At 36.7% G+C, this 144,179-nt stretch overlaps 2 protein-coding genes and 1 pseudogene across 3 annotated transcripts; 2 read left to right on the plus strand and 1 right to left on the minus strand.

The window, feature by feature from the left end:
- The first annotated feature begins 510 nt into the window (after positions 1–510).
- On the plus strand, positions 511–21,606 carry DUSP19 (dual specificity phosphatase 19). Its single transcript, XM_054562326.1, has 4 exons — positions 511–911; positions 6,886–6,932; positions 13,396–13,548; positions 18,310–21,606. Exons 1-4 carry the CDS (start codon positions 686–688, stop codon positions 18,547–18,549), a joined length of 666 nt encoding a protein of 221 aa, XP_054418301.1. The 5' UTR covers positions 511–685; the 3' UTR covers positions 18,550–21,606.
- A 5,507-nt stretch (positions 21,607–27,113) lies between these two features.
- On the plus strand, positions 27,114–67,089 carry NUP35 (nucleoporin 35). Of its 2 annotated transcripts, XR_008528216.1 has the most exons (10): positions 27,114–27,211; positions 30,208–30,378; positions 32,954–33,081; positions 36,159–36,219; positions 54,162–54,303; positions 58,989–59,058; positions 59,863–59,991; positions 61,045–61,209; positions 62,102–62,262; positions 67,047–67,089. XR_008528216.1 is itself a non-coding variant. In XM_054562646.1 (9 exons), exons 1-9 carry the CDS (start codon positions 27,172–27,174, stop codon positions 62,177–62,179), a joined length of 984 nt encoding a protein of 327 aa, XP_054418621.1. In that variant the 5' UTR covers positions 27,114–27,171; the 3' UTR covers positions 62,180–62,703. The 2 variants fall into 2 exon arrangements, 1 of the variants encoding a protein (XP_054418621.1); XM_054562646.1 differs by lacking the exon at positions 67,047–67,089 and having other exon boundaries at positions 62,102–62,703.
- A 75,511-nt stretch (positions 67,090–142,600) lies between these two features.
- On the minus strand, positions 142,601–143,042 carry LOC129061849 (alpha-ketoglutarate dehydrogenase component 4-like; annotated as a pseudogene).
- Positions 143,043–144,179: the final 1,137 nt, after the last annotated feature.

The following is a 144,179-nucleotide window of genomic DNA, read 5'->3' on the forward strand; positions in this document are numbered from 1 at the left end:
TTATTTAAATTGTTATTTAACAAATGTACAAAACGTTCCTCTGGGCAGTAACAGCAGAAAAAGTGTGACGGGCAGAAAAGTGAGAAGTCACTTTCAATGTCTGCTGTAGAACCTCCTGCCCGGCCGCTGCGCGGTACCGCGCCCCCGCCCTGGCCTGCCTTCCATTAGCCTAAAAGCAGGCGGACAGGGTGGCTCCGGGAACTAGGGAGGTTTGTACTGTGTCTGCCCTGCTAAGCCAAACAGGCTCAATACCAAGGCAGGCTCGTATCATCTTGTTCCCTACCACAACAGACACCAAACATAGAAAATCACTGCTTTTAAAGAGCTTGGAAATACCAGCCCTCTCTCCAATTAAGCCTTATAAACCTAGATTTAAACAGCACCAATAAGGAAGCACTTCCGCGGATTCCTCGAACCTACAGGTAAAACGCAGGTTTTCCGTAGGCCAAAGCGCGTCCAATCGGCGCCTGTTTCTCAAGAGCCAATCAGAGTTTGCCTTACATTGCGGCACTGGGAAAGAGGGAGCTGGAAGTCAGTTTCTCGGGTGGTGCTCTTTGCTATTGTTACTGGAGGGCGGTGCACCCTTAGGCTGCATTTGTTACCTGAGCATTAAGGGACGGGCAGTGCACCCCTTTTCTGTGCTGGCTGGATTTGCTTGTTTTTGTTCCTAGTCATTGCTCATGTAATGCACTCCCTTAACCAGGAAATTAAAGCATTCTCCCGGAATAATCTCAGGAAGCAATGCACCAGGGTGACAACGCTAACTGGAAAGAAAATAATAGAAACATGGAAAGATGCCAGCATTCATGTTGTGGAAGAAGTAGAGCCGAGCAGTGGGGGTGCTTGTGGTTATGTGCAGGATCTTAGCTTGGACCTGCAAGTTGGCATTATTAAGCCATGGTTGCTCCTGGGTGAGTATATTGATTTGTCATTGAGGCCTTTGATCATATTACTTTATCATTATTTCCTTTAATATGTAATAGTTTGTACTATCAGCTGTCCTGCCAAAAAATTCAAGTATTTCCTTTTTTGGACATGGGACTTACATTAGCTAGCTAGAGATGTCTCTGCCCTCACAATATATGCAGAGGAGGGGTAGATTCGAGTAGCCCGTAGCGCCTGGTATTTGAATTTTTAGAAAAGCTTTTTTTTTTTAACTTCTCTAAAGGATAAGACAGACATTAATGTAGTGTTTTCTTTAATTATAAAAGGATATAACGTTTAAAAATCAAATTTAAAAGAATGCTCCTATTAGTTTCAACTTATAGAAAAGTTAGTACTTGAAATAGTCAAGTTCTTGTTTGTCTGCTCTGCTGTTACAAACCATATGAAATGCATACCCCCTGAGACCGCCCAGTCAGTAAACAGCCTGTTAAGGGAAAGGTGGACTTTTATTTTCTAGCTATGAGTCTGATGGTTTTATGATTTTTTGTGTTATGAAAAATACTGCTTTTCTTTCTATACACAGATTAGTCCACAAATAGCAAGTGAAGCATAGTTGTAAATGTATAAACTTGTTAGCTTGGCAAAATATGGTACAGTATTCTTAAAAAAAATAGTCAGCAATGTTTTCAAGTTAGTTTGAAATGTTTCATTTACAAATAGAGAAAATTAAGACTGGAAATATTAATAATTTGTCAATATTTATGCAGCCAAGTCTGGACTGGGAATCAGAAATAGCCAGGTACTGTGTGAAGTGCACACAGCCTCTCACTTCTTTTAAAAACTCTGTGAAGTAGGGATTATCAGCTCCATTTTACTCATGAGAACCGGATTTAAGATTGGTGAGTAACTTGCTCATGGTTAAGTAAACTTGCTCATACCTAGTAAATAACAGCTGGACATCAAGCTCAAGTCTGATCAACTCCTGTCCTCCATGGATATATAGACTGTCTCAGGGAGTCCAGGTTTTCAGCGCTGCTATGCCTCTAACTTATTAGATGAGCTAGTGCAAGACTTTTATTACTCTCTGGTCCTCCTAAAAGCCATCTGTAAAGCTGAAGTAACAGTATCTGCTTATGTCATAAGGTTGTTCTGAGGTTGTTGTAAAAGTTTTATTTTCTTTTGTGAAAGGTTTTTGAGACAAATCAATTGCAATATATATATTTGTTACTGTATTGTGTATTATATGAATTGCTACGTGAGCTATCTTCAAATTCACCAAGTATCTCCGACTAGTTCCTGCAGCCCAGTGAAAAATTAAGTGGGCCATCTACCTAGTCCAAAAGTTTCACCCAGGACTTGCATACCATTTCTAGGAAAGGAAATATATCCAGGCACATTTTTCAGTTATTTGGTTTCCATTGTAGTAACCATGGTTTAAAATTATTGTAGAATTTAAAATTTTGTTTATTATTATTATTATTATTATTTTACCTAGACCAGTGATCTTCAACTGGTGTGTCATAGCAGACACGCTGGTGTGCTGCAAGAATTTTTAAAACATGGACTACCTGACTATTTAGTCAGGGATACTGATCTCCTTTCCTTTAGATTGTCAAATAAAAAAATAACACTAGCCAACAAAACAATAGTCAGTTGGTGTGAATGAATCAAAATCATACCTATTTTTTTTGTCAGGCACAAAATATATTTTTTGGTGTGCTGCAGAATTTTAGTAATTAATTCGTGTGTTCCTTGAGATTAAGAAGGTTGAAAATTGCTGATTTAGACTTATCCAAAGTGAGTTGATCAAGGCAGTATTTTCGAGTTAGCATTGGTAGCCTTCCCAGGATCCTAGGAGAGTTCAGGGAGGAGTTTGTGAAACTAGTCCTTATTTGGTCCCTTCTTTGCACCAGGAGATGGAATATTCTCAACAGGCACACCTCCTTTCTTCGGAGAGGAAGATGAACCTTTTCCGGGCTAGTTACAAGTGCCTTATTCTTTAGGGACCCTTGGATGATTACATCTAAAGTTCTTCCACATGAATGATGCAGGGGTTGTTTCTGACCAGACTAGGTTTCTTTCTGGAGATGGGGGTTGTTTCTAGGTTGCTTCCAAGAGCTTCCTTCACTTCTTTGAAGAAGCACAACTCCAACCCAGCACTGCATGCCAGTTAACTTATGGTTTTGTTGGGGAATAAAGAAAATTGACAGCTAAATGTAATATATTTATATAAAATATAATCTTTTAAAAATCTATTTTTAATGTATTCTGTCTTTTAAAATATAATTTTTTTTAAGTTTATAAATTCGAACAAGCTTCTGCCTTTCAAAAACCCTACATAGGCCCTTGAACTATCTAACGGGTTGCTAAAAGATCTTAGTGAGCATTTTTGTCCTAGGTTTTTTTTGCAAATTACATTTTTACAACAAAAGTCACCAGGACTTTTCTTCAGTCGACCTTGATTTGTAAAAGTAGAAAATTCCATTTTTCTTAAGTAGTTAAATGGTGCACTTATTATTTGTTATCTTCACTCTGTTTAGAAGTCCCAGCTGGTAACATTTTGAGATCTTCTCTTAATTCTAGGTGAAAAGCTTGGATCTTTATGAGATGATAGTGGATGTCTTAAGATCTAGGAAGCCCAATGTTCTTAAGGGACAGATAATATGTTAAATTTGTTTTTATTTTTGTAAAATCATTTCACAAATATTGTTACCTTATCCTATTATACTCCTATTTCTGTCCATTTTTGAATTTCCATTCCTAACAATTTTATCAGATAAAATATTTCTTTTTGGAATATCACTTATTTTTCTTTTTAGTGATGTAATAAAGTCTTTTGGTTTGATTTTGTGAGGTGAAAAGTGACTTATAAATTAAGATATATCAGAATTTATATAATATTTGGTATTTTCATTTAAAAAAATCTCAAAGATCAGAAACAGGATTCTGGGGATCTTATGTAGTCCGTTTTTTATACTACATATATTATGATTGTAAACCACTGAACTTGTTTGAAGTCTCAACTCCAATAGCATGTAATATATGCAGGGGTGGGCAAAAGTAAGTTTACAGTTGTGAATATACAAAACAAGAGTTTTTTTGTATTATTATTTATTAGTATTACAACTACAAACCTACTTTTGCCTACCCCTGATTACTTCTAAATCGGTTATCTCATCTGTAATAGTTTTATAACAGAACTTGGCCAAGATAATGAATATTAGTAATTTGTGACAATGTACAATATAACTATAATTATTATTATTAGACTTCTTTGTTTAGTTCTAATCCTATTCAACTTCTTTTTTATTATTTAAAAATTTGTCATACAGTTAAATTGACTTAGTATTCAGTTCTATGACTTAACCCAAGTATAGATTCATGTAGCCACCATTAAAATTATCAAATTCTTAAAATTGACATTTGTTTTTATTCTTTTTTAGTTTTTATTTATTGATTTGTAAGAGAGCTAGACATTGATTTATTGTTTCACTTATTTATGCATTCATTGGTTTAGTCTTGTATGTGTTCTGACTGGGGATTGAACCCACAACCCTGACATACCAGGACAACACTCCAACCAACTGAAATACCTGGCCAGGGCAAATTTGACATTTATTTTTAAATCTTGATTAAGATGGTCTATAAAAGGATAGCATACTACTTTAACAAAACAGAGGTTTTAATAACATGTCATAATGTGATTTTGTGTTTATTTCTTGAAATGATAAATGTTTTACCAATAAAAGTTTAATACAAGACTGCAACACAAAGCACCCATTTAAAATTGGAATAAAACTGATGTTTATATCTAGAATTTAGAGAGAATTAACTTGAACTGAATACTATGAAATATTAGATGAAACACACAAACTGATTACCGAAGTCCATTTATGTTAACTAAAATTTTGTTCCTCCATACTATTAACACTGTAATTTTCTTATTGTTTGAAAAGACAGAGCATACAAGTCTGCATTTTTTGGTCTCAAGAATATTAAATTTGTATCAACTTACTCATACTCTGGAAGTCACCTTCAAAATATGGCAGCTAACTCTGAAATATAATAGACCTGTTCTTTTGGCGTGTGCATGTCTGTATGTGTTTAATAAAAATGATCAAAGTATAGTAATGGTTGCAGGGGTGTCCAGCCTTTTGGCATCTGGGCCACACCGGAAGAAGAGTTGTCTTGGGACACACATTGAATACATTGCACCATGTAATCACAAAAAAATCTCATAATGTTTTAAGTAAATTTACAGTTTTGTATTGGGCTGCATTCATAGCCACCCTGGGACACATGTGGCCTGCAGGCTGCAGGCTGGACACCCCTGGTAGGGTAAAGGAAAGAATTTTATTAATAGATTTTTTAAAATTTTAAGGACTAGAAAGAGTAGAATTATTATTTAAATGATGAGTACATATGAAACCACCAAATTTCAATTAAGTCTTTTGATCAAATTCCCCAGCCACCCCAGAGATGTTTAGCACTTTTGATAGTAAATTGAGAAATTTTTTAAAATTATGGAGTATTGTCCTGGCCAGTGCAGCTCAGTTGGTTGTGCATAGTTCCCCACAAAGTGAAAGGTCGTTGGTTCGATTCCTAGTCAGGGCAAATGCCTGGGTTGCAGGTTTGGTCCCCCATTGGGGTGCATAGGAGAAGCAACTGATCAATGTTTCTCTCTCACACTGATGTTTCTCTACATCTCTTTCTCCCTCTCTTCCCTTTCTCTAAAAATAAATAAAATCTTTAAAATAAAATAAAATTATGGAGTATTTCAAATGCATAGAAAATTCCAGACATTACTGTAACAGACAATTATGTGTCCACTATTCAGCTTTAACAAATGGTAATATTTTGATAGGCTAACTTTTGGACAGAGTAAAGTTGAATGTAAGCTCAGTGAGGAGTCTGTGAGCTTTGTATTATCAAGAGAATATTAACCAACCAGCACACTTACTGGCCTTTCAGCTACCTAAAATCATGTCGTAGAAGCTGGCAGATTTCCCAGATAGGTAAGGTAAGAAGGACATTGTTTATGGAAATAGAACCTAATTCAGGAAAGTAGAATACTTGAATAATAAATAGCCTATTTTTCCCATTGTAGAATTCACTTTATTTTAACTATACACTTGTAAGAACTTGCTGATTAACTAGAATCATCTTCCAAGTGTGGGAAATCTGGAAAGCCAACTTTGACAGAAACTGTTGAAGGGTACAGCCCTACTGGTGCACAGAATGTGGGTGGAATTCTATAGACCAACAGTGTTTGCTTTAATCTACTGGGTGTTTCCCAACAAGCTGGTACTAAGTCTTTCTGGGTGTTCCCAAACCAGCTGGCACTGTCTTTAAAAATACTATTTTTTAAGTTTCAAAACAAATAGCTATTGTAAAAAATACAAATGAGCATGAAGAAGAAAAAAAATCACCTGTAATCACATAGTTAACATGTTGTTCTATATACTTCCTGTCAATTTTAAGCGTACACATTATTTTTGTTATTACAAAAATGGATGATGGTATTTTGTAACCTACTTTTATCACCTAATATATTGGGAATATGTTACCATACTCTAAATATTCTTCTACATTTATCACTTCTAATAGCTATATATTTCATTACACAATTGGACCATCTTATATTTAGCCCAACATCTATTATTGGGCTTTGTTTTTTAACAAGATTAAAAACAACCTATTATTAAGTTGTTTTATTTTTGTGGTATTACAAACAGTACTATGATGAACATCCTGATTGCTGATCTTTGTAACATCCAGAACTTTTAGTACAAATTCCCAAAGTGGGATATCATAGTCCAAGAGTATATACAAGATGAAATTTTATACTTATTACCAAATTATCTTTCAGGAAGTTAGAATGAGGTACTCCCAAGTTGTATTTTTTAAGACATGAGTAACTAACAGAATTGTTGCAAAAATTGGATAAAAAGTCAGGATGATTATTTTTGTTTTCAAGGTGATGTGATTTATTTCTTACAGGCTCACAAGATGCTGCTCATGATCTGGATACACTGAAAAAACACAAGGTAAAAAATAAAAATTTCAGGTCTGGCACCATGTAGAAAAAGTTACATTTATTGTTATATTTATTTAGGAAAAGCTGTATTGGTCCATTTCAGAGTTTAATCGGTAACATCTTGGGCTGTCATTTTAATAAAGTTGCAAAAATTATTACTCCTAAATCAAATATGTGGATTTGTAATCCATCTCCAGTTTTATGTTCTCTCAGTCTTCCTTCATATATCCTCATGAACCTGACTTTGAAGGCACAAAGTCTTCTTGCCTCTGCTTCGGTAATTCCTCTGTGTGATACAGATTTTCCCCTTTTCTTGACCAAGACCTACCCAGGCCTTGAGTCTCAACTCACTCATATACCACTTCTTCCCCAATGCCACTTCCTCCCACCCTCCCCCATACAACTGATGTGATTTATTACTTTCAATATTTATTAAAAAATTTTTTTCTAGCCACCTACTGTTTTAACAAGGGCTATTTCAGAGTCATGGAATTGCTATGGTTTGAGGAATGCAAGAGGTTCTTGTTCATATGACACTTACGATTTGAGGGGCACAGAGGGGAGAAAGACAAATAGTGCACTGTGTGCTTTGATGAGGAAGTGCAGGTTGCCACTGAAGTGCATAGGAGATAATGCCCTTAATCTGTGTTTGCTTTGGGTTTGGTCAGGTTGGGTTGGGGATAGGAAGGACAGAATTCTTCCTGGAGCAAATGACGTTGAAGTTTTGCTCTGAAAGGAGATGGAGAAGGAGCATGAGTATAGAAGAAATGGTCTGTGTGAGGACCCATAGGTGAGGGAAAGGTTGAAGTTTTCAGGGATAGAAAAGAAGTTCAGTAACCCTGATATAGACAATGTGAGAAAGAAGGGTACCAAGAGGCAAGGCTAGAGGTAAACATGAGCCAGATCACAAAAATCTATGTAAGCTAGAGTAAAGTGTTTGGATTTGGGCCAAAAGACAGTGGAAAGCCACTGAAAGGTTTTACCCAGGGATCAAATTTGCATTTTAGAGAGGCTGTTCACTAGAGGCAGTGTGGAAAATAGATTGGAAGGTTCTTCAAGCTAGAGATGGGAGACTAGTTAAAAGTCTTGCAGTAATCTAAAGAAATGAGAAAAGATGATAGTATAGATTCAAATTCAATGGGAGTAGAAATAAGTCAATGAGTTGTGTGTTTTTTTTTTTAGAGGGTGGAATCCTCACAATTTAACAATTACCTACAGATCAGGGTGAGGGGAGAGCGAGTTTGAGGGAGGAGAAGTTGAAGCTGATATCTTGCTCTCTTGGATAACTAGGGTTGGTACCATTCCATAAAATAGGGAGGAGCAGGTTTTGGAGAGAAAACAAAGAGCTCAGTTTTGAACATATTTCAGATGCTATGGATAATCTAGATTAAGTTATTCAGTAGACAATGTTGATATATGGGGTCTGAAGTTCAGGTGAGAGGTAAAAATAGAAGTTTAGGAACCTTCAGCATATAAGCAGTGATTGGAATCATTGGAATAGATAAAATTGCCTGGGGAAGGGGATAAAGTGAAAGGAGAAGAAGGCCTACAACAGAACCCTGGGTAATTCCAAACTATAAGGAACGGTCAAAGGGAGAAGAATTTGCAGCCAGAAAGGTGTAGTTCAGAGATCATAGGAAAGTCAAAAAATTGTGGTGTAATGGGAGCCAAAGGTGAGTGTTTTAAGGAGTGGAGAGTCAGCAGAGTCAGATACTGCCAGAAGTTTAAGTACAATTAGCACTAAATTACATCCATTGGATTTTGCAACAAAGAAGTTGTTAGTGAAGTTGTTAGTAATTTTGGTGGAAAGTTTCATTTGAATTGGACACTAAAGCCAGTGATCAGGTGATTGAGGAATTGAAGAAATGGTGGCAGCAAAAAAAAAAAAAAAGTAGGAAAGGACAATGGGAACAGCAAAGGGAGGGAGATAGATTATTTTAGTTTTGAGCATGCTTTAGAATTGGTGGTAGAGGAAGGGATTAAAAATAGAGCAAGAACTGTGGCAGGAGGGATGCGCCACAAAAGTAGTAGGCAGTTTGACCCCAAACACAGGAGCCAGAATGAGGCTTATAAAGGGTGTAGGACCACATCATCCATGGTAGTAAGAAGGCAGAAAGAAAATGTGGGTGCGGGTGTAGTCAAGATTATTAAATTTGATGGTAAATATGAGGGTTCTTATGTGATGGCTTCTCTTTATACTAAAATAGTGAGGTGATCTGCTGGAGAAAAGAAGAGATAGTAGGGTTGGAAGTTATTAGGAGAGTGGGGATATTTTGGAAAAGCTGATGGGGAGAATGAAGGAGAGAGCCTGCTAGGGAAATATAGTTGCTAAGCATTTATGAGGTTGGCTCTCATAAATTTATGATCTGCAATATTGTGTGACTTTTCTCCAGCACTGCTTAGCAGTCTGGATATACAGTCAGCTTTTACCAGACAGGTACAGGGGAGGTGGAACATGGAGTAATAGCTAAATAAAAAAGGAAGTAAAGGCAAGAGGGGGCCAATGGATAAGAAGAAACAGAAGACAAAGGAGCTAATGTTTCTTGTGAGGTCTAATAGGAGTAACTGAATAAAAGAGCTGGAAAAATCAGAGTTGGATGTTTGAATTTATTATATCAAACCTGGAGCACTTTTGGGCATTGGCCTTGAAGGAATGTAATTGAAGTGGAGTGATGAGGAAAGTCATTGAAAACTGTTAAACCCAAGTGGAAATTCCTATCACCCAGGATAATGATAGGATTTGGGATGGGATTCAGCCAACTCAGAGGTGCCCCAAAAATAAAAACAGTTTGTCTGAACCTCAGAAAGCAAGCATTTTTACTGGAGGGTGGAACAGAAGTGATTTGGAAGAGGCAGGGAGTAGTCAAAAGAATGCCACCCTTCCTCTCACCCATGAGGTAAATGAGTGCTAGGCACCTCTCTAGGTTCAGGGGCTCTAGAAATGAACAAGGAGTAGGATCCGTACTCTTAAAATACGATACTTTGAGATGATAATATACTTTCTGAAGGAATTCAGACAAGGCCATTTGAGGATTAGGGGCGGCAACATGAGTCAAGGGAGGCCTTTCTGAGGTTGTTGTATTTCACTTGAGACCTTTTGACAGAGTCGGCCTTCAAGCTGAGAGAATAGCAAATGTGAAGGCTTACAGCAGGGGACAAGTTAAGTAACCTCTTCCTCCCTTCTGGCCCATAACATTTTGTTCTATAGCTCTTCACACCTCTGCTTTGTACTATGATATTATCCTCAGTAAACATGTTTTTCCCTCCTCTATGATTCAGCAAATATCTAGAAGATAGAGACCTTGTCCTACTTATTTTTGTTGCCCTAAGCTCTGAGGAAAAAATTTGATTGAACTGAGGCTGAAAATTTTGTGATAAACACTTGTAATTAGTTTCTCCAAGGAAATAACTACTAACCAATTTATTACATAATTTGATATGTTTAATTGTCAACTTACTTGTGCTTAAACTGGACTCACCTTGTCAGAATAATTCCTTCCTCAAAATAAAAAATAATTTCTCAGGGTAAAAATGAAAAATAGAAAAACTGATAAATTTGTTCATTGGCAAGTATTGTTATTATTTATTCCCTCTTATGATACACTAGCTCAAATTTGGTTTCATTCTGTTGATGTGAACCACGGAGCTGTTTAAAAGATCCTTCTTTGTGCACATGACCTGTTAAATTCCTGGAAGTAGTACTGGTAAACTGAGTAGATGAACAGACGGTTTCTAGAAAAATTTAAGGATGCTGCAAAACAAACTTACTGATTTAAATACATAGCACATTTCAAAGGGATATGCTAACATGTAAGTAAAGTGCTGTAACTAGGAAAAATTATCTTGAGGAGGATCACTTCAGAAATTTCGATAGGAATTTTATTTTAGTGTTTAGATGTGGTAATAATGATTGCTTTGTTAATAAGGTACTCCTTGAGTGCCTGGTGTTTGCCGGATAAAGTCCTATGGAGGATAGAAAACTGAGTAGAACATAAAATGTTCCAAGTTACTTATTGCAGAACTGTTTATAATAGCATATTATTGAAAACAAACCGTGTGTCCATCAATAGGGAATTGTTTACATGAACAACAGTGCACCCACATCATAGAATACCAAATAGCTATAGAGGGAATGCAAAAAAAGAGCCTCTAACTACTGTTATGAAAAGATCCCTAGGATGCATCTAAATGGGACAAGGTGTTGCCTTTGTGTAAGAAAGAGAGTAAATAAAACATTTACATAAAGATACTCTAAAAGAATACTAGAAACCAGGAAAGGAGGTTGTATTTGTCATTAGTGTGGGAGATAATGGAATGGATAGGGACACGGTGAGAACAAGAATTCTTACTGTTTCTTTTTTTATAATGTATTTTTGAACCAGTTTAAAAATAAAATTGTATTAAAGTTGGAAATGATAAATATGAGGCTTAAGTGAGATAAACTGCAATCCTAGCATTTAATAAGTACTCAGTAAAGGGGCTATTCTTATTATTCTTATTATAAAGAGCACCCCAAAGGCAACCATTGTTAGGACCTCTGTACCTGCACTTCGAAAGTATGCTTGATCACTGGAAGGGCTTTAGGCTGGGTCCCTTTCAGCATCGCCATCTGTGACTCAGTACTGTTCTTTTCAGTCAAGACCATTCAATCAGTATATGTAAAAATAGCAGCTCCAAACAGCTAAACTACCCAGGCATTGGTTTAATAATCCACAATATTTGTAATGCACTTTTACCTTTCAACAGGTTTTCCCAAGATTCTCATTTGTCCTCCATAATCCTGTGATGTATAGGCAAGATATATAGGTAATGATATATATGATATAAATGTAATATACAATATATGTACATATATATTTTGTATACATATATATTTTGAAAGTGGTCAGACCTCATTCCTGGTCTTTTGGGAATATAGAATACAGTTGTAAAGAGAAAGCAAACACATCAGTATTATAAAACATTGAAGATATTATGTAATTAAGGGTAGAATCATATAATCCTGGCCAGAAGGACACTGGGAATGAGAGAGTAAAGCAGAAGGACATTTCAGACTTTATCTTCTAAAAATGTCCTTCCTTCTTTCTAGTTTCTCCCATCTCTCTATCTGAGAGTGTCTCTGGAGCAGATGTTTGAGGTTCTGTTGTCTTCCACAAGGCAGTTGGGTTAGTAAATGGGCTATGGTGCTCTTTATGAAGCCTTGCTTCCTGAGTTTCTTAATATGCTTTTGGTTGTGAACCACAGAGACCTAAGCAAGGAAAAGAATGTGTGTGATGATTTAGGGGGATCTTTGGAGCCCAAGGGCAGAGCATGGTCATGCCAGGGAATAGAAGGCCATTCTAGATGGCTCTTCCATCCACTGGCATCATGGCCCCTCTCTGTGTATCTACTCTGTTCTTCTCCTTTGGAAGCAGGAATTTTCAGCTTCCCTGAGCACTGGAGAGAACATGGCTGTCTTAAATATCTCAAATTTGTGGATCATTCTAGCTGTCTTTTGCATCTATTTAAAGCTAATCCAATCAGCCTAGCTTAAGTCATGTACCCACCAGAATCCAGTCAGCTGTGCTGGAGGGAGGAATGGGGCACGTCCAGAGCCATACCTGCGAGGGTAGTCAGGGCAACAGAGGCAGGTCTGGACAAATCCTTTACAATATGTGTGAAGTACATGAAAATACCAAGATCAGGCAAAAACTTAATATTAAAAGTACCCCCCCCCCAAAAAAAACAAAGATGTTCTCTGAGAAAGAATACATACAGCGAGAAACATGTTATGACAAGAAACAGTGACTCAGTTTTCTTGTTTATTTCGGATTCTCTCAGTGGACTTTATGAGGCTCCTTCCATATATGCTTGGTTGGCTCTAGAAGAGGGGGTGGAATGCATACATGGAATAGGAGGTTGCTTATGTGCACCATTTGAAAGAAAATCTTTCATGACCACCCTATCTTTCACCCACACTAATTCATCAGGCACTGAAATTTTTTAAAAGCTTACCAGGTGATTCTAATGTGCAGCCACTCTGGAGAAACATGTACTTACGAAGAAGAAATAATTATTGAAAGGGAAGTTTGTGCTGCAGGTGCACTTCCCTTAGTTAAGTTTTTTATATGGACATTCATTGGTTTATTCAACAAATATTTTAAGTACTTTATGTGCCAAAGTCACTGCTCATTCACAATGCTTACTGATAATAGTGAGTAAGCTAAACATGGTCTGTACCCTCATGGAGTTTCTAATATGGTGAAGGACACAATCTGTAAGTGTTAAGGGCTATAATAGGACAAATATTTGGAAATATATAGAAATAGCACGTTGGTGAGAGAAGAGGCAGTCAGATAAGGCTTCCTTGAGGAAGCATTATTCAAGTATGTCATGCTTAAATTGTTTATTCTTGTTGCAGATCTCAACATCCCAGCCTCTTTTTAATGAACCTAATTCATGAGAATTTTTTTTAACCTTTTTTTCTCTTTAAGGTGACTCATATTCTCAATGTTGCATATGGAGTTGAAAATGCCTTCCTCAGTGACTTTATATATAAAAGCATTTCTATACTGGATATACCTGAAACCGATATCCTGTCTTATTTTCCAGAATGTTTTGAATTTATTGAACAAGCAAAAATGAAGGTAAGTTTTGTTTTGATCCATAGTTCTTCAAAAGCAGAAATTTAAAAATGAGTCCATTATCCAATCTTTATTCTTTTTTAATGACTATGTAGAGCACCATTCTGAAATTTCCATTCCAACAATATTTTATTAATTCCTACAGCTATGTAGTTCTTTAATTGCTCTTTTCTCAATGAGATATTTATTTTTTAAATTAATTTTTCCTTTTCCTTATGCCTGTGTACCTAGATTTCCTTTGACAGTTTATAACTGCTTGCCCACTGACCAGTTTGCAAGATAATCAAGTGGACTATAGGATAGAGGTTTGCTGTAGTCCTATTAATGTATTTATGAACATTAATATGCATTTATTTTTGTGGCCAGTGAGGAAGGGGTTGTGAATCTGTGCATTTTTTACAATAGAATTTTAGGGTGCTCCAGGGGCTAAATGGGTATTGCTTTACTGAGACTGTATTAAAATGCTGATAAGAAACTATCCAGTGGGTTTTCTTACTTTAGAAGACCAACTGACAGAGAAATACTTCGATCTTGGTACTGGATCCAAGTGAACACACTGACAAACTGGGCTTCTAGTTTGGCTGTTACCCATAATTATACCTTAAAATGACATCATTTTAAATCAGCATATAGTTCTTACACAAAATTTATGTGAGATAGATAGATGTGAATGTAGAAGCACTTACAGAGAAAAGTTAACTCTCCACGAACACCTAACAATTAATGACAGTTCACATTAGAATCCAGTTTAATTGAATTCTAATGATCTCCCTCTGCCTCTCTCCTTCCATTTCTCCCTTCCTTTCTCTCTCTTTTCTTTAGTGGTATTTACTCAGTGCTGTGTGTGCCCAGCACTGCTCTAGGTGCCTTTTCTAGATTACACTGAAAATACAAAGCTATTCAACCTTACCATTCAACTTGATTCAATAGCAGATATTTGGATGAAATAAAAGGAAGAGGTATTATAATTCAAAACCTAATATTTGCCAGTCTTTTCTTTGTGAAAAATTTAATAATCTCTAGATTGTAACATTCCAGGGTGCTAGTAATGTTAAAAATAAAAATGACAATGTCCCTGTATTAGCTGTTTCTGTACAGAGGGGCAGACTATGCTTTAAGATGGTAAAGGAAAAGTGTAGATAGCATTTGTATTCATATTAGAAGATATGTACATGTTGCAAGTCAAAAGTGGAAAGGGTAATAGTTAATTAAAATGGTCCTTTGCTTGGATCTCCTGAGACAAGGATTAAGAGCTGATGCTTCATTTGAGAGGCACAATCTCTAGGCAGTGAGAGTGAGAAGGCAAGGGAGTGATTCAGGGAAGGATGAGAAGCAACATACGGTGATATGTTGACTCTCTAAGTACAACCTAGCAGTGAACTGACGGTGACATAGCTGGGTGCACCTGCTCCACCACCCAGGAGACCTCTGGGCAGGAACACAAAGAAACCTCAATACAGAATTTGGGAGGGAGGGAAGAGAGAATTTATCTGCCTGGCTGTCTGTCAGCTCCTGTTCCCGATTGGTCAAAGTTTACCCATGGGGAAATGACTATCCCCACAATTCCAGGGTACAGCACTTGACTGCTTCAGCAGCCACCTTGAAGCCAAACCCAGTGCCCTGTGGTGTGACTTTCCAGCCAAGTTTAGAAGCAGCAAGAGAATCCAGAACTCAGGGTGTACCTCCCTATGCAGGGAACACTGCTGGGAAAGAGCCAGGACTTTTTAGAGAAGCAAAACTCAGTAGGCCTAAAAGGAGCTGTTGGCCACAGAGGTGATGGCTGAGGTGGAGCCAGTTTAGTGTGCATGAGATGATGGCACCAAGAAAATCTGAGGAGGTGCATAAAACATTTCTGCTGCAAGTTGTATTAGAATTCCACAGTCTGTCCCCATTTGTCAAGCCTTTTGTTTTATATTGGTATCCTAACCTCAGCCAATCTTTTCTTGTCCTGAAACTCTTAGTGTTTAGATTAATACATACTTGTTTTTAGCAATAGGATTATTGAGTTGTCTTCATCCATTTTTTTCTAGACAAGCCTTCGTTATGACTTTGTCTATTGTATATGCAAATATTATTAAATCGTATGTTTCAAGATGACCTTGGTAGGCCCTAGTTTGCTGGTTTTGGGGGACAAATGGAGTATGTTCGATTTTCGATGTCTTTCTTCATTTCTCTCTCTGCTTATACAGCCCTGTTTTTCTGTCCTTCCTCTCTCTCCACCTCATGCATTATTTGTCAGGTTTATGCCTAAATGGACAGAAATACACATGAAAGGGACATGGTAAGGTAACCCCAATAGCCTCGAGTTTTCTTTGGAAAATGTATGTGCCCCCATTTTTAATGTGTGAAATGTTTTGTTAGTATGAAAATGTGTATTTGATATTCTGTTTATTATTTATTTGGTTTGATTTTAAAAACATAATGTAAGTAATCCATATCATCGTAGAAGCATTAGAAAATACAGATAACCCTATTCCCAAAATTTAGACATAACCACTGTTAACATTTTGATATATTTTTCTGTATATCAAAAGACTCATTTACAAAAGACTTGAACTTGGCACAGTTAATCTGTTAACAAGTATTAATTACTTATTCTGAGGGGATGTGATGGATATATATTGCTGTCTTCAAGGAGTTTGCAATCTAGTTGATGAGCTATTCATAACAGCAATCTAGTTGACAAGCTATTCAACAACATAAGAAGAAAGCAAGCTTGATAAAATGGAAATACTGTAACCTAATTACTGTCCATAGCAAATTGGTGATGTGAATTTTTTAGAGATTCCTTTCTTTTCAGGAATGCAGAACAATATTAATTTATTTACTCAGCACACATTTGTGGAGTGTTTCTACTATGTGCCAAAAATTGCACTAAGTTCTAGACATACAGAGATACCTAGGCTAAGATAGTTCTGTGCCCTCATCTCATTCAGAGAGAGGCAGGCTTCTCAGAGCAGAGGCTAGAGTTAGCTGGACTAGGAGGAGCAGCAAAGGCTTCCAGGCAGAGGATAACAGCAAGTACAGGAGGAAAAAATTGTTTTATAAATTATTTGTCAATATTTTGAATTCTGTAAAGGGGATAGAAAGCCAATAATTTTTGTGGAAATACTTTCAAGGACTCTATCATACCCAAGGAATGATAAAAGGTAAATAGGTAAATATAACAGCTGTGTAAACCAATAGAGAGGTAGGAGTTACATGAAACATCTAAGAGAGAAGAGCATACTAACATTATTAAACCTTAGCTGAAACTGGATGTATAGCATATAAGACGGAAAGTAAAGCTAGTTTCATTTTCAAAGGCATAGGTGTGGATCATAAAATAAAGATGACTAGTATATAGTCAGAAATATTAAAAATGACCCTGAAGGGCATCTTTCATTAAGCTTTATGATTCTAACTTTCTTTGAAATGTCTAATTGTTTTGAGTTAAAGAAGTTAATTAATAGTTTTCATCAGTTATTGTACTATGATTTTAAAATGTCTTCAGTCTCATAAAAATGAACTACTGTACAAAGTGAGAAAAGGTTGTGTGTGTGTGTGTGTGTGTATAGTGAATATTTGTGTTTTTCTTTTCCTGTACAGAAAGTTAATAACTGGAAATAACGCAAATATATGTATGTATATATTTGAAAGCAATTGAAATTATCTTTTTGATATGAGGATAATTTTGTTGTGGATCATTTGGTTTTTTGAAATGAGATGCACTTGAAAATTTGTTAAAACAGATCTGCGAAAGGAATTTTGCAGATTTATGAATCTGAGAAAATTGCCTTGCAAAAGTAAAATAATACAATGGGCTATAAACGTAGTATTGCTAATACATGGTTTAGGTAGAGGGTCTTTAGTTCTAAGTTTTGTTGTTTTCCTCTTCCCCTGTTTCCACCTTTCTTTTGTGTTGTACCAAAAGAAGAATTAGGAAATGAAGTAACTAAAATGCCTAGTTTTGTAGCGTGTGCTCACAGGTCACTTCATTTCATTCAGATCATTAACTTTTTAAAAGCCTGAAATAAGCCAACCTGTATCATTGGTGTTCCATCAGATCTATCACATTCATTATTAATGCAATATTACCCCATCAGCATTGGTCTTACACTGTGTCCCTTTTCACTTGTAAAGTATCATTTTCAAGTTACCTGAAACGTTATTCATTTATTGACCTCATGCTGGTGTCTAATTACCTTTTCCACTTCACATTTCCATAAGCTATTTCTGTCATCATTTTACTACCTGATAAGTTTAAGTATTTTTTTAAGTTACTTCCCTCCAGGATATTTCTAAGGGTAGGGAATTTTGTCCTTGCTGATCATTTTACACTCAGATTTCCATGCTAATGACATTAGCTCTATGGGAACACTATGTGTAGATAGAATGTGTCAGGCTTTCTGTTTATGATTATGGTTTTCTTCATGTTTCCACTTATATTTCCTGTAATTTTTCTCTTATTTATAAACATGTAGCTAAGTTATTAGGCTTTTATGTGTACTTAACTGGATTACTTCAGTTTAACAAAGGATACTGTTTCAGAATTACAAATACACCATCAAAGCACTTCAATCTTAGGAGGTGGAAAGAGGAGGTATTGGTTGGTTGGTTGATTGATTTTTCCATTCTTTCCTTACAATGAATTGTACTTTGAGAAGTGAATAAATTGATAGAGTGAATATTATCATTTTATAATTTTTGTTAAGAGTATAAAAATGTAAAATTGATTTAATAATTTTTCTTAATAATAAAGAGTTTTGTTTGATTTTATTGCAGGATGGAGTAGTTCTTGTTCATTGTAATGCAGGAGTTTCCAGGGCAGCTGCAATTGTAATAGGCTTCCTGATGAATTCTGAAGAAATCTCATTTAGCAGTGCTTTTTCTTTGGTGAAAGATGCAAGGCCTTCCATATGTCCAAATGCTGGTTTCATGGAGCAGCTTCGTACATATCAAGAGGGCAAAGAAAGCAATAAGTGTGACAAAATACAGGAATTAGAAAGGGACAACAGTTCATGAGTTACACTCTAATAGATGAAGGACAAATAATTTCTGAGTTGGCTTCTATAACCACCTTTCCCCTTTTTTATAGAGTATAGTAATAAAAACTTCCTTTTTTCTTGTTCTTTTCAAGTGAAAATGGAGGTCAACTGATTGTACTGAGCTAGTATATAAGTAATTTTTAAAATTATATTATTTTCTTTGTTATTATAATGTGTGATTAAATGCTTCTTTGATTTGCTAAGGGAGAATAACAATGTATTACCAATAATTGACTTATGTAGAAGAAAAAATTTTTAAATTTAAAGTCTATGTTAAAAATGGAAAGATTAAATCAGTTGATTAAGACTTTTGGTACTTTTCTATTCCGGCTACTGTATCCATGAAGGAAAAAATTTGAAATGCTACTTGACTTACTATTTAAGAGGGAGATAAATTTCTTGGTAAACAATTTAAGATTAAAAACCAATACCTTAAACCTTCCAAAAGAGGTAACCAAAATGTGAAGGTTTACACAATATTTATGTAGTGGTTACAATATTCAAAAAGTGTTTCTGTCCTTTTATGAAAATGTACTCATTTTTCATTTTGATTTTTTTAAATTTAATTATATTCCTTGGATTTAACTTTTTGTGTAGATTTTCTCTCTTACATTATTGTGAGCTTATGGTGCTTTAATTAGGTGATCTAGTCTCTTACAGTGTATGCTTTTTATCCTGGGTTCCTAGCGTTCTGTTTTTGGGTCCTATGGCATAATTTTTTGATCTTCTTGGATCTGTGGAAAAATATTTTATACAAAAAAATCATTTTTTAGATGTGATTTGTTTAATGATCTGTTTTCTAGTTCAATATTATACTAGAGAACATATTTTTAAAGAAGGAAGGGTTATGGTTTTGTAAGGAATTTTAAATACATTATGAGAAAGCCTAAAATTATTTACAATTTTATCTCTAACCAGAGGCCTTGAATAGTTTTATTTTAAAATATTAAGTCTCCAGTGAGGGCTGGCTAGGCAGAGGGGAGTAAAGGGGGGAAAACTGGAACAACTATAACAGCATAAACAATAATAAAAAAATAGAAAATTAAAAAAAAAATCTCCATATTGGCAAGGCTGAACTCTACATTATAAATTTGCTTAAAGGTATTCTTTGACTTGTTCAAAATAAAGTGTACTTAAAATTAATATAGTAATTATGATAGGATTTATTTAATAGCTTTCAAGTAACCTTTCATGACTTAGAAAATATCATTGCCATTTGGATATTATTAAGAAAGTCAGCTCTTCTTAATTACATATTCTAGAGAGCTAATATATCCCCATATGTAAGGTGGAAAGTGCACATCGAGCACATCTGCATGTTTGTGGAAGCAGGCTTTCTTATGCTGTTGGGAGCAAAAAAGTAAAAGTGATCAATGCAAATTATGTCTCGAGATCACTTACAGCTTGACAAGATGCCATCACATGCTAAACAATGAATGTTGCTTCTGCTGAGAAGCAATATAAATGTAATCAACATACAGTCAGTTGTCTGAAGCTAACAATGGCAGACAGAATCATCTTAAATACGAGGTTGATATGTAATGTCTCTGAGGTCAGTATTGCTGAGGGTTTGCAGGGTGAACGTTTTCCATTCATGTGAAAGCATTTATTTAAATACATTTCCTTTTGCTAGGTGCTGTTCAGTTTTCAGGCATTAAATGTTGTGACATGAAGCCTTGAATAGAACTTGTTCATAATGGATAGTATGTTACTTATGTCTGTATTTTGTATGCTTAGGTGTTTCCTGTAGTTACCTGGTTATGGTGCAAGATCATATCCTCTGTATCATCTACCGAAGTGCTTTGAGCATCTATTTCATTTTATTTTAAATGATAATAGTTTGCTATATCTAAAATAGCTCAATAAATGTAATTCAGTCTTTTAAATTAGGGATACTATGGTAAGGCAATGATTGGTCATCTATATGAGTATCTAGCATGTTTATTGTGTTTCCCATGGATGTAAGCCACTCTGTCATAACTGGTTATTTATAAAAAGGAATTTTATCATTATGATTCTTTATCTCCCATATTATATATAAAAAATGTGTACCAAATGTAAGTCAGTTTTGAGGGAAAGGGAAAATATTTCAAGGTGTGTTTACCTCTATTTTAAAATAGATTTTTCTACAACTTTTTAAAGTAAAGAGGAAATGAAAATATCTTTTGTTTTTAAACATTGAAAAGAAATATAAAGCCTTCCTAGCAACCTGAAAAAGAAGAGAAGAAAAAAGACTGGAAAATATCATACAATTCTATTTACTTGGTTAATATTTTAAAAACATTTTGCTAACTTTACACTTTAGTATAGGCTTGTGATGACATATAGTTTGTACTGAAAATGAAGAAATATTTAAATTTTTGAAAACTGAGAAATCTTTTTCTTATATTCTTTTGGATAAAATTTAGACCCTTATATTAACTCAAAGATTTCAGATAAAATGGAATGTAGTATTTAAAAACTGTCACTGCAGTTTTACTTGTGCATCATTTCTTCCCTATTGAACCTTGACTGAAATGTATGAATATACCACATTCATGTAGTATGAATATTCATTGTGTAACATGGGGGACATATTTCCATTCTGATTGATAATTTCAGTGGTGATGGGGAAACGTGAACTTGTCACCTGATTGTTAGTAGCATAAGTGGTTTAAATGTATATGGCAAGTACCCCTTAAAAGGTAATTTCTCCAAAGATTCTTGAATGTAGCAGGTAAAAATCAGAATATTGTCTTACAATCTTACCCAGTGAGTTAATCAATGAATTGATTCCTTTATAAGCAAAGCCACAATACATTTTAAAATCAGAAATGTAGCAAAATGAATTACTTAGTTTTGTCAGGTAACTCTAAATAGTTGATTGTTCTGCCCAAAGGATCCTGAGCATATTTAGTTACCCGGTAGTTATTTAAGAATTTAAACCAGATTTTAAAGTTTTATATTCTTGGAATATGTACAGTGGCATTTACAGTTAAATTAATGGTTGTTTCTGTTGATATACTTTAAAAATAACAAACTTTTCTATCTCAAGTGAAGCTTGACTTGTTTTGTATCCATATTTATAATGTACCTTTTGTTGTTTCTAGGTATTGATATACTTTAATAAAATAATAAATTTACTATTTCCTATTAATATCTTTATTTCAGGTTTTTTGTTTAACAAGACAACACTTATTTACTGTCAAATTCTGGGTTCAAAAATATTTTGACAGGACAAAAATTATACATTTTGCAATATAAATAACTTTAAGGTCTATAAAGATTTGTTTGCTCCAAGCACTTTAAGAAATGAAAAGCTAAAATGAGATCTTACAATTGGCATTACTGTGGATAAATTGGCATTGAAAATTCAATAGATCATCCTAGTATTTTACGTCAGGATGCTGAATTACTCTCAGATTAAACTACTGAACATTCTAACCATGATAGCATTGAGATTATTCCAATGTCATTCAGCACCAACCTCCCACATACAGACATTGTTACTTTCCTGATCTACTACTCATTGTAGACTGTTTCCTCCCTAACTCTCCCTGTTTTATCCCAACTGGCCTCTTGGCTATGCATTTGTTGAAGATGCATAATGAAGGCTTCACTTCATTACCAGCTGTTTCCTTTACCTGGGACACTTCCTCCCAGAAATAATCAACTTTGATAAAATGTTACCTTCTTAGTAAAACCTTCTCTGACCACCTTATTTATAATGGTTCCCATCCCGAACACTTTTTTTATGTACGGCATGGCCCTAATTATTATCAAAATTCTATATATTTTACTTATTTTGTTGTTTTCCTCATCAAAACTGGAGCTCCCATGAGAACAGATCTTTACTGTGTGGTTTTTCTATACCAGGTATATCCCATACCAGACTTTCAAAACTTGCTTATTTATTAGAAGGAAGGGAGGATGGAAGAGAAAAAATTGATGCATACCTTTTCAGGTTATATAAGTTTTGATGTCACTTTTTCACTTCCAAGGAGTGATAAGAACCATTTAATTGTTAAAAGATAATAGGCGAATCAGCTAAACTGACGTTTCCTTTATGTCTGGCCCCTTTTCTGCCAGTTGTTGACTATAATGAAATGATTAGGAAAAAAAACTCGTAAGTTTCCAAATGCAGTATTTATTTTATTTTATGAAGACCTAATTTTGGTTCTTATTCATAGAGGTCACATAATGCAAATAACAACTAATAGATTTGTAGTTTTTTAGATACCACCCCTATGATCCTCCTACCCTACTTCCTCAGTCCATTTAGGCTATTATAACAGGATAACATAGACTGGGTGACTTATAAACAACAGAAATTTATTTTTCAGAGTTCTGGAGGCTGGGAAGTCCAAGATCAAGGCACCAACAATTCGGTGTCTGCTCAGAACCTGCTTCCTGGTTCACAGATGGCAGTCTTGTTGCTGTGGTCTCACATTCACATGGCTGAGGCAGGGGTGAGGCTGGGTGTCAGGGTGGGGGGATCTCTGGGGTCTCTTCTATGAGGGCAATGATCTCATTCATGAGGGTTTCACCTCAAGACTTCTAACCTCCAAATGCCATTATATTGGGGGTTAGGATTTAAACATAATTTTGGGGGACATCAATAATTCAATCTGTAGCAACCTTCTACTCTGGGAGATTCTGATTTTCCCTTTCCCTTGCTGCGAAAATGAAAATGTATATGGTCTATTCATAAGTTACATAAATGTCTAATCACTATGTTGTACAACAAACTAAAATAACATTGTATGTCAATTATAATTGAAAATGAATTAAAAAAATGTATGTGGTGTAATGAGGAGTGTTATTGGTTGGAATGTGCTGCACATGTGAATCTTGTGGAGATGAAGAAAAGGTGGCTGCTGTAGGGAATGGGAAGCCCTAGATGGTTTTTGGACAGCTGGGTAATGTGTCCAGAGAAGGGAGTATTGGCTAGTGGTGTTTGAGATTTGGTAAGAGACTGAATGAGCAAATAAGATGTTAAGAGTTGACTGCAATTGTCTAGGAATTAAGTGGAGAGAAAAATAGGACTTGGTATCTGAATGTTTAATGGTAGAGAAAGTGGAAGTCAGAAAAAAGCAAAGTGGACCAGGCACCCTGAGAAGCATAACCACCTTTTAAAGTAGGTATTGTTTCTATTTTACACAAAATAAAATTTACAGAGATTTAATACCAATCCAAGTAATACAGGATTTAAGTGGGAAGTTGGGCTCTAAATTCAGGTCTATTTGACCTTTAAATTCTGTTCTAACATACTGTGGTTTTAATATTGGGTGTCTACGAGACTAATGGGAAAGGGACAACTGAAATGGGGAAGATTTTAGGGATTAGATTAGTTTGTTTTTGAGGTTTGATGCTCTGGTAGGTTGCTCAGCAAGCATTTTGAAAAATATCATTTGACTTTAGAGAGAGGAGGGGCATACAATAATGGAAATTATTTGCATAGATGTGACAATGGGTGAGGACTCCAAGGGAGGACACAAAAACTTGAGAAAGAGAGCAAAAAGGCTTCATTAACAATTCTATGTCCAGGTTAGAATAAAATGGAATCAGGTAAGAAAGAGCCAGGGAGAGTAAAAAGTTAAGAGAGCAGGAAGTGTACCACCACCAAAAACAAGGAAAACACTTGTATATAGGAAAAGATTGTCAAAGCTATTGAATACCACAGATATCAAGGATACAGACCTAATACGGCAATTAGAAGAACAATAGTTGGGGTAAATAGTTTCAAAAGAGGATCTACACAAGAGTCAGTGTGTAATGAATTAAAAAAACAAGATAGTAAAGTTAGGGAAATAGACCATCTACTAAAGAGCCTTATTTTTTTTTTATTTTGAAATCTTGAAAAAGAAAAGGAAATGTGAAACAAATTTTATGGCAGTTAGAAAAAAGATAAAGTTCTAGGGAAACTTTTTTGATAGGATAAACCGGGCATCTTTATACCTTGATAAGGAAAGAACCAGTTGAAATGGTATAAGTTTGAAATGCAAGTGATAAAAGGAAAATGACTTTCTTAAAATTTTTTTTTACTAATATCAAACTATATTACCAGGCCATAGTAGTCAAAATAGCATGGTACTGGCATAAAAACAGACATAGAGATCAAGAGAACAAAACAGAGAGCCTAGAAATAAACTCACATGTTTACAGTCAATATTGGACAAAAAAGGAAAAAACATACAATGGGCTAAAGATAGTTTATTCAAAAAATGGTGTTGTGAAAATTGGACAGGTAGATGCAAAAAAATGAAGCTAGATCACCTTCTTATGCCACATACAAGAATAAACTCAAAATGGATTAAAGACTTAAATGTTAAACTTGAAAGCATGAAAATCCTAGAAGAAAACACAGGCAGTAAAATCTCAGACATTTCTTGTAGCAACATGTCTTTCTGATACATTTCCTCAGGCAAGTGACACAAAAGAAAAAATAAATAAATGGGGGTACATTAAAAAGTTTTTGTACAGCAAAGGAAAACAAAATGAAAAGGCAACCCAATGAAGGGGAGGACATATTCACCAATACATCTGATAAGGAGTTAATATCCAAAATTTATAAAGAACTTATAAAATTCAACAACAAAAACCCCCAAACAATCTAATTTAAAAATGGGGAAAGGATCTGAATAGACACTTTTCTAAAGAGGACATATGGATGGCCAATAGATATATGAAAAGGTGCTCAATGCCGTTAATCATCAGAGAAACACAAATTAAAACCACAGGGAGATTTACCTCACACCTCCCAGAATGGTTATCAATAAATCAACAACAAGTGCTGGTGAGGACGTGGAGAAAGGGGAACCCTCGAGCACTGCTAGTGGGAACGCAGACTGGTCTAGCCATTGTGGAAAGCAGTATGGAGTCAACTCAAGAAAATTAAAAGTGGAACTTTTATGACCCAACAATTTCACTTCTGGGAGTTAATCCAAAGAAACCTGAAATACCAATTCAAAAGACTATATGCACCCCTATGTTCATTGCAACATTATTTACAATAGCCAAGATATGGGAGCAGCCCAAATGTCTATCAGTAGATGAGTGGATAAAACAACTATGGGATATTTACACAATGGAATACGACTCGGCTATAAAAAAGAAAATTCAACCCTTTGGAACCTCATGGATGGACCTGGAGAACATTATGCTAAATGAAATAAGCCAGTCAGAGAAAGATAAATCCCATGATTTTACTCGTACGTGGAATCTAATGAACTGAACTAACAAGCAAAAGAGAGACAGAGTCACAGATGGCCATGAGATGACAGAAACAGAGAGAAGCAGCGTCAGAAAGATAGAAGATGTCATGCACCTGGCTTTGAAAGGGGAGGATAGAGCCTTTAAAAGTTAAGGAATATAGTTAGTCTTCAGAAATTAGAAAAGGAAGGAAACAGATTCTTTACTGGAGTCTCCAGAAGAAACCATTCTTGCTGACACCTTGATGTTAGCCTCATGAAACTTATTTCAGATTTTTGGCGTCCAGAATTGTGAAAGATAAATCTGTGGTGGTTTAAGCCTCCAGCTTTGAGGTAATTCATGTATGCCCTCACCCAAACTTGATTACACCTGTCAAGAACCTGTTTCCAAATAAGGTCACAATCATGTACTGAAGGTTAGGTCTTAAACCTATCATTTGAAGGGACACAGTTCAACCCAAACACCTGTAAAAAAGTCAATTTAATCAATTTTAAATTTTGATCTCAGGGGACGCTCCATTTAATTATGGAATTGTAATCGCCTCACTCAAAATACAAAACTTTCTGGATTTGGCATTTCAGGAAATCTCAGGAAATAGTGAGGAAGGATGGGTCGGTATCTTGAGGATAATTAGTTTTGTATGGACCAGAGAACACCCTAGATATAAATGTAGCACATCATTTTTATAAAGTTAGTGAGGAAAACTAAACAAACTATTTTTGCACACATATATAGGCTATTTTTGAATACGCCCTAAAGAAAAGCAGAAAGGTGGTGGAGGACAGTCGGGGCGGTACAGGGAGGATTCTGCGATGCGGTGGGTTCATAGGTGTTTGTTTACTATTAGCTTCTATTATTCACTATCATTTGTATGTGTTAATATGTAAAAAAGCAAGCATGAATTATGCTTTAATGTAAAATTGTTTCCCTGTAACATTTTTAAAAAATGGCGGTGAGAACGGAGTTTAACGCACTAAACCGACACTGGAAAGGGGCACCAACAGTTGCTCCAAGCCAACTTTCTCCAGGTGTTACTTGGAAAGGCGGACGAATGACAGAGCACTGGGTAAACTCACGGTAGTTATGAAATCTTGAATAAAACAACCATACTTCTGTGAAATTCAAGTACCAAAAAAATCACAAGGGTCGTAGCGTGAGCGGAGTACTTCGAGAACTGTAATTTCCAAGCAGTTTGATCACATTCACAGCGAAATCTTTCCGGAGGTGCTGAGTCTGCGCAAAGACCATTGCCCATTCCAAAATGGCGGCTCCGGCGCTCACAGCTTAACTGCGGCGCATATCCGGAAGTTACGCCAACCCATAAGGTAGCGCGCCCCTACCCATGGGGAGAGTTTCCGCCATTTTTGAAAATCGGGAGGGTCCGGAGCTAAGTATAGTTGCCGCCGCGATGGCAGCCTTTGCTGTGGAACCCCAGGCGCCCACATTGGGTGAGTGAAAAACTGCTTTTCCTCGCTGGCACTGGGATGCATGCGGTAGGCCTGCAGGCGGGCAAAGCCGGGAGGCAGTAATCATCATCCTTTCATTTGCCAGTTTCAGTCGCGAAGGGGCGGACCTTGGATCGCCCCCGAGTGCCTAGTCAGCCCCCTGCTCTAGTCATTGCCACCCTGACGCTGCCAGGGAGGCCCCGTGAAGCTGCGGGCCCTTGGGGGAGTGGGAGGAAACGGCTGTCGAACGCGGGCTGCGCTGTTTTGTGTCCCCAAACGCGAGCTCGTCAGACCGCGGATACCTGAGACCCCCAGCTCTCTAAACTAGATCCGGGTTTCGGGATCCTGAGATTGTTGGTGGGAAGGTACCTACCCGCGTACACGTGGGTGGGCGGTGCCCCGGAGTGTGGTCACCCACCAGCGCTGTTTGGTCACCCGGGCTTCTAATTCCTGTTTGATTTCTTCCCTCTTCGGGCCTTTGCCAAAGGAATCTGTTATTACTGGAAACTTGAATCGTGCGACATTTAATTAACCACATGATGAAAGCCATCGGGATATTGGCCTTAATAGGAAGCCAGGAGTTCGCACGGTATTCCTCGTCTTAATCTTGAGAAGGTGACCAAGTATTGTGTGTCTTTTCCTCCAGGCGGTCACATAATGAATATTTAAAAGTTCATTCCCATTGTTGAAATGTGACGTTGAAAAAAATCCAGAAAGTTAACAGGATGTCGATTTCTTTTTTTGTCTGCTGAGTTTTGGGATTAGTGAGAACTGTCGAAAATTTTAAAATAAACCGTCTACTGTAAGAGACTTATTTGAAAATTAGGTCACAGCATTCTGAGTTTGGCAAAGAGCGAGGGTGTTATTTATCTGTAGGGTGAGTTTTTATCCTTTTTTAAGATTGGAAGAGTATATAACGCTTTTACATGTTTTGTGCAAAATAAGTTTCTTTTGAGAGTAATGTGAACTATTTAAGTATTAGTCATAAACTAAATGCATGATAATGTCAGTGCAGATACTCTGCTACATTTAAGTTTATGTACAGGTGTTGGTCTAGGTATTAATTTAGAGATCAATTTAGAATTTTGTACTAAAAAAAAATTGGAGTGCATATTTCTTGGGCTTACAAATGTGAATAAACCCTTCCCTGTTTCTTGCCTAATCAGAAATGTGACATTAGCTGATACTAAATATTCAAGTCCATATATTGCAGATATTCTTGGTGAGGAATAAACATTTTCCCAGCACTTAATGGTACGTTAAAATTAGGCGTTACTTCAACAGCCACTGCTAGGTAAGAAGACACAGTGCTTATTTTAACAATACAGACTGTGAAAAGGAATCGAAGACTTGCAGGATCTGTTGGTACAGGGAGATAGCCCTCTCTTTAAGTGATATTTAGCCTGATGGGTGGTTAGTTACAGTCTGATAAGAGTTTTTTATGCCCTCACTCTGGTGGTTTCTATTATATCACAATATATATTCAGATTTATAAGAACTTTTAGTGACTTAATTTTTCAGTTGCCATATTTTTTTCTTTTGGGGGATGGGAAAGTGAAGGCAGCTGGTGGTTCCTAAGATTTTGTATTTATTACTGTGGGTTTTTAATATCTGTTCAGAAAATGCTTTTCCTTTAACTCTAGTTTTTGTTCTTTGGAAATATGTAGTAGTATCATAGTAACATAGTAACTAGTACTTTAAAATAATTACAATGTACTTATAGTTCTCCTTCCTTATTTCAGTATTTGCTTTATATTTTTCCTGAATTACTTTGCCTTTTTCTTCTTTTATATACTTGCATTGTTAATATCTAGGTCTACCCTAACAAGATATAAGAGGAATCATTAATGACTGACAGCATTTGGGTAGTAGGAAACAAGTTTTTGAGGCTGTTTAGAAGTAATAGTTAATAAAACTCATATAAATAACATACAAAATGTTGATGTTTCTGAATTCCATGAATCACATTTAGGCTTGTCACATTGTTGAAAATTAAATTTTCAAAAGTGGAAATTGGAGGTTCTTCATTTACACATTTGTCACTTAGTTTTGGCTATTACAAGATACCGTTATAGTCATAACTAGGATTTGCTGAACGTTTACTACAGTTTAGACACTGGGTCAAGTGCTTTACTTGCTATAATTCTAATCAAAGCTCTGTGAGTGGGCGATACGATTATGCCAGTTTTGCCGAGACACTGGAACTTAGGTCTCTGACTCTAGAGTCCCTGTTTTTCTTCCTGTGCTATTTCGCTCTGAAATTAGAGTCTAAGTTATGGTTTCCTTATCTCCATGATGGGAATAATAAACCTGCCCTGTAAATTGTGAAGATTAATTTTCCTTTGATGATTCTATCCTCTTTTTAAATTGGTTTTATATCAGGGACACTTTTTTTGGTTATTCCTAATCTTAAAATGAATAATTTATAAAAAAGAGCCCCAAAATAAACTTTCCAAACATTTTAAATGTTTTTTGGTTGGGATGCCAGTCATTACTATTATTTTGTATGTACTCTAATGTATGCATGATTGCACTTTTATTATAAACATAATTTACAGTTTTTGTATGTGAGGAATAAAAAAATGGGACATATAGCAAGATAAACCCATTGTGTTTGATTAATTAAGACTTTGTGTAAGTAACTTGTGTATCCTGTTCTTGTTTCTGGTTGTTGCATAGTAGCTGACCAGACATGGAAAGTTTTCCTGTGTGTATTAGGGATTTTTTGAATATTGTAAACTAAAATTCTTAAATGTAAAAATGTGTTGATGCTTAGACCTGTGAAATGTTAACAAAAATAGTTGCCAAAGATTAATGTTGTTAATACAAAATACTCATTTCTCTACAAATTTTTTTATTGGTTTTTAAAATATAAATTTAACCATAGTTCTATAGTATTTAACAGTATTGATTAAATTTTCAAAATTATACTAGATTCTTATATTGTTTTGATAGATATTATAAAACTAAAGTCCTTATTTTATTTCTGATTCATTTAGGATCTGAACCAATGATGCTGGGTTCTCCCACATCTCCAAAACCAGGGGTTAATGCCCAGTTCTTACCTGGATTTTTAATGGGGGATTTACCAGCTCCAGTGACCCCACAACCTCGATCACTTAGTGGTCCTTCAGTAGGAGTAATGGAAATGAGATCACCTTTACTTGCAGGTAGGTAAATTGCCTAAAATAGTTTCATAGTAATGTCAATATATGTATGAGAATTTTAAAAAGAATATTGGTTCAGCATTTACTCTTTCTAACCCATTCATTACTCTTTTCCCTCTGTATAATGTGCCCTTTTTGCCCAAATTTTTGAGGGAAAAATAAGGATATGCATTATACATGGGTAGTACTAATTCTGTAGCTATATAAATGTTATTAATTCTTTTATTTATCCTTATGCATTAAAAATGTAACTCTAGAAAGCAATAATGATATCTCTATACAAAATAATGCCCTGGAATATGATAATCAGTTTTGTGTCTAAGTATAAATAAATAAAAAATTGAATTAAAAAATTAAAACGATTTTTTTTTCTCTCTGAAAGTTTGGGCCAAAAACCTGGGTGTGCATTATACACAGCAAATACGGTGTTTTAAAAAATTACCTCTATTTCTTAGCATAAGACTCTTAGAATAGAGGTGTAAGCAATATAAGCTACGATGGTCCCCTTTATCCTCGGAGGACAAGTTCCAAGACCCTGGTGGATGCCTGAAACCACTGATAATACCAAACTTATATGCACACTATGTTCTTTCCTCTGCACACATATCTGTGATAAAGCTTATAAATTAGGCACAGTAAGAGATTAACATTAACATAATAGAACAATTTTAATAATACACTGTAGTACAGTTATGTGAATGTGGCCTCTTTCTTAAAATATCTTACTGTACTGGACATACAACTTGGATACACTGGACAAAGGGATGATACACATTCCAGGGTGGATGATGTGAAATTTTATCATGCTATTCAGAATGCAATTTAAAGCTTAACAAATTGCTTATTTTTAGAATTTTTGATTTAATATTTTCAGACTACAGGTAACTGAAATTGCAGGTATCAAAATCTCAGATAAGGGGAGGGTATTATAATTCTAAGAACCACTTATTAAAAAATATGCATACTACATTTCATCCAGTCTAAGATGCCAGTATGTATGTGTGAGGGGGTGTGAAGTGATCATTTAATTTCGGTTTACATATTCATCGTAAATATAATAATAGCAAATATTCAGTCAAAAGAAGTATAATTTGAAAATTTGTAAATATGGATTCTACCTCTAGTCAGAGTTAATTAAGGTTCTCACTTGTGGTATGTTTAGTGAAAGGACTTCACAAACTATGGGGAAGTTTTTTAAATAGGCTATGCAGTCCTCAGCACAACATGTTGTTACCTAATACAGCATGTATCTTTTACATGATGCCTTTAGCAAAGAAATATTTTAAAAGATAACTTTGAAGTTTTGATTATGAGTAGTGAGAGTTAGCTGCAAAAATGGTTCAATTCCAAATGTGAGCTAATATCCTTTTAGTAGATATTTAAAGGTAAACTCTTCTTACTTTTGTCTTTAAGGCATTATTTGACTTAAAGTGGTTTTATATATATAAAAATGGGTCAGGGGGAATTATATTTGAAGTAATTCGCTTAAAAACATCATTCTGGACAGATTTTTGTTTTGTATATATTTCAAATATGTTGTTATTATAGCTACCACATAAGGAGTACTTGTGAGCCAGGAAGTATGCTCAGTATTTTGTTCTTTTCATTCTTTTATCAATCTTGGAGGGGTATGTAGTAGTATCCCAGTTCTTCAATAGAGGAAACTGAGGCTAAATGCAGTAAAGCAATTGCTGAAACTGACATGTTACTAAGTGACAGAGAAGGAGGTTAAAGCCCAGGCCAGTCCTGTTTTACAGTCTGTGCTCTATGCTTGTGATACACTGTTGAGGCTCAGACATTAGCCTTACAGAGGGCATGGGCTGCTTCACTGTTGGCATTGCTGATTCTCTGATTTATAAAGTCATCTCTTTATGTCTTTTAAATTTTATGTCCCTAAAAATTGGCTTTTTTAATATCTTTATTATGTACTTAAATCTATTTTTAATGTGAGAAACACGATAGGATCTGTGTAATTTTGACTAATTCCACATTATGGGATTATATTTATTCAAGTGTATACAGACTGGAACGGTTTAATACCTACTTCCAAGTGAGAAAGAATCAAATTTTGTGTTGAAATGCTAAGCATTTTTTAGAGAAAGCAAATGTTACATGTGTTTACTATAAACTAAAATTTCTATTTACTTATTCTGGAATCTTCAAAGTGCAGTCTGTGGATCACCAGCATTAGTATCACTAGGAGCTTGTTCGAAGTTCATAATCTCAGGTTCCACCCCATATGTTCTGAATCAGAATCTGAATTTTAACAAGATCTTTTGGTGACTTTCATGTATATTAAAGTTTGAGAAGCACCAGGAGATAAGTTTAAGTCAATATTTGAAGAATATAAATGAAAAAAAATCTCATTTCCTAGCAGGGTAGTCCTGAACAATTTCTTTGAAGCAACTGCCTGTATCTCAGTTTCCTCATTTATTAAATGGAAATCATTCTTAAGTCACAGGATTGTGGTCAGGAGAATGAAATAATAATGTCAATATAATTATTTTAGAAAAATCTTATCAAAAAGATGGAAGATTTCCTTGTTTTCACACCTCACTGTGTATTTTGTACATTGTAGGTGGGTCACCACCGCAACCAGTCGTACCAGCTCATAAAGATAAAAGTGGAGCTCCACCAGTTAGAAGTATATATGATGACATTTCCAGCCCAGGGCTTGGATCAACACCTTTAACTTCAAGAAGACAGGTAATACACATACCCTCACTCATGATCCACAATATATAATTTAAGGTTTTTATGAGGCCATAGAGTGGGAGTCAGTAATTTGAAATATTTCTGAAGTCTACTGTAGTCTAACTTTTGCACAGAATCAGCATTTATCATAGAATCTACTTAAATTGTGCTTACCATTAAATATACTTTAAAATGTAATAAAACTCCAGCCCTGACTAGTGTGGCTCAGTGGGTTGATCGATGCTCCGTGAACTGACAGGTAGCTGGTTCAATTTCTGGTCAGTATACATGCCTGGGTTGCTGGCTGGGCCACATGCAAGAGGCAACCGATGGATGTTTCTCTTGCACATCGAGGTTTCTCTCCCTCTCTTTTTCTTTCCTTTCCTCTCTCTCTAAAAATACGTACATAAAATCTTTTTAAAAAGGAAGGCATTTAAAATAAAAAGTAATAGAACTCCAGATTATTTTCTCATGTAGGTAATTCTGTGGTTTTTATAGATATGTCGTATTCACATGTCCGTGCCCACAATGTTCTTAAAATACACATAGAAATGCTTATGATTTAAGTCATTCCAATTTTTCAGAAAGTTCATTTATGTATACATAATTCTCTGAAAGAACAAATGAAGGGTTTTATGCATATTTAGGGCACTTTGTAATTTAGGAATTATTGTATTAATACATGACCACTATCCTTTTAGAGCTATGTTCATTGTTTGCTTATTTTATTAAAAACTGCCTCCCGCACAGTTCTGAGCTAATGATTTAGTACAGCGATTTTTAACTGGTGTGTCGTGGCACACTGGTGTGCTGCAAGGGTTTTTAAAACATTCAGTACCTGACTATTTAGTCAGGGCACTTATCTCTTTCCCCGTTAGACTGTCAAATAAAATGACAACAGCCAAAACAACAGTAGCTGTTTTGTGTGAATGCTCATTCAATGCCCTTTCTTAAACCATAAATATACAAGTCACAGAATTGTACATCATTGGTCATGTTGCATAAAAAGGTTCTGTCTGGTTAGTTTGTGGTATGAGAAATCCTTATATACAAGTCCAGGCACCTGATATTTTAAAAAGTCACTTTGGAGCAAAAAGGATAGGTAATAACTATTATTATTACAGTGTTTTGGTAAATCAATCAAAATTATACCCCTTTTTTGGTCAGATTGGCAGAATTTTAGTAATTAGTTTGTGTGTGCCATGGGATAAAAAAAGCTGAAAATCACTGGTGTATCATGTTCTTGTGTAGTGTTCCAATGGTGATGTTATGCTTTGGTTGGTATAGGTATAGGTGTTCTCATGGCATTATATTCAGTCTTAGATTATGCAAGATAGAGGTCTCTGTTTTGATGGGACTGCTTGCTACAGGAAAGTGTCTAATATTTACGAAGTACCTGTGGTGCACAGGCCCTGATCTTACAACTTAAGTAGTTTGTCAAGGGTAAGACAACTAGTCTGGCAGAGCCAGGCTTTCAACCTAGTCAGTCTTGAATCTAAAACTAATGTTTGTAACAGCATGCTGTGCTAATACCACTGTTGTAACTTGACTGTCACTTCAAAGGTAGTATGGATTTTTTTTTAAGTGGGAAGTTTAGTAGAGTTTATGATCATGTGTTCTCTCATCATTATTGTGCTTAGTAGGACAGAGAAACAAAGTCTGTCAGTTTAACTGATACATTCTTTGTATAAAGACATTTCTGCTGTTTAGTTTGGAGAAATGTTTTATGACTTTCCCTAAATCAAATAGAACATAGCTGTTGGAAAGTTTAACAAAAAGCATCCTTTAGTGAATTTTGACTATAGGTTTTATATCCCTGGCAAGTTGGGCCTATTTGTGAAGCAAAACAAAATTAATTGTGTTAAACAGATTACCTTCTCTATCCAGCATTTCTTGGCCTTCCTCGCTGTCCAGTACACTATAGTCACCAACCAAGTGTGGCTCTTGACACTTGAAATGAGGCTAGTGCGATGCTTGAAATATACTTGTCTACTCTAAAATTTGAAATTGCTTGTATGGCTTGTGTTAATATTTGGACAGTGGTGTTTTAGACTTAAGAAATCCAGAATACTCTGTTTTCGGGTATTTTTCTAACGGTTGGTAAGTAAATCTGATGTTTAGTTTGGTATGAGAACCACTGGCTTGTAAATTCATGTTTTCATTACTCCTCTGATAGTACATGAGAAGTAATGTAGTTACAGTTAATTGCTGTGTTTAAAATGTTTAAAAGTCTTAAGGGTCCTAATTTGTAGAGAATGTTTTTGACTGAAGGTTGAAAAGAATATTATTAGATCAAACCCCAAATTAGTTTTGCCCCCTGAAACTTTGCTCAACCTCGCTCTGATTATAAAAGAAGCAGGTACTAGGAATTGAACAGTACATTTTGTGTATCTCCTAACATTCTTTCAACATTTGGTTCTGGTTGCTAGATAATAGCCAAATTTTAGATTTCCTTAGTTTAATCATACTTTGTTTTAAAAAATTTATATATATTTACTTCTAGAGATTCTTGTCATTCTTCATTTGATATTTTTGTCTTTGTTTATAGAAGGACTTGTAGCTACTTTAGTCCTTAATTTTTTCACATTTAAAGGAACTGGTATTGATAATTTTCCTTCTTTGTAACTTTCTACCAGTAGAGGCATAGGTATCCTGTATTTTACTGTGTAGACTGATTTGAATCTATAGTATTTCATGGTTTGTGTTTATTTAAAAATAAAATTCTGCCATCTTTTGGTTTTTTGATGTGAGTTTAAGAATCACCATTATGTGTGTTATTTGTCTACCTTGGAAACTAAAACCAAATAGCACTGTTACTTTCTACTAAAAGTAATGTCTTTTTACCCAATGTAATTTTACTTATTTTAAACAAATAATATAATAAGGGTCTAGCATATTTTATATTAATACTGCTCAATTTTTAAAAAAAGTTAGGGAGTACTCTTTGATTGTGAGCTAATTATAGGCGTCTCCAGTACCTGGTAGATATTCATTTGTCTATTGAATGAAGCCCTTCAACACTTACTGTGTATGTATTATAGTTAGGACTTTACATTTTTACCTTAACACTTTCTTCTGTTTTTATGTAGCCAAACATGTCAGTAATGCAGAGTCCTCTTGTTGGAGTTGTCACAACTACTCCTGGAACGGGTAAGCAATACTCTTTAACATCGAAGACTGTTCTCTACTTTTTGAAGATAATATAAGACCTTTGTTGATAATTGCCAAGTTTTCTTTTATATATCAAACTTGGAGATTTTTTTCAAATGTAAGTAATTTCTTTTAGAAAGGAAATACTTTGTATATTCTCTTGAATTTATAAGATGTGAATTCTATTCAAAAGATTAATAGGTTAAAAATATGTGCCTAATAGTATCTTCTGAGTTATTAAAAACTGTAATAAAAAAGCTGTTGTGATTGGGAAGAAGAGGAATACAGAGTGAATAATAAAATGTGTTTTGAGAGATATTAATGCACAGCTATAAATCTGTCATTGGCTGTAAACAGCTGCTGATTATACCTAGTTTTTTTTTTAAGATTAATGGTATTTTTATCACACCAGCATCATCATCAACACCACTCTTCTTACATATTCATATATTTATAATCTATCAGGTGTTCAGTCAGCCAATAATTGAGCACATGATTAAATACCAGACTATGAGAAACTGAACAAAATAGATAACCCTTTTCTTTATGGAACTTATACATTTATTTACAGAATTTACATTTATAAATAAAGTTATAAAATTTGTGAGAATGGAGTATATTTTATGGAGGAAAATTAATCAGTAAAGGGGTATTGGGCATGAGGGCTTATAGTTTTTAATAGGGTGGTGAATTAGTTTTCTATTATTGCCATAAAAAATGACCACAACTTTAAAAGTGGCTTAAATAATACAGATGTATTGTTTCACAGCCCTGGAGGTGAAAAGCCTGAAATGGGTCTCAATGGGCTACCGTCTTAAGGCTGTTAATTGTTGGAGGCTCCAGGGGGGAATCTGCTTTCTTGACTTTTCCATCTTGCAGTGGCTTCCCACATTTCTTTGCTTGTGGCCCCCTTTGTCCATCTTCAAAGCTAGCACCTTTGCATCTCTCTGATCCTTATTCTGTAGTCATGTCTCCCTCTTTTTTTAAGAATCCTTGTGAATACATTGAGCCCTTCTGGATAATCAAGGATAATCTCCCTATTTAAAGGACACTGATTAGCAACCTTAATTTCACCTGCAGCCTAATTCTCCTTTGCCATGTAATGTAATATATTCCTAGGTTCCAAGGATAAGGATGTGTACATTGGGGGCAGGCGCATTATTCTGCTTACTATGGGTAGTTATGGTGAAAGTAACATTTAGTCAAAAACCTGAACTAAGGAAGGGATTGCAAACAGAGGAAATAGCAATTATAACGGCCTTGACATGGAAGTATGTATAGGGTGTTCAAAAGAGTAAGGAGGGAAGAGTGAAATGCAGTGAGTGAGGGGAAGAATAGTAGGAAATGAGGTCAGAGGCAATGGGGGCCGATATTACAGGGCCTTGTAGATCACTGTAACAACTGGTTTTTACCCAAAACAGGTAGAAAACAGATGGGATGAGACTGTTGCTGTGGGGAGAGGAGACTTTGGGGCTGGGGTGGAAGCAAGGAGGCCAGATAGGAGCTTCTTGCACTAATGCAGGTGAGGGATGGTGGGCAGGGGCTCAGAGAGAAAATAGGGAAAGAGAAGTAACAACAACAAAAAGATGGAACAGAAGAAACAATAGCAAGTTAGTAGATTTAAAATGAACCAAAATCAACAATGATATAAAACAAAATTGTACAGAACACTCCAGTTAAAGGTAGAGATCATCAGAATGTATAACAAAAGCAGGCTGCAATGACAAGGTAGATCTTCTTATCCTCCAGATCCCGATTTCTTGAAGCAGTCTGTGAATCCTTCCTGGCAGTGTCTTTGAAGTCTGCATTCATACTCCAGTTTGTTCAAGGCTGTTTAGGCTTTTTCTATCATGTTCCTCTTTTTTAAAGATTTTATTTATTTATTTTCAGAGAGAGGGAAAGGAGGGAGAAAGAGAGGGAGAGAAACAACTGCTGGTTGCCTCTCGCACCCCACAATCAGGGACCTGGCTGGCAACCCAGGCATGCGCCCTGACTGAGAATTGAACCAGCGACCCTTTGGTTCTCAGCCTGGAGATCAATCCATTGAGCCACACCAGCAAGGTCATGTTCCTCTAATTTCTTTCAGCCTCCACTGAGTGGTCTATTCGAAAGCCACCTCCACATTTTTAGTTATTTGTTACAGCAGCACCCCACTTGCACCAAAATCTATATTACTTTTAAATTGCTGCCATAATAAATTACCACAGACTTTAGTGGCTTAAAACAACACACATTTATTGGTATGTTTCTATAGGACAAGATGTTTAGGCACAGCTTGGTTTGTTCTTTAGAGTTCACATGTTAGCAGGGCTGGTATTCCTTTCTGGAAGCTTTGGGGATGAACTGCTTCCAAACTCATTCAGGGTGTTGGCTGAATTCAGTTCCATGTATTTGTAGGACTGAGGTCCCTGTTTTGTGTTTTTTTTTTGCTGGCTATTGCCTGGAGGTTGTTCTCAGCTTCTTGAGGCTGCTCTCATTCCTTGGTTCGGGGCTCCCCTTCCATCTTTAAAGGCAGCAAATGGCAGATAAGTCCTTTTATATTCTTTGGATCTTTCTGACCTCTTTTTTTTGGATCTCTGGCTTGACTTTTCTGCCAGCTGTTGCTAAGGGCTCATTTGATTACATTGGGCCAAATAGATTACCTGTTTCCCTTGCTATCTGAAAGTAGAGTAATCCTGTGAAACCTTTGGGATGTGGAAATGCCTAAAGCAAAGCAGTAATTGTGTATCTCAAGGCACATCTTACTAATGGATGCACAAAATAAGTCGAGATAAAAGCTCAGATGCTCACAGACACAGCTCAGTGCTATGGCAGCTTGATACTGAGATGCTGAGTGTTGTTCCCAGGGAAGGAGCTTGTGATGCAACTCTCACGGCTGCTCGTGGAGCATGCTGCAAAAGTGCTGAACTCTTTTTTTCATAGGGTCTTTTATAAAAACAAAGTGGCATAAAATGGACTTGTGAAAGTGGAAGATACCTTTAATCCAAGGTAATTCTTTATTTTAAAATCAGCTGATTAGTAAGTAACTTTAATACTATTTAGAAAGTCCCTTCACAGCAATACTTTGATGAGTATTTGAATTATCAGTTAATCCAATCAGGGAGAGGAACTTTGGCCTGATATCTTTGGATTTCAGCCTACCACATGTAGGGTGGGGCAAAAGTATGTTTTCAGTTGTTCATATGGAAAATAATACAGTAATAAATAATTAATAATACAAGAATAGAGCCGGTGCTTCACGTACTCACAACTATAAACCACCTCCTACCCCACCTTGTATGTCATAGTGAAAAATCTAGGATGTCACCGCAGTCTCATACTTAAATACTTGAGGTGGAGTGTTCTAGGGGAATTAGTTCAGGTTTTAACAATCTTAATTTGATTAGACAAATAGGGAGATGATAGAGCTTTGATATGTGACTATTTGTTACAACAGTGACTATTTAGTTGTTTAGTTAAACAGCAAGTGATCCTAGGGACATTGAAAAATGCAAAAGCATCATGTATTTTATGCTTTAAAGGATCTCTCAGTTGTCTGAAAAGCATGCATTGTAATATTCTTATTGGTGTCAAGGATTAAAGTTAATTAAAATTTTGTTTATTTTTGTGTAATACTGTAACTTCCACAAGGTTCTTATAATTTTTGAAATCAAATATGAAAATAGCAAAGATCCGTGATAGGAAAATATACCAATCGTACATTTGGCCACTGGGAGCCACTGCTGCTTCTACTTTGAGTTTAAGGAATTTTTGTGTAGGAATTAATGGGGCATAAGTTAAAAAGAGTACTTTTGAAAAGCTGTGATGGTCTTGAGGACCTACTATGCATGGTCAATAATAAGCAAGAAATGGGAAAAAGAATTGACTTGGGAAAATTAAGGGGAAAAATGTAGACTTTTCAGTTATAGCTATTTTTTTAGCTTCTATATTTAATGTTAAATGAAAATTTCTTGTGTAAGTTGTAAATTTTAACTTTCTGAGATTGGCAAATTTATAAAGCGCTGTCATGGGATTTAATAGCATGTGGTATTTTTATGCTTAGGTGGTTGTGTCCAATAAGGAGGTTTTTTAATTCTATAACTGATGTTAACATTCCTTTTAGAGTCTTATTTCTGGTGCAAGAAAACCTTGGTCATAGGACAAAGTGGGAAATCTGGATTAAAGAATTTCAGAAACTCTTTTCAACCATGGCATAGTGTTGCCTGTGTAGAGAATGTTGACTATGTTTACCTTGTCCTTCCCCGTCCTCCCCATCAGTTGTCTTCTGCTTTTAATTTTTCCTCTTTAATTTTTTAAATATTTCCTCTGCTTTTAATTTTCTTTTAAATATTTTTTTCTTGAGATGTTCTTTCACTTACCAATGGGCTATTTTATCCAAAGGTATAGCACTTACAACTACTGAATTAGAAGGCTTATTTGTGGGAGCATGTTGTGACCAGGTTCAGTGTGACAGACAGACTACAGCACTTTTCAGTACCTTTTGTTGATTCTAGTAGCTCAGAGTTCTGACACTGTTACTGGCAAGGGTGGGAAGGACTAACTGACCCGAGGGACTTTTCCCTGATACTTCTTTTTCTGGTCCTTGTATGTGCTCCTAAAAAGTGCTCACTGTTCAGTTCTTACCTTTCACCATTACCTGCTTATGAACTCCTTCAGGACAGATTCCTTCTGTATCTTCATTATTTACCCATTACAGAGCTGGGTGTAAATGGACCTCAGTAAATGTTTGATGATGAAATACATTGATATGTTTAAGTTGTTAGTTGAATGATTGCCCCCAAATTATACATCCATAGCCTCATACCCAGAATCTGTGAATATTACTATGTAGCAAGAGTTACATAAGGTTAAATTAAGGATTTTAAGAGAAGTTCTTTGAGGAGATCTTAGACTGTTGAGATGGAGGGGATGTTAATCATGGTAATTACCTTAGTTGTCCATAAACCCAATTATAAATGTCTTTATAAGAGAGAAGCAGAGAGAAAACTGACACAGAATAGAGAAACATGCAGAGGAGAAGGTATGTGAAGACAGAGGCAGAGGTTAGAGTGTTGTTGCCACAAGCCATTTGACCACCAAAATGTGCCAGCTGTCTCCCCAGAAGCTAGAAGAGGCAAGAAGTGGATTCTCCCATAGTGCTTTCAGTGGGTGTTTGGGCCTGCTGAAAACTTGTTTGGACTTCTGACCCCACCAGGACCGGGACAGAATGAATTTCTGTTGTTTTAAACCACCCAGTTTGTGGTAATGTCTTACAGCACACTTAGGAAACTAATATATGTATATAGTGCTTTGAGGCAATAATACCCTACAGCCAAAAAGAGGATAGGAATATTTGCGTCTAACTTAGCATGGTTTGCCTGCCTGTCCTTCCTTCTTTCTTTCCTTCAAGATTTTATTTTTTTATTTTTAGAGAGAGAAGAAGGGAGGGAGAAAGAGAGGGGAGAGAAGCATTCATGTAAGACAGAAACATTCATCAGTTGCCTCTCATATGTGTCCTGACTAGGGACCAAACCCACAACCCAGACATGTGTCCTGCGGGGAAGGTTTGCAGAAGGAAGCCCAACAAACTGAGCCACACTGGTCAGAGTGGCATAGTTTTTCTTTAATAATAATTGGAGTAAATACAGTCTTATTCTAAATTACAATAGTTTCTCATTGCAGCTGAAACAAATTATCATAGATTAGTGTCTGCATACAGTTCAGATTTATTATCTTAAAATTCAGGAGATCCGAAGTCTGAAATGGGTTTTAATAGACTAAAATCAAGGTAGTGGTAGGGCTGTGTCTTTTTCTGGATGCTCTGGGTGAGATCTTACTTTATTTTTCCAGTTTCTAGAAGCTGCTTGGATTCTTTGGCTCATGTCCCCCTGCCATCTTTAAAGCTTGCAGTGGCCATTTGAGTCTTTTCTTACATCATTGTTCTCCCTCCCCATTTAAAGACCCCTGTCATTATGTCAGATTTACTGGGTTAGTCCAGGAAAATCTTATTTAAGGTGAGATTAGCAGTCAGTTCCATCCACATCCTTAATTCATGTTTACCATGTAATGTAACTTATTCACTGCTTCTGGGTATTGGGACATGGATATCTTTGGGGGACTATATTTTGCCTACCACATATTTAATAGAATTTTAAAAAATTGGTCACCAAAATTTTTTAGTGTCATTCCGTGTTAGTCGTAGTACCATTGAGTGGTCTCTAGTTTTGGTGGGGGTATTATTTTTTAGTCAAAATAATAAATGAAGATAGTTTTAAAAATCAAATAGTACTTACATACATAAAATGAAATACAGCAGTCTTTAGCTTTATTCCTCCTGAACTAAGTTTAATAGTTTAGAACTATTTCTTTTTAGAATTTACTTCCATTTACTTAAGTGAGATGCTGTCTTAGTTTCTTGTTGCCATTGTAACAAATTATCACAAAGTTAGTAGCTTGAAACAACTGAGATTCATTCTCTGAGAGTTCTACGAGTCAGAAGTCCAAAATCAATTTAATTGGGCTAAAGTCGATGTGTTGGTGGGACTGCATCCTTCTGGAGGCTCTAGGAAGAATTCTTTCTTTTTTTTCCGTCAGCTTCTAGCGACTGCCTGTAAGCGTATCAGTGCAATCTCTGTTTCCATCATCACATCACCTCTCGGTAGCAAAATCTTCCTTCCTCTCTCGCTTATGAGGATTCTAGTGGATATATTAGGAGGGGGCGTCTACCTGAATAGTCTCAGATAATCTTCTCATTTGAAGATCTTTAACTACATCTGCAAAGTCCCTTTTGCCATATTATGTAAGGTTCCAGGGATTAGGATGTAGTCCTTGTGAAGGGCCATTACTGAGTTAGCTGTATGTGCTTATATTGGTAATTCTTGATTTTCGGTTTTCAGTATTGCTATATTTAAGGTGATTAGAAGATATTATTATGTCTTATCTCCCCCACATTACCTCAACATAATTATATTAAACTTTATTTTTTTATTAGTGTTTATATTATCACAACCATCTAAAACACTGTCAGTGCTGAACCAACTATTGTAATTTATTCTTTCTGTAAAATTTTAATTTTTCTTTAATAATTGTCTTTCCCTCCATTTCTCTAATTTTCTGTGTTCCATTTTCTCTATCTTAAGCAAATGTTCTGTTGCTATGATACCCGTCTATCTTTTTTAAATGTTTAAAGATAGTGTCAAACACATTTTTTTTGTTGTTTGTTTAAAGGAGAACATCTCTCTCTTAGCCTCTCTTTTGGCTGGTTCCTGTTTTAGCGTGGTGTATAGTTACCATTCTAGGACTTGCCTTAGCTAGTTTCTAGAGGTGAGCTATTTTTCTTAGATAATGTTTTTTCTTAGTTTATTTCCTCATTTGGTGAAGAACATATTTGAGTAGTTTTCTAGGAAAACTTGCATGGGGAGTGAAATTAAAGACCTCATTTCTGAAATGCCTTTTTTTCTATCTTGACACTGGATTGCTAGTTTGGCCAGGTATGGTATTTTACATCAGAATTTTGGAGGCATCATTCCATTGTGTTCTGTGGAAGTCATTTGTGGTATTGATTCTTAAGTCTTTGTATGTGGCTTGGTTTTGAAAATTTAAGATCTCTCTATGGTTAGTGTCTCAGTTTAATAAACGTGCTTTGGTGTGGAACTTTTTCATTTGTTTTACTGGGGAATTAATTGATGGATCCTTTAAAGACACTTAACTTCAGTTTTGGGAAACTTCCTTGTATTTGTTTGATAATTACTCTCCCTCTGTTTTCTTTATTCCTTTTTACTGGAATTCCTTCTAATTATGAGCCCTGTAGGTTTTTCTAGTTTTCTACTTTTTTCCCCTTACATTGTCTTTTATATATGTAGCCTGGTTTCTGAGAGTTATCCTTGGTCTCAGTTTCCAATTTTTATAATAATTTTTTGTCATTTTAATTCTTAAGAACTTTTTTGTTGATGTTGATTTTCGAATATACTTAAAAATGTAGCATCCTATTGTTGTTTCATAGATACTATATCTTACCAGTGAGATTAATGTTGGTCTTTTTTATTCCTGCTCATATTGTCTGTTTTCTTCTATTTTTTTTTTCATTTTTCCCACCTCTTCTGTCTTTCTGAAGGCATATTTATTAAATGGTCACTAAAGAATGACTTGGAATTAATCCATGGGGGCACATCAACATTCTCAGGAAGGGGGAAATTTGTGGAGAGAGGCTATCTCTTTTAGGGCTTCACTGTAAGGGGATTAGACAGTTAACTAGATTTTTGTTGGGAAAAATCTCTGATTTCAGCATATGTAGGTCTTATTTATTTATTTATTTTAAGTTTTCCCAAAGAAGAATTTGGTCTCCTTACAGTTGTTCTACATTGTGACTGGACTCATTGAGTCCTGACTTATTTAGATTATCCTTTTCCTCAGAGACTAAGTCTTTGGTGTTTTGGGAGTGGAGTGGATTAGTGACAGTCATCTGGCTGCTGAAGATGAGGAGGAGGCTGCCATCTCACTATTTATTATACACATTCATCTACCTTGATTTTAGCTAGTATCCTCTTTTACACCTTTCATAGTTGCTGTGGTTTCCAAAACCAGAGACTTTCTAAACTGACTGTCACTGAGTGTTTGAAGGAATTAGAGGTAAATACAAGTGTTAGTTCACCAAGTTTGAGTGGATGTTGTTGTATCCACTGTTCAATATGCTTTTGGATACAATGGGTTTGTCAGACTGGAAAGTACCCACAAGATTGCTCTTACCTCAAATGCTAGCTGCAAGCTTGAGGGTACCGAGAGCTACCTTTATTTTCAGACCTACTGGCTACAAAATCCCAGGTTCCCAAACCCACTCTTAAGGTTTGATAATTTACTAGAGTGATTCAGAACCCACTGAAACTGCTATATATATGGTTACAGTTTTAGTATAACAAAAGAAACAAATTAGAGCCAAAGAAAGAGATGCGTGAGGCAAAGTCTGGGAGGGTTCCAAACACAAAACTTCCATATGTTATGCTTCCAGCACTATACACAGGAAGCTCCCTGGCGCCTCTTTGTCCAGAGGTTTTATTGGAGTTTCATTATGTTAATATGATGGATTAAATCATTGATCCAAGTGGCTAAACTCACCTCTAGTCCCCTTCTCTGTCCAGAGGTGCAATGATACGTGGCTCAAAGCTCCATTCTTTTTTTTATCACATGGTCTTTCTGGTGACAGTTGCCCCGGCCGTGAGTCATTTTGTTAGCATAAACTAGTGCACTTGAGTAGCGCTTTTCATGAGTAGCAAAAACACTTCTCTTGCTAGGGAAATCTTAGGGTTTAGAGGTTACCTCTCATGAACCTGACAAACATCTGACCTCTCTTAGGGCTGAGGCCAAATTCTTTATTATATATTGTGGTACTTTATTTCATGGTAAGAAGAAACCTTTTCCCCCCAAGTTTCCTCCAAAATTTAGCACTGTTTTTACTTCTTTTATTTTCATTTAGACTAGTGGCCTATTTTGAAATAATTTAATGTGTTCTTTAATTGAAGACATTTTCATAAAGGGTAATAAGGTCTCCTGCCTTTCACTTTAATCTGATATTAGAAGAGTGTTTGAATTGTGATTTATCAAGGGACAGACATTTGATGTGGTTTGTTAGGTACACTTTATTTTCATCTTATAAAGCATAGCATGTGGGTATCAGAAGTCTGATTGAAAGGAAGTAAAATCAGTGGAGCAATTAAACATTAACAAGGTTGGGGCAATTATGCTAAACTTATGTAAATAGTTTTAGATTATGTATAAGTAATTATGTTTTTCAGAGTAGTTGACAGGGCAAAAATTAGACTTCTTATTTGTTTGAGACTTAATTTTGATTTTTTTTTAAAGGTCATAATGGTTGTTTCATTTGAGCCTTCATTTAATTTCTTGCTTGAAGGTTGTTAATATGATGTAGCATAAATAAATTGTACCATCTTAATGGTAATACAAAACATAAAAACATTATATTGGCTTATTATTACCAAAATGCCATTTTTCATCTTTTGTGTGTTAAAGGCATGTCTTTATTGTAAAAACTAAATTTATTTAAGAGTATTTTTTGACCCGAGAAAACCCCCACCATCATAGACATAGGCAACAGTATGGTGACCACCAGAGGGAAAGGAGGGTGGGGGAGGAAGAAGAGGATAAATGGTGATGGAAGGAGATTTGACTTGAGGTGGTGAACACACAATACAGTGTACAGATGATAGAGAATCATATGCCTGAAAGCCTATGTAATTTTATCAACCAATGTCCTCCCAATAACTGTAATTAAAAAAAGGAGTGTTTCATTTTAAATTACCTCATTTTAGAAATGTGTTATATTTATTAAATTCATCTGTGATGATGAGAAAAAATAATAATTGTTAAGTGTATTATAGCATGGATGCAATTGGATGTTCATTTCAATGATTATATTCTCTTTTAAAAAATTAAACATAAACTCAGTTTTAAAAGTCAGATAAATCTATAGGACAGAGCTATGAAATATACTGGGATTCTATTTCTTTCCTGTGTACCTTTGTTTTCTCCAAAGCTAATTGTTGCATGTAGACTTTTGCTTGATCGTTTTAAAATATTTGAATATTTGTTTCTTAAGCTTTCTGGCAGCTAAATTGTTTTTTAGCCTGTTAATTTCATGAATGAACATAAGCATTCAGTTGTGAGCATCTTTCCTTGTTTTCTAGTAGGGCCTAGGATAGTATTTTGAATTAAATAGAATCTTTAATAAGCCTAATAGATCTGAGGTGATCTGAAATATTTTTTTTTCCCTGAAGGAAAGGCTACATAAATTAGATTAATTGTGGTTTCCTAATTTGAGCCCAAATGAAGTAAAGGGATTCAAGTTGCTTGGAATAATTAAAGAGTTAAGAATTTTTGAAGTTTTTAGGTGACCACAATGTTTTTCTCCTTAGTGAGAATCACATTATTGCATTGCATTTTTAGTTGATTGATACTTTTAACTTTTGATCCTGTTGTAATTTTGGTTTGGTATTGTTTGAAGGCAAGAGCTGTACATCATTCCTAGAAGTCCTTCAGACTTTGACTCTCAATATATTTGCACTGTTAATGCAAAAGAATAATTGTACCAAGTGCATCATTTGTATTGAAGTTATATATTGTTAAAAACAGTTAACTTTTTTGAATTCTTGTCTACTGTTCTATTTGATTCTTGGAGTTACAAGTCAGTCTTGCATTACAGGTTCATTTATGGATATAATTAAGGAAAACTAACATTTATTATCGGTTTATTGAGATATAATTGACATAAAACATTGTGTAAGTTTAAGGTGTACAATATGTTGGATTGATGCACTTACATATTGCACAATTACTAAAGTGTCAGGTAACACCTAATTACCATTTCTTTTCTGTGGTGAGAACATTTAAGATCTACTGTATTAGCAGCTTTCAACTATCTAAATAGAGTGTTATTAACTATAATATAATGCATAACTTAGATCCCCAGAGCTTACTCATCTTATGACTAGAAATTTGTACCTTTTTACCAATAACTCCCTATATCCCTCAGCCCCTGGTAACTACCACTCTACTCTCTGTTTCTATGAGTTTGGCTTTTTTACATTGCACATGTAAGTGAGGTCATACAGTAATTGTCTTTCTCTGACTTCCTTCACTTATCATCATAAACGTCATGCCCTCAAGGTCCATGTTGCAAATACCATGATTTCCTACACATTCATTCATTGATGGACACTTAAGATTGTTTCCATACCTTGGTTATTATGAATAATGCTGTAATGAACATGGGAGTGACAATATCTTTGTCAGATACTGTTTTCATTTTCAGTGGCTATATACCCAGAAGTGGGATTGCTGGATCATGTGGTAGTTATTTCTGTTCCTCAGCAGTGCATAAGGATTCTTTTTTCTCCAAATCCTTGCCAACACTTTTCTCTTATCTTTTTGATCATGGCCATTCTAAAAGATGTGAGGTGATACCTCATTGTGGTTTTGATTTGTATTTCCTTGATGGTTAGTGATGTTGAGCACTTTTTTTTTTGTACCCATTGGACATTTGTATGTCTTTGAAAAAATATTTAGTTACTGTAGCCATTTTTAAAAATTGGATTGTTTTCTTTGCTATTGAGTTGTATTAGTTTCTTAAATGTTTTGGATATTAATCCCTATCAGATGTATGGATTGCATTATTTTCTTCCATTCCATATGTGTTTTTTTCATTTTGTTCATGGTTTTGTAGATGGCTTTAAGAAGTATGGACATTTTAATATTCTTTGAATCCATGAACATGCTCTTTTTCCATTTGTTTGTATCTTTAGTTTCTTTAATCTGAGTCTTGTAGTTTTCAGTATAGAAATCTTTCGCCTCCTTGGTTAAATTTGTTTTATTGTTTTTGATGGTATTGTAAATGGAATTTTTAATACATTTCTTTTTCAGTTATTTCATTGTTAGTAGTTTAGGATTTTCTATATATAAGATTGTATCATGTGTAAATAAAAACAATTATACTTCTCTCTTTCCAATTTAGATGACTTTTATTTCTTTTTCTTGCTTGACTGCTCTGGCTAGGACTTCCAGTACTACGTTGAATAGGAGTGATAAGTGGATACCCTTTGCTTCTTCCTGATCTTAAGGAAAAAGCTTTCAATCCTTTCTCCATTAAATATGATGCTAGATGTGGGCTTGTTGTATATAGCCTTTATTATGTTGACGTATGCTCTTTCTGTACCCAATTTGCTGAGAATTTTTATCATGAAAGGATGTTGTGTTTTGTCAAATGCTTTTTTCTGCATTTATTAAGGTGATGGTGTGACTTTATCTTTCTCTAAATGTGGTATATCACATTTACTGATTTGAATATGTTGATCTGTTCTTGCATTTCAAGGATAAATCCTGCTTTATTTTGATATGTGATTATTTTACTGTGCTGTTGAATTTGATTTGCTAATATTTGTTGAGAATTTTTGCAACCACAGAATTTTTGTTAATCAGGAATGTAGTGTCCTTGTAGTGTCCTTATTTGGCTTTTGTGTCAGGGTACTGTGGGCCTTACAAAATGAAAACTAACATTTATTGAAAATCTTAAACATGCTCTCTCAGTTAATCTTCAACTGGGTTGGATAGGATAGTTTATGTACATTTGCGTTTATGATCCTGATATGTAAAATGGATACAGTATTTATTTCTCATACAGTTGTTTTTAGGATTAAATATGACTATATTGTAGTCCCCCCTTATTTGCTGGTTTGCTTTCTGCAGTTTCAGTTACCCACAGTCACTGCAATTCAAAAATATTAAATGGAAAATTCCAGAAATAATTCATATGTTTTAAATCGAGTGTTGTTTTAAGTAGCATGATGAACTCTTCCCCTGTCCCACTCCATCACTCTCAGGACGTGAATCCTCGCTTTGTCCAGTGTATTCACGCTGTATCTGCTGTCCACTTTGTTTGTGTTCAGGTAACCTTTATTTACTTAGTGATGGTTCCAAAACATAACAGTAGTGATGGTGGCAGTTCGTATATGCTAAAGAGAAGCTGCATGGAACTTTCTTCAAGCTCAAGGAAGAATACAGTAAAATGATATTTTGAGAGAGTCCACATCCACATAACTTACATTACAGTATATTGCTATAATTATTCTATTCATTATTGATAATTTTTTGCTATGCCTAACTTATAAATTCAACTTTATTATGGGTATGTATGTGAAAGAACAAATATATAGTCATGTATTGCTTAGCAACAGAGATGTGTTCTGAGAAATATGTCATTAAGTGATTTTTGTTGTGTGAACATTGTAGAGTACAAATCTAGATGGTATAGCCTACTATACATCTGGGCCATATGATATAGCTTATTTCTTCTAGACTACAAACCTGTACAGCATGTTACTACTCTTGAATTCTGTAAGCACCTGTGACACCTTGGCAAGTGTTTGTGTATCTACACATGTCTAAACATAGGAAAGATAAGTAAAACATGATATAAAAAAATAAAAGGTACACTTGTATAGCCCACTTACCATGAATGGAGCTTGTAGGACTGGGAGTTGCTCTGAGTGAGTCAGCGAGTCAGTGGTGAGTGAATGTGAAAGCCCAGGACATGGTGTACACTACTGTAGACTTTATAAACAGTGGACGTCAGCATCCCCACAACACTTAAGTGCTAATGTATTGCACTATGATGCTACAATGGCTATGACGTCACTAGGCAATAGGAATTTTTCAGCTTCATTATAATCTTTTTTTAATTCCTCACCCAAGCACATGCATATTGATCTAGGGGGGTGGGGAGAAAAACATTGATGTGACAGAGAAACATCAGTCAGTTGCCTTTCACATGCACCCCAAGGACTGAACCTGCAACCTAGGCATGGGCCCTGACCGGGAACTGAACCCATGACCTTTTGGTATACTGGACAATGCTCTAACCAACTGAGCCACACTGGCCAGCGAAGTGCCAGTATAATCTCAAGACCACTGTCCTATACGCAGTTTGTTAACCCAAATGCTGTTGTGTGGCATGGCAGTAGTATATCTAGAGCTTGGTACTTGTCCATGATTTTAGACATCCTCAGTGAGGGTTTTGGAATGTATCCCCTGAGGCTAAGGGGGAGACTCAATACATGCAGTCATCATCATTAACATTGTTACTGTTTTTGTTTATATTTTTGTTGTAATATTTGGGAAGTAAGACTTAATAACTTGCTTTAGTTGTGACAGTAGAACTGTAGTGTGAACTGACTCCAAAGCATATTACTTACTCTTTGCACTACACTATGTTCTCTACCAAGGTCAGTGATTGGCCCAAACCTAGTACTGTTCTCTGCCATCCAACCCAGTCTAGTTCTGGGCTCCTAACACAATTATAGGTTGCCTTCCAAAATGCAAGATGCTTTGCTGCCTTTCTCCCCTATATATTAAAAATAGTTTTATTTTTGTAATGCAATGGCAGTTGGAGGCTCCATAATAAAATAATAATCTCCCGAAATAAATTATTGGGGGCAGTTCAGTGTTTTTTAATTTTCTTTGACCTTTTAAGTGTTACATCTTTTTTTTAAAGATTGTATGTAAGTATTTCTTTTTAGAGAGGGGGAAGGGAGGGAGAAAGGGAGAGAAACATCAGTTTACAAGAGAAACATCAATTGATTGCCTCTTGCACAACCCCCAACCAGGGAGCTGACCCATAACTGAGGCATGTGCCCTGACCAGGAGTTGAACTGGTGACCTTTCAGTTTACAGGATGATGCCCAACCCACTAAGCCACACCAGTCAGGGCTATAATTATATCTTGAGAGTAACTTGGTTCTCCAGTCCTCTTCTGTTGTGGGTTAAAAATGTGTCACTTTGAGTCAATGTGATACATTATTAGATTGTTTAAGAGAATTTTTGATGGTTTTGAAGAAATCATTCTATTTTCATTAGTAGAAAATTAAAACTCATTTGTAACTTTTTTTGCATCTCAGTTTTTGATTTGAATAGTAATTACTTTACTATTTACTTCCTAATAGGTTTGGTCCCTGTAAATTTTTATATTTAGTCATGCATTTATAAAGTATATAGGAGGTACTTGACACACATTAGCATTTACCAAAAATGTGTTTTATTTAGGGTAAAATATAGTCAAGTAGAGTATAGGAAATTTAGGGTTGAATGTAGTTACAAATATTTATTGAGTAACCTTCGAGAGCTTTCTATGTGTAAATTTCCATCAGAAAATACAGTATATGGCCTTTTAATAAATTTCCTACCTGCTCAATATAGTATATAAAATTTTATTACAGTATCTCCCCCACCCCCCGTAGAGTATCTTTTTTATTTCTTAAAATATACTTTAACAAATCCATTTGACTATAAACTTTTTGGAAAGACTTAGAGTAATTTTCATCTTAGTTGGGAATTCAGAGAAAATGACAAGGCAGCAATATGAGCAGAGAACCTTCAGAAAGTTAGTAAACATAGAGTTTGAATCCTGTGCAAGGTCCGGTAGAACAGTTGTTCCTTAAATATTGAAGACCAAATTGCTTTTAGATGGTAGCTATTGGTACTTGGCATTAAAGTTAAAACTGAGAACTATTGTGAACTAGGCATTAGTTAAAATAACGTTTCACGTAAACATATATAACCTTTTTTAAAGTAATCATTTTTCTACAAGAAAATATTTTCAGGAGAAGAGTGATATTATTTTATGTTTTTCAAATCTTAATGTCTTGCTTAAAATACAGCTGAGTTCTCGTATCTGCTTCTGTATTAATCTGAATTGATTGAACCACATCAAGTAGTGTCTGGAAAAGTCCAATGTACTCTCATGAGTGAGTGAGAGTGAAAAAGGCAAAAGAAACCTTAAATTATTATGAAAAAAATTTTGACTTAGTTGATTCCATGAGAGGGTCTTGGGGACTCCAAGATCTAAGGACCATTCTTCTACAACTGTTGCTGTAGTAATTAGTGTTAACTAGATTACTGGCTGAGAGCTTATGCTTTGAATTTGAATTGCCTAGATTGGCATTCCAGCTTGCCTTCTGGATGTTATTTCATATTACCTTGTTTCTAATTTGTTAAATGGAGCTACTAATAAGATCTATCATATAAGGTTGTTAGAATTAAATTGTACATGTAGAGAATGGTATTATAGGCACTCAGTGAAATGCTACCATTCATTATCATTTCAAATATTTCGTCCTGTTATGCCATCCTTTTTATGCTCACAATTTATCATGGCCTTCCCAACTCATTTCAGGTAAAAGCCTAAGTCTTTACAGTGGTTTACAAAGTTTTTCTTTGTGATCTGATATCTTCTTACCTGGCTGTGCTCACCTACTTGTTCTGACCTCATTGTGCAGTCTCCCTCCCTCACTGCGCAAAGACTGGCTTTCTTGTCCTACATCAAACATCAGTCATATCCTTTATCAGGAGTTCGTACTTGTTATTTTTTTCTTCCCCACCTAATATTTTCCCCTAATAAATAGGGGAGATATTGGCAAGTTTTGCTCACCATCTCCTTCAGGTTTTTGTTTTAATGGCACTTCAGTGAATTTTTTTTCCCCTATTAAACCCTTCCACATATGTATGTACATACTTGTCTCCATTCTGTTTTATTTTTTTCTATAGCATCGCCTGTTTTATGACATATTAGGTATTAACTTATTATTTGCCTCTCTTTCACTAAGATTTAAGACCCATTAGAAATAGAATTTTTTTTTCCAAAGTCTAATTTGTTCACTGCCGTATCAAGTGCCTGGAATTATGTTTGGTACATATTTAAGTGCTGAGAAAATACTTCTTTATGAGTAAATCATTATTATTACTCCAAAGACTAAAAAAAAGGGGTCTCTGCTGCTCAGAAATTTGTGGTCCCAATAGGACAGTGCCTCGCAGGTAAAATGAACATGGAAAGCATTTAGCTTGGCATGTTGAACAGGTAGAAGTTCTTATTAATTGGTAGCTGTTATTGAAGGATAAGTAAAGAAAGAACAGAATCAGACATTTAAGATAGAAATGACCTGAATAAAACAAAATTGCATTTGCATGTTAGGGTTTGGGTTAGGGACCATTTAGTGGCATATTGGGAAGGTAAGGGTAGACCTTAATTGTGGAGGCCAGGCCATTTGGATTTTGTTCTGTGGGTAATGGGTGACTAAATATTCTGCAGGCAGAGGTGCCATGAGGAAAGTGGTAGGTTTGGAAGATGAATCCAGCAGAAGTCTTTGAGGTTGACTGATGATCCTTCTGTTGTAGGCTTAACCAGAAGTTAATAAAACATTTGCAAAATCATAAGTTATTCTCACTTATTTATGACTCTCAAATTTTATGGTAGTACAAAATTATCATATGAGGACAATTGTATATTTTGAACTACTTTTGCAATTGCCAACTTTTAATATACTTTTTCACTTAAAGCTAAAAGCTTTGATTTAAAGTTAACCAAAATGTTTATATTTGTAACTAACTTACTAAATATACTAATATAGGGCAAAGTATGTTTAGTCCAGCAAACATTGGTCAGCCACGAAAGACAACATTATCTCCTGCCCAGTTGGATCCTTTTTATACTCAAGGAGATTCTCTGACTTCTGAAGATCACCTCGATGACACATGGGTAACTGTGTTCGGGTAAGGTTTCTGGATCATTTACCATTGGGGAAATAAACCTCCTCAGTGTTTTATAATGAATTTTATCAAATAAAAAAAAAAAGAATTGCACAGCAAACACCCCTATACCCACCACCTAGATTCTCTACTTAACAATTTGCTACATTTATTTTATATTTTATTAATTCATCCTTTTTTGTTGTTGTTGGTACATTTCAGAGTAAGTTGTAGACTTCAGGACAAATCACCCCGACATTTCAAGATGCATGTTATTAACTAGTATTCAATATTCATTTGTAGTTTCATTACCTATCTGTTTGTCTCTTCTCAGATTATTTTCTCTTCAGTGTATTTGCTGGATATTGCAACAGGGTTGCCCCATTAAATTTAGGAAACTCCTTTCTCTCTTTCTAGTTAGTGACTGTTTCTCTGCTTATATCGGACTGAGCCAGTTTGGAACTAACAAATTGAATTTCATTTATGGGAGACTTCCGACCAACCTGGAGGTGCAGGTAGATATGCTTTGCTTCCTTGCACAACCAAAAGAAGGAAAACATCCAATTTAAAAACAAAAAACAACCAGAACTGCCATAAAGTCGAACTGTATGGAAATCTGACAACCAAGGAGTTAAGGAAGAAATAGTCATCCAGACTAGAAGAAGGGGTGGAGACGATGTGCAGCAAGGCGGCAACTGGAGGACCAGGTGGATGAGGCAGTGCTGGTAGACAGGGCAGCCCCACATTTGTGTGCAGACAAACTAGGGGAAACAACTGGGTAATGAGACAGATGCCGCAACCCAGGGTTCCAGGGTTGGAAAAGAAAGCCTCAAAACCTCTGGCTCTAAAAATCCTGTAGGGGTTGTGTCAGTGGGAGAAACTCCCAGTCTCACAGGGGAAATCTGTTGGAGAGACCCATGGGCCCTAGAATGTACATAAACCCATCCACCCAGGAATCAGCACCAGAAGGGCCCAGTTCTTTTGTGGGTATCGGGGGAAGTGACTGAAAGCAGGGTGAGAGACGAGCAAGTGGCATTGTTCCCTGTGACCCCCTCCTCCACATACAGTGCTGCAACGCAGCGAAGTGGGTGGTCCTGCCCTGGCAAATACTTAAGGCTCCACCCCTTCCAACATAACAGGAGCTCCAAGACAAAGAAAAATGGCCCAATGAAAGAACAGTTCAAAACTCCAGTGAAAGAACTAAGTGAAAAGGAGATAGCCAACCTATCAGATGCAGAGTTCAAAACACTGGTAATCAGGATGCTCACAGAAATGATTGAACATGGATGCAAAATAAAGGAAGAAGTGAAGGCTATGCAAAATGAAAGAAAAATATACAGGGAACCAACAGTGAAGGGGAGGAAACTGGTATTCAAATCAATGATTTGGAACAGAAGAAAGAAAGAAACATTCAATTGGAACAGAACGAAGATACGAGAATTCAAAACACTGAGGAGAGGCTTAGGAACCTCTGGGATAACTTTAAACATTCTGACATCTGAATCATAGGGGTGCCAGAAGGAGAAGACAAAGAGCAAGAAATTGAAAACTTATTTGAAAAAATAAAGGAGAACTTCCCCAATCTGGTGAGACATGCAAGTCCAGGAAGCTCAGAGAGTCCCAGAGAAGTTGGATCCAAGGAGGACCACATGAAGACACATCATAATTAGATTACCCAAGATTAAAGATAGGGATAGAATCTTAAAAACAGCAAGAGAAAAGAGTTACCTACAAAGGATTTTCCATGGAACTCTCAGCTGATTTCTCAAAAGAAACCTTGCAGGCAAGAAGGGGCTGGTAAGATGTATGCAAAGTCAGGAAAGGCAAGGACCTACATCCAAGATTACTATATCCAGCAAAGCTATCATTTAGAATGGAAGGGCAGGTAAAGTGCTCCCAGGATAAGGTAAAGTTAAAGGAGGTCACCATCACCAAGTCCTTATTATATGAAATGTTAATCTAAGAAAAAGAAGATTAAAACTGAACAGTAATATGACAGCAAACTCAACTATCAACAATGGAACCTATAAAACAAAAGCAGACTAAGCAAACAACTAGAACAGGAACAGAATCACAGAAATGGAGATCACATGGAGGATTATCAGGGGGGAGGAGGTGGTGAGGGGAGAATGGGAGAAAAGGTACAGGGAATAAGAAGCGTAGTTGGTAGGCACAAAATAGTCAGGGGAAGTTAAGAATAGTATAGGAAATGGGAGAAGCCAAAGAACTTAAATGTACGATCCATGAACATGAACTAAGTGGGGGGGAGGGGATGCAGGGCAGAGGGGGATAAAGGGGAGAGAAAAAATGAGACAACTGCAGTAGCATCATCAATAAAATATACTTAAAGAATTTCAGTTGTGTATAAATAACTGTGTCACAAGTATATACATGTATATACTTCCTAGTCACAAAACATTGACTATTAATAATTTGTTTCTAACTGATCCAGATGCATTTTGAATAGATTTTTAGATCAAAAAAGTACTTTATAGCATCTTAGAGATACTAGATCTTTTATAGGTGAGGAACCAGATTATAGATGGGTTGATTTATTCAGAGGTTTACATCTAGTGACTAGTTAAGCCTCAGCAAAATGCAGGTCTTCTGATTTTTAAACTGTTGTTTACACTGTATTATGTCAGTTTGTTTCTGAATGTGTTATATGTCATACTGATAACTGGACCTAATTATATTTAGTTTTGGGTAAAAATATAAAAATAAAACATGAGCTCCTTGAAGGAAGAACAATGCACAGTGAATATTAGTGGACTTTATATATTCAGTTTATTTAAAAGTTAAAAATTCAAAAGAATGTATAAGACTATACAGTGAAAAGTTTCCCTTCCCACTTTTTTTTTTCTCTTTAAAGCAACAGGGTGACACCTATATTTTGTGTAGTCTAACAGATTCTGTGTATTACTGATTCTGTTTAGGTAAAAAGTAGGGCCATTGCCTTTCCTTGTTTTGCAGAAGCTTGTACTTAGCCCTTTATTCTTAGTATTTGGACTGGATACTTGATTTTTTATGTGTTTGTTTAAATTTTTATATTCTCTCATGAAATGGTTTTCTGTTTTTCAATTTGGATGTTCAATTCCAAGTTTGTTTTTTAGTCTCAGTAGTAATGGTGTCAATTATAAGATTCCTTAGTAGTTGGGTAAATTACATAAAGTTCTTTTCCTAGTCCTTTTCTTCATTTTTAAGACATACACTTTCTCAGCTATTTATTTTCTGTTGGTTTTATTTTTTAGTAACCCTCTATATGAGTTTAGTTGAAGGAAATGAAACATTTTCTTCTAAGAAAATGTTTTAATCATTTATAGAGAAATACATCTAAAATACATAATATGTGTTCTTTGATAATTTAACTTTTCCTGTTGACTTAGGCTCTGCATGGGATACCATTCAGATTGTTTTAGGGTATAAAGGATATTGGAATGTTTCCATTCAAAGTCCCAGAGTCTGAGAATCACCTTTTATTTCTCAGATTATCTCCCTCACTTGCAACCATTATTTCTCCCCTTCATTTATATTTTCTTTAGCTCTGTTTTGTTAGGTACCCTGCCTCATTTATTTTTTTTGGGGGGGGGGGTTTGAAATCATATTCAGAATTATATAACATAAAATAAAATTCCAGTTCTGAACGCAGTATTTTGCTTACATAGATTTTACTCACATAGATCTTAATGTGTGGAGTTTCTGATTTATTTTTGAAACTCAGATTTTTTCCCCGCAATCCAAACTCCAGATAACTGTAGTTACTGGCTAAGGAAACTCCAGATTTTCACATCAAAATACCTTTGTGGTTTGGATGATACAAGTATTAATGTCTTACAAAATATTCAGACCACAGAGAACTTTATAAAGAAGAAAGTAAAAGCCACTTAGAATTTTCCCACACAGGGTATATGGCTGTTAAAATTTTGGTAACCATCCTTTTAAATGTTTCTATACCGTTGATAATGGTACTGACTTTTATTTTTGTTTCAGGACTAAATTTATGAATTTTCAGGTGGTACTCAGTGTATAATGATAATGACTAATTTTAAATTATTTCCCTTTTACTAACTAGTGTATCTAAACATTTCTCTCGCTTTCTCTCTCTCTCTCACACACACACACATACACGCACACAACTCTTGTAAAATAAATTATGTACAGAACTGCAGCTCTATAAGTCTTTTGTTAGGGCTTGATATGGCAGAGAGTGGAATTTTAGAGATTTCAGGAGAGGAATCTGGGAATGGAGTAGAATGGCTGAGACAAAACTGATTTGGACATATTTGCTTTTGGGCAATGTGCAATGATAGATTTAGCTAATAAGGGGAAATAGGATGATCTAGGATTTCCCGTGGTTCTAGACGAGTAATTTTCAACTGGTGTGCCTTGGCAGGCACAGTGGTGTGCTGCAGTAATTTTTAAAACATGCAATACCTGTATTTAGTCAGAGGCACTGACCTCTTTTCCCTTAGAGTGTCAAATTTTAAAAAATGACAAATTTATACCTTTTTGTCAGATTGGTAAAAAATATATTTTTGCTGTGCCACAAAATTTTAGAAATTAGTTTATGTGTGCCATGAGATGGAAAAAGTTGAAAATCGCTGTTCTAGACAGTTGGGAAGAATTTATTTTGAAACCCCTGTAAGTATGGTAATTTGCATTCATTTCTATTGGGAAAGATGACTGTTTGGACAACTCTTTTTTTTCAGGTTTCCTCAAGCATCTGCTTCCTATATATTATTACAATTTGCACAATATGGGAATATCTTAAAACATGTGGTAAGGCTTAATTCTTTTCAATTCAAGATTTAGGCTGAGGGCAGATAAGCTATGAATAGAAGGAAACTTTGTTGCTGAATTTTATATCTTCTTCCTTTTTAAAAAAGTTTTCATAGAATGTGTTAGAGTTTGGAAGACTTGAAGTTGCATAGTATTTGTCAAAAAGGAACGAAGAGAAAATAAGTAATAGAATGAAAGTTTCAGGCTCCCTCCCACTCCTTTTCTTGATTAGTGTACAGTCTCTTAAAAAGATAAATTATGCCAAATATTGTCATTTTTCCCATTTGAGCTTGTTTTATTGGGGATAAAGGAAAATGGAATTCTTAGGGCTTTTTAGCTTATAGAGAACTTTTAAAAAAATTTTCTTTGCACAAATTATAAATAACAAGATTTTTTTTTTTTTTTACTAGAGAATGACATTTAATTTACACTCAAAATCAGGTGATGAATACAGTTTTTAAAAATTTCATAGCAAGTATTAATAAGACCTTTTTATAGCAAGTTATCTTTTTAAAAATAACCAATTCATAATTTTAAAAATTTTGTTAGAAACAGTTACCTTTTGAGTTACTTTGCTTTTAGAGAATATTTACCATATATTCTTTATATTAGAGAATTGAGAGCCAGATAGAAATTACTGAAATTATTTAATGGGAGTTGTGTTGAATCCTACTGTATAGCTAAAATTCTTACATGGCATCAAATTAAAAGTGTAAGCAGATTTATCTTCATATATTTCTATTTTCTAATATAATACATTAAATTTAGATTTTACATTTTAAGGAACAGCTTCATTTTTTGCAGATGTCTAACACAGGAAATTGGATGCATATCCGTTATCAATCCAAACTGCAGGCCCGGAAAGCCTTAAGCAAAGATGGGAGGATTTTTGGAGAGTCCATCATGATTGGTGTAAAACCATGTATAGATAAAGTAAGTTATTGCTTATGTAAGGAAAATGTCTTAATCAATTTGAAGAGCACACGTGCAAATACTGATACTAACAGTTACGTCACTTTGCTTCATTATGCCTGTTTTTCTTAGTTTGTAAACTGTTGATGATGTTATAGTACTCTTTTCTTGGTAAGCCACAGATATTTAATCATAAAACTTTAAAATTTAGAAGTAATCCATCCCAACTCTTTCATTTTGCAAATAAAGATAAGAGTGTAAGAGGACTTAAGTAATTTATCCAGAGTTGTGAAAGATGAGGTCTAGTTTCTATTCTAGGTCTCGTAACTTCTAACCCATTCTTTCTTTTTCAAGGCAGCATCAAATTCTTTAAGAACAAAGGAATGGTGCTAATTCAGAATGAACTATTTCACATAATGGTTAACTTAAATGGTGGAAGCTTTTTATTAGGTATTTCTGTATTAAGATACAGTATTTAAAAATTATGCATTCATATTACTTATAAAACAATACTGAGCACAACTTAAACTTCTCTTTGTGGCTTTAAATTTCTCGTGATCATTCTTTAAGTAAATATGTGTGAAATATACTACCTATCAGGGACTGTGCTTGGAGATTGAATACACACATTAGTGTACAAAGCAAATATAGCTCCTTGTGCTCATAGTCTAGGATCGCTGTCAATATTGTGTTGGACCAGATGTTTGCAGAGGCTAGGTGAGAATTTGGGATTACTGGGTACTAAGTAGCATTGGACTTTAATTTTCCCCATCTCCCAGATTTCCAAGGACTCTCTTTTTCTTTCTTGCGAATTTTCCTTATTGGTTGTTAGGAGATTCTTACTCTTGTGAGTCTGTAGTTGTCTTCAGGATGTTTGAGGTCATTGAAGTTAGATTTCTGGCTGAACATTAGATCTCAAATGCTAGCCAAGAAATATATATTGTTTTATCAAGCCCAGCATTATTTCAAATATTAATTAGATCAAATAAAGCATGCATCTTTTAATAGTTTTCTTTGTAAGTGGGATGTAATAATGTTTATAAACAGAAAAGTTCTTTATCTTTATTTCTCTAGAGTGTTATGGAAAACAGTGACAGGTGTGCTTTGTCGTCTTCATCTCTAGCCTTTACACCACCAATCAAAACCTTAGGTACACCAACGCAACCTGGAAGTACTCCTAGGATATCTACCATGAGACCTCTTGCTACAGCATACAAAGCTTCTACTAGTGACTATCAGGTATTTTAAGGATTGGATAAATGGATGTACTTTAAAGGCTGAAGTGCATAGTATGTTTAACAGTTTTATTGGATCTATTTTAAAAATTAGAATTTTGGCCAATTGGAAGTATCTCTTGAATTTTAAAAAAATTTCTTTGCCATTTTAAAAAACATTTTGAGAGTTAAATTTAGTTTTTTTCTAAGTTATCTTTGTGTATGTAAAAAGGTTTTTTTGTGTGTGAACATATTTGGCATGAAGGAATGTTAAAAGCCCTATTAAATTGATAACTAAATCTGATGGTATTACAAATGAAGAGCCTTAGGTTCTGTTCGAGTAGCCTTTGGTTATCAAAAGAAAACCCTGACAAGTTCCCATTTCAGATTTTCTCATTTCAAAAAAGATTTAAAGGACAAGTTTACTACATTTCTTGAAGAATGGTAGGAGCATTATGACTCTCATCCAGTATGTTATTATCCCCTAATTAATTGGGCAGGAGTTCTGAACTTGCCTAGCAACAGGCATGGGTTCTGAAACAGCAGATAAAAGATTTACCAATTTATTCTTTGATTTCCTCATGAAATTTGGAGATCATTCTTGAACTGTAGGTGTTTTTTTTTTTTCCCCTTTAGTTTCTTTTTATTTTAAAGCTCTCATCTCTCATAGCTTTTGTGTTTGTTCAATTTTCTAATTTAAGGAGTAGATGTAATTTGCCTTGCCAAAGGAGTATGGTTTTAACTATTCTTTAAAATATAAGGATGTTCTAACCAAAGCCATATTTTAATTTTTAAATATACAGTTCAGTTTACAAATGCATTTTAGTTGTTTGGCTCTTTTAAATTAGTCATTAACTGTAGAATTGACTGTGAAGCTGAAGAAACTATAACCTAACAATTTTGTGTTTTTTTAATAGGTCATTTCTGACAGACAGACGCCAAAAAAAGATGAAAGTCTTGTATCCAAAGCAATGGAGTACATGTTTGGCTGGTAGTATAGTAAGAGCTAAGAACTCAATCAACTGCAAAGGAGGAGGCTGGTACATTAAAATAGCAGAGCACTGCCGGGAGGCCTTCGGTTAGTTATATAACCACTCTTGGCAGTATTGGATAGCTATCTCCTACTTCTTTTTGAAGACTTTTTCTTCAATGATACAGTATATTTGTAGCTCGCACTTTAAAAGATACTTGAGATGGTTTTAAAGAAACAAAAAATCCCTTTAGGATTTTGTGCTTTCTATGGTAATGCATGCTTAAGCACAAAAAACTCAACATTGATAACTGTAAATTATATAATTGAGTTTGCAGTGAAGCTTTGTAGTCTTCATGAATTGATGGGGTGAATTTCATGAAGGGTAATTGTCCAGCTATTTCTAACAAGACACAAAGATTATAGTTAACAATTTGAATTATGGCCTTTTAATTTAGGTAGTATTTAATATTTTAATTATCCTTGTTTGTGTATGTCTTTTCGTGGATTGTCATCTTTCAGTATACTTAAAACCAAAACAGTTTTTTAAAAAACCTACTAAAGTTCTTGATAATAAACTTTGCCAATTATATGTATCGGATGTTTTTTGAAAGAATGATTTATTATTACAAAAAGTTTTAAGTGCCTGCTGAAATAGAGAAAATAATGTCATGAACCTCCATATACCCATACACCAGCTTTAGTAATCATCGATATGTTATCATACTTTTTTTCTTTTCTCCCTCTTTTATTTAGTTTAAAGTATATTTCAAATGCGATTTCATTTTAATCTAAATACTTGAGGGTATATCAAAAAAGAACATTTCTTTTCTCCCCCCCCCCTTGTGGTCATTTTTTTTTTAACTTTTTTTAATTGTTCCAATACATTTGTCTCTACTCACCACCACTCTCCCCTGCCCCACCGACCCCTACCCCCACAATCAAAAAAGAACATTTCGATTTGTAATTAGAAATGTTATTTCTAAGAAGTGTAATTACAATATTAGTATCATACCTAATAGAATTAATGATTCCTTAATGTCTAATATCCAGCCTGTTTAAAAATTTCAAAAATTAAATGTATTTATGGTTGGGCATACACATATATTTTGTTGTTTTGTCTTTGGAGTGTGAAATCTAAATTAGCTTCCCACTCTTCACCCCTATCTGACACACTGTGACCTTTTGAAGGAACCATGTGAGTTTCCTATAGTGTCCCGTGGACTGAATTTGATTTTTTGTTGTTGTTGTCATTCATCATCTATCCCATATCTTAGAAGTTAGATTTCGAGAGGATTAATTAGATTCTGATTTTATTTTTTTAGCAAGAATATTTCATATTAGTATAGTATACTTTATATCATGAAATCAAGAGGTACTTAATTCTGATTGCACGTCTTTTAATGATGCTCAGATTGATCATTGGCCTTATGGGCAGAAGAAGCCTTATACCTTCATCAGAAAGTCTCATGTAACCTTTTTACAAATTTTTTTAAAAGCATGAATTAATGACACTTGCCTGAATCAGTTATTAAGGTTTGCAAAATGGTGATTTTCAAAATTTATCATTCCTATTGCACTTTCTAGCTGGAATTGTGTATCGAAGAGCCTTGATCCACCCATGAGTGCAGTTTGGTTACCATGGAATACATGCATGCCAATACGGCAGGATAAACATTTAATCCTTTCTCTTATTCGTTTTTAGAGTAATTTTGGTGTCATCGTAACCTTTGGTGACCAATGAATTACAAAATATTTTTTCCCCTTTACTATCACTATGAACTTACAACTTTTCCCCTCTTAATTTACTATTTCAGTCACTTGTAGATATTATTCTTTTGTTTGAGTTATCCCCTTTGGCTGGTGAGAACCTCATCAAGGTGGCTCTTTTGTGTAAAAGGGTTTTTTTTTAAACTATTTTTAAAGATTTTTATTTATTTTAAGAGAGAGGGGAAAGGAGGGAGAAAGAGAAGAAGAGAAACATCAATGTGTGGGTTGCCTCTCGCGTGGCCCCAACTGGGGACCTTTCCTGCAAGTCAGGGCATGTGCCCTGACTGGAAATCGAGCCAGTGACCCTTTTCGTTCATAGGCTGGCACTCAATCCACTGAGCCACACCAGCCATGGCTAAAGGAGGTTTTTAATTGCAATATATTTTACTGTAGTGCAGGTTTCCAGGTACTCTGTATCTTTAATACATCTTTATTTTTTTTTTTAAAAACAGACTGCATGGAAGCTTTTTAAATATGCTTTTTAAATCACAGTAAACTACCATTGAAGACTTGGTTAGTTTTCTGAGATGAAGCGATACCAAGGAATGTACAGGCATGAATGCAAATCGATTTATCATTATATTTATAGAGTATTTTTTATCTGGAACTTTTATATTGAAGTCTTTCTCTTCAATTTAAAATAGAATTACATTTTATATTCTATTTCATTACATGCAGAACTCAATTATTTAAGGTAGAACTGGCTTTGGCTACTAAATCCCATTAAATTCTTGGGTTTGTATTTGAGTTACACAAATTTTTGTAAAAAGACTGGGTATTTTTTTCCCCCCTTTTTTTTGAGAGGATATTTTATTTCTATAAAATTCTGAGGAGTATGAAGTTTCATTTCTGACTAAAAATATTTGCTGTGTTTGGATTTTTTTAACCTAATATTATATATTATATATCTTTGTATCTTACATATCTTTGTATCCATCACAGCATTTATTTAAAAAGAGCCAGGAAATATGTAAACGTATCAAACCAGCATGTTGAATGCCTCAAACTTATACAATGTTATATTTCAATTATGCCTCAATAAAAATACAGTAATTAAAAAACCAACTACAAAAACATAAAAAAAGCCATGGAAATTTCAGAAAGTAAGCTGCCATATTTTCCAGTACTATACAGAAACAACAGAAGTGGGAACTCTGGAGCTAGAGAAGTTACCCTGAAACAAGCTTCTTTCTAAAAGTTCAGAAAACCTCATTTCACACAAAAATAAGTAATGTAAAACTAAAGTCCTGCATGGTTTTTATGTCCTTTATACATCGAAAGTGTATCAGAAAGACATGCTGATAAAATGAAAACTGTGACCTATTTAGAAATGGGCTACAAAAATTTCAAAAATGATACAAAATGTGAAAGAATACCAAAAATAAGAATTTGAAAAACTTGTGAAAATACTAGAAATAATGGGAGAAATTCTTCAGAAATGAAGATTAAAGTAGAATAAACACAAAGGCAGATAAACAACAGATAATGCTTTAAGGGAAATAAAATTTAAAAAGGAAGATGGCTTTAGAAATCAGAAACAATATAGAAAGGATTAGTTGGAAAATGTCAATTTCAGAGAATTAAAAATATCAGAACATACATAGTGAACAAATATGAAAAATACTTTGCTGAAAAAAATGATTTGGAACTACATGTTGGAAGAACACCCTGTGTACCTGAGAATATTATCCTAGATACAAACTTTGGTTTTGGCTATCTAGACAAAAACAAGTGACTTATAAAGAGCAAGACTGAATTTAGCACTGTGCCAGGGAAATAGCACATTTAAGATATTTGTGGTGGGGAAAAAATGAGTAAAGGATTTTATATATAACAAAACCTTTTTCTTTTAAGTATAAAAATCATTGCCCAGACATTCTCACCATGTAAGAATTGAGAGAACATATTTCCCTTGAGTGCTTCCTGAGGAGTAGACTAGAGAATATGTGCAGACAAGGTAAATAACTAGAACTGTGTTGACATAAAGTCTGTGGTGAGCATTAAATCTGACATCACATCACTAGAGCAAAGGGCTGACCAGGCTTATTGCTGGAAGCTCAGCCCATGGGGTGGATTTTCCCTCATCACTGTCTTGCAGCAGTCAAGTTTTGGCTTACCAGCAACATGTCAGTCTGATCCATTTGTGAACCAAGTCCGGATTTTTTTTCTTCTTTGAACTCCAATTAAGTCATAGGTTGTGAGTTGAGAGAGCAAGAGAGAGAGATGTTAGTTTATTGGAGGTAAGTGATGTGGGGTTCCGGGCTACCTTTTCATGAAATTTGGAACCTCTAGACCTGCTTGGACCCTGTCCTAAGTGTACCATTGTTTCTTGCTATTCTGGCTCAGTGTTACGGCTTGGTGGATCTGACAATACTAAGCTTATGAAGGGCAGCTCTGGTCACAGTTTTATGCTGTATTGTAAGTGATGGTTAGGTGCTAAGTCACTTGTTCTAGTGTATGCTCTCACTTTCTTCTGGTACCCTTTCTCAAATTGGGCCCCCCTAAAATCATCTAAGTCGTCCGAGAAGGGCTTTGAAGCATTTTTCGTGCGTATATTTTGTTTTGTCTCCAAAATCCAGAATACTACCAGGTGCTGTATCTCTGTTAGTGGTAGGAGGAGCAAAGTGAGTAACTCATCCTTTAGGAGGGAGTGTCCCTGCATGCCCCCGACCACTTGACTCCTCATAAGTTCACTGGTGTAGATAAGCCTCTGAATTTTTGTGGTGTATCCAGTATCTTCTGGCATACATGTGCCTTGCTAGGAAGTCCAGAGCATTTTCCACTTATTTTTGCCAGTTCAATAAACATGATGCCATCAACTTAAACCAGCCCGCTGCCCAAATTACCAAGAGTTCTGGCTCTGTTATGGTATGCCCACTGTGAGACAGACATGGGCCAAATTCATCTGTCACCTGGCATCCTTATGGCTCGGCTTAAAGAGGGACGGTGAGAAACATTTTGGTTCATCAGTGCTAACTAAGACCCTGCATCTAACAGCCCTTAAAATACCTCTTCAGTATTCCTCTATTCCTCTTCAGTGTACAGTTACTTAGAAAGATGAAGATGATCTGTGATAGTTGCTACTGTATAACTAATTGTGGCCTTTAAAATTCCTTCCTCAGTTGGAACTGGCCTCCCATTTAGTCTGGGTCTAAGAATTGACTCCTATCAGAAACGGCTCTGTGGTCGCTGATGTCGGCCTTCTGCGAACGAGCTCTGGATCTATGAAAATGATACGTAGACCAATACCTTCGGTGGCTTCCCCTTCCTCCTTTTAAGAATGCATTTTATATACCAAAGAAAACATAAATATACAAAATTAAAATACAGCTTAATGAATAATATGGTGAGTAACTACTAGTCAAAAAATAGAATTTTAACAGCCTGTCAGCATGCCCCATCTCAATCCCACAAAGATAAACTTTTATAATTATTTAAATGGTTTTATTATCCAAATGTGCATTCTTAGATACTATAATTTGCCCTTAAAAAAAACTGATGCCTTTTAAGTCTATTTTAATCTACAGGTTCTCCATGCATCCTTTTCTTTCTTTACCACTTATTGTTGAAAAATCAGTGTCGTTTGATGTATAGGATTTACCGCATTCAGGACCTGCTGATTGTATTCTCCTGAAGTGGTTCTGCATTTCTTCTGTGTTCTGTATATTTCAAATTGACAGGTGGACCCAAAGACTTAATCAAATTCAGGTTTGATCTCTCAGCAAAACTATAGCTAATGTGTTCTTTTTATCAAAGCTCCATTAATTCACTGGGGATTAAAAAGGGTGATATTCTAATTTTATCATCTTTAGTAGTGTTTTTCTTATAAAACCACTTCCCCTTCACTTGTATTCTGTTATTAGTGGTGTAGTAACTGGCCTCCCATTTAGTCTGGGTTTAAGAATTGACTCCTATCAGAAACGGCTCTGTGGTCGCTGACGTCAGTGTTCTGCGAACGAGCTCTGGATCTATGAAAATGATATGTAGACCAATACCTTCGGTGGCTTCCCCTTCCTCCTTTTAAGAATGCATTTTATATACCAAAGAAAACATAAATATACAAAATTAAAATACAGCTTAATGAATAGATAATAGAGAAAAAAAAGAATATGTACTTGAAATTTTTCAAGTTAATGAATTGGTTCCTGATTCTCTGGAGATGTCTAATAAGTTTATTTTACAATAGGTCCTTGAATTACATTGTTTTCCTTATAACATTAAAAAGAGATAAACCTTAGGAACCTAACTCATTTATATCAATTAACCTATGGTAAAATTGGTTTCATTTTATGTTGTTTTGCTTAAAATCACAGAACCTATCAATGATGTTAACTGAGGACTTACTGCATTTAGTTATTAACTAGAATTAAGTAGATTTGATGGTTTTAGTCCATTATTACAAATACATTGAAGCACAAGTCAGTCCATCTTTAGGAGCTTCTTTGTTGGCTCAAGTTAGTTACTGAGTACTTTTTTAAAAATTGTATATTTTCCATTAATATTTATCACTCTTATACCTTCCACCCCCTTGCAACCACCACACTATTGTTCATGTCCATGAGTCCTTTTCCCTTTTTGCTCTCTCTGTCTACCCCCTGAAGCCCCTACCCACTGAGCTGTCATTCTGCTATGAGTCTATTTTGCTTGTTAGTTCAGTTTGTTTATTAGATTCCACATATGAGTGAAATCGTATGGTATTTGTCTTTTTCTGACTGGCTTATTTCACTTAGCATAATGTTATCCAGGACCATCCATGCTGTTGTAAAGGTTAAAACTTTCCCTTTTTCTTTTTTTTCACAGCCGAGTAGTATTCCATTGTGTAAATGTCCTATAGTTGTTTTATCCACTCATCTGCTGATGGACACTTGGGCTGCTTCCATGTCTTGGCGATTGTAAATAATGCTGCCAGGAACATAGGGATGCTTATGTTCTTTTGAAATAGTTTTTTGGGTCTTCAGATAAATTCCCAGAAGTGGAATTGCAGGGTCATTAGGCAGTTTCATTTTTAATTTTGAGGTATCACCATACTGCTTTCCACAGTGGCTGCACCAGTCTGCCTTCCCACCAACAGTGAAAAAGTGTTACCCTTTCTCCACATCCTCGCCAGCACTTGTTTGTTGATATTGATGATAACTATTCTGACCATTGTGAGTTGATACCTCATTGTGGTTTTAATATGCATTTCTCTGATGATTGGTGACATTGAGCATCTTTTCATACGTCTATTGAAACTTCTAGTAGTCTTTGATAATTTCCTATGAAAAGATGGTCTGTAATCATCTTGTTACATTTTCTTCCCCATCCTTAAAATTAGCCATCTCTTCAATAAACCCTAGCTCTTTTTAGGGAAAATAACTAAAAAAAAAAAAAGATTTTATTTTTAAAGAGAGGAGGAGGGAGTAATAGAGGGAGAGAAACATCGATCAGTTCCCACCTGGGGATCTGGCCCATAACCCAGGCATGTGTCCTGACTGGGAATCACACTGGTGACCTTTTGGTTTGCGGGACAATGCCCAATCCACTGAATCACACCAGAAAGGGCAGGGGAAAGTAACTTTTTGCACCATAATCTGGGTACTTGAAATAGCTTGTTTTTATGAAGTTGGTTATTCAATAAAGAACCTCATGAGCTCATATTGATACGATTCAAAATCAGCACTACAGGTTATTATTAATAGTACTTGTGTACTTATTATTTTCTGTATTTTACTCATACCTCCTAGAATTGTGGTTTCACAATATGTAGATAATGTAGAATGCCAGGAACCCACAATGGAAGAAGGATAGTTTCTTTAATAAATGATGCTGGGAAAACGATACTCATATGCAGAAGAATGAAATTGAACCCTTATCTCACACTATGCAGGGGTGGGCAAATGTACTTTTACAGTTCATATGGAAAAAGACATATAGATTATTACAATATTTTTATTAACTGCTTCGTGTACCTACAACTGTAAACTTACTTTTGCCCACCCCATATACAAAAAGTAATGTGAATTAAAGACTTAAATGTATGACATGGAATTATATGACTCCTAGATGAAAACATTTTGGTATTTCCTGCTGTTACTCTGTTACTTAGGTTGGTTGTCAGGAAGGAGATAAAGCAAAACATGTTTTGGTTGTCTTGAACCAGTCTCGGTTTTTAAAAACATGCCCATCTTCACTTCCATCTCTTTTCACAAGGTCTTAGAACTGCCCTGAATTCATGGCGGGGGAATATTAACACAAACTAAATGGCAACATCATATTGTACTCAGAATTGCTTTTGATAGTAAGTGAAATTTTTCTACTTGACTTAATTTTCCCTCAGTGTAACTAACTTCTCAAGAGACTATCATTGAAATTTGAATATTATGTAAGCATCTAGGAACGTTGAAATGAATAGCATTTTAAACGATTGTGGGTTCTTGAGGGGAAGGTGTATAGTGAGGCTTTGATTTAAAGGCCCCCTATGTACTCTCCTCTAGTCCTGCGTTAAGAGAGGACATAAGTGTGTTTGTGCGTGTGTGTATAGTTGGATGTTTTCTCAGAGGGAGAGCTATGGTGTTTTATTCCCAGTTAAAAGAAATGTAGGAATGTATTAGGAGCTGTAATTCCACAAAGAACTTCATTGTTTAGTAAAAATGTAGTAATTTGTAGCTTGAATGTTTTCAGTTAAATTCCTTGTTCTTTTCTGAAATGCTGTTTTTGCCTTTCCTCCAAAATGTATTATCAGGTCCTCATACAATGTTATACGTGTAAATTTAAACAGCCCTTTCCCTTCCATCCTTCTTGCTACTGGTCTTGACAGGAAGTTCTTGATCATTCATTTGTTAAATGTTTATTGGGTATTTATTATGTCTTTCTTATTATGCTAGGTACTGGAGATTGAACAGAAATAAGACATGGCACTTTGATCTTTTTTCTAGGACTCAAAATGATTAATTTACTTAGTGTCTCCCCTTTGCCCCCCATCTTTCTACCCTTATGTACCCAGAGTTCACCATATTCTCCCTTCAGTTTCACTGATGCGTCTAGGTTATCCATCCCCCATCTTTTCCCATTCTATGAAGAAAGACTAATAGGAAAAGAGAAATAAAAAACTGAAAAACTTCTTTTGCATTGATTTTTAAAACAAAATTTAACTTTGAAGTATAGCCTTACCTACTAATTTACAATTAAAGGAAAGTTTATGGTAATAAACAAATCTTGAGCTAGGTAACATTTTATTTTGATTGATTCAGTGTGTGTTTGTGTGTGTGTTTAACCTAGTGTTTTCTAACTCTTCTGTGTCTCAAACTTCCAGTGTAACTTAAATGGCAAGCACTCTGTATAATTTGTTTCTTCCATTCATAATATGGATACTTTCATGTTCTGATAGTGTAAGAAACGGTGAATCTCTGTTTCATTTCCTGTGAATTGATTAGCAATGGCTCTGATGTAGGGCATGAAGACATTCCAGTGAATTACAAAATTAGCCTTAAATATGAATACTCTTAAAACTCAAGTATTATACTTTGCAGTGAATTTTTTTTAATCCTATGACAGGGATAAACAAAGTAAAGGAGACTAGTATATATGTTTTTCAGACATTGTAGGTCTAGGCAGGCTTTAGAAGGATTGGGATTTCTACTTGATGTAGAAAACTGATGGATGTTAAAGTCCTTAATGAGTTTGTAAGACTTTCGAATGTTAATGAAGCAAAGGTGTGCATATCATAACTCTGATCCAGTTTTGGAAATTAATCACAGGTTAGTAAATAAGTTGAGTCAAAATTATCTTAACATATATAGTCTTTAACATATAGTCTTTATAGTCTATATTTAACATACAGTCTTTAACATATAGTCTTTACAGTCTATATTTAATATATAGTCTTTAGGTTATTAAAAGGTAGTGATTTAAATTAAAAATAATCTCTTCGACATAATTTTAAATACTTTCCAGAGTGGATAGCCATCCGACTCTGTAATACTCATTTTCTGGACTTGATATTCTTACATTAATTTCAGTAAACATTCTGATCACTTATGCAGTTTAGATTACTGTATCACTTACTACCAGGTTAATTTAAAAGCAGTAGTTAAGTCCTGGCTGGTGTGGCTCAGTTGGTTGGGCTTCCTCCAGCAAACTGAAAGATTGCCAGTTGGATTTCTGGTCAGGGCACATGCCTGGGTTGTAGCTTTGTTCCCCGGTTTGGGCTTCCATGGAAGGCAGCCAGTTGTTTCCCTCTCACATAGATGTTATTCTCCTTCCATTCCCCTTTCTCTAAAACACAAATAAATAAAAGTAGTGGTAAAGTTTGTGGAATGTTAGAATTTGTATTCTGTAATGATTAAGAGCATGGATTTTGTAGTAAGACTCACTCCTATTTCTGTTTACTAGCAATCCAACCTTACACAAGTTGCTTAACCTTTTCTGCGTGTGTCTTATCTTCATTATCTGTAAAATGGTGCCAATGATAGTATTTTCTTCATAGCATTGCTAGATCCAATGAATGAATGCAGTAAGTCTTCTAGAATAGTGCCTGACATGTCCTAAGCACCCATCAAACATTAACAAGTATAATGTGCAAGTATAATTAATGTGCTTGGTCATTAGCCTCATTTAAAAAAAAATGAGTATGTTAGATTAAAGGTGGCTGCAAATATTTTTAAATTATATTTTATTGATTATGCTATTACAGATGTCCCAGTTTCTCTCCCTTTGGTGCCCCCCTCCACCCAGCACTTCCTAACCCCTCAGGCAATCCCTACAATGTTGACCACATCCATACGTGTATAAGTTCTTTGGCTTCTCCATTACCTATACTGTACTTTACATCCCCAGGGCTATTCTGTAACTACCGATTTGTACTACTTTTTTGTTTTTTTAATTTATAAATCATGTTTATTCTATTACAGTTGTCTCAATTTTTACCCCTTTACCTTCTTCTACCCATCTCACCCCCACCCCGACCCCCGACTCCCACAGTCAATTCCCACTCTGTTGTCCATGTCCATGGGTCATTTATACATGTTCTTTGTCTAGTCCCTTCCCCTTCTTTCCACCATTGTCCTCTTTCCCCATCTCCTCTGGTCACTTTCAGTCTGCTCCATGTTTCCGTGCCTGTGGTTTATTTTGTTCGTTAGTTTATTTTGTTGACTAGAGTCCACTTATAGGTGAGATCATATGGTATTTGTCTTTCATCAACTGGCTTATTTCACTTAGCATAATATTCTCCAGTTGCATCCATGTTGTTGCAAAAGGCAGGAGTTCCATCTCTCTCTCTCTCTCTCTCTTTTTCTTAAATGCAGATAGATTTTATTTATTTTTTTAGATGTCAAAGTTAATTATAAAATATTAAAAAAATTTAAAACCATTATAAAGTCTCAGCAATTAAACCAACATGACATCAGCACAGAAATAATCAGGTAAATCAATGAAATATAATGAACATTCTAGAGACAAATGTATATGTCCAACAATATAATATATGATTAAGTTGATATTTCAAATCAATGGGTAAAATAAGGCTTATTCAACAAATAAGGTGTATGGACCACTATTACTTGAAAAAAAACACATATAGAGCCCTATTTCACACATTATACAAGAAATATTCAGGTGGGTTAAAATTCAATATGTAGAATCTAAGGAGTTTTAGAAGAAAATAGAACTAATATTTTTCATGATGTGAAGTAAAATATTCAAACCCAGATGTTATAAAGTAAATATTGACAATATGACTATATTAAACATTTAACTATATAGTAATATACATATAAAAAAGTTAAAGGACAAGGAATAGAACAGAAAAGTATTTGCAACACATCTAAAACATGGTTAATAGGTTTTGTTTTTTTAGGGAAAAAAGTTCTACAAACCTTTAATCAATAAATGGATAAAGAATACCAAAAATCATTTAAAGCTTTTCTTAAAAAATAATAGAAATGGGCAAGAAATATACTAAAACAGGTTTATTTTCAACAAATAGTAAAGGAACAATTAAAATAACATCATTGTCACAATCAGATTAATGACTTAAAAATATTGGTAATATCAAGTATTGGCAACTCTGAAAGGAACTGGATATTCATAGAAACGTTTTCTTCATCTTAAAACAGTCCCTTTAGCATATTTTGCAGTGCTAGTTTGGTGGAGGTGTATTCTTTTAGTTGCCTTTTGTCTGGGAAACTCCTTATTTCGCCTTCCATTTTAATTGAGAGCCTTGCTGGGTAGAGCAATCTTTGTTGCAGACCTTTACTTTTCATTACTTGGAATATTTCTTGCCACTCCCTTCTGGGTTGCAGTGTTTCTGTTGAGAAGTCAGCTGCTAGACGCATTGGGGCTCCGTTCTATGTTACTACCTCTTTCTCCCTTGCTTGCTTTAGGATTCTCTCTTTGTCTTTGATATTTGCCATTTTAATGATGATGTGTCTTGGAGTGGGCCTCACTGGGTTCCTCTTGAATGGGACCCTCTGGCCTTCCTGGACCTGTGTGACTTTTTCTTTCCTCCAATTAGGGAAGTTTTCCATCATGACTTTTTCAAACAGGTTCTCTATCCCTTCCCCATCCTCTTCTCCTTCTGGTATCCCCTATTATACGTATATTATTATGTTTCAGGTTGTCCTGCATTTCCCTCAATGCCTCTTCATTCTTTCTGAGTCTTTTTTCATTTTCTTGTTCTTTCTGAGAGCTTTTTTTCTACCTTGTACTCCAGCTCGCTGATTCAATCTAACCTGCTTCGTCTAACCTGCTTTTGATTCCTTGTACTGTGTTACTCAGTTCAGAAATTGTATTCTTCATTTCCTCTTGTCTCTTACTGATAGTTTCTACGTCCTTTTTCATGCTGTTAAAGTTTGCAATAAGTTCCTTGTAGTTTACCTGTAGTTTTTGATAATTCTTTTTGACCTCAGAGAGCTCATTTAGCTTCCTTAGAACTGTTGTTTGGAACCCAATATCTGATAGTTTACTTGCCTCTGTTTAATTTAGTTTTCTTTCTGGGGATTACTCCTTTCCCTTCGAGTGGGGCGTATTTCTTTGTGTTCCCATTATTTGTGAGACTCTTCTCTTTTGCTTCTGATTCTTAAGTTGATCTGTCTTGATCTCCTGACTTTGTGGTGTGAACTTCTATGCTTGGAGACTGCCGTTTTTTCTTTCTGGATCTGCCTCTGGTGATGTCAGATGTTCACCCTGTCTGACCTTAGACAGTCTGGTCAAGACTTCCAGTAATCTACTGTTTGTGGCTGTCTCCTTCAGCTGTTAATCTCCCAATTTGTATTTCTTAATCTCTCACCTCTTCGTCCATTCCCTCCACCCCGCTCCTGTCTGGCAACCATCAAAATCCTCTCTGTATCCCTGATTCTGTCTCTGTTCTTCTTGTTCACTTTGTTTTTTTAGATTCAGTTGTTGATAGATAATGTATTTATTTCCATTTTATTGTTCATAGTTCTGATCTTTTTTTAAATGAGTCCCTTTAACATTTCATGTAATTGTAGTTTGGTGATGATGAACTCCTTTAGTTTTTTCTTGTCTGGGAAGCTCTTTATCTCCCATTGCTGGGTGCAGCAGCCTTGGCTGTAGGTTCCAGCTTTTCATAACTTTGAATATTTCTTGCCGACCCGTTCAAGCCTGCAGTTTCTTTTGAGAAATCAACTGACAGTCTTATAGGTACTCCTTTATAGGTAACTAACAGCTTTCTCTTGCTGCTTTTAAGAGTCTCCCTGTATCTTTAACCTTTGGCATTTTAATTATGATGTGCTTTGGAATGGGCTTCTTTGCATCCATCATGTTTGGGACTCTCTGTGCTTCCTGGACTTGCGTGTCTATTTCCTTCACGAAATTAGGGAAATTTTTCATATAGATTTCCAATTTCTTGCTCTTTGTCTTCTCCTTCTGGCACCCCTATGATGTGAATATTAGAGGGCTTGTCCCAGAGGCTGCTTACAGTATCCTCATTTTTTGGATTCTTTTTTTCTTCTTGTTCTGATTGCTTGTTTTTGCTTCCTTATGTTCCAAATCATTGATTTGATTCTTGGCTTCATCCACTGTACTGTTGTTTTCCCTATAAATTGTTCTTTATATCAGTTAGTGTTTCCTTTGTTTCTGACTGGATGTCTATTTTTGACATTCCTTTCCCTTCAGAGGCAGGATCTGCTTCCCTATGTGTGTGTGTATGTATGCTAACTCATATAGTACAGGGGAAGTGATGCAATGCCATTTCCAGAAGTAGCCTGTGAAAGAAGACCAGTGACTTCTGCCTTGGTCTCTTGTAGTCCTGATCTGTGGGAGAGATGGAAAGAGTCTGAGGCTACATGCAGTAGGAAAAGGGACTCCACTGAACCCAGCTTTCCTGTTGACCAAGGCACCAAGCATGTTGTCACAGACCTGTTAAGCCCAGCTCAGCTGCCAGCTCAATATCACCAGGAGCCCATTCATGGAGCTGGACAATTACCCAGCCAAACCTTGCCTTACTTCTTCACAAGCTTTTGAGCTCTAATAAAATGGTACTTGTTTTAAGCTGTTAAACTTTAAAACAGATGGTAGGTTACACAGCAACTGGAACAGAGGATAGTAACAGAACACACCAATGGATTACCTAAGGTCACTTAGATACATACCTGCAGCAGTAGGGCAGGAACCAAGATTCTTTACTTTAGAATCAATGTTGAGGAATTACAGCATATTTTATGTAATAATTAAGTTTGATTTTTAAATTGTTTAAGATGTGTTGGAGGAGGGAAGTGCTCGAAATGAATGAATCTTGGATTCCAATTGTAAAAGAATATTTTTTAAAAAACAAAGAACAACTTATAACCAAATAAATGAATTGTTTTGGCCATAAGAAAATTTACTTAAAAGTTTATAATATACAAGGTATCTCAAACATAAATCACTGCAAACTTTTGTTAATCATGAATATTTAAATATCGTTAAAGTTTGTTGGATTCTTCATATATTTTGTGCTAACGCTATCTAGGCTAAAGCATAGGGAAGTTCTTGAGACAAAAAGGCATCCGCGGTCCAGAGGACACATGCATCCATTAGCACCAAATTTCTGCCAGCTGGGAGAAACACTGGCTGGGTGCGGGGGTAGCAGCAGTGACACTGGAGGGACTTGGCTTTTTTCTAAGGGGTGGGTCAGTAAAACAGGTTTCTTTGGAGACTTTGGGTCACATCTTAAATTATCAGGCTATTTCATGGTTACTCAGTGGAAGATATTTTATACACTTAAACTGTCTCTTCTGGTTGTTTCTTATAAGTAGCTGTTAAAGGTCTTGCAGAAGCAGTTTTTGAAGGAAAGTTTCAAATGGAATTTAAATAGATTTTCTATTGTTGAAAACTGTTCATGTTGCTAATACATCAGAAACATATAACTCAAACTGCAGATGTACCTCCATCTGGTGGTGACTATCAGAAGTGTCCAACATGTAAAAGTAGAGTAAACTTAAAAAACAGAAGCTGGAAAATCTGAGATAAAAAGCAATTGCTGTCTTTAAGCTCTTGGAAATACTGACAATTTCTTTTTTATATCTTTGTTCCTTTCAGCTTTTTTTGGGGGGGGGGCTTGATTTTTAGTCATATATATTTACTTTTATCATAAAGAATCAAAAATACTTTTTTGGAGGAAGTGGATAGGTATAAATAAGTCATTTTTCTTTTTCAAAGTTTTCTTTTGAACCAGAGTGAAAGGGTTATTGATCTTGAATTGAAATATGGAAACATTGAGTTAGGTCATTGATTTAAAAAGAAGATATTAGTAAGGGTCAAGGAGATATAATTGAGCATTTCAAGCAGCTCTGTTTATATGACCTACGAAAAGAACATAGATTGCATACACCTGTAATCCACCAAATCACTCACTATTTGGAAAACTTTGTTCTACAACCAATTTAAATAATACTTAGGAGCTCCCAATATGTGCTAGGGCCATGAATGCATCAGAGAAGTAAAGACAGGTCCTTACTCTTGTGGAGGTAAACATGTTAGCAGAAACATCAGGACATAGTTGTGGTAAATAAGTTACAGAACAGGGTGGTAATAGGTGCTATGGAGAAAAAAAAAGATCAGAAATCTTGGAGTAGTAAACAGGGCACTCATGAATGGGCCTCATTGAGAAAGCAAGATATGAGCAAAAACGTAAAGGGGATGATGTTGTTAGCAGAGTGGAATCTGGGGAAGAACATTCCAGGCAGAGGGGACAGCAAGGACCAAGGCAGAAGTTTACCTGGTGTGTTCAAGGAATGGCATAGAGGAGGCTAGAGCTGAGAGCAAGGGGAAGAGTAATAGGAAAAGAGACGAGAGGGAGTAGGGGCTTGGATCACATAGGATCTCCGAAACCTTTATAAAGATTTTGGCTTTCAGTCTTTGTGGTAGGCAAAATAACGGCCCCCAAAGATGTCAATGTCCTAATTCAAGAACCTGTGAATATGTTACATTATGTGGAAAGGGAAATGCAGATAACCATTAACGATATGGACCTTGAGATGGAGAGAGTATCATTGATATTCAGGTGGGCCCAATGTAATCGCATTAGCCCTCAAACTTGGAGGCATTCCCCACTTCCCCTAAGTCAGAGACAGAGCCCCAGGAATGTGGCAACAGCCTTTACCTGACAGCCAGCGAGGAAACAGACAACTGTCTTACGACTGTGAGAAACTAAATTCGGCAATCTGAATGAGCAGAGAAACTGATTCTCCAGTACAGCCTCCTTGGTTGGACCTTGCAAGATGGTAAGCAGACTTATTTGAACTCACTGGGCTCACTTCTGACCTGTGGAATCTGTAAAATAGTTTCTGTTCATTTGATTTGACAGTAATAGAAAATGAATATACTTTGAGTGAAATGGAATGATTGGATACTTTTCAGTAGAGGAATATTGTGATATGAATTGTGTCCCTTTTATTTACATAAATTTCTGTATTGACAATGTAAGTGACCTTTACAATCTCTTACTAAGGATAATCCCTTTTCAGCTTTGGTAGTTAAAAGCTGAGTAATTCTTACTTTTGATCTCAGGCACTTGTGATAGGTAGAATAATGGCTCCCAAAGATGTTGGCATCCTACATTTTGACAGCCCAAAAAGCCTTTTTTACACACACGCGCGCGCACCCCCCCCCCCCCCCCCCCGAATTTTCCAGGAAATCCAGATTAATATGATTTGGAACAGTTCAACAAACAAAAAGTTATCTAATTCATTTAGGGAGAAATTATTTCCTATTAGCAAAGCCAACCCTGAAGTACTTCTTAAGCCAATCCTAACCCTCTACTTTATTTTTTCTCTTTGAAATTTTTCTTCCTGCAAACTAAGTCCTTACTAAAACCAAAGTAACTAAAGATTAAGTGAGGAATAAAAAAAAAATAGATTGTCTTTAAGCGCTTGTGTCAATGTTTCTTAAAATTTCGGTCTATTTTCCACAGCATTCCATTGTGGCTGCTCAAGTGGAAGCAGCATATGAGTTTTGTGAATCAATTACCCATTATTACTGTCTTCTAAATTTGTATTGGAATAGTAGTTGAATAAAACCCAGCTCCATTTGAGGCAACACATTTCAGCTTGGGACCACAGACCTCCAGTCAACTATGGATGAGAAGTTACAGCTGTGGGAAAATACAACAAAGGAAAACCTGTGGGCCAGTATGCAGAAAGGCTGAAAATAGGCCTTAGCAATGTCAAATAGATTATTTTTCTAAAGTTTGTAGAAGCTTTATTTGCAATAGCTAAAACCTAGAAACAGCCCAGATGTCCTTCAGCGGGTTAAACAGTGGTACATCCTAGTCAGTCATAAGTACTAGGCAGGAGTGAAAAGGAGCACACTACTGATAAAACAGCCGGGATGCGTCTTCAGAGAAATATGCTGAGAAAGGCCAGTCGCAAAAGGTTATAAAACTGATTACATTTACATGATACACTACAAATGACAAAATTGTAGAAATGGAAAGCAGATTAGTGGTTGCCGGGTATTAAAAAGAATGGGGGGAAGAGTGCAAGAGGGAAGTGGGTGTGGCTCTAAAAGGGCTATGTGAGGTGTAACTGGTGATGGAAATGCCCTGTATCTTGACTGTATTAACGTCAATATACCGGGAGTGGTATTACATTATGGTTTTGCAAGATGTTACAACTGGAGACGGGTAAAAGGTACATGGGATCTCTAGTATTTCTCATAATTACATGTCAATCTATATCTCAAAATAAAAAATTTCATTTTTTAAAAAGATTCCCCTTTGGTCTCATGCAGCGTCAGGCATCCACGTCCTGAAGTTGGCTACTATGTATTTGCCTCCATGCGAAGAACTCATTGCACGCAGGGGATCAGGTTTCTGAGGGTCACATTCCATCCATGACATTCAGTAAGGACATCTCATCTGTGAAGACTTTGGGGAATTTTGGAAATACCCAACCCTGACATTTGCCTTATTATTTTCCACTTGCAAACTTCTAAATTCTAGCACTTCAAAGATAAATTCGAGTTCCACTTTTCCATGAAGCTCTGCTCCACCACCCTCGGGACCCTTGATTCTCCTCTAGGAAGTCCTTCAGCTCTCTTCCCCCCAGGGACGTCCGCTGTAGTGGCCACTAGCCTCGCAGGGCTGTGCAGCTCCGAAATGCACTAGTGCTTGTTGAGAGCTGCTGTAATAATTCTGAGCTCCAGCGCTAGGGCAGCAGCTCAGAAGGCACCAGGGACACACAGGGAAGAATTGAATTGTACCGCCTCGGGGAGATACGGAGAAGCAGCATTCTCCCAGACAGAAGTGCTGGCAGTAAACATTTTTAGTGAGAGACTCATTCTGGAGAGGACACGACTTAATCCTCTGTGGTAAAATGTTGGGCACAGTATAGATATGCTGCATCCATATTCCTTTGAAACGAAAACATACTATATCGCTTTACCTAAGGTGAAATTCATTTATGCACTGAAAATTGCACCAAACATTAAGGCAATTGGGTTTTCAAGAGTCAGTAAAATCTCTTCACATTAAAACTTTAGCATATTGCACTTTCTCATAGCAGCAGTTTCCCATTGCCACTGAAAACCCAACCCAACTGTGACATTGTCAGGTTTAAGTTAAAACATTTGAAATACTAATGGTTAATATTATGATTAACTTAGGAAAGAGTACTATGAAGTGTCAAAAATAAAGGAGACTGCTCTGGCTGAGAAGCTCATTTGGTTAGAGCATCATCCAGATAGGCCAGAGTTGCAGGGTCAATCACTGGTCAGGGCATATACAAGAATAACCAACAAATGCATAAATAAGTGGAACAAATCGATGTTTATCTTTTTCTTGCTCTCAAAATCAATAACATTTTACAAAAACACAAAATAAAGGAGGCTGAGAGCTTGTAAAAGTTAGTATAAACAATAAAAATGAATCCAGAGGCTTCACTTGGGGAGTTATTTGGGGGACCCGGACTCTTGTGGTTATTCAAGTCAGATGCAGCTTTAGCTAAGATAGGTCTGTACCTAGCTTGATAAGTCCATATTAGTTAGTCCAGTTATTAGCTAAGCAAATTTAGAAATGCTGTACATTAGTCCTTCCTTAATTGTGATTTTGCTTTTCATAGTTTCAGTTACCTGTGGTCAACCTTGGTTGGCAAATATTAAATAGAAAATCCCAGAAATAAACCATTCACGTGTTTCAAATTGTATGCTGTTTTGAGTAGCCAGTGATGAAATCTCTCGTGGTCTTGCTTTCTCTGTCCAGCCCCTGCCAGGGTGTAAAACATCCTTTCGTTAGTGTCTCCAAGCTGTATATGCTCCTGGTCCATAAGCCACTGAGTAGCTTTCTAGGTTATTGGATGGACTGTCTTGGTATCACAGTGCTTCTGTTCAAGCCACTCTTATTTTAGGTAATAGTGGCCCTAAAGTGGAAGAGCAGTGGTTCTGGCAATTTGGATATGCCAAGGGAAGTGTAAAGTGGTTCCTTTCAGTGAACAAGTGAGTTCAGTAAATTAAGATATGTTTTAAATATTTAAAAATGTGTTAATTGATTTGAGAGAGAGAGAGAGAGAGAGAGAGAGAGAGAGAGAAAACAGAGAAACATCAATGTGAGAAACTGGTTGCCTCACTTATGTGCCCTGACCGGGGATCAAACCTGCAACCTAGGTATGTGCCCTGAACAGGAATTGAATCCTCAACCTTTTACCCCAAAAGGCTAGATGAGGCTCCAAGCAACTGAGCCACATCGGCAAGGGCTAACAAGATATTCTGAGAGAGAGGGGGAGAGAGAGAGAGAGAGAGACCCCATTCACATAACTTGTATTATAGTGTATTGTTAGGATTGTTCTATTTTACTATTAGTTATGGCTAATCTCTTTGCCATATTTCTAAATTAAACTATATCATAGGTATGTATACATAGGAGAAAACATGGTGTATGTATAGAGTTCGGTACTATCCACAGTTTTAGGCATCAAATGGGGCGTTGGAACATCTCTCTCATGGACAAGAGGCAGACTACTGTATTTTAATATTAATTCAAAATATTTTAAAATTCACTTTAGACTTTCTCTCTAACCTAAGGGTCATTCAGAAATGTGTTGTTCACTTTTCACACATTTGAGGGTTTTCGAGATACTTTCTCACTGACTTTTAGTTCTAGGATCTGAGAATGTACTTTTACACCATATAAGACTTTTTTATGGCCTTGACTATAGTCTCACTTGTTGCATGTTTCATATATACTTGGAAATTATTGGGAATTGATCATATATTAGAATGTTTCAAAATAGTACAAATGAAATAGTATATGAAGTGGAAGATAAACCACAAAAATGTCCAGTTATTCACCTTGTGTCCATCTTCCCTTGCAATGTGACTTTGCAGCTGCTTGCATCACAGAGTGAATCCCCACCTCTTGAATCCAGGATGACCTAGTGAGTTGCTTTGGTCAATAGAATTAATGGAAATAATATTGTAAGAGTCCCAAGTCTAAGCCTCAAGAAGCAGTGTGCTCTTTCCTCTCTCTCAAAACACTGCCATCTGTATAAGAGCAAGCCTGGGTTAGCCTAATAGAGGCCGAGAGAATAGGTAGGAAAAAGCTCAGTGGTCCCAGGTATTTTGGATCAACCCAAACCTGGTGGGATCAGCAGAGTTGCCTACCTGGCCCTCAGGTAACTGCCTGAGCAGGCAAAAGCTGAGACTGGAACTGCCTAGCTGACTGACAGGTGAAACAATAAAAATGGTTGTTATCTCAATACTGTACATTTTGGGATGGTTTATTATGCAGCTGTGATAATTGATAATTGATAATTGATAGCTCATGCCTAAATAGTTACCCAAGGTATGCTTACATGGAAACATATATAGACATTAAATAAAGTTAAATACTTTCAGGTAGTTAGATTCAGTGTATCACAAATTATGTGGTGACAAAGGCCGTATTTCCTTCAAAAGGCACATCTCTTATCCTACTTTTGGTCACCTACATCCATAAAAACACACTCTATTCAGTAACACGTCTGAAAATAATACATATTTCCCCAATAGGCAAATAAAATGCAGTTTGTCTAATGAAGAGAGTGGACTCTGGATGTAGATTCTTGTACCCACTTGCTCTCTGATCCAATCGTGGGAGATGACATCTGTGTCTAGCACAGAGGACTATTGAGAGGATTCATTAAATTAATATATATAAAGGGCTTAGAATAGTGCAAGACATGTAGTAAATATTATATAAGTAAATGTTAAGTAAGCTCTTAGTATGGTTAAAGACAGACTTTCTATTATGTACTTAAAAATTACTTCGTAAAGAAGTCAGTCCTCAAAAAATAATTTTGCTAGTGATTTGGAGAAGTCTTAGTGTGTTTAAAACATTTTATTCCATTTCCAACCTCTGCACTCAACATGCTACTTAGACTCCCTTGCTGGCAGGCAGTGGAAACGCCTTGGAGAAGGAATGGCACTTAAAGCTCAGCTCAAGTAGCAAGTGTAGTTTCTGTTAAGAGTTCTAAGGCAACCTTCCCTGAGTGTTTTTAGAGCAAAAGAAGTTTGAGATTAGTAATTCTGTGACAATACCAAAAAAATGAATGCTTAGAGGTTTAAAAAAACCCTTAAAAGTTTTAGCTTTTGTTCTTTGCTGGCCTAGATGCTATTATATTACCATTCAGCTATAAGGTCCTTGGTATCCTGCTGAAGACAATGATATTTAGTTATTTATATTTTTATTAAACTTGATAGATGATGCTTAAATCTCTTTAAAAAACACAGTCTGTGTAAAACATTTTTTTTTCCAAAGTGGGGAAAAATATTTTTACAAGGATTAGAATGTGAAGGGCCAGAAGGAAATGTAATATAGCTCTGTTACAATAATATGTATGTCTATATACTGTATACTTTCCAAAAGCATTTGAAGTAGCTTTTAAAAATTCATACAAAATAGCATGATGAAAATTATTTAAAGGGAACATCAGTTGAATAACACAATAGGAAATTGTTTATTCCTTTCTTCTATCCCTTCCTCTTAATGGAATCTTTCAAGTTACATTTTACTGAGCACCTACCATATGTCAGGCACTTTGTAGAGAAACTGGCCCTATTCATAAAGCAGCCTTGGTATAATTGTTCCTATTTTACAGGCAAGGACATTGAGATAGTCCGGTTAAGCAGGCTGCCCTAGGCCATAAAAGTGGTAAGGAGTGAAGTTTGATTCAAACCCAGATCTATCTGACTCTAAAATTTATGCTCCCCCCAGTGGTAGTTTTCAGGTTAGATCTGTGGGACCCTCTGAGGCAGCTGCTTAACCAGAGCATTTCTGTTTTTAAGTGTTTACGCGTGTTTAAGTGTTTAAGTGTTTTTAAGGTCACTCCTGAATACAACTTATATGTTTTTGAAACACTCAAATGGAAATGCATTCAATTATTATTTAACTGTTAAACATGTGTTGGCTTCTTGGATGCTAGGTGTTAAAATCCTTGAGAACTGAAAGCAAACTGGAAAAAAAAACCCACCCTATTTATTCATGATCTACTTTAATAGGTATTCACTAAATATCTGTTCTAATTAAATAGAATCCAGGACATTGAAAGATGTGCTTTTATGGAGTAGGTACCTCTGGCAACTGAAAACTGGAAATTGGGAATATCTGAGGGCCAGGGCCATCAGTTATTAATGTTCTTAGGACATTTAGAAGAAGAGAACTTAATAAACATAAAACAGTGTTAATTTTCATTTCATGTTTATCATCAATTGGCTAGGTTGGAAAATATTTTCCAAAATCTTTCTGTGTTCAATGTGAAATAAAGTAAAGCACAAATTATTAATAGAAATATTCCACTAATATATAACATAAGAACTACAATGAAATATAAAATATTTGGATGTTACAGATGCAATATCATTACATTTCTCCTGCTTTAAAATTTTTTGATTATAAAACATTAATAGTACTACCTTACCATTCTACTTAACTTCCAATATATTTGTAGTTTAGCCCAAAAAGGTTCATACTCTCACATCACAAAAACACATTTAGCTCAAATGAATTGACTTTCTCCTTCATAAAACAACTCTATGTGATTAATGAATAAGTCTATTAAACCTTGAATTGAAGAGGAACAATCAATGAAGCAGACATTTTTTGATCCATTAGGTACAAATTTAACTTTAAGCCTCTTTGGTGAAGCTATTTTTTCATCTAATGTTTTCAGTGTGTTATTTGACAAGAAAAGTCCTCAGTAGGGTTGTGGTCCTTAAGTATTAATAAGCATTGAAGTCCTACCAGCACTGGCTGTCAAACCTGTGTGTATTAATGTGAACAAATGAGGTTTTCTTCTTCAAAGAGAAAAACGGGTTGTTAGAGGTTAAACAGTGATGAGCAAAACACAGGCAATGTCAATTTGATAGAAAGCCTTCAATTTACAGGAGTGACCTTTCGAAGGGAATGCATAAATAATCTCAACATAATCACTTGGTATAATATTTTGGATTTATAGTTTAGGTTGCAGTAAAGCATATTTATTGATTGATTTTTAAAAGTTGTGTCCTTTGGGAAATCAGTGTAGTATATAATTAAAGCAAAAAGACAGTGATGACAACAAAACATGAACAAGTAAAACATTCATAGAGTGAAATACTGATTTGAAAAAAGCACCTTTTTAATGACATACTACAATGGAAAGTCAGGTGTTTTTTTTTCTTTTTTAAAAAATTTATCAGCTCCAAATTACACAGAGCAAGTAGAAGGTAGTAGTTGGTGCAGAAGGGATAGTACCTTAGGGCAATTAAACCAATCTATTTTCATCTTCAGTGATACCTAGTTCCAACTTGACCCAAGTCTTTTGTTATTTAGAATTGTGCCAAGGGGATTCAGATCACATACTTTCTTTTATAGTAGAGCAAAGATAACCTTTCCACTATTCAGGCTGTGCAGTTAGGTTTCCTACTGAAAAGATGAGGAGGATATCATGCTCTGGAAGACTCTGCCAGAGGGAAGGGGAAAGCCTCTTTCTTTTGGTTCCAGAACATGTGGGAAAGAGGTAAATAGATGTGGGTGTGTGACTTCCCTTCTCCAGGCTGATAAATTTGTAGGAAGGCAAAATATAGGGTGGCGTTTGTTCCCTTTTCCTTTCAGAATGTTGGCATGAGGCTATCACTTAGGATGGCTCTGTGTCAATGTTGAAGGCAATGGCAGATGAAGGTGGATAGAAAGGTGAGTCTGCAGCTCATTCCTGGCTCCCACAGAACCACTGTATCTGAAAGGGATCTTCCTGGGAACTTCCTCAAAGTGGTTTGCTGCGGCGGTAGGCCAGCCGGGTCCAATGGGAGTTGCCCCCAGACTCCATGAGGACATCTTCACAGCTGGAAAGGTCTGATTGGGGCTTGAGTCACTGAGGGTTGTGTGGGGTGGGTGACAGAGTCTCTCTAGACCAGGACTGAGCAAAGGTAACAGCACTTGTATTCTTCAGTCATACAATTGGTGTCCCCAAGGATCACACCAGCCGCCCCACTGTGGGGACCAGCAAAAGGAGGCAGGCACCTCCTCATCTTTCCAGCGTCTCAGTGTTGGAGGTGTAAGAGTTCAGTCTGTGAATGTTTTCTCCTGTCTACACTTACTTTGTTTGTTTTAATATCATTCCTATGCTGTTATCTCCTAATTTTAAAATCCAGAATAAAAGTGTCTCCTGAATATCTAACTCCTACAGTAAATTGCCTGTTCATCAACTCCACTGGGATACCTAATACACATCTGAAACCTAACATGTCCAAGTGAAACCTTCTCAGTTGATAACTCCATCCTATGATTGTTCAGGCCAAAGAATCTTAGAGTTATCCTTGACTCTTCCTTTGCTTTCATAGTCTCCATAAAACCCACCAGCAAATTCTAGAATCCACTGCTACCATCACCACAGCCACCACCACCACAATTATTATTATTATTATTATTATTATTATTTTACTATTTTCACCTTTGTTTCTCTGGAATATATTCTTACATAACCAGAGTGATGCTTCTGAGTGTGAAATCATGTGCCGTCTCTGCTAAAAACCCTCCAGTGATTTAGTTTCCCTCAGAGGAAAAGCTAAAATTTTCTTGCCCTGATCCATAAGCTCCCACATGTCCCTCCTGTCCCTTTTCTCCCGTGCTTGCTCTGCTCAACCACACTAGTCTCCTGTTTGCATGTCTTTCTCCCTTTCTTCCTTCTTCCTTGCCTTGCTTTGCCTTCCCGCCCTACCCCCCTTTCTTTCCTTCCTTGGTTTTATTTATTTATTTTTAGAGAGATAAGGGAAGGGAGAGGGAAAGAGAGGGAGAGAAACATTGATGTGAGAGAAACATTGATAGGTTGCCTCTCACATGCACCCCCGCCCGGGGACCGAACCCTCAACCCAGGCATGTGCCCTGACTGGGAATCCAACTGATGACCTTTCACTTTGTGAGACGTCACCCAACCAACTGAGCCACACTGGTCAGGGCATTCTCTTGTTTTTCAAACACATCAGGCACATTTGGATCTCAGGGCTTTTGCATTTGCTGTTTCTTCCGTCTGGAAAGCTTTACTCTTAATATCTTCATGACTCAAACTCTCACCCTGTTCTCATATATCACATTCTTAGTGGAGCCTTCCCTGGCTATCATATTTAAAATTGCAGTCTCTACCCCCCTAACCTGGCATTCCTTATCCTTTTTCTGGTTTTGTTTCAAGTTTTGGTTTGTGTCTCAAGCAGGAGAGCCTTCATCTTGGGCCTAGACATTTATTTGAGCCTGCAGTTTCTCAAATTCCTCAGCTTAAAATATAGGAATATGCCAGTGTGCCTTATTTGGGGATAGAATGTCTTGAGCCCTGTCAGAGATATTTCAAATCTGGAAGCTTCTTATCCTATCTAACCAGCTAGGAGAGCACACTTCTTATGTGATTGACCTTAATAAATCACTCAGTCTCTCTGGACGTGTTCACTCATGAAATCACAGCAGTGGACTACACATTCCAGACAAGACTGCTACCTTAAAAACAAATCTATGGAATAGAAATATGCATCTTTAAAATTAATTTCCAGCCCGGAGTTACAGTGTATTTCTGTTTTCTTGCCAATCAAATTTTTAAAAATATGTTTATTAAAATGAGACTACTGGATATTAAAATTCCAGTTGTATTTTTAAGGAGAATCTATATATTTTACTGAGGTAGTCTTTTTTTTTCTTCTTTTGCTTCAGCTTGTTAGCTTGTTGATTTTGAATTTTCTATTATGCTTTTGAACACTACTCAATTCTACATATATACTCTTTGTATTCCAATAAAATTAAACTCAATGTATGTCACTTCTCATGTAGGAATGCACAAGCAAATAAACAGTATATAGCCACATATTTCAGTAGAATTAACTGAGCTGACATTATCCTTAATGCTGGCACTGTAATAGGCTATTGATCTCAGGTTGCATTTTTCTGTTTCTTTATAATTGAATTTTGCTCCCAAATGAAAGAGCATGTTCATTTTCAGGTTGCGTGTAGTGAAATAAAAGCTGCGTCGGGGTCCATTTTCTCATGCTCTCAATAGAGGACTAAGCCTTTCACAGAGTTAAATGTGCCTATGAAAAAAAGTATACCAACTTCTTAGAAGAGTTTTTTTTCGAAAAAGCTCAATTTTAGATGTTAATTGTTTAAAAACGTCTTCATTATATCCACAGATCGGAATATACACAGAACTATAGAAGTTTCCTCCGTAAAATCTAAAGGAAGATATGCTGCAATTACATAAGTTAAGCCATCTTTTGGAACTAAAAGAGATTAAGACCAAAGAAAATGAAAGAGGGATTAATAATCAAATAAAAAGGTCTTTAAGTAGAAAATACTTGTCTGCCAAAACTAGAGGTGATTTTCCATCTTAGGCTAGACCCTCCTTGGTTGGTTGGTTGGTTGGTTGGTTGGTTTTACAACAATGAGATAGAATTTTAGGAAGCTAAGCAAAGACTTTTGTATGACCTTTATTCTCTATCAAATGCAATGGTCCCAATAATATTCAGTTACTAATCATAGTGCTTTCAGCCATCTACCTGAAGGTTAGAGTCTTTAACTGTCCTCAAAGTCCTGGATCCCAAAGCTCTTAATTGGTTATTGTGTGCATATAACCGAGGTTATTGTTGAAACAAGGTGGAGGTATTTCTGCCCCTTTTTATTGCTCTCCTTTGGTGGGAGAGGGGAGGGATAAAGTGGTGAAATTCAATTACAAAACAGATACTCTCAGGGCTCTGTTTAGGCCACAGGGAAAACTTCCTTCTTCTTTTGCTCAAAGTCCTTGAAACAAAATGCTGCGGAGGTTGTGTGTTGTGTTGTTCACACTGGAAAGGAAGCAGCTTCTGGGCAGGGGGAGAGAGCGAGCAGAGGAAACGCTTAAGTGAGAAGGACGAATTAACATATCAAATCCTTCCTATCAGGTAGCACGAATGCAGTGGGTGTCCAAATGCCTCCTGTCATTTTTGTGTTATACTTTGTGTTCTAATGTGTGGTTTCGGAGGTCCTCATGCATTGCTGAGGTGCTCCCCATGGTTGCCGAGGACTATTCTGCAGTGGTGAACATTCATTTTGTTACTAAATGTGTATGTATGTATGTATGTATGTATGTATAGATATAATATGCATTAAGTATGATATCACATTGGCAACTAGATGGCTTAATGGTTAGAATTGGGAATGGTTTTATTTTTCTAAAATATTTAATAATATTAATTTTTTAAAATTAAAACTATTGACTTTAGATAATATTGATTTAAAATAGATTCCATTAATAATTGTGCCTTTTAATTTTAAGAAATAGTTTTGAATATTTTAAGAGAAAAATAAAGTATTTGAAAATGTATGAGGAATAATTTTTCAAGTTTTTAAACAGGTGAGTTTTAAACTCACATTTTTGATAGAAAATGTGATAGAAATCCACATTTGAATAAAAACAATTACATTTACTTTCTTAATTCTTTAGATCACTGGAGATGAGTATGTCAGAACTGTGATAAAAATAGAATAAAAATAGAAACAAGTGGAGTCTTACTTTTTTATGTACTTCCCTCAAAAGTAAAGCTCAGGAAAGAAGAAAATTGGGGACAAAACAGAATAGCAAATTTACAAGCGGCATCCTGCTTAAATTTTTAAAAGCTAAAATCAAAGCAAAAGCTTCTTTTGTGCATGACCCACATAAAAATCATAAATAGGACATTACTAATTTTTATTTCATGATGATTTAATTATTGATCAAAAAAATAAGCAAAAAATTATTCTCATCAAAACCACAACTTGAATAGATTATGAGAAATTCCTGAAACTTCATTTTCTTTACTAAATAAAGATTTAATTACTAGTTTAAATTATGAGAATGTATATTATTAGCCTCCATTTGTACTTGTGCTGTGGTTCCTTAAATGTTAAGGATAGATCTTTCTTCCTCTTCCATTTTCTCTATGCTCACCCTTTTCAGGCTTCGGTGTCCAGAACCCACTGAAACTACATGGACCGGGTTACCAACGCACCTTCCTAATTCCACGGTGAATTCTCAGTCCTCATTTTACTTGACTTTGCAGCAGGTTAGAATATAGTATGATCAGTTACCTTCTTCCTGCTTGATATACATTTTTACTTTCTCTTAGGACAACATACTTTTCATTTTATCTTGTTGTTACTCTTTCTCAGTCTCTTTTGCTGTTTTTTTTTCCTCTCTGTTTTCTCAATGTTAGAGCACCCCTGGGCTCGGTCCAAAGCCATCCCCCCCCGCCCCCGACCCCCGTGCCTGTACTCATTCCTTGGGGGTGACTTAATCTATTCTCACGCTTTTAAACAAGCTTGTATTTCCTCCCCAGCTTGTGTCCTGAACTTCATATTCAAATATTTAACTTCTTAATTGACATTTCTCCGTTGGTGTGTAATAGATATGTCATACTTAAAATGTCCAAATTAAACTGCTGTTACTAACTCTAAAGGTTGCTCCCTCTGCAGTTCTATCTTAGTTAATGATAACTCGACTCTTACGGTGGCTCAGGCCAAGCAACTTGTAGTTAATTTTTGACTTCTCTCATTTTCTTATAACCCTCATCTTGTTCATCCCTTAGTAAATCCTGTTAGCTCTATTTTCATAATATATCAAGAATCCATCCAGTTCTTAATATCTCCATGGCGAACACCCTGTTCCACTCTACTATCGTCTTTCACTGCACTGGCCTCCTAACTAGTCTTGTTTCTACCCCTGCCCTCTGTGGAGGTTTAAAATCTCTTCACAAACTCTGACTCTTGAAGAGATAGAGCTTATTTCTCTTTGAGTGGGGGCTGGAGTTAGAGGCTTGCTTCTGGTGATAGAATCAGACAAAAGTGATAGTGTGTATCTTCTGAGGACTGGGTCATAGAAGACATTGCAGCTCAGGCTTCTTTCTCTTGGACCGCTTGTTCTGGGGGAAGCCAGCTGCCATGCTTTGGGATGCTCAAGCAACCCTATGGAGAGGCCCCAGGGCAAGGAACTGAAGCCTCTTGCCACCACGGAACTGAGACCTCGCGCCAACAACTATGTGGGTCAGCATCTTGGAACTGAATCCTCTGGCTCTGGTAGAGCCTTGTGATGACTATATCCCCAGCTGACATCTCAACTGTAACTTCAGGAATGGGAGATGCTTGTGATTTAGTAGGTTATACAATGTGGAAAGAAAACCACAAAAAAACCCATGGGCCCTTTCAAACAGTTAATGGTCAATTAAAAAAAAAATGTAGGTCTGGGCTAAAGCAAAAAGTGAGGCTCTTGCTGTTGCCCTGTCCTCTCCTTTCACTTACTTTGCAAACCTCAGCAATTGGCTTCCAATCCAACAAATTTCTCCCTTCCTTTTGAATTTATGCACTCCTTAGTACCTCTGTCCTTCCTTTTCTCCCTCCTTCCTGTCTCTGCAGGCTCCCTTTAGAGTCTTTTTTTTTTTTTAAAAAGATTTTATTTATTTATTTTTAGAGAGGGGAAAGGAGGGAGAAAGAGAGGGAGAGAAACATCAGTGTGTGGTTGCCTCTCAGGTGCCCCCCAGTGGGGACCTGGCCCACAACCCAGGCACATGCCCTAGACTGGGAATGGAACAGCCAGCCCTTTGGTTCACAAGCTGGCGCCCAATCCACTGAGCCACACCAGCCAGGGCTCTCTTTAGATTCTATCACAGCTTCCTCTACTCTTTCTCAGTGGAACTTTGTAAAAGAGAAGCATTTAATTTCAGTTTGCACTTCTTCACCTCTTCAGCCTACTTGCAAATTGACTTTTGACTTCACCAATCTACTGACATGGTTCACGCCAAAGAAACTTCATAAAAATGACATATAATTAGTTTAAGGTTTTTTTTTTGTTGTTTTCACTTTCTACATAAATCTCTTTAATTTTGTATTAAAATTAAATCATGCACATAGTGCACAATTGTTTGCTGAGTAGTTCACTTTGTATTAGCCAAAGGGAAAATTGAAACTGTCAGTTAAACTGCATGGTATAAGAAAGAATATGTTTTTATTAGCTGTAAGCAGAATCTTGTACAGTAAAAATATTTTTTTTTACCAATGAAATATTACCAATGGTGACAAGTTTGAAAAGTATGCAAGGTATTTTGGTAGGGATTTGGATTGCAGGCAGCTTACCTTTTATGCTTTTTTTCTTTTGGCTTATAGTTACAATACTTGAGCACAAGTACAGTGAAGCCTTGTTCAATTTGAGACCTCCCTATAGTATCATAATAACATTATAAAGGTTTTCCACAAACATTTCCTCATTTTACCCTTAAACAACTTTTTGACGGGTAATTTATTCTCCCCGTATGCACTGATGAAGAAAGTGAAACTCGGAGGAACACACATTGTCACATTCACGTTGCCACAGGTTCTTAGTCTGTGTTTGCTTCAATCTAGGCATCTGACTCTAGATTTGGAACTGGGCATCAGCTAAGTACAAGTACAATTAACAGTATATGTACAGTGACACTTCAAAATAAATTTATTTTTTACTCTTGACAGTTTTGCTCAAACATTAAAGAACCATACATTCCCCATCATTTTAAGCTATTTTGGTGTCTTATCAAAAAGTTATATATTGAATGGGTATAGATATTAAACGACTTTAGGCTGGTAATAAGGAGTCCTCATACACTTCAGTAAATATACTTTCACGCAACTCTGAACAGAAATGGTTACATTGTCTTTAACATAGACATGGAATTTAATGCTGTTTGGCAATGAGAAGAGGTTAAGGATCCTTGTTTGGGTAGAAATGGTAAGAGAAGTAATTGGGTATGATTATTTTCTTAAATATTGCCACCAGAGTGTTGATTTAAGTTTCAGTTTGTCCTAAAATGTTCATAACAAAATTTCACGAGCAATCCTGACTCATTAATTAGTGTCTATAAACAAAAATATACGAAGCTACCTGTAAGGCCGATATGTGTATGACAAATTAAAATCTAGGCTCTATAGACACCTTTTAAAATTACAGTAATAGATATGTAAACACTTAGATTAAGAAATCTGGCTTTGCTTTTTCCAGTTCAAATTTATATTAATAAAAATTATTCTCGAAGGCAGCCTCCTTGAGAATATGCACGGACTGTGGGAAATGGGACAGTAAGAGGAAGATAAATTGGCTGACTCAGCAAGAAAAGGAATTCAGGGAATTTAATTCTGTAAGGGAATCTGAACAAGCAAATAGGAGGAAGAACCACTTACTAGAATAAATAGAATATTTTACTTTTAGGTATAAACTGGGGACAGAGTGATGTGTTTTTGTCTGTTGGTTTTTTGTTGTTTCCAGGGCATGATCACAAGCCTAGAGGTGAAGGCACAGCACATGTAGGGGACGGTGAGCCTCACTGGAGTGGGGGGACAAGAGTAATGAGGCCAGGTGGTGGAGGCTGCTGTAGGTGTGGGAACGCATGCTGAATGTAGTGAAGAGCTATTGAAGTTTCTTTTTTTCCCTTCCAGCTTTATTTAGATGTAGTCGACATACAACATTATAAAAGTTAAAGGTATACAACAGAATATGATGTCTTTGATGTATTGTCATATGATACACTGATATGTGTTGTATTGATACACTGATATATATATATATATATATACACACACATTACAAGGTGATTACTAAAATAACCTTAGTTAACAACCATCACCTTACACAGTTACAATTTTTTATTGTTAATCCTGACTTTTCCACATGAATGGCAGTACTTGGCTCATGCTTCTCATGCTTCACAACTTCCTAAATCCTCTCAAATAAGCAACAGCTGGCTTCAGTGAACTCCCAGACCCCCTACCTCTTGTTAGTGGCCCCAGGCCTTACAGTAGCAGTAGTTAGTCCAGATTCACAACTTAATTTCACCTGGGAATCTCCCAGCCCAGCACAAGTAGCAGCCATCTCAGGTTGCTTTATAGCTCAGGCAGGGTGGCCCCAGGCAAAATATAGGTTGGGGGCTGACCTTGGCCTGCACCACCCAGGAAACCTCAGGGCCTGTGCACCCAGGGGGCAGCTGCAGACCATGTTGGAGCACCACCACCCCGCCCCTGCACAGCTGATCCTCCATGAAAGGCAGAGGTTGGTGGTCAGTGGCCACAGCCAGTCCTTGCAGCTGGCTGGCCTGTGTGAATCCCTCCCATTGACCTGCCAACAGCAATCAAATCTCAACAACAAGAGGAGGGTATACTCAGTCCACATGAAGGGCTCACCTCAAGTACCCAGCCTGGGTGGTAGGGGAGGCTGTGCCACTGGATCCTATATAACACCTAATACATTAGGCCATGCTACCAAGAAAGGAAGTCATAACAGCTCTACCTAATACATAAAAACATAGGGAAGCTGCCAAAATGAGGAGACAAAGAAACATGGCCACAAAACAGATCAAAACTCCAGAAAAAGAGTAAAGTGAAATGGAGATAAGCAATCTATCAGATGCGGAGTTCAAAACACTGGTTATAAGCACGTTCAAGGAGCTTAGTGAGGACCTCAACAACATAAAAAAAGATCCAGTCAGAAATGAAGGATAGACTAATTGAAATAAAGAACAATTTATAGGGAAACAACAGTAGAGTGGATGAAGCCAAAAATGGAATCAATTATTTGGAACATAGGAAGCAAAAACAACCAGTCAGAACAAGAAGAAGAAAAGAGAATCCAAAAAAAATGAGGATCATGTGGGCGGTTTCGGGGACAACTTCAAGCATTCCAACAATGTGTCATAGAGGTGTCAGAAGGAAAAGAGAAGGAGGAAGAAATTGGAAATCTATTTGAAAAAATCATGAAAGAAACTTCCCTAATTTAGTGAAGGAAATAGGCACGCAAGTCCAGGAAGCACAGAGAGTCCCAAACAAGATGGATGCAAAGAGGCTCACTCCAAGACACATTATAATTAAAATGCCAAAGGTTAAAGATACAGAGAGAATCTTAAAAGCAGCAAGAGAAAAGCTGTTACCTACAGGCGAGTTCCCATAAGACTGTCAGTTGATTTCTCGAAGGAAACTTTTCAGGCTAGAAGGGATAGGCAAGAGATATTCAAAGTTATGAAAAGCAGGGACCTATAGCCAAGATTGCTCTAGCCAGCAAAGCTATCACTTACAATGTGATAATAATTCTAGATAAAATAGTATCAGTAGTTTAAAATTTATTTTCTAAGTTAATAATGTATTTAAATTTCTAGATAGAACACCTTTGCTAGGCTAGGATCAACTTAAGAAATCACCACCTTCTCTTTTCCTTCTGACACCGCTATGATACATTGTTGGAATGCACCGCCAAGGGCAGATAAAGGGCTTCCCAGACAAGAAAACACTGAAAGAGTTCATCATCACCAAACCATTATTATAAAAGTTGTTAAAGGGCTTTATTTAAGGAAAAGATCAAAGCTGTGGACAATAAAATGGCAATAAATACATATGTGTCAACAATTGAATCTACAAAAAAAAACAAACAAACCCCAAAACAACAACAACTAAGCAAAGAAGAACAGAGACAGAATCATGGATACAGAGGACATTATCATGGTTGCCAGATGGTACGGGTTGTGGGGGAATGGGTGAAGAAATGAGAGGATTAAGAAGTACAAATAGGTAGTTACAGAATAGTCATGGGGATGTAAAGTGCAGTGTAGGGAATGGAGTACCCCAAGAAATATTATGCATGACCCATGGACATGAACAGTGGCAGGGGGTACTGCCAGAGGTAGTGGGAGTTTCTCGTGAAAGAGGGCAAAGGGGGGAATTTGGGACAACTCTAATAGCATAATCAATAAAATATAATTTTGCTGGAGTTCTTTTAAATGTAAAACTATAGAAAGGCTAAACTCACTTTACTGCTCGGTATAGCTAGTATTGTCTTTGTTGTAGGGCATTTAAATGAAATTTTGAAGTATATTGAAAATAGTTACCAGTTTACTTACTGTACAATAGCTTGGAATGTCAATATCTGAAAGAAGAAAAAAATCAATAAATGGCTATGGAGTTATTTGCTGGAATTCACAGTTCAATAACAAGTAAAGGATTTTGGTTTTATCATAAATGAATCATTTAATTTTATCCTTAGTGCTGGTACACTGTTTTAGTACTAAGAAGTCAGCATGCATTTAAATAATTTAAGCAATTATTAAAAGAAAGTTGCAAGTTATTACTGGCATTTATGTAAAAAAGTGAGTGAGTTCAAACTGATAGTGCTTTACAATTTCCATAGGTGCAAACCTGAGTTCAGCACAAGATTTAGGATTTAGTAACAATGAAAGACATTTCAATCCTTAATCCGTTTGTGTTGTGATAACTATACACATCTTTTAACCACTTTATAAGGAACCAAATAAAAATGTTATTTGCCTATATATGCCTATTTTTATCAGTGCCATGACTGATAATATTATATATTGCAAATGCTTATGGCTCCATATAGCTATTTGATTTACAGTTTAGTTATCTGAATGTAATGAAATACTTTCTACTGTATTGTAATCACTGGAAAAGCAGTATGGATAATCCTACAAGTAAAAATACTTCCTTTTTTGACTTTCCAAAGACATTTCAAAGTAAAAGATGCCTTTTCTTTTTGTCTGTTTCCAGACCTTTACTCATTGTCTCAAAGGTGGTGATTTTCTAAGTTGATCCTAGCCTAGCAAAGGTGCTCTATCTAGAAATTTAAATATATTATTAACTTAGAAAATAAATTTCAAACTACTGATACTATTTTATCTAGAATTATTACAGTATTAAGAGTAAATATCTTATTAAATTCAATAGGGAGCCAAAAAATGAATAAACAAGGTTTCTAAAGGAGATAACTGAATATATATATATATATAATAACTAATAAAAAATAAAAGTTAATAAAATGGGGCAGCTAAATCATATGTCAACAAGTTATGTTGAAAAGACCTAATAAATATTAACTTTAATTTTCCTAGATTGCCGTATGGAATTGCTATTATTTAAAGTCAAAGCAAAGCATGGGGAATATCTGACATTTTACTTAAATTTATTTTAACACTGTTTATATGTGTTCTGAGCCAGCTAGTTTTTGAGAGACTATTCCAAGTGCTCATCTTTATTAGCCATTTAATCCCCACACACCACCATGATTGGAGACCCCAGTTGCTGCCCATCTTATAGATGAGAAAGTACAGCACAGAGGTCCAAATGGACAAATACTGCTCAGCAGCTGTGTGGTCTGGGTCTGAGTCATGACACCTATTGAGAGTCATATGTCATGTTTCTTCACATCTCCTGTAGTCCTCCTGTTACCAAGTCCTATGATTTCATAATTTCTTTGACCTTTCTTCTTCTTGGAGCTCCATCTCTGCCTGAACAACCATGTTACCATATTCTTTTTAGTTTAGTAAATCTCTGGCAGTAGTTTGAGGACTTAGACAATTTGTGATGAAATTTTAGCACCCATCCTCTTAAATCTATTAATCTAGTTCTAGGTTCCAAGGGATGGTTCTCTTGTGACAGCTATTATTTACATATTGTTGCAGGAACCACTTGCACTCATTACAAAGGGTACTTTATAATCTCCTGAATGTTCTCCCTGCATCTGCTCTTGTTTCCTCTGTTTTTGTTCGTTATTATACAGTGGCCTGAACTACTGTTTTATTTTTTATTATTGTTTATGCTGTTACAGTTGTCCCAACTTTTCCCCCTCGCCCCCCACTGCCCAGCCCACCCCCCATTTCCGTAGTCAGTCCCCACACCATTGCCCATGTCCATGGGCCCTTCATACATGTTCTTTGACTAGTCTCTTCACTCTCTTTCAACAGTCCGCACCTGCCTCCTCCCCTCTTACCACTGTCAGTCTGTTCCATGATTCTGTGCCTCTGGTTCTCTTTTGCTCATTAGTTTATTTTGTTCATTAGATTTCTCTTATAAGTGAGATCATATGGTATTTGTTTTTAGCTGACTGGTTTATAGTCTCCAGTTCCATCCATGCTGTCTTGAAGGGTAGGGATTCCTTCTTTTTTCTGCTATGTAGTGTTCCATTGCGTAAATTTACCACAGTCTTTTAATCCACTCATCTACTGCTGGGCACTTAGGTTGTTTCCAGCACTTGGTTATTGTAAATAGTGCTGCTATGAAGATAGCAGTGCATAAATTCTAATGAATTGTCGTTTTGGGATTCTTCAGGTATATTCCCAGCAATGCAATCACTGGGTCAAAAGGTAGTTCTATTTTTAGTTTTTTGAGAAAATTCCATACTGTTTTCCACAGTGGCTGCATCAGTCTGCATTCCCACCAACAGTGCACTAGGGTACCCTTTTCCTCACCTTCTAGCCAACAATTGTTGCTTGTTGTTTTATTAGTGATGGCCATTTTGGCAGGTGTGAAGTGATATCTCAGAACCACTGTTTTAGAATATAAATTGGAACACATTACTTCCTTTTCAAAATCCTTCCAAGCTTTGTACTGCACTTAAAATAAAATCCCAAGTCCTATTCAGGACTACAGGACCCTGAATAAACTCTTCCTGCCTTCGTGTTTGGTCTCCTCTTGGGTACCTCTGTGCTCTTGTTGCCTTAAATGGACCTTTGCACAGTCATTCCTCTTTTTCTCTAATGCTTAACTCCTTAGCTCTGTCGCATACTTTGTGTCTCGCCTCTCCAGAGAGATGTTTCTTAACTCCTGTGGCTAAAGTACTTCCCACTGCTATTCTCTCTTGTGGCACTCAGTTCTTTCTCTTCGGATTTCTCATTTCATTTCATGATTTTATATTTATTAATTTGTTTATTTTTAATTTATTTCTTTCTTTATTATTTTTTCTAATTTGTTTACTTTTAAAGTGCATTTTTATGCACCAAACTGTAAGCTCACTGAAGGCAGAGACTCTTGTCTACTTTGCTCACCAGTGTATTATCAACATTTAGTGCAGTATCAAGTATATAATAGATTATGAATAAATATTTGTGAAATACAATTACAGTATTATGTATTTCAATCTGTTATAATGGTGGCAACAGAAATATGAACCTCATATAAAGATCTGTATAGTCTGAATTTAGAGTCCAAAGTTAGAAATGGGGACTGCAACATCTCAAAAATGGTGGAGGTGGGACGATGCCTTTCAGAGGACAAAACTTTATATATTTTTGTCCTATTTCTGTACAAATTCTTTAAACAAGGAAGAAATTGAAAAAGAATTTTTTATTTTATATATTTTATTGATTATGCCATTACAGTTGTCCCACTTTTTTTCCTCCCCTTTATTCCTCTTCGCCCTATACCACCCCCCTCCAGCAGTCCCCCGCCCCTTAGTTCATGCCCATGGGTTGCACATGTAAGTTCCTTGGCTTCTCCTTTTCTTATACTATTCTTAACCTCCCCCTGCCTATTTAGTATCTACTATTTATGCTGCTTATTCTCTGTACCTGAAAAGGAAATCCTAATAGGAAACAAATGGCTTCTGCCTGTGCAAAAACCAGTAGTGATAGTGAATAATGGCATGAGGGATCAGAATACCCTATCCCCAAATATGCCAGTTTGGCATAGTGATTGTTTTGAGCAGAAGACAATTAAGTAGTAGCAAATAAAGAGAGGTTTCTGCCCTCCCCCTTTCTGTCCTAAAGCTAGACATAAATTTTCATTTGTGAAGCTCTCCCCCATCCCCTCTCCTGTACTAGGAGGAGGAAAACAACCACTATCACTCAAAACAGAAAGCACTGAGTTGGATCTGCACAAATAACCCTTACTAAAATAACCTTTATCTTCCATTAGTCTCCCCCAAATATTTGCCTTTGCACAATTTACCATGCTAAAAGCCAAAATCTCTTTTACTTTTTCTATCAATTCTTACAAACTTATTTCCTGTTGTTAAAATGGCATATAAGCTCCCAGGTCTAATGGCCTTGATGGGTCTTCATTTTTCTATGGAGATTGCTGTGTACATAAAAAATTAAAATATTAAAGTCAAATAAAATTTGCATGTCTTTTCTCTTGTTCATCTGTCTTCTGTGACTTTATTTTTTTTCATTAGCCAGATCACTCTTTTTTTAAAAAAATTTTTACACTAACATGGATCTTTATTGAACATTAAAGAAATATGGTTAATGAATGAACACTCAAAATAATAGCACATAGAAGAGCCTAGATGGCATCATCTGGCCTTAGCTCAACATTATTTGTTGCTAGGTAACAAAAGATAATAAAAGAAGGTCTGAAGCAAACCAGCAAAAAAAAAAAAAGGCCCAGCTAATCTTTGATATCAGTCCTGCTGCCACCATTGAATTTGTAGGAGGCCCCAAATCATAACACAGCATCAAACTTGGGGCTTTACTCTGTGACCCAATGACCACCTTTCTACACTAATAAAAGGTCTGGCTGACAAGATATTCTCTAAGGAAAAAAAATAGTCCAGTTTCGGTATGGTCAATGCTCCTTTAAATTTAAGAGTAATTTTTAGTATTTTAAGACAGCCATTCAAATATTTATTTAGTAAATATCTGCAAGCTCGAAATACATTTTGGAAGTGTCTTGAGGGGTAGTTTTGGTGGATAGTATTTTTGTTTTGGTTTTGTTGTCCGTTCCTTTTTGTTATTGCTATTCTTGTTGGTATAATTTATGGTCTCTCTTAGCATTTAAAATCTCTTTAGGAAAAGATTATCTATGGGCAAAGCAACAAACAACAATAGTGGATCCTGATTCCCATTAAAGACCAATGGGTACACACAAAATTTAGATCTCTATTCAGAACATTTTTTAAAATTCGTACCTGAGGATATCTTTTTATTGATTTTGGAGAGAGAAGAAGGAGCGGGGGGAGAAAGAGAGAGAGAGAGAGAGAGAGAGAAACATTGATGTGAGAGAGAAACATCAATGGTTACCTCCTATACACAACCCAACTGGGGATTGAGCCTGCCACCTAGGTATGTGCCCCGACTGGGAATCAAATCCACAACCTTCTCGGTGTGCAGGATGATGCTTCAACCAAGTGAATCACCCGGCCAGGGCAAGAAATTCTTTATTCTGCATTGGTGGGGCAAAGTGTGTTTTGTCACTTTAATTCACAGGCCAAAGCTACCAAACATAAAAGGGTAGAGCAAAAGTTTTTTTTCCCTCTTCTACAACAGTTAGTTTAGCTGTATGAACAATCTGAATTATAGCTCTTGTTTTCTTGAGGATGAGGGCTCACCAGCACTGACCCTGAGTCTGACACCCATAACTTTGAGGCATCTGCTTACATTACATTACAGTTGTTTGCCATATTACACGGGCTCCTTTGCCAGGACCTCCTGGTTGTTCACTTTTTGCTCCCCTCCTTTGCCTAATGGGCACATGTAGCTATTTAATTTAAATTAATAGACAATTTCTAGTGGCTCTCCTATTGGACAATGCAGATATTGGACATATCCATTATTGCAGAAAGTTTTATCAGATAGCATTTTCTTAAGTTGTTCCTACAAGACTTGAATTGTAGGTAGATGCAGCACAGTTCCTCAGCTTCGGGTCCGGTGGCTATATTGCTTTTTGGATATCTAAATAAAATTTACAGTCATATAGGCCCAGCAAATGAAGCAATATTTCACATTTAATTATCATATACTATTGAAAGACAGGGAAAATGGTAAATTATTTACTACCTATATAAAATGACAAAGAGCAGGAAATTGTTTGACATAGACATAAAGACGGTGGAACTGATACTGATGTAGCATTCAGAGAAAAGAGAAACCAGCTGTAGACCTGCCATGCCAGGGTGAGTTGGCTGACCCCGGCTGGCCAGGCAGGGGTCCATCTCCTCCTCTGTTATTCCTGGCCTCCCCAATGAAAAAGGCCTCTCGATGAATGGGACAACTGTTTGGGCAGAGATCGAAAAGTACTAATAGTTTTTAAGTATATGATATTGATCTAGGAATTGTGTGGTTGATAGTGCTAGTTACGATCATGCTGTTCTAAGAAATGAGAGCTAGCCCTGGCCAGTATGGCTCAGCTGGGCATCATCCTGCAAGGCAAAATGTTGCCTGTGTTGATTCCCAGTCAGGGCACATGGTTGGGTTGCAGACCAGGGTGCATGTCACAGGCTACCAATGAAATGTTTCTTTCCCTCTCTTTCTCTCTCCCTTCCCCCCTCTCTAAAAATAAATAAATCTTTAAAAAGTAAACAAATGAGAATTATGGTCTAAGAGGTGGCATAGGCACACATGGTTCGCCTCTTCCCACAACCATATCAAAATTACAACTATAATATAGAACAACCATCACTGAGGACCATCAGAAATCGAGTTGAATGGAATCCTGACAACTATGGAATTAAAGAAACCACATCCATCCAGACTGGTAGGAGAGGTGCAGACGTGGAACAGGCTGGTCCCACATCCACATGTGGAGGATAAAAATTTGGCAGGGATATCTTGGGAGTGAGGAGTCCCAGCCCCATCCCGGGCCCTCTGGCACAGTGTTCCAGTGCCAAGAAGGTAAGTCCCCACAACTTCTGGCTGCAAAAACCAGCAAGGATTGCATCTGTGGAAGAAACTACTGGAGTCCCAAGCAGTTCCTCTTAGAGATTCCACACAGGGACTCACCTACTCAGACATACTTCCTCTGAGCTCCAGCACTGGGGTATCAGCTTCAAAGGCACCAGTGGCATATGGGGAGAAACTGAAGTATCAGGCATCAAGGTGATCAGAGGCCATTGTCCCTTTTCTGAACATTCCTCCCACAGAGGTGAGGCAAGCTTGTGCCCTGTCTGAGATTCCATCAACCTAGCTAACTCTGTTTGCCCCACCCTGGAGATCCCATGAAATTCCACCCCACCCAGTTTACAGGCCCACTCAAGCTGCTTTTCCATATGAATGGGTGGTCTTGATTCAGCTTCACAACTTCCTAACTCCTCTAAAACAAGCAACATCTGCCCTCAGTGAGCCCCAGACCTGGGACTAGCAGCAGCTAGCCTAGATTCACAGCTTGGCTTTACCTGGGAGTCTCAAAGCCCAGCACAAATAGCAGCCTTCGCAGATTGCTTTATAGCTTAGGCAGGGTGGTCCAGGGCAAAACACGGGTGGGAGCTGACTTTGGCCTGCACCACCCAGGAAACCCTGGAGCCTGTGCACCCAGCAGGCAGCTACAGACCACATCAGAGTACCACCACCCTGGCCTTGCACAAATGATCCTCTGAGGAGGGCAGAGGTTGGTGGTAAGTGGCCACAGCCAGTCATTGCAGCTGACTGGCCTAGGTAAATCCCTCCCATTGACCTGCCAACATCAACCAAAGCAACTACAAGACGAGGGTGTACTCAGCCCAGAAGAAAGGTGCACCTCCAGTACTCAGCTTATGTGATAGGGGAGGCTGTGCCACTGGGCCCTACAGAATGCCTACTACATTAGGCCACTCTACCAAGACATGGAGTCAAAGCAACTCCACCTAATACATAGAAACAAACACAGGGAGGCTGCCAAAATTAGAAGACAAAGAAACATGATGCAAATGAAAGACCAGAGCAGAACTCCAGAAAAAAACTAAATGAAATGGAGATAAGCAATCTATCAGATGCAGAGTTCAAAACACTGGTTATAAGTATGCTCAAGGAAATTTGAGGATGTCAACAGCATAAAAAAGATCCAGTCAGAAATGAATGGTACACTAATTGAAATAAAGAACATCTTACAGGGGAACCACAGTAGAGTGGATGAACCTGAGAATGGAATCAATGATTTGGAACACAAGGAAGTAAAAAGTAACAAATCAGAACAAGAAGAAAAAAGAATACAAAATAATGAGGATAGTATAAGCAGTCTCTGGGACAACTTCAAGTGGTCCAACATTCATGTCATAGGGGTGCCAGAAGGAGAAGAGAAAGAGCAAGAAACTGGAAATCTATTTGGAAAAAATAAGAAAGAAAACTTCCCTAATTTGGTGAAGGAAATAGAAGTGCAAGTCTATGAAGCACAGAATCCCAAACAAGATGGATGCAAAGAAGCTCACTCCAAGACACATAATTAAAATGCCAAAAGTTAAAGATAAAGAGAGAATCTTAAAAGAGGCAAGAGTAAAACAGTTAGTTACCTCCAGGGGATTACCCATAACACTGTTAGCTGATTTCTCAAAAGAAACTTTGCAGGTTAGAAGGGACTGACAAGAAATATTCAAAGTCATTAAAAGCAGGGACCTACAGCCAAGATTGCTCTACCCAGCAAAGCTATCATTTAGAATCGAAGGGCAGATAAAGAGCTTCCCAGACAAGAAAACACAGAAGGAGTTCATCATCACCAAACCATTATTATATAATATGTTAGAGGGACTTATTTAAGAAAAAGATCAATACTATGAACAATAAAATGTCAATAAAAACATAATCTATTGACAATTGAATCTAAAAACCAAACTAAGCTAACAGGAAGAACAGAGTCAGAATCATGGATACGGAGAGCATTTTGATGGTTGCCAGTTGGGAGAGGGGTATGGGAGAATGAGTGAAGAGGGGAGGGGATTAAGAAGTACAAATAGGCAGTTACAGAATGGCCATGTAGATGTAAAGTGCAGTGTAGGAAATGGAGCAGCCAAAGAGCTTGTATGCATGACCCATGGGCATGAACCATGGTGGGGGGACTGCCCGAGGGAGTGCAGGGTGCTCGCATGAGGGGCCTAAAGTGGGAGAAATCATGAGAACTGTAATAACATGCAATAAAATATAATTAAAAAAAGAAAGAAATGAGAGCTAAATGGTAGCAGAATGATATATATAGCAAAATTATATATGTATGTATGTATATATATCCAAATTTATATTTTTATTTGGAACTTTCCTACAAGAAAGCCATTGTAGAGATTAAAGAGGATAAACCTGTGGCATTTCCTCTAGAAAATCTGAAGAAAAGATAAATTAGGCAGTTAAAAAACTTAAGGCTTAGATTGCACGAGCAGTCCAACTTGCTTTAAGTAAACATTTAAAAAATTCTTATTAAATGAATAATCTATTTTCCATTTGTAACTCTATTCTGATTTTATCCTATAATACATGTTTGGTGAACAACTTATTTACCGTGACTCAAAAAATGATCATTGTTTCTTCCTATTTTTATTTTTCCATAAAACAACTTGTTTACCAAAAGATACACTAAATAAACACATTGTAAACAGTGACATTTTAATATTATGGTCTCCGGCAAAGATGCAGTCAACAATTTACTTGACATAACAATTTTTAGTCAGAGGCTATCATGTGGAACACATTTGAATTGCCTGCCATGTATGGATGAATCCAAACATTTTGCTTTGTGTATGTTGCAGAGGAAAATATATCTTTTTCCTCTGTCCTCCTACAATAAGTTAGATTGATGAAAGTCAAATTAACAAGAGGAAAACATAGCAGTTTATTTAATATGAGGTCTGTTTGACATGGGAATTTTCATAAGGAAATGAAGATCAAAATAAAAGGTTAAATCTGCTCAGGCTGGTGTGGCTCAGTGGATTGAGTGCCAGCCTGTGAACCAAAGGGTCGCTGGTTTGATTCCCAGGCAAGGCACATGCTTGAGTTGTGGGCCAGGTCCCCAGTATGGGGTGCATGAGAGGCAACCACACGTTGATGTTTCTCTCCCTCTCTTTCTACCTTCCTTCCCCTCTCTCTAAAAACAAATAAATAAAATCCTTAAAAAAATAAAAGATTAAATCTGAGCGTTTTATACTAGGTTTGATAAAAGTAGGAAGTTATGTAAAATGTGATAGGACAAAAAGAATGAACTAAGGCTAGTAAGCCATGGGAAACTGAGCAAGGCCTCTTCATTCAGATTCACCCCTCCCTTCCATCTTTGGAGATAAGGATGTTCCTTTCCTTCTTTCCTCTGGATACAGTGACAGCACCTTGCAATGATGGTTTCATGACCTGCTTCAGAGAAGAAAGGAAGGTTGGAGAGTCTTCCCTGCACTTACTGTTTCTCAGGTCCTTTAGTTTAAAATATTCAACACTCCAAGGCACCATATTTTAAGGTAGCATGTTCTGAACTCCATCATGTGTATACTCTAAAGAGAGAGATGAAAATGTGTCTTCTATGAAGCTTTGGTATGTTATGCTCTGCCCATACTTGGCTTATATGTTGCCCAAAAGGTGTTTTTCTGTGATATTTTTAAAAAAATCAGTTGAAGTGCAAGATAATCATGAGCCTTAAATTCTTAATGATGGTGAAGAAATTGTTCTAGAAATAAGAAAAAAAGGGTAAGAACAACTGTGCATAAGCTGTATTTGTTTATTTTCAAATGGCTGTTTATTACTAAAATAAACACATTTTCATTCAACTGATTTATTTTTCTAGCTGTGAAAATTGTTTGAGTCTCTTGTCTGGAGATAAAACATCACAATTTTCCCATTAAGTTTAATGGAAGTACTTTTTTAAAATTTAGAAGCCTTTTACTTAACAGCAGGGTTTTCAAGTACTAATGAAAATCATTAAGCAAAGGATAGGTGTACTTGAAAAAGAACACTTTCTTGGGACACATAATGACTGCTAAGTCCTGAAGAAGGTGCTGCAGTTTGAGAAACCATCACTGTAAATGAGGAGTCTTGATAATTCTGTTATTGTTTTGGCCTAACATTTAGGTTGTCTTCTTTTGCCACGAAACTCTCAAATTTTCCGTTCTGCTTTTCTATCTGCCACTTCTCACAGGCTTGAACAAAAGGAACAAGTTAGCGACATCACCCACCTTTGTTAACTTAACATTGTTTCCACTCCAGTTTACCAACACTTGTGAATTACTTCAGATGGTTGAAATTTTTTCCTTTATTGAAAGTGACTAGGGGTACATATTTTATTTACTTACTTACTTACTTACTTACTTACTTACTTATTTATTTATATCCTCACTGGCGGACATTTTTTTTTCATTGCTTTTAGATAAAGAAAGGAAGGGAGAGAGAAACATTGATGAGAGAAAGAAGCATCAATTGGTTGCCTTTCGCACAGGTGTGCTGACTGGGAACCAAACCCATAACATTTTGGTTATGGGGTGACACTCCAACCAAGGAGCCACACCAGCTAAGGCCATATATTTTTTAGAATTAGTGTTTTCATGTGTAGACAATGAAATACTACTCCATCATAAAAAATGAAGTATTGCCATTTGGGATAAAATGGATGAAATGCGAGTATTATGCTAAGTGAAATAAGTCAGATGAAAAAAATTGTATGTGTCTATTGTATGTGCAATATAAAACAAAAAGAAAGAAAGGAAGAAACAAATGAACAAACAAAACAGAACAAAAACTCATAGATGCTAACAGATTGGTGGTCACTGGAAGGGTAAAGGGTAGGAGGTGGGGGCAAAATGGGTAAAGGGAGTCAAATATATGGTGATTGATGGAAATTAAACTTTGACAATGAGTATCCGATAATGTATATAGATATCAAATTATAATGTTGTACACCTGAAACTTATATAATGTTATAAATCAATGTTACCTTATTCAAAATATTCTTCACCACAAATACTTGTTTTATATTGGTGAATATATGCACTTAATAACAAATTTTGCTTTGAAGTTTCTTCTCAAGAAATTTTTAATGAAGGACCAAATACTTTTGAATAACCTTTTGCTATTTTGCAACTCACATTTTTTAACGTCTTGTTTCTCAAAATAAAATAGGGACAATTTAGATACTATAAAACTAGATATAACCATATATATAACTATAGCTGGGTACTCGAGTGTTGTCCTTGGTGTGGGCTGAGTATACTTCCTTCTTTTTGTTGAGTCTTGATTGTGTTGGCAGATCAATGGAAGGGGTCTACCCAGGCCAGTCAGCTGCAAGGACTGACTGTGAGCACTGACCACCAACCTCTGCCCTCCTTGGAGGATCCGCTATGCAGGGGCAGGGTGGTGGTGCTCCAATGTGGTCTGCAGCTGCCCACTGGGTGTGTGGGCTCTGGGGTGTCATGGGTGGTGTAGGTCAAGGTCAGCCCCAGCCAGTGTTTTGCCCTGGGCCACCTGGCCTAAACTATAAAGCAATCTGAGATTTTATAGTTTATTTTTGCTATAAATAACAGCTGTTATTTTTGCTGGCTGGGAGATTCCCAGGTGAAGCCAAGCAGTGAATCTAGGCTGGCTGTTGCTAGTGCTGGGCCTGGGGCCACTTAGCAGGGACTGGGGACTCACTGAGGCCAACTCTTGCTTGTTTGAGAGGATTTAAGAAGTTGTGAAGCATGAGCCAAGACCAGCCATTCATATGTAAAAGCATCTTGGATGGGACTGTACGTTGGGTGGGATGGAGTCCCGGGGATCTCCAGGGTGAGGGAAACAGTGTTATCCAGGTTGATGGAGTCTCAGACATGGCACTTGCCTGCTGGCTCTGTGGCTATGTTTGGGTAGGGCTCAGCAAAGGGACAATGGCCTCTGCCCACCTTTTTGCGTGGGAGAAAGCTGTCCCCCAGCTGCCACTTTGATGCCAGACATTTCAGTTCCTCACTATATGCCACTGGTGCCTTTCACGCTGCCACCCCACTGTTGGAGCTCAGAGGGAGTGAGTCTGAGTAAGTCTGTGTGTGGGTAAACATGGCTGGCCTCCTTGCACAACTGCATCAAAATTACAACTAAAATATATATCGACCATCACTTAGAACCATCAGAAATGTGATGCTTCAGCAAGTGAGGATTCGAATAGAGTATGACTGGATTGAAGAGGTATAAAAGCTTGACAGGAGCTTAAAGAGATTATTCTTAAATTCTGTTGCATTTGGACTTAGAGTCACAGTAATCAAAAATCTGAAGTAATAAGGGAACTAAATCTTCAACTCTTTCTCATTTAGGCAAAATCAATAAGGATAACTTTTATAAAAACTGAGAAAGTTAAGAGGAGATGGATGGCTAACAAAGGGCAATCTGAAACTAATTCTGCTTTTACAAAGTAATGTTTAATGGCTTCCTATTTTTCAGAGGATTATGAATAAAATCCTTACCAGGACCTCCAAGTCTATTGCTGGCATTTTACTTCTTCACCGTTTTCTCAGTTCTTAAACTCTCCATGTATGAAAGAAACATGATGTTCTTAACTTTATTTTTCATTTCAGTCAATTTAAATATTTTCTGAATGCCTGTTCCATGCAAGGCAATGAGAGAGATTTGGGGCACAACAACATAGTTCTTGTCTCGGGTTAATTAAAATCTTGTAGATAAAATAATGCATAAACATCTTAAAAACTAATTAAAGAGACAACATAATTTAGGAAAACAATAGAAGAATTGTCACAGGCACTTTGTGATTAGATGTCCAACGAGTAGTACTATTAAGTGTGTCACATAATTTGGTAGTCTCAAGTTTCTTGAACTCTCTCAATAAAGTAAAATCTCATAATGGCCTACTTCATAATATAAAAGACCCACGGACAAAGCCAAAGTGGGGAAGGACTGAGGGTAGGAGGTGGGGGTGGGTGAGGCAGGGGGAAGTGGTGGTGGGAAGATGGAGACAAATGTATTTGAACAATAAAATAAACAAAATAATGCATGTTTGGACAAAATACTATTGACGACTGGGTCTTGTTCTTATCTTCTGCAGGTGGGAGGAGTGTGAGGCTAGACTGGGAAATTGAGGAGGATGTCTGTGAGTTCCCAGTTTTCTTCCCAGACTGGGCATGGTCTAACTAAGAGGCTTCTGGAATCCCTGTCACTGTCCTGGAAGTCCCAGTCAGGATTATTCCTATTAATATTTAAGCTTGAGTTTATAAGTACCTCCCAGGTACTGTCAAAGCACTCTGGGACTAGAAGATTTTACCTTGCACAATTAAGCTAGCGGATGGCTAGCTCTACAGGTTTACACATTTCATTAACCTCACCATAATATGTGAATCATCTTTTATGTGATTGATTTTTCTGATGACAGTTATTGCATTGTGGCAGGATTTTACAGTATAGTTTCTTCATTTTTGGTTAACTGTAGTATTAAACTCATGTATTTATTGAAAGATCAAATGAAGTAATTAGTGTAAATCACTGTGATATAGCCTGACACATAGAAAAAAACTCAGTAATTGTTAGGTGTTACTATTAGTAGTGTTTGGATAGCTGGCTCAAAGTACAAGTATGTTTCTCAGTGATGCTAGTCAAAATATTTTGCCACTGCTGTGGCGTGGACACTTATCAATTAGAACATGTTGGTGTTAACCCATTGGTCTCCTGTCATGGGGAGGTTCATGGGGCCCCATGGGAGGAGCTGAGGGTTGGGAAGTTAAGGGAGACACCTGGAGGTTAAAGCCAATGATTCAGCTGGTGTAGACGTATTTCAGTATTTAAAAAATGGTTGCATTTTACATTTTTTGTCTTAATTAGTAAAAAAATTGATTTGTTTTCTATCACCATTTATCTCTCCATACACTCTTGCATCTCCACCCACTCCCTTGCGCCCCCCTCACAATGACCACGCTGTTGTCCTGTCCGGGAGCTCTTTTTTTTCTTTTCTACCTCCCTCCCTCCACCCCACAACCCTCCCCAGAGCTGTCAGCCTGCTCTCTCTCTCTGAGTCCACCTCTATTGCATTTTACATTTTGATTTGTGTTGCAAAGAGTATGAAAACATTTCTTTTCTCACCTTAGTTTTGGTGTTGCACATTCTTATTTCTACTGTGGCCAATTGCCCCTGATTGGTCATGTTTCTCAACATTGAAGAATGCCCACATTCTTTTTATTAATTAAAAATTTTATTTTAAAATAATTGAAATAATATCATTCTTTACAAAAGTAGCAAGAATAGCATACAGAATTCCCATATCTTTTCAGTCTCCAAAATTAGCATTTTTATCCCACAGTAAAATTATAAAAATCAATAAATTAACATTAATATTAATATGTAATCTAAGAACCTTATTAAAATTTTATTAATTAGATAATAGTAGTGTCTATCATGATCTTCACACTTTTGAAGTACTTGCTAGTTATTTTATAGATTAATTTTAATTGCTCTGATACTTCCTCATGGTCAAATTTAGTAATTTATTTTTGGCAAGAGTGTTACAGAAATGTTTTTGTGTTCTCAGTACATGGCAGCAGGAGGCACATGATGACAATTTGTCCCATATGCCTGAGCTCTAGGTTAGTGAAGACACAAGATTGGCCTGGCACGTCTTTTGGTTCCAGAAAGTGAGCAATAACACACACACACACACACACACACACACACACACACACACACGATGGGAACATGTCAAGGCATAGAAACTAACTCCTATTGGGCAATGGACAAACTTGAACAACAACATAAAAAAGATTGTAATGTATTATAATCTATAGGATAAAATAAAAATCAGACTGATATAAATAAATTAATGAATGGATAAATAGAGTACAAGAGAATGCTCTTCTTTAAAGTATAATTCCAGTTAATACAGGTACAAAGAAGATGAAAATGGAAAATCACCATTTGTAAAATGCCACAGTGAATATTTTTTGTTAAGAATCAACTGATACTGCCCTGGCTGGTGTGGCTCAGTGGACTGAGTTCAGGCTTGTGAATCTAAGAGTTGCTGGTTCTATTCCCCTTCAGGGCACATACCTGGGTTATGGCCAGGTCCCTAGTTGGGGTATGTGAGAGGCAACCAAGGAATGTTTCTCTCCCTCCCTTCCCCTCTCCCTAAAAATAAATAAATAAAATCTTTTTTAAAAAAGAATCAATTGATACTAAAATTTGTGGGCAAAATGTGATGAGAAAAAAAATTTACGCAGTCTCAAAATAGCTCTCAAAAAGTGGTTACAAAATTGGGTGTGTGTAGTTTCTTACTCTCTGGAACTACAAGATGTTCCAGGCCAATCTTTTGCCTTTACTAACCCAGACCTGGAACCAGCCATTACTCCAAGGAGCCCAGGTTCTTTCTCTGAGAAGTAGTGTTGAAAAATCAAAATATGAACAATTCCCATCGAATGTCATTTGATTCATTCTAGCTTTCCCTTATTTCCTTATTTGTAGCTTTATTATTTGACAGTAAAGAATATGGCCTTCATTATTCATAATGTATTTATGGATATGCTTAATTCTAGAATACTTAGAAGTATTGATAGTTTCTGCATTGCTAATCCATACCCTGTGTAAACAAACTTACTAATTAGAGAATGCTACTTATATCTTGTTTTTAAAGTATATAGTTAAAACACTGTTTTCAAAGTTGCTTAAGTTAGTTTTTTTTCTGTTTATCTGCTTCCAACTGGTTGTTATTCATTTTTAATAGTTACGTTCATCTGTTTTTGTATTAAATATTGGGTACCCCACATACTTGCTGATTTAAATTATTTATAAATTGGGATATGTAAAACATTGAAAATGTCAAAAAAGTCTGAAGTCAAAATTTGTCATTCTCCCCATATATTCTACTCCATTTCTGTTTTTCCATCCATTTCAATCATTCTATTTACTTCTTGTGGGTAAACAATCTCATTAGATTCTGATTTATATTTCCTGTGTTTTATTTTATACAGATGAGCAGATATACATATATGTTCTTATTTCTTCTTCTTTCTTATAAGAAGGTAGCATGTTATATAAAGTAGCATATTACAGTAATTTGCACCTTGTCATTTTTCACTTAACAACATATCCTGGAAATAATCCATATCAGCATATAGGGACCCTTTCCCATCCCTTTTTTTAGCTGCATAATATACCATTGTGTGGATGTGCCATTGTTTATTATATTATTCTTCTATCTATGGGCATATAGATTGTTTCCACTATATTGCAACTGCAAACAAAGCTGGAAAGAATAACGTTTTGCACTTGCATTTCTGTTTCTCAATCTTAAAAACATCTAGCCTCTAGTATTTACTTACATTTGCATAATATTACAGAAATATTTATATACATAATGTTAGACATACTTTTTTCATTCTTATAGCTCTAACACAACCATAAATAACATCATAACAAATTTATACATTAAACATCAATGAAACCATAAAAGCAAATAGAATTTAAATTAGCAGTATTTACTTAATATGATAGAGGATAGAACTTAACCTATCTCTAATAGTAAGAATTTTGGTTGATGGCTATGGTGTCATATCTAGTTGATGACTCACTTCTACTGCTTTTATTCTCTGCACTGAGAAATTTCATTCCTATAATAACTCCGTGATTCCATTTGGCTTCACTTGGCATCATTTTGGTGTTAAGTCCACTGATGTCCCTTTCTTTTTGATCTATAACAACTAAAGCTATAAATTTTCTACTTTAGTACATTTTTTCACATCAAAATCATCTTATTTAATAAAATACCCTAGAAACTAAACTCTTATTCTGTGACATTCCCTCAACTGTGAATTATCATCACAGAATGAAGATTTGACTTTACAACCAGTAAAATAATTCATGTGTGTACAGAGTTAAATGCAGGGTGGATGCCTGTTTCCATTTTCCCATGAAGACATGCCCACTGTATGGCAGCCAGACATGCTCATCAACTCATTAAAGGTTAAGTATTGCTGTTTCTGCTTTCAGAAAGTTGGTAGAAATTTGCCCACTGCAAATACCAAGAAATGCTTGAGAAAATATAGCAAAATGTTGTAAAAAAATATGTACAGATGAATTTAGAAGAGCATAAGGGAAATGGTCAGGTGCCAGCGCAAATAGGAATAAGAGCAGTAGAGAGACAAGCACAGACATGGACGCTGTGACAGCCTGGAAGAGTATGGAACCAGGCGGCCCCCAGAGACTTGGGTTTGGGCACCTACACAAGGATTCCAGAGAAGCTATTGAGGTGAGACCCAGCAAAAACCTCTGAATTATTGAAAAAGAACACTCCATGAGAGAGGACTGAAAACACCTATCCCTTCTGGTGGAGGCTGAAGGAGATAAAAAAGATTTTCTTCTCTTTATGTGGGTGGGAGAAAAAATTCTTGTGAGAAATTTAAACCTTGGCCTATTCCTTGAATGGGTTTGGCATCTGAGTTACAGTAATCTCATAGTTTAGGAAATTTGAAACTGAGAAATTAACATAAAAGTGGATCTCAAGTTGGTGACATGTTGGGACACCTGACTGGAGAAAATAAAACGACTAAGGAGAAATACTGCAATGACCCATGGTGCACTGGTTTGGGATGGAGAATACAATTAAAAAAAAAAGCTATATAGAGCAGGGATTATTATCAGGCTCGGGAATGGGATTACTAATCTTAACATTTTATCATTGTCACGGACTGCATGTTTGTGTCCTCCCACGTTTAATATGTTGGAACTTAACCCCTAATGGGATAGTATGAAGTGTGAGGTCTTTGGGAAGTTATTAGGTCATGAGGGTGGAACCTTCATGATGGAATTAGTGCCCTTATAATAGGAGACCCTGAGAGCTTGTTTCATTCTCTGCTCTCTCTGCCATGTGAGGATACTACAGTCAAGCATTGCTTGACAATGGATACATTCTGAAAAATGCATTGTTAGGTAATTTTGTTGTTATGTGAACATACTAGAATGCACTTAAACACACCTCGCATGCATAGCCTACTTTACACCCAAGCTATATGGTAGAGCCTATTGCTCTTAGGCTATAAACCTGCACAGCATGTTACCGCACTGATACTGCAACGAGTTGTAACACAGTGGTGTTTGTGTATCTAAACATTGTCATGACATCTAAAGGCATGACATCAGGTTGCCCCACTTGTAAAACTGAGATTGATCAGTGGTTTCTGGTGGTTGACAGCCTGATGCTTCCCATTGAAAAGCTTGCCGTTAACCTGTTATTAGTGGTTTCATTCATTGATGAACATTTCTTGAATTAAGTGTTTTCATTTCAGTTGCAAAATGGTGATATTCCAATGCTGTCATTCTTTTGAAACTTATTAGCTGGAATTCTTTTATAAAGAAAATTATTCTTTATAGAAAGTTATGATTGAATAGAATTTCACAAATTTTTCAATCCAATATAGAAGAAAACATAATTTGGTATATTTATTTCTATGGATGTGCCTGTGTTTATCTTCTTAGTCATTATTTAGACTCATGATGGAATCTAGGAGACTTTCCTGTTTATTAATATGGCTATACATTAATATTAGAATCACCTAATAGCATTTTTAAATGAGAATCCAGTCTTGCAACTTGGTGTAGTGTTTTCTTCTGATTCCAATTTTAGAACTGTCCTAACTTTTTGCAGATCATCACTTTTCCTCTCTTAAGATGCAAGGTGAAAAGCAATCATCCTTAGCTTATTGCCATAACTCTTATACAAAGGAATATGGAAAGCAGATTAATTGGTTAGATTAGCATCTATCATTTTTCTGTTTTGCCTACCAGCTGTCTCCTCATGGAGGAAAATATCCAGCATCTTTGCACTGCTGCTCCTAACGCAGCTCTGCTAACAGATGGTGGCTCAAAGGAATCCCATAGTTCATCATTAAAGGTGGATGTCAAAATTTCTGAACATGTTGTGAGGAAATTGTTTAATTTTTTCCCCATTCTTAGGTGCTAATTCAGTTAAAGAAAAAAGTGCTGTTGGTTAATGTTGAGAACATCTCAGGAAAAGAAGTGTGAAAAATATGCCAGATGTCTGTCCAGGGACCTGATTTAATGGTCCCAGAAAGTGCTGTTATTCATCCTTTGCAAATCTAAAGTCAAACTTCGAAGAAACTCCACTATTCCTTGGTATTACCAATGTCCTAAAAACAGGTGAATATGTGTGTGTGTTTGAAATTGTTCCAAAGTCAACATGAATAAATGATGTTACAGATAAAATAAAGTTCCACAAAAACTTTTTAGTGCAGGGCAGCAAGTTGCCAAAAGTCAAGTGAGTGGTTTTTTAAGAAGTTAAATGCTTTCTGATAAATGAAAGGCTTTAAAATGAAAGTTCATGCATATTAGCTCAACTGCTAATTTTTGTAGCAATTTTCTGCTCTCCTTTCACTGGGCTTCAGTTATACCGGTCATTTGTAGATTCTTGCATATGTCAGGCAGTTTTTTGTTTCGTGGCCTTTGTACATGCTGTTTCCTCAGCTTGCAATGATTTTTCTCCAAAGCACGGTTTTGTTTCACATTTTATTTAGGTCAAATGTCCCTTTATTAGAGAAACTTTCCCTGGGCATTCTTGTCACATTCTATCCCCTTACCCTGTTTTATTGTTCTTCATGACCCTTGAAATATTTTAGTTATTTATTGTTAAATGTCTTTTCCATGAGAATGCAAGTTCCATGAAAACGTTTGCTGTTTTCACAGGACCTGGGAAAGTTCCTGGAACCTAGCCAGCGCTCACATGAGTTAGAATTGTTTTCTGGTTCTGGATTACAGAAGATGCAGCCAAGAACAGCTTTAACTAGAAGAATATTTGCTACCTCTTGACAAGAAGCGTAGGGGTCAGCTGTCGCAGGGTTGGAGTGGGACCTCAGGACTTTTTCTCCATATCTGCACTGCCATCTCTGGTGTGTTGTTCTTATGGTTTTTGACCCTCAGACATGAGATGGCTACCTCACTTCTAGGCATTATGTTTATAATCTAGGAAGAAAGAGGAGGGAAAGGGTAGTATTAACAAAATATATTACTTTTATCAGGCAGCAGAGATGTTTGCACGGACTCCCCAGGTGACTTTTGTTTACATCTCATTGAAGAGAACTGTTTTACACAGGCACTTCTAGCCAAGAGGAAATCTGGAGGGTGAATATTCAAAATATCCAAAAGCTATAGCAGAGGTAAGCAAAGGGGACGGGTCTTGGAGTAGCCACCAAGATGACTAGTGAATAGTGTCTACCACACTAGTCAGTAAAAATCCATTGAATGAATGAATGTTAACCAAAACAAGAGTTGCTTTAGCTCAGGAGCATGGTAAATGGTTCAAATTCCTGCTTATCAATATTAACTTTTCTAAGGAACAAGGATTTTTGGACAGTTGAGTAAACCTAAGGAGAACATAAGTACCTAGATTCAAAAGACAATGAGAAATGATAACAAATGAAATAAAGTGACAAAAATGATAAATACATGCAGTCACTGTTTAGGAAGACAAAACTTCCTAAGGAGGTCATACAGCCTACTGGTCAAATGAGTCAGCAAATCTAAATTTGGATTTTAGTTCATCTATGTGAGTTACTTAATTTTGTTAAGCCTCAGTTCTTCATCTTTAAAATAAAGATAATGAAGGATCTATTTCATTAATTTCATTAATGACTATAAGGCTTCAATTAGAAAATACATGCAAGATCATCCAGTGTAGCATCTAGCACTTTACTAAAAAAGTCCAAAATTTACTTATAAAACTATGTAAAAAAACAAATTTAAGTATTCTGATTTACTTCTCATGATCCTAACTATTCTTTAGAAAATAGTATTTCATTTAGTGTGGTACTTAATCTTTTTAACCTTACAACTAAAATCTGGTTGTATTTCCTTTTTCTTGTATATTTATTTTCAAAATGGCAAAAAATACTTGATTAGATGATTTGACAGTCTTACGGTAATTCTGTTTAAAAGAACAAATGGGTTGAATGGTTTAAATTATGAAATTTTATGAGACTACAAGAAAACCATAGTCCATCATAAGTTTTTTTATGGTTCATTAGTTACAGTGCTTAGAAGTTAAATGCCACCTGGGTAAGGACACATTAGATTATTTTCTGCAGGCATGTCTGTCTTGATATAGTGCTGACTCTGTTATTCTTGCATCTAATGTATTCAAGTTGGCATAGAAGTGAAAGACATAATTCTCATTACATGTGCTAAGCCAGGCAGCAAGGGAAACAAGCCTGACTAAATGCTTGGATTTCACCCAATGGTGCAGCAAACTAATGTTGTTTCTGAAAATGAAAACTGGGTCTGTATTTGTCAGCTGGAAATGTCCAGGGCAATAAATGGAGGACACTGTTCACTAAGTTAACCCCCTTTAATTCAAAGGCACTGAGATGAAGTTCTCTATGAATAACAAAGAAGATACTTGTTATTAATAACATAGAACACTCTGGTCATTTTATGCTGAAGGACAAATTGTGTGACATTTTTATTTTAACTTGATGCATTCCTTGGCAGCAACAGCTAATAAAATTAGATTTTTTAAAAAGTTTCAGAAACTGTTCAGATGGCTCTTATAAGTCAGTTGTATTGTCTGTAGTTTAAAATCGACACTTTCAAGTTTTAGTCATCTTCCCTTATTTCTTATAAACTGGGGCTTGCTCTATTTTTCTGAGATTAAAAAGAATTATCCTACTATATGTGTGCTTAGAATCACTCTTATTATAACTGCTGACCTGATTTTGAAATAATCACTTTATAGTTACCCATTTCTATTTCCTACTCTGCTTAAAAGCTTTCCCGTCTTGTTTCTCGCTATCTTGCCCCACATTCACTAAGCTCGTAAAGTACGTGATTATTTATTAGAATATGTGATGGTTCAAATGCCTCTTATTTACAATTAACTATTAGGAAAGTAGTAGGTTTTACTTATGATCTCACAATGAAAACTGATTTCCATAAAGAATACTTTATATTTCCTTACAACATGAAACAATGTTGCAAATGAATAGTGTATGAGAATAACTAATTGTGCTTAAATTGTCAACACCATCAGTAGGATTAGGATTTTACCTGTTTCTTCAAGTAATTTTCACTTCACATTAATTTAATTAATGCTTTTTGTAATGTACCTGAAACTCTCTTTTCTAAATAAATTATTCTGGGATTTCATGCATAATTACTGATATAATAAACATATCTAGAAATTAAGAGAGACATATGTTCTTTGATATCTTTAAAAAAGAGTCCCAAATTTTACCATTTGTGGAGTATCATAAAGCATTCCTGAAATTATCAGGACTAGTTGCCCATTATTCTGGAAGCTTCAGAGTAACCATATGGAGTAAATAGTTAAAGTGGTTCATTACAGTGCTTTGGAGTTTTCTGCAAGCGTGTCCTTGCTTCAAAGGGTTGTAGGGATTAATATCACAGATTTTGTAGTATTGTCACTAATACACTTAATGGTCAGCAGTCTTTAGCCAGCACTTCTAAAATCTCTATTTATGGTGAATTTGGGAGTGGTCGTGCAGACTCAGTTTAGGCATATACTGATTCATGTTTATTCGAAAGACAAGCACTTACTAAGCACCCACATTCCCTTCTGAACTCTGTTGGACCTGGCACTTTTTTATTATTTCTCTCATCTATGCTTTCTCACAATGAATTCATGAAATGTTTACTTGGGATCTTAAGGCAAGTTGTGCCTGAGTTGGACATTTTAGTCTCTTTTCCCCCCTCATTCTGGCTGATAGGAAGGTCACAAAAAGAACTGGTAAAAGTTACTACACATAATTATGAACATGAGTTTGAGATCAAATACTTTTCAGGGTTGAAGATTTAGGAACTGCATATCCAATTCTCATTTAAGATTTTGAGTAATATGCATGGGCATAGAACCTACAGCATTTTAAGTACTCAAGAAGTAAAATAAAGCTTAAAAATGTCAGAACAGCAGTATCCTTCACAATACTTTCCTTGTTTTGGGGCTGACTCTGTCCTACCACATCTCACCTCCTGTATCACGTTGCCTTAGGGAACCTCCCCAGGCTCCGCCTCAGGGACTCAATCAGCTGCTCTGCCTGTGCTTTGCAGACACTGATTCAGATGCCATTCTTTCCCTCTCTGCAACCTAGAACTGTCCATTATTTCTTGATCTCACCTTCTCATGGACTCAGATTTTTATTTCTCTGGTAACCCTGGACTGAAACAAGGACCTGGGCCTCTTCCTTGTTGTTATGGGCCCATATAAGCCAAAAAATAAACCCATGTGAAAGGACATAAATTTGAAAATATATTTATTATGTCCTTTTCATGATTAAGAAAACTCAACTTGGTTAAGTATTACTTCAGTACTTGACAGTAATGCTCTAGTGAGGTATTTTCGCCGATCAGATTTTTCTGTGCTCATTATTTTTCATTTTTGAAGAGCATAAAAGAGAAAATTAAAAAAATTAATGTAAAAAGAAGTATTTTATCTGAGATTTTAATATATCTACACCCATTTTTTTAAAAAAGAATATTTTAGAAAATGCCTAATCTGTAGTTTGCCTGTGTGTGCCAAAGTTCATTAAAATGATATCAGGAGTTAAGTGTGAGGAGCCAAGTTTCCTAGGTCCTGTTATTGTGCAGTATGAGCCCAAACATAGCCTTTTAAAATGAAACAGATTTCTTTAATGATAGGATGAACAGAACAATAGGAGTCACAGCAAGAGACAAGTGGAGAACAGGTGGCTCTGAACTATATAATCAGTATGCCACATGAAAGTCGATGATGTTACTAAATCACAAATATCAATCAGTGTGGGAGCCATTATACATATCACACTCCTGGAGAGGAGAAAAATTCTGTTAAGACACTTTTCTGTAGGGGGTGTTGATTACTTGCTGCACAGCCTCTAGCTACAAAATATTGACTAGCATTGTCAGTAGGGAATGCTGGGTAAAAGTATTTTTTTTATAACAGCTTTATTCAGATACAATTTACATACCATAAATCTTACCAATTTAAAATATACAGTTCAATGGTTTTTAGTTTATTTACTGAGCTGTATATATCAATTTTAGAATGTAGCCATTATCCCATAATAAAATCTTGTACCCATTAAGCAATTACTCCCCATTTCCTCCCAATTCCTCAGCCCTAAACAACCACTAATCTACTTCCTATCTTTATTGATTTACCTATTCTGTGAGTTCTATATAATGGAATAAAAAAATATGTGGTGTTCTGGGACTGGCTTCTTTAATTTATTATTTTCAAAGACCAAGTCATGCTATAGCATTCCTTTTTATTGCCAAGTAATATTCTATTATATGGATATATCACATTTATTTATCTATTTACCAATTGATGAGTTTGGACGTTAAGTGCTAGGCAACAATGTATTCTTTCTGTAATAACATGGAAGCAAACAAAATGTTGCAGCTTGTATAGAAAGTGAAATGTTCAAGCAAAAGAATGAAAATCTGAGTGAAAAGTCAGTATTTTTTCTTACAGAACAAATGTCTACTTAATTTGTAATTTTCTATAGTGATGACCTGCCATCCCCCTCACTGTTACCACCAAATGTCTACTGAAAGTCTGTCACTGACGACCGACTCATGTGAGTTGTGATCAGGTAGAGGAAATCAAAGAGGTGGGCAGTGTCACTTGTTTGGGTTGACGCCTGTGAAGAGACTTACAGGAACCACAGACAGAGAGAAGAGAACAAGAATTCAGAAGCAGGAAATGATTCAGAGGTACCTGGAAGAAAACCAAGCCTCTCAGATTTCATAGAACTCTCAGGCAGGACCTTGGAAATCCCACAGGCCATGAATAAGAGTCCCAGTGGTGTTCATCCACTTCTATAGGTGCAGGAAACCCTCCTTGGCATGCAAGTGTTACTGTACGGTCACGTGGGGTTCTGCTGCCTGCAGCCCATAAATCCTGGAGGCAAAGGTTTGGTGAAAAAGGAAAGTAGTCTTTTATTTAAAAGCTACACAATTTTGGAAGAATAATGGGCTTCGGCTTCTGCCTCAAAGCCCATTCCCTTTAATATACCCAAAATAAAATAACCCCTCAACCCCTTTCCAGATCAGTTCAAGGATGTGCCTGGAATTTTTCTCCCCTTTAAAATTACTGTCCTTTGGGATATGCAGGTGGCTGCAGCATGATTATCCAGGCGGCTTAGCTGGTTCCCCAGTCCCGCTCCAGGTGTCCTGCGAGTCTGTGCGCTCACCGGTCTTCCTTGTTGTGTGCTGCCCTCTCCTCCAGCCGCCAGCGCTGCCGCTGCTCCCTGCGCTGAAAGGTCACAGGGCCTGTTGCTTGGCCATACCCTCTCCGGGGTCTCCAGGGCCGCGAACACTCACTCTGCCCTGGCCCCCAACGGGCCTAGTGAGGGGTAGGAAAGAGCAAATTTCTGTGTGTCCTCCGTTTAAATATTTCAGCCCCCAAATCCTGTGCCCTGTGGAAGCAGCCAGCTTGCCAACCAACCTAGGCTAACATCCATCACGCGCTTCAGCCTGCACAAGTGTCTCTGCTGCTTTTCCGGCGATGGTGATCTGGAAGAGGGTAGTGGGGTCTCTTCCTCTGTCCAAATATTTCACTAGCCTGGTGCATACTGTGTGTAAACTTAACTTCTGCTGTGTCACGCCTCGCTGCTCCGTTGCCAGAGCAATGCATGCTGGCGCGCTCGCGCTACCACGTTTCTTACCGCCTCCGGAGGCCCCCCCTTATAGGCCCTCCCTCACTTCGAGGAGCACAGCCTTTCAGCCCCCGAGGGATGCAGCTACTCTGCCCAGGGTGATCTGGCCATACCACTCCCCTCCACCTCCTCGACCCATTACACAAGGAGAACAATGAATGAATCTCTGCTATGATATATGACTAAATTTAAAAAGAAACATTTTTAAATAAAAGAGCTCATTAAAAAATCATTTTCTTTTTTTCTCTTTTTTGAGTAGATGACTTGGTTGGCTTTGAGCGGCTATAGGCCTGGGTTTCGTTTGGGAAGAATAGGAATTGAAACAAGGAGAACAAAGACAATGCTTAACTATTTATATTCAAAAATAAGATTTTTGCAGATTTAAAAACCAGGCTGCTATTTTCAGAAAGGATTTTCTTAAGTTACTTTATCTTCTCTTTTAGATTATTAAGGTCGAGGCTTGGTGGGCTGCTCTGGACGATGTTACATACAAGAAGTCTAGGCAGGAAAAGAAAGTGGGGAGATCCTGCCCTTTCAGACCTGGAAGGAAAGCAGGAAAGAGGATGTTGATGGCCAGAGATGGCTATTTTAGAGGACAGGCGCTTCAGCTCTCTAGGGTAGCATCTGAGGCAGACGGAGCTCTTAGAACTGTACCCCTCTCTTCCCTTTCTTTGTTAGGGCTCTATAAAAGGGTTGCCTTGGGGGTTCCCCCACATACAACTTGGGGCCCAGCCACAGGAAAATAAACTTGATAATAAAATGGGAAGATAGAGTGTGGATTTGAAATTTGGATTTCCCAAGTGGTGTGGGCTCTCAAATTCTAGCCAGTCTGCCAAGGGCCACCCATGGTAAGGTGGTCCCATGGGCTGGAAGACTGACCAAAGACAATGCAGAGGATCCAGGGCCTGTAGCCAGCCAGAGCTGAAGGAACACAGGGCCAATAAAAGGGAACCTGGCCCTGAGATTACCAGGCACATGCCACTATTTCACAGCGATTTGATGCAGTCGTATAAGTTGGCTGTCAAGGAATTGTTTTAATGTACTGAATGAGACTATAAGATGAGAAATTTACCAATTATATTTCTATCTATCTATCTATCTATCTATCTATCTATCTATCTATCATTTATCTGTTATCCATGTGCATATTATTTTTTGATTACCAATGGTTGTAAACTTAGGCCATATTCATTTTAGGTGACGTAAAAAAAATTGCATTTTCTCTGCACATTAGATTTATAGTGTGATTTAGAGTTTGTGACTCATATAATGATGATCTGTTATTAGAACATACAATAGTTCTGGTACTATTCAAATCTTCCTCACCAGGTATTTTGAAATGTTGTGTGGTATAGGCAAGGAAAACTGGTCTACCCTGTTCTTTTTATCATTGTATTTCTCTCTATCATTTACTAAGTTTGTCCAGAGCCTAAAGAAACAGGTGACTGGCAGTTCTGGTGTACTGGGTATGATAGCTCTCCATTCTGAGACTGGCTCTTCATTTCCATAACTTGAAACACTTTGAGGATACTAATTAGAATGGTTTGTTTTTTTTTTTTTAAAGATTGCTTCTCTACCATGTATTATTTTTAATTCATCCAGGGTAAGTATTTTCCGTTCACTCTGATAGTTTTCACTAGAAATCTGTTGAGTTTTGGTTGGGCAATTATATTTTTGAAATGGGAAATATGTTGATTCATAAAAATGTCTGGTATTAAATTTCCTTTGCCAAACATCTATTGAATAAAATGATTGACTACATAATTTAAGCTCCATTGGTGGCCATTGATAGGCTAACTGAGAACCCTCACAATTTTCAAAATAAGGGAGATTTTACTGGGGGTGATATAGTAGTGATCATACTCATTTGCTAGCTACCATAGCAAAGTACCACAGTTTTGTGAGTTAAACAACAGAAATCTATTTTCTCAGTTTGGAGGCTAAAAGTCTGAGATCAAGGTGATGGCAGCATTGATTTCTTCTGAGACCTCCCTTTTTGGCTTATAGATGACATTTTTTTCCCTTTTGTGTTCACTAGCTTTTCTCTCTAAGTGTGTGGCCTAATATCTTTTTATAAGGACACCAGTCATATTGGGATTAAGTCCCAACCCCAAAGACCTCATTTTAACTTAATTACATCTTTAAAGATCCTATCTCCAAATATAGTCATATTTTGAGGTATTGGAGTTAGGATTTTAACATATGAATTTAACGAAGACAATTCTAGGACAGATTTACTTGAAGTAACAGTCATTTCTGTCTTACTATTCAGGTTCATCGAAATTTTGTTTTGTTCTAAGATTTTATTTATTTGTTTTTAGAGAGGAGGGGAGGGAGAAAGAAAGGGAGAGAAATATCAGTGTGAGGTTGCCTCTTGCACACCCCCAACTGTGGACCTGGTCCACAACTCAGGCATGTGCCCTGTTGAGAACTGAACCAGTGACCCTTTGGTTTGCAGCACTCAATCCAGCACTCCATCCACTGAGCCACACCAGCCAGGGCTCATTGAGGTATTTTTCAGTGGGGGAGGGGTTTGCAGCCTTGCTCTGCCTATGTCCCCAGCCCAATACTCACACTAATAATCCTTACCAAACAAATCTTACACTGTTTTTAGTGGAAAGTTCTTGGGGCTCCAGCTATACATAAATGTGCATTTGTTCCAACAGGAAGACGACATCCCCTATTATGGCTTAATGGATGTGAGTTGAACTGTTTTGGTATTGTAAGGCTGGGTTTATAATTCCTTTCCCTGTACATCTCCCATAAATTTGTGACTGTATCAGAATATTCTATCTAGAGAAGGGATTATATCTTGACTCTACATGTCATGGATTTCTTCTTCTTTTTGGTCTACCTTTATTGTTATTTGAAAGGGAATTTGGGAGGGAAGAGAGGAATATGTGTCTTTTGTATGGCACAGTGAGCCAGAAGTTAACTACAAAATTTTAAATTATTATGTTTGTATTTCTATTTGTGGTTTATATAATAATGTTTTGTATGTTGTTTCTTAATCTTCAAGATAATCTTGAGAGTTAGCTATGACCTAGCCAGAACTCCCTGAGTTCTGGGTCCTTCATTAATACATTAAAAATGATGATGATACTTACATCACAGAACTCAGGATACAAAGAGATCAGGCGCGTAATATGGATAGAGTGCTTGATACATAGCTGTCTCTCTGAAGATATTAGTTTATTTGTTTACTGCTAAATCCTGTAGCATTTTTAGGGCCAGGAAACTCTGCCCACAGCATAGTTATGCCATTACAGCAGACTGCGATGCCCATTCATTTTCCTTCCTGAAGTGCTTTTGTGCATAGCTCCCTAGGCTACTGGCTTATTTTCAGGTTGCTAGTTTGTAAAATTCCTCTCCTAAGGATTCACTTATATTAAAAAAGTTAAAAGAAGTTCCTGTGAGACACTGTTAAATAGAATACATTCAAAAGTTTTTTCCTTGTACAGATATATACCCTTTAGTTTATTAAATGTACTGTTTGTGGTGATTGAACAGAAGGCAAAAAGTGCTCTATCTTAGTATTGTTCTTAAGCTAATCATATTTGATTCATATTGTTTTAATGTTCAGCGATCTTGCAAGATTGAGAATTGTTGACTCACAGTGCAATACAGTCCTTACAGTGGTCTTTGCCATTTTTGTTCCATATGCCTCTTTTGCTCCTTTCTCTGTCCCCCTTTACTTTCTGACGTGTCTCTTGGGCTTGGATTACAAATCTGAATACACAGTGTGCATTTGGTGCCTCTGGTCTTTTTATGTGCCCAAGTTACTGATCTGTTGTGATACATGACTAGTGTTTTCAGAGCTATTTATAATCCTACGTGAAGGAGAGATCTCTATGTTCAGGGTTGTTGAATTGCACAAGAATGGAGAAACAGATCAAAGCTCAAAACACATTATCTGTTAGATCTTAAAATCCTGAGAATTTCAAGGGAAACATATAATCCATATGTATCTCCTCTGTTTACAACTTTCCTTTACCCAAATGTTATGTTATTAAGCTCAGAGGTGCCTACGATGTCAATTAAACCTTTTAAGGACTTCTCATTTAATTGTGTAACAGGAAATCGTATTTTGGTGAGTAAAAGTGACTGTCTCTCTTCTATGTCCTGTATGCTTAATATTTAGTTATTTTTATCACCCCCCCCCAAAGGGGTTTAAGACACAGATTCATTTTCATATTATTAGTAAAAATACTGTAAGGCTTTCATATGCATATAACAAAAAAAGAGAAACTCTCTCTCATCACTGTTTTGACTCTGAAATCTTAGGAGGAAAGGGTAAAAAGGTAGAAAAATAATTTTATTTCTAAAATTAAGAATGTAATTCTTTAATTTGTAGGGATGCAGCTCTTACTGTTGTTGGAAGATTTTGTTTAGTAAGTGGAAACAATGCTAGAAGGCCCTTAAAAATTCATGATAAAATAAAAAAGAATGTGCCCATATTTTATAATTTAAAACTGATTTGGAAGAAATTGAATGCCCACCCCCCATCCCTTTGTGTTCTCTGATGTTAAATAAGAGATGAATTGTAGAGGAATAATATCTTGCAGTCATTGGGACTGATTCCAAAAGGATTAGGATTCTCTCATATTTGTTGCATCTTAGTGCCATTACAAGTAAAGAGAATCAGAATTAGAATTCAAGAAAATGAGTGGTCAGCTTTCCTAGAATTCCAGGGAACTAGTGGTCAGCCTGCAAATTTCTAGTGTAAGTTCAGCCTGCTATTGTGTATAAACAATTTTTAAACAGTTGCTTTTCTTATGTATAAACAATTTTTAAAAATCTTTCAAATGGTATGAAAATATATGCGAATGAGTTAAATGGAACAAAAATGGTTTTATATAGGTTGAATTATAGTAAAAACCCCAACATTTTCAAATATGAAGATAATTTTTTCCTAAATTAAACTCATTGGGGTGACACTGGTTAATAAAATTATGTAAGTTTCAGGTGTACAATTCTATAATACAGCATCTGTGTATTGTATTGCGTGCTCACCACCCCAAGTCAAGTCTCCTTCCATCACCATTTATCCCCACTATAACATCTACCTCCCTCCACCCCCCAATAAAATTCTTCATAGTGTTGACAGCTATTATGAAATGACTCTTCTAAAACCTTTGAATTTTGCTCTCTTATTCTCTGGAAGAGTTCCTGTGCATGATGATATTCACAATTCACAAAAATTGGTGTTATAGGCAATATTTTTACTTCTGGAATTGTTCTATAACATATATGCTCAAAAACTGCACTAGAGGCTATGGTGTGATTTCAACTGAGATTTCTTTTCTTTTCTTTTCTTTTATTTTATTTTTATCTTTTGTTCTTGGCAAAATCTTAAAGATTTCAAATGGTACAGAGTCCAGTTTAGAATCCATTTGTCTGACTTTCTTCTTACATCCAGGCCTTCCAGTTATACACAAGTTTTCATTTTGGCTGTTATGTGACTTTGGACATTAAGCCACCTAGCTGAGCCTGTTTCCTAACATATTAAAAAAAAAGGATAAGAACTATATATCTCATAGAGATTGAATATGATCTCCAGTACAGACTGCCTGGATCATGGAAAGGTCTTGAAGAATGGTAGCTACTGTTATTTTCATTGCTACCATTACTAATACTGATGACAACAAATTTCCCTCTTCAGAATGGTTCCAATGGCCGTGTTTGTTCTATTATTAAATATACATTGTTACCTGAAACTCACACCATTTCTTTGAGATCCAAGTATTATTTTTGCTTTCCTTTCCAGAAATTTTTTAAAAGTAATGTTGATTGTTCTTGATGTAAGTGATTGAAAAAAATAGATTCTATGATAGACTCACACTGAAGTTTGTCATTATGATGAATAGATTCAAATATAAATTGAAAAACAGTACTATTTTTAAGGGTGTCAATTCTGTTTCTCTGGGTTAATAACAAAAAGAAATGAGCACCGGTGCCCCCTGTCAACACGGCAGGGATTCCAAGAAGTTAAGGCCCTTTCCTCTTCTTACAACCAGAGGACAATTCAAAAGCAAGTGTTCAAGTGAAAAATTTTCTTTTTCTAAGAGTACAGGAAACAAAAAATCAAATAAAAAATTGCTGCCAAGGGAGAAAGAGAATTGGAGAACTGTGACAAATCCCTCTGGGGTCCAGATTGTTGGCACAATGACGAGAGGTTAAAGTGAACGGAACAATGGGAAATCAGTCATGAGCCTGAAGCTAATCATTTGGCTTCTGAACAAAAAGGGGGGAGAATAAATATTTTAGAAAGGGAAGAAAGCCCAGGGAGCTCATGGAGAAGTAGGTTCCTTTATCCAAGAACAAAAAGTCAAAGAGAATTAATAGATGATTTCCTGGAATGGGAGTGGTGGCTGAGAAAGATTTAACGTGTTAGAAAGAGGTTTCCTTTTCCAGGTAGTAGAAACAAGGTTATTAAATACTGTTTCAAGAAAGCATTTGATAATTTTTTTAGGCTTTTGAACATATTCTTTAATTTCCTTCTTTTTCTTCACAATTATAAACACAGGGGTCTCTCTAGGTCCAAAGAGTATCTGATTGAAGCTAAAGATGTGCTTTTGCAGCACGCCTAGAAATTGCATCCCCCCTCATCAATTCCATTAATAATAGTAAAGCTGTGTGTGCGTTTGTATTTTTCCATTTTTATACTGTGTGAGGAAACATAAGAAAATCTTTAAAAAATTGCACAAGGATAAAGAAACAAAATGGTTGTTTGAAAAGCTGCGCTACTGTTAGCTAACTTGAAATGTCCATTTGAATATTTGTTAAACATCTGGCATCTGTATATGAAAGGTGTTTTGGGGAGGGTCAGAGAATAATGCAGAGAACTGTAGCTGAATAAACGTTGAAGAATCTCTGTAAATGTGTTACTGAACTAAAAAAAGGGGATTTAGCTGCCTGTCACCACAAAAGCCAAACTCATGAGGCAGATACTGGAGAAAAAAAGAGGTTTGATTCAGGTGCTGTGTGAAATGGGAGAGTGGCGAAGCCTTGTCAAAGTCCCTATCTTCAGGAGGAACAACACAAAAAAGCAGTGTTCAGAGTTCCTTCTCCAAGGTAAAATACAGTCCTTTGAAGCCTGCAGACAGCTGCTAAGTGGGCATCCGAGTAGCTTAACTTGTTCCTGACTGCTGTCCTTTTCAGGCTCCCTCCCAGAGCCTGCCGTATGAAGCCCCAATGGCCATAAGCCACGCAACTGCTAGGTCTGTAAGGTCACGTGAACACACCTGGGAATGCATCACCAGGTGGGCGAGAGAGTGAGCCGGGCTCCCTTTTGGAGGCCTTGGACCACGTAGTGAGAACCGGAGAGTCCATCATGTGAGTCCAGGTCATGAGTAAATCAGAGTGAGCAAGAGAGAGCGTTTCTTTGTTTTCCAGGGACTATATCAGTCTTGGATGGGCCAGGTGCTTTTGCACGCTTAGGGTGTGTCCACCTCCCAACCAATCCCTTCTTCTCCCCGGGTATGCTGACAGGTGTCCTAGGTCTAGCACCTCCCCCTGCTGCCATTTTGACTTCTATGGCTCATGTGCCTGTTTTTCCCTGGTCCCACTCCCAATCTGATACTAGAACGAGGAGCAGGGCTTTTACTTTTCTCTGGTTATCTTGATAACCTTGTGCAAGCTCAGTGTAAGAACCTCCCCCCGCCTCCATCTTGTGCAATGGGGGAGATTACCCTGGTGCTCAGTTGACTCCACACTCCCCCACGCCGTAGTCCCTGTATGCAGCCAGTTGCCCACATTTGGTGCCTATTGACAGAGAGCAATTAAATTAAAGGCTAAGCAAAGGAACCCTGGAAACGCGGCAGGGGAGTCTCAGGCAGCACTGAGGGCAGCCTCAGTGGGAGGGGCAGGGCATCTCCAGCCAGGGTGTGGGTGTCCACTTTGGGGTGGTACCTCTGCAAGGTACCACTTGGTTACCTGGGCAACTTGGCACATGCCCCTTGGAAGTGCAACCTGATGCTATGCTGGGAAACTCCATGTCCTCATCACACCTCCGGGGTTCATGAAGGTATTCTCTGACTGGCTGTGTGCCCTCAGTAGTTTGGAACCTCTGACCTCTGTCCCTGAGGAGTGTGGCTTGGTGTACAATTGGCCAGCCAGGTCCCATTCCCATGGCCTAGCTAACCCCTCTGTGGCCCCTCCTGTTACCCACCCTCAGCCCATTCCCAGTGCTGCTATAAGTGGGAGCCTCCTTGGTGGTCTGGACAGACTGTCTACGGCTAACAGGTGGATCCTGGATTTGTTGTAAAACCCCTTTCAGTGAATTTAAGTTGTTTGTTACGTTTGGAAATCAGCATTGCTTAATTGCCAATAAAATGAGATATTTCCATTATATTAATATTTAAGTGAATAATTGGGAAAGGATGGGTAGAGAGGAGATTTAACTATTTTACTAGGAAACTCTAGAAAAAGTCAACATTGAAAATATCAGATTTAAAAATGATCTTTTTGCTTCCTCAAGATGGAATTCTCATCTGTTTGATACCCAAGTTTGTATCACAAGATTTATGGACTACTTTTTTCCCCACTTTTTCATCTGCCTGAACAGAGGTCACACTAGAGCACGAGAAAAGAAAAAGAGAAACCCAGTCAATTCATGGCCAGCTCACACTATGCCAGACATAATCATTAGACATTTGGTTAACTTACTGGAGGAAGTTACTTAAGACTTTGAGTAAACAAACCTTGCTGTTTAAGCTAGCAAAATGCAGGGTGGGAAAAAGTGTGTGTACAGTTGTTTGTATAGAAAATAATATAATAATAAATGATAACGTAAGGATAACTTTGTTTTGTGGACTCACAACTATAAACCTACTTTTGCCCCACTCTGTATTTAACCACTAATGCCAAATAGGCACAACTCAGTGTAAACAGAAGGAACAGAGACCTAGGATTGCGGATGGAGCAGGTTTTGATGCTACATATAGCTCACTGTGCAAATTGGAGTATATCACATAATTTATTTCTGTTTATTTTTTATTTTTATTGTTGACACCGTTACAGATGTCCCCACCGCTCCCCCACCTTTTTGCCCACCTCCATCCAGTCCTGGCCCCCCTTTCCCGCTGGCTATCCCCACACTGTTGTCTGTGTCTATGGGTTATGCGTATATGTTCTTTATCCATAGACACATATAATTGCTACATAATTTAATCTAGCCTAGGTTTCCCTCTCTGCAAAGAAGGTTGAATGAGGTGTTCTTTATGATCTTTTTGTGTTCTAAAATTACATAATTCTGTTTTTCATGTTCAAATGTTATAAAGTGATTGTCATAAATAAGTTACAAATAAGGTGTTCTGGAATTCAGAAGAAATTGCTTCTAACTTTGAGCTTCCTGGAAGACGTCATAGATATTAATTTCACTCTTGGAGATGGAGGAAATGCCTTTGGGTCAGAGGGAATTGCAAAGATATGAAGCAGAAAATGGTGAAGCTATTCTAGAGAACAAGTGGTTAAACTTTTTAAAACCTTTGTTCTTTTTCTTTTCAAGGGAAGCAGCCTTTGAAAAACAAAACACCAATACCTCTCTAATAAAAAGCCTTAAAGCAAAAGGAATAAAAGACTAAAGAAAAAAGAGATTGTATTTCTGAAATCCAAAAAAATATAATTTAAGAAAATTTTATACAACACAGAAATTATAAGTAAGAAAATAAAACTCATGCATAATACCAACATGAGATAATTACTGTTAATATTTTGATATTTTGGTGTACTTTTTTCTATATTTATTTTATGCATAAATATACATATATTTGTATAATTGCGCTCACATTGTAGACATCATTTCATCACCTGTTTTAGAACTTAATATATCACACAGGATGGCTTCTTCCTGGCTCCCTTCTGAGAAATTTAGTTATGTGATCCTCAGTCTGCTTTGACAGGGGTCAGTTTTGTCCTTAATTGTTTACTAATAGGTCTCAGGAGGAAGTGGATGCTAAGGTTTGCTAAGGTCACAGTGGGAATATTTATTAAAATACAATGGCTATCTTTATTTTTTTCCAGATAATCTATTCATTTGGCATTACATTCTAGATTCCTGGAGGGCAAGGCCAAGTCTTTGGTACCAACAGGGCACAGTACTAGACTTCTCATGATATAAGTGCTCAGGTTGTTTTATTGGTATTTTTAGCATAATATATTTTTTTTCATATTGATTAGACTTTATTTTTTAATATATTTTTAAAATTTAATTTTATTTTTTCAAATACATTTGTCTCTGCCTACCCCCCACCACTTTCCTTTGCCCCCTCCCTCCTTTCCTCCCTCAGCTCTTCCCCTTTGGTTTTGTCCATGAGTCCTTGCTATATGTACCTTGACTTTCCCCTTCCCTTCCTTGTCCCCCACACCCCTTCCCTCCTTCCCTCTTGTCTCTGTTGATTTCTTTTCCTTTCCGTGTTACTGGTCTTATTTTCCTTGCATCTTTGTATTGTTGGTTAGGTTCCACTTATAGGTGAGATCATATGGTATTTGTCTTTCGCCCCCTGGCTTATTTCGCTTAGCATAATGCTCTCCAGTTCCATCCATGCTGTCGCAAAGTTTAGTAGTTCTTTTTTTCTTTCTGCTGCGTAGTATTCCATTGTGTATATGTACCATCACTTTTTGATCCAGTCATCTACTGATGGGCATTTAGGTTGCTTCCAACACTTGCTATTGTAAATTGTGCTGCTATGAACATTGGGGTGCATAGGTTCTTTTGTATTGGTGTTTTGGTGTTCTTAGGGTATAGTCCCAGCAGGGGAATCGCTGGATCAAAAGACAGTTCCATTTTCAGCTTTTTGAGGAAATTCCACACTGTTTTCCACAGTGGCTGAACCAGTCTGCATTCCCACCAACAGTGGACTAGTGTTCCCTTTTTTCCACAGCCTCGCCACCACCTGTTGTTTGTTGATTTGTTTATGATGGCCATTCTGACCGGTGTGAGGTGATACCTCATGGTGGTTTTGATCTGCATTTCTCTGATGGCTAGTGATGCTGAGCATCCTTTCAAATGCCTCTGGGCCCTCTGTATCTCTTCCTTGGAAAAACGTCTGCCCAGGTCCTTTGCCCATTTTTTGATTGGATCGTTTGTCTTCTTGAAGTGGAGTCGAGTGAGTTCTTTATATATCTTGGAGATCAAACCTCTATCTGATGTATCATTAGCAAATATATTTTCCCATACGGTTGGCTCCCTTTTCATTTTGCTGATGTTTTCTTTAGCCGTGCAGAAGCTTCTTATTTTGATGAGGTCCCACTTGTTTATTCTTTCCTTTATGTCCCTTGCTTTAGGAGACATATCAGTGAAAAAATTGCTGCGTGGGATATCTGAGAGTTTCCTGCCAATGTTCTCCTCTAGGACTTTTATGGTGTTGTGACTTATATTTAAGTCTTTTCTCCATCTTGAGTTTATTTTTGTGTATGGTGTCAGCTGATGATCCAATTTCAATTTTTTGCATGTAGCCATCCAGCTCTCCCAACACCATTTGTTGAAGAGGCTATTATGGCTCCATTTTATGCTTCTGCCCCCTTTGTCAAATATTAGATGTCCATAGAGACCTGGGCTTATTTCTGGGCTTTCTATTCTGTTCCACTGGTCTATGGGTCTGTTCTTGTGCCAGTACCAGATTGTTTTGAGTATGGTGGCTTTGTAGTAGAGTTTGATGTCCGGTATTGTGATCCCTCCTACTTTGTTTTTCTTTCTCACAATTGCTGGGGCTATTCGGGGTTGTTTATGGTTCCATATAAATTTTTGAAATGTCTGTTCTATTTCTGTGAAATACGTCATTGGTATCTTAATAGGGATTGCGTTGAATCTATAAATTGCTTTGGGTAGTATGGACATTTTGATGATATTAATTCTTCCAATCCATGAGCACGGTATATGCTTCCATTTATTTGTGTCTTCCTTAATTTCTTTCTTCAATGTTGTATAGTTTTCTGCATACAGGTCTTTTACGTCTTTGGTTAAATTTATTCCTAGGTACTTTATTTTTCTTCTTGCTATATCGAATGGTATTTTTTCTCGGATTTCTTCTTCTTCTATTGCATTGCTGGTGTACAAAAACGCCTTTGATTTCTGAATGTTGACTTTGTATCCTGCTGTTTTGCCAAATTCACTTATTAGGTTGAGGAGTTTTTTGGGAGAGTCTACAGGGTTCTCTATGTACACTATCATGTCATCTGCAAACAATGATAGCTTTACTTCCTCCTTTCCTATTTGGATGCCTTTTATCTCTTTCTCTTGTCTGACCGCTGTGGCTAGGACTTCCAATACGATGTTGAAAAGAAGCGGTGAGAGTGGGCATCCTTGTCATGTTCCTGATCCTAGTGGGAAGGCTTTCAGTTTTTGCCCGTTGAGTATGATATTGGCTGTAGGTTTTTCATATATGGCCTTTATTATGTTGAGGAAAGCCCCATTTATTCCCATTTTGCTGAGTGTTTTGATCATAAATGGGTGCTGTACCTTATCAAATGCTTTTTCTGCGTCTATCGAGATGATCATGTGGTTTTTGTCTTTTATTTATGTGATGTATCACGTTTACTGATTTGCGTATATTGAACCATCCCTGCATCCCTGGGATGAATCCCACTTGATCGTGGTGGATAATCTTTTGAATGTCTTGCTGGATGCGGTTTGCCAATATTTTGTTGAGGATTTTAGCATCTATGTTCATCAGCGCAATTGGCCTGTAGTTTTCTTTCTTTGTAGGGTCTTTATCTGGTTTTGGGATCAGGGTGATGCTGGCCTCATAGAAAGAGTGTGGGAGTCTTCCCTCCTCTTGGATTTTTTGGAATAGTCTGAGAAGGACAGGGGTTAGCTCTTCCTTGAATGTTTTGTAAAATTCTCCTGAGAAACCGTCCGGCCCTGGGCTTTTGTGTGCCAGGAGTTTCTTGATTACTGCTTCAATTTCCCCAGCTGTTATCGGTCTGTTCAAGCTTTCTGTTTCTTCCTCCTTCAGTGTTGGAAGATTATACTTTTCTAAAAATTTGTCCATTTCATCCAGATTTTCAAATTTCTTGGCATATAATTGTTCATAGTAGTTTCTGATGATCCTTTGTATTTCTGTGGTATCAGTTGTTATTTCTCCTCTTTCATTTCTGATATTATTAATTTGGGTCCTCTCCCTTTTTTTCTTGATGAGTCTGCTTAAAGGCTTGTCAACTTTATTAATCTTTTCAAAGAACCAGCTTCTGGATTGGTTGATCCTCTGAATTGTTCTTTTTGTCTCTATGTCATTCAGTTCTGCTCTAATCTTGACTATTTCCTTCCTTCTACTTGCTCTGGGATTTATTTGTTGTTGTTTCTCCAGTTCTTCAAGTTGTAGTGTTAGGTCTTTTATTTGAAATGTTTCTATCTTTTTTAGGTAGGCCTGTATTGCTATGAACTTCCCTCTCAGGACCGCCTTTGCTGTGTCCCATAGGTTTTGGACAGTTGTCTGTTCATTTTCATTTGTTTCCAGAAATTTTTTGATTTTTTCTCTTATCTCATTATTGACCCATTCATTGTTTAATAGTGTACTGTTCAGTCTCCATGAGTTTGAAAGTTTTTGAAGTTTCTCTTTGAGGTTGATTTCCAGTTTCAAGCCCTTGTGGTCCGAGAAAAAGTTTGGTATTATTTCAATTTTCCTGAATTCGCTGGGTTTGCTTTGTGCCCTATCATGTGGTCTATCTTTGAAAAACTGCCATGAACATTTGAAAAGAATGTGTATTTTTCTTCTTTGGGATGTAAGGTTCTATATATGTCAGTTAAGTCTCTTTGATTCAGTGTGTCATTCAGAGCCACAATATGTTTATTAATGTTTTGTTTGGAAGATCTGTCCATTTTTGACAGTGGAGTGTTGCTGTCTATATCTTTTTTCAAGTCATCCAACAATTTCCTTTTAAACTTGGGGGCTCCTATATTGGGAGCATATAAGTTTATGATGTTGATGTCTTCTTGATAGATTCTTCCTTTCAGTATTATAAAGTGCCCCTCTGGGTCTCTCTTTATGGCCTTTGTTTTGAAATCTACTTTGTCTGATACACGTATGGCAACCCCGGCCTTTTTCTCATGTCCACTTGCTTGGAATATTTTTTTTCATCCCTTTAGTTTCAAATGTGTAGGTCTCTTCCTCTGAGATGGGTCTCTTGTAGGCAGCATATGTGTGGGTCATGTTTTCTTATCCATTCAGCTACCCTATGTCTGTTGATTGGGGCATTTAGTCCATTCACATTGAGAGATAGTACTGATAGAAACTTACTCATCTTTTCTCTTTGTACCTGTGTTCCTCTCTCTCTCATTCTTTTCCTTCATCTGCTTAAACCAGTCCCCTTAGCATATCTTGGAGTGGTGGTTTGATAGAGATGTATTCTTTTAGCCTTCTCTTGTCTGGGAAACTCTGTATTTCCCCTTCTATTTTAATTGAGAGCCTAGCTGGGTAGAGCAGCCTTGGCTGTAGGCCCTTGCTTTTCATGGCTTGGAATATTTGTTGCTATTCCCTTCTGGCTTGTAGTGTTTCTGTTGAGAAGTCAGCTGCTAGGCGTATCGGGGCCCCCTTGTATGTTACTTTCTCCTTCTTCCTTGCTGCCTTGAGGATTCTCTCTTTGTCTTTGATATTTCCCATTTTAATGATGATATGTCTTGGAGTGGACCTCTTTGAGTCCCTCTTGAGTGGGGTCCTCTGTGCCTCCTGGATCCATGAGAGCCTTTCTCTCCTCAAATTAGGGAAATTTTCCATCATTACTTTTTCGAGGAGGTTATCTATCCCTTGCTCCTCTTCTTCTCCTTCTGGTATCCCTATTATACGGATATTATTGCGTTTCAGGTTGTCCTGCATTTCCCTAAATGCCTTCATTCTTTTTGAGTCTTTTTTCCATCTCTTGTTCTTTCTGGGAGCTTTTTTCTACCTTGTCCTCCATCTCACTGACTCGATCCTTGGCTTCATCCAGCCTGCTTTGGATTCCTTCTACTGTGTTCTTCAATTCAGAAATGGTATTCTTCATATCCTCTTGTGTCTTCTTGATAGTTTCTATGTCCTTTTCCAGGCTGATATAGTTTGTAGTAAGATCCTGATAGTTTCTCTGCAGTTTCTCATAGTTATCTTTGAGCTGGCTGAGCTCATTGAGCTTCCTTAGAACCATTGTTTTGAATTCAGTATCTGATAGTTCCCTTGCCTCTATTTTATTTAGCTCTCTCTGTGGGGAGTCCCCTTTTCCACTCACTTGGGGGGATCTTCTTTTTCTTCCCATTTTTGTGAGAGTCTGTTAAGTAATTTACTTATTTTTTTTTATTTATTTTTGCTTCTGCTTCAATTGGGCTGTCTAGATTTCCTGACTTTGTGGATTAAACTTCTATGGTTGTAGGTGGGTCTTTTTATTTATTTATTTATTTATTTATTTATTTATTTATTTATTTTTCCCTTTACTTTTCTTTCTGGGCCTGCCTCTGATGATGTCAGTTATTGACCCTATATGACCTTGGGTTGTTTGTTTGAGCCTTCCAGGAGTCTACTGTCTGTGTCTGACTCCTGCTTTGGGCAGCTCTGTGACCCCGTCGATCCAGGCAGACTATATTTTGGGATTGCTCTGCACTCTCCCGCTGGCTCCTTGAGCGTGCTCCCCGGCGTGGCAGGATCCCCCGCCTGCCTGGGCTCTCGTGTGCTTGCCCCAGACCAGGGGGCTTATTCGCGACCTCGCATACTCATCTGGCCCCCCTGGCCGGTGAGCTCCGCGGCACTGGTCAGTTTAGGGTCTTCTATTGTGTGTTTTCCCCTCTTTTGGCTCTTTGGGTGCGTTGCCTGCCCTGGCCAAATGGGGACTACGGAAATGGGAGGAAGTCAGCTCCAGGACTCTCCGGTTAATCCTGTCTCCGGTCTCTCCTCCAGGACTCTGGGCAGCTTTGTGACCCCTTTGGTCCAAGATCTACTAATTTTGTGAGCCGCTCCGCAATTGCGGGCTGGGAGGGTCAATTTACACCTGCCCTTGCCTCTCTGTGCACTCCCTTGCAGGCCATATTGGTGCCAATCTGTGGGAGGCCTTGCCAGCTGGTGCAAGTGTTCGCCAGCCCGTGCGGGTCACACACACGCTCGCTAACACTCGCCCGTCACTGGGCGCAAGTGTGCGCGCCTGCACTGGGTGGTTTTGGGGTGTCTATGTGTGCTTTTCGGCTTTTGGCTCTTTGGGGGTGTGGCCTCTTCCCACACAATGGAGACTACGGCAAGGAGAAGGAGTCGGGACTCCCCGGTTCCTCCTCCCACTCTTTTCCGAACGCCTGTTTCTAGTCTCTCCTCGGGGGTCTCTGGGCAGTTCTGTGACCCCTTCGGTCAAGGATCCACCCCCTGTGCAGACTGCATTTCAATCGCAGGCAGTCTGGTTCCTGCGCGCCCCGCTTCTGCCTCTTTGGGGTCGTACCTTTCCAGCCCACAATGGAGACTACAGAACGGGGAGGGAGTCGGGACTCCCCGGTTCCTCCTCCCGTTCTTTTCCCAATGCCTCCGTCTCCAGTCTCTCCTCAAGGCTCTCCCAGCCAGTCTGCACTCAGTCCTCCAGCTTACACGTGTACAAGCTGTGCGCGGAGCGCACAAAAGGCAGGTTAATTGATTCCCTTATGCCTGAGCGAGATGGTAGCTGCAGAGTGGGAGGTGCTTATTACCCGGGCCCCACCCGCCACCGTGTCAGTTCTCTTCACAAAGTTTTCCTCACCAGTCGTTTCCCAGGCACCAGCCCACCCTGCTGCCACCTCTACCCAGAGATCAAGGAGGGTGGCTGCCACTGCAGTTTTTGCGTTTGTCCTTTAAATGTCTCTTTGCATCCCCAGCCACCTGTCTCTGGCAGAGCGCACCCCTAAGCTTTTTGGGGTTGCGTTTTGTCTGTATTTTCTTGGTTTTAGCTGCTATAGTTTAGGGGTCCCTGTTTATGATTCAGACCCCGTTCTTCTCAGGGGAAGCTAACTGGCCGTTTCAATGTCCCTCTGGTGCTAGTGCCCGTGCGCACCCAGCCCACCCTCTCGAGCCTCCACCGCACTTCTCACCCGTTGGGATGTGTGAGAGTTGAATCCACTGTCCGCGGCTCTAAGGCTCCTCTCCCACTATCGTTCCATTGTTTTCCAGGTGATTACTCCACTATTTAGTCGCAATTCCAGTTTGGTCTTGGGAGGAGGTCAGCGTGACTCCCATTCACTCCTCCGCCGTCTTCTCTCTCCCTAGCATAATATTTTTTTTTAAGAGGAGGACCAAATGAAGAACATCTTTTGTACTGGGGGCTGGAGAAAACTTCTGTGCATTTGGCAATTCCTGATCAAAGCACCATTTTCCTACTTGCTGGTGTTTATGTGTAGATATATATGTACCATAAAGGCATGTGTGGAAATTTAAGCTGGGACATGAACAAAATAAGACAAATTAATAGAAATGTATTTATTTTAATGTGTATTAGTAAAAAAAATAAGTAACATATCCACATCAAACTTGTAATTCCAAGTATGTTACTGCATAAGAAAAAGCTAAATTCAACTTAAAGAAAAATATTAAGTAAATAACAGGATGCAAGAGTTATGAAGGTATAGCAAAAATTGTGAAGGTTGAATATGAATGAAAATGTTTGGAAACACAACTGCCAGATTTTCTAGGCTAGGCAGAGGTATAGTACTTTTCCTACCTTCTTCCTCCCTTCCTTTCCTGTAGGAGGAGGTACTTAGTAACTGTATGTGGATTATTCCAGATTGAAAGTATTCTTTGATTCCAGGTTGCTTTCTTTTATCATTCAGCAGATCTGAAATGCTCCTGGCCAGTCTCCCCAGAGTCCTGAAGCAGTTATTGTCAACATCTTCTCATGCACCATTTGCTGTTCCCTTGTCTTTTATTAATTATGATACTGTAATTGCATTTGCCTTTCCATCAAGAAATGCCAAGTGTTCTATGGGAAAGCTATGCTATTCTGGTAGTTTAAAATATTTAGTAACATATTACCGAACACATGTTCTAATTTGGGCTCTGCATTTAACTAGCTATTAGCCTGGAGATAGGCAGTTCCACTACTGATGAAATGAAATAGTCTCTCCATGGTTGCTTATAGCTCTAAAAAAATCCTTTGTTCCTGGATTTCTGACCTCTGTGTTTAACTATATAGTATGTTAAAGTTACCATCCTTTGTATTGTGTGGTCAGTTATACCAAGCTACTTGGAGTTCCTGAAGTCACTATGATTTGTGCAATTTCAGTTTGCTTCATTTCCCCTACTTGTGAATATTAGATTGAAATCACATGAAGATAATGCCTTGGTTTTAGATGTGAAACAGTGAACAAGCATGCACAATCACCCTGCCCGTTCTGTGCTACAGAAGGTTCATTCTTAAACTCTGATACAAATATAGTAGGTTATAATTAATCCTAAAGATTATAATTCCCTAGAGGGAATCTCCCAGTGCACACACTTTAGAGCTCCTGAATCCAAAGATCTGATATGAAACTTTTGGTGTTTTTCAGTGTGGTTTTTGTGTGCAGAGAAGATTGTTCAGAAGTTTAGTTTTGGCTTAAAAAATTCATGATACCTAGTTCTTTGTGAGGCTTTTAAGTTTAGCTTACATATCCTATCACTTGGTTTATACATTTAGAATATGCCAATCACATTTAAGGGGACTTTGATTAATATTCATTCAAATTTAATTAAACATATTAAAATATTAAAAAGAGCCTTTATATATTTAACAGACTTTATTTTCTTTATGCATATTCATGCGACCTAATAAAGCTTCCCAAACACTAATTCTAATAAATTAAACTTAGAAATATGGTGAACCTAGATGCTTAATGCTTTGTATAAACTGAGTGCTATATTAACTTAAAATCATTAGTCTAAATTAATCATTCTGTTATACTTTTTTTTTTTTTAAAGGTATGGAAGAAAACTTATTTAGTTTTGTGAGACTTTATTTTCACAATAATATATACTCTTGGCACAGGAAGACCCTTTTAAAGTTTCATAAATTACGTTGACAAGGTAAATATTTAAGTTGATTTTATGAAGCTTTCAGACATTATGTTTGAGAAAGTTAATGGTTACCAGGATTTGCATACATTATTACAATTAAAAGAGTAAAATAAACCAAAGAACAACACTTTCTTAACCCTAAAAACATAAGAAATTGCAATTTCTAGTTAAACATTTATACCTATGCTATATTCATTTTGATCTGATTTTATACTGACATTTTTTTTTCTAAAAATAGGTGACAAATAATCTTTTGTATTAACTTCCCAGAGTTAATACTACAAAGTCACTGGTTTTGCTTTGGCTATATTTTTATCATTTAGAGTAGGATGTGCTTATTAAGCCAGTTATACTCCAGTAACTTTTTGAATGAAAAAAGAGAATTAAGAACAAATAGTGGAACCACTATTTCACTGATCATCATCCAGTTTCAGGAAAAGCACTTCCAAAAGGCAGCAATTCTGCCTAATAAATTCATTTCTAAACAGAAATTGAAAGAAGTGAAATTATGGGAAACCTATGATGGTTTACTAGATAAGACATTGTATGCTTTTAATAGTTCAACACTGGTAATACTTGATAATCAAGAGTAAGTTAATAGGCTAACATTTTCAGATGTGTACTTTAATAAGTATAAAGTATATAAACAATCAGGTAAGCTTGTGGAGGAGCTGACCAAGATACATAAATTATGAGATATAATTGTCCATCTAAATTTTCTATGTAGGGTTTTTTTTGTTTACAGAATATTTATTAAAGTTGTTTAATGTACAATTTCTCATTTGTCATTTTGGAAGTCCTTTATTGTAAAGACTATTCTTTTGTCTGATGACAAACAGCAGCCAGTATCAGTGATTATTCTGGACCTCCACGTTGGATAAATTCGATTTCTTCTTGAGACATAGGTTTCCTTCTATATTTCTGAGGTAATGTTTTTATTATTTCTGCAGTGTCTGGTGGACCCTGATGCATCAGCCAATCTGGCGATTTACTTCCTTTAAAATGCTGTGAAATTGAAGAAGAGTGAGATGGTAGTCCTGATGATCTCAAAATTTCTGATACATTGGGTTTAGGATGGATGGTCTCTTCTGTTAGGGAACCTTATCAATGGAGTATGTGGCTTGACTACCTGAACGACCCTGCTAGCAGATGCCATCTTACTGCCCATCATGTGTTATACGTTTTAAATTAGAATCACAAGGCTGTCACTCAGGTTTGATTCTGATAAATATTACAGGTATAGAAAATATCAAATGTGAAGAGTCCTCTTTCTAACACAAAATATTAATATCATGGTTTTGATTTTCTTAAACATTTCCATACTTAATTTTGAATCTTGGAGTTGAAAAATGTGAATTCCCTAAATCAGATGGTTACCATCCCAGTTAACTGAGGTAAACTGTGTGTCTGGTTCACTGTTTAGATTCCTGTGGGGGACTTTGATGGGACACTGAACCACATTTGTAGCTTCTAAATCAATGACTCACTGACTTGAGCAGGATGATATATACAGCTTATAACCATGGATTTGAGTTTTACAGATTGCTTAATTCTTTGGCATGTTCAGAAAAGTCTACAAGCTATAATCAGGGTAATAACTTGATTGGTTTTATATTTCTTTTCCTTCTAAGATAAGTACATACCCTTCCTTTCTAACTTACTTTTGAACTTAATGAGATTTGAAGGTATAAAATGTCTTTTTCACATAAATTGAAAGATACTTAAATCCGATGAAAGCTTAGAATCATTATTTTTCCTATTTTTAGTTCCTTACAAATACTAAAATAGTGTCTGATTAACACTGGATATTTCTCCTGTTTTTGTTTTTGTTTTTTTTTTATTAATTAATTTATTTACTTTTTAAATACATTTGTCTCTGCCTTCCCCCCACCTCTTTCCCTTGCCCCCTCCCACCTTCCCTCCCTCAGCTCTTCCCCTTTGGTTTTGTCCATGAGTCTTTGCTATATGTTCCTTGACTTTCCCCTTCCCTTCCCTTTCCCTGCCCCCCCCTTCCCACTTGTCTCTGTTGATTTCTTTTCCTTTCAGTGTTGCTGGTCATATTTTCCTTGCTTCTTTGCATTGTTGGTTAGGTTCCACTTATAGGTGAGATCATATGGTATTTGTCTTTCGCCCCCTGGCTTATTTCGCTTAGCATGATGCTCTCCAGTTCCATCCATGCTGTCGCAAAGTTTAGTACTTCTTTTTTCCTTTCTGCTGCGTAGTATTCCATTGTGTATATGTACCATCACTTTTTGATCCAGTCATTTACTGATGGGCATTTAGGTTGCTTCCAACACTTGGCTATTGT

Source organism: Pteronotus mesoamericanus, unplaced genomic scaffold, assembly GCF_021234165.1.
Source record: "Pteronotus mesoamericanus isolate MK-2021 breed Mesoamerican mustached bat unplaced genomic scaffold, CSHL_Meso_final scaffold_651, whole genome shotgun sequence".
In the NCBI taxonomy this organism is placed as follows: Eukaryota; Metazoa; Chordata; class Mammalia; order Chiroptera; family Mormoopidae; genus Pteronotus; species Pteronotus mesoamericanus.

Excerpts from the sequence above, each read along its gene's own strand:
- DUSP19 (XM_054562326.1), top strand. The coding sequence starts at position 686 with ATGCACTCCCTTAACCAGGAAATTAAAGCATTCTCCCGGAATAATCTC. Across the intron at positions 6,933-13,395 it reads ATACACTGAAAAAACACAAG|GTGACTCATATTCTCAATGT; the intron begins GTAAAAAATAAA and ends TTTCTCTTTAAG. Across the intron at positions 13,549-18,309 it reads TTGAACAAGCAAAAATGAAG|GATGGAGTAGTTCTTGTTCA; the intron begins GTAAGTTTTGTT and ends ATTTTATTGCAG.
- NUP35 (XM_054562646.1), top strand. The coding sequence starts at position 27,172 with ATGGCAGCCTTTGCTGTGGAACCCCAGGCGCCCACATTGG. Across the intron at positions 30,379-32,953 it reads GAGATCACCTTTACTTGCAG|GTGGGTCACCACCGCAACCA; the intron begins GTAGGTAAATTG and ends TGTACATTGTAG. Across the intron at positions 54,304-58,988 it reads ACATGGGTAACTGTGTTCGG|GTTTCCTCAAGCATCTGCTT; the intron begins GTAAGGTTTCTG and ends CTTTTTTTTCAG.